The sequence below is a fragment of the Phascolarctos cinereus genome, unplaced genomic scaffold (genome assembly GCF_003287225.1).
Source record: "Phascolarctos cinereus isolate Bilbo 61053 unplaced genomic scaffold, phaCin_HiC Scaffold_5;HRSCAF=322, whole genome shotgun sequence".
NCBI classification, from domain to species: Eukaryota; Metazoa; Chordata; class Mammalia; order Diprotodontia; family Phascolarctidae; genus Phascolarctos; species Phascolarctos cinereus.
The window spans coordinates 380,334,973-380,446,086 of NW_027555958.1; the positions used below are offsets into that span (position 1 = coordinate 380,334,973).

General features: G+C 39.8%; 2 protein-coding genes across 5 annotated transcripts; one reads left to right on the forward strand and one right to left on the reverse strand.

Annotated features, from left to right (window-relative positions):
* Positions 1-5,246: 5,246 nt before the first annotated feature.
* Positions 5,247-14,356, reverse strand: LOC110219671 (alpha-1,3-mannosyl-glycoprotein 4-beta-N-acetylglucosaminyltransferase-like protein MGAT4E). Of its 3 annotated transcripts, none has more exons than XM_021003233.2 (5): positions 14,141-14,356; positions 8,497-8,624; positions 7,547-7,677; positions 7,036-7,171; positions 5,247-6,469 (listed from the first exon to the last, which is right to left on the reverse strand). In XM_021003233.2, exons 3-5 carry the CDS (start codon positions 7,664-7,666, stop codon positions 5,316-5,318), a joined length of 1,410 nt encoding a protein of 469 aa, XP_020858892.1. In that variant the 5' UTR covers positions 7,667-7,677; positions 8,497-8,624; positions 14,141-14,356; the 3' UTR covers positions 5,247-5,315. The 3 variants fall into 3 exon arrangements, with proteins under 3 accessions (XP_020858892.1, XP_020858891.1, XP_020858893.1); XM_021003232.2 differs by lacking the exon at positions 14,141-14,356 and adding an exon at positions 9,116-9,343; XM_021003234.1 differs by lacking the exons at positions 7,547-7,677; positions 8,497-8,624; positions 14,141-14,356 and having other exon boundaries at positions 5,247-6,437; positions 7,036-7,105.
* A 2,477-nt stretch (positions 14,357-16,833) lies between these two features.
* Positions 16,834-92,415, forward strand: KDM5B (lysine demethylase 5B). Of its 2 annotated transcripts, XM_078156416.1 has the most exons (28): positions 16,834-17,305; positions 42,884-42,961; positions 47,798-47,920; positions 49,374-49,544; positions 50,953-51,009; positions 54,426-54,560; positions 56,532-56,628; positions 57,540-57,649; positions 58,824-58,982; positions 59,646-59,765; positions 60,643-60,801; positions 61,552-61,732; positions 62,842-63,005; positions 65,900-66,019; positions 66,740-66,934; positions 68,625-68,806; positions 69,028-69,152; positions 70,356-70,506; positions 70,610-70,724; positions 71,460-71,815; positions 73,701-73,839; positions 79,630-79,809; positions 83,483-83,641; positions 85,294-85,779; positions 87,348-87,459; positions 87,969-88,123; positions 89,710-90,030; positions 90,579-92,415. In XM_078156416.1, exons 1-28 carry the CDS (start codon positions 17,090-17,092, stop codon positions 90,714-90,716), a joined length of 4,704 nt encoding a protein of 1,567 aa, XP_078012542.1. In that variant the 5' UTR covers positions 16,834-17,089; the 3' UTR covers positions 90,717-92,415. The 2 variants fall into 2 exon arrangements, with proteins under 2 accessions (XP_078012542.1, XP_078012543.1); XM_078156417.1 differs by lacking the exon at positions 50,953-51,009 and having other exon boundaries at positions 16,835-17,305.
* The last annotated feature ends 18,699 nt before the right edge of the window (positions 92,416-111,114 follow it).

The window sequence follows — 111,114 nt, forward strand, 5'->3', positions numbered from 1 at the left end:
CTAGCTGCCAACCTTGTCCCCCTACTAGACTATAAACTCACAGAAAGCAAGGATTCCGTCTTACCAGGACTTTGTGCCTCTTTATCTTGTTATCAGTGATAGCACTTAGCCTTAAGTAACAGTTCATTAATAAATCTTTGTTATTATTGCTGAGGTGAGGTGCAAAGTCAAGTGAACTCCAAGAGCCTTTAACAGGGAAGCCCAGAAAGAGAACTCTAAAGTTGCCTGAGAATTGAATCTTCACTCTCAAGCCCAAATTTAAGAAGCCACCATTTATTTACATTTTGCATGTGGAAAGTCCTTTTGAAATATGATGGAGTGAGAAAGAGTTTCAAATTTGGATGGAATAATGTTGGAGAAAATTAATCAGGGTCTCAATTGATTCCAGTGGAAATCTGTCAAAACAGAGGAATCTCAAAGGGTCAGAAGGTGAATGCTAGTGCCATCTTTGCATATGAAGAGAGAAGAGGTGGTGAGATTTGGGGTGATGTTTCCTTCTCCTTTTTCCTCTATTCTCAGTCTCTTCAAAATGATTCTGATCTAAATTTTGATGTATTAGAAGCAACTCCAGTTGTAGACACAGAATTAAAAAACACTCATAAACTCTAAAAAGCTACTATTGTTTTTTGTTGATTAAGTAGATTTTTATTTTTTATTGGTAACACTTTTTTTCTCTCCTTGAGTTTTTAATTGAAAGGATTATTGGGAGGAGGACAGGTTAGCAAAAAGGGTCATGAAAACATTGTTTTCAATGTATAGAAGAGAACAGAAAGGATTTCAGAAGAAATCAGACTAGCAAGATACCTTTGGAAGTAATATATGAAATTTATTATATACTTTTTTCAAAAATCAAGTGTATGAAATATAGATTTATGATTTAATTTATTTCATTATATTTTGCTGTATATTCATTACATTTCAATCGTTTTACATTTTGCCATGTATATGGAAATGCTCATTTTAAAATGTTTAATGCTCATTTTTTAATGTCCAAATAAAAAGTTATTTTTAAGTGCTATGTGTCTAGAAATGCGCTAAGTGCTGGAAATACATAGAAAGGCAAAAGCAAGAGTTCACAAGTTCACAATCTAACAAGGAAAGCAACATATGCATATATACATATAACTATGTATGTATGTATGTATGTATGTATGTATGTATGTATGTATGCACATACAAGTCAACAAGCACTTATTCAGGGCCGACTATAGTAGTACCATACACTGTGCTAAACACTGGGCATATAAATACCATAGTAGCAAAAAGAAAGACAATTTCTGCCCTCAAGAAGTTTACCTTCTAATGGAAGATAACACATAAGAGGGAGTTGAAAAGGGGAAAGGGAAAAGGTACCTAATGTGGGGCATGGCAGAAAAGCTGGGAAAGTCAGAAGAGCCAGGAGGGCAAATGAGAGATGGCTGTCCTGTGCCTTTCTACAAGATACACACACATACACACATGCCCTATATCTTGATGCATGTATACACACACACATGTACATATGCAAATATACAAGATACATATATGTTATAGATGTAGATACATGAATATATAATGTATGTATATAGGTAGGTAGGTAGCATTTAAGTGGCACAATGGATAGAGTTCCAGGTATGGAATCAGGAAGACTCATCTTCCTGAATTCAAATCTGGCCTCAGACATTTACTAGCTGTGTGACCCTGGGCAAGTCACTTAATAGTGTCTGCCTTAGTTCCTTACCTGTAAAATGAGCTGGAGAAGGAAGTGGCAGACCTTTTGAGTATCTTTGCCAAGTAAACCTCAAATAGGGTCATGAGGAGTCAGACGCAGCTGAAATGACTGAACAATATGCATATGTGTGCCCACGCATGTACATGCACATATATATGTGTATGTATATACAATAAACATAGTGTAATTTCAGCTAGAAGAGAGACTTATGAGGGGTGGATAGCAAGCAATGACTGAGAAAGGACTGAAGATGGGTTTGGAGATGAGTTTTGAAGAAAGCTAGGGGAATTGGTAGAGGGGAGTGTTAAGGGAGAAATATCTCCTCTTTCATTTCATGTGGTAGATAACAGCTGCCAAAGCATATTTACCACCATGCAGAAATTATGAAGGAAAAAACCTAGGTTTTATTATTGTGCTCAAGCATAGGTTCAGGCCTCAGAGAAAGTAATAAATCATAAAAACCATTAGGGTTTTAACAAATCCACTTACAGGCAAAATTACATCTGAGCAACAGAGAAATAACACTTTTATGTATTGCAATTTTGTATGCTCTTCTTAGGCCATGAAAGTTAAAGAAATGACAGATTCATAATAGCATACTTCTTTCAATGGTATAAAAGTTGAACAAACTTAAATAAACAGCCATAATCTCATATAATCACTATCAAGGCATACCTTGTCAAACAAATTCTATAGGTAAACTAAGTAAGATTAAAGATTAAACTACATTTAAAGGATTCACAAATAGGCTAAATTGAGGAAGAAGATTTACATATCACCAAGGAATCAAAGACAGTTGAGATTTTTCCTCCGGCTACTTATATAAGGAATGATTAAGGCTTAAAGTAAATTTTCACATCCCATGAGACAGATTTTGGTCAGATGAAGTTAATATTAACAGGAGACAGGCTTTCAGTTAACTAAAAGTTGCAAGAAGAATATAAGAAAATAAAAAATTCTCAATACAGAGGTATGGAGGGAGAATATTCTAAACATGGAATACAGCAAGGTATAATGTACAGGCAGGATATGGAGTTTAGGGTGTGAGGAATACCAAAAATCATGGAGTCACTGGATCATAGAATATGTGGAAGGGAGTAAAACGTAAGACTGGAAAGATACGAAGGGCTCAGGTTGGAAGGACTTTGTAAGTGAAACAGGATTTTATATTCGATTCTGGAGGAAATTCTGGAGGAGTTTATTTAGTAGAGGGAATGACATGGTCCCAATAATCTCAGTCTCTCTAACTCCTCTTTCCAAAGCCTAATGCTCAAAAGCTGGCTGTGAAGTAATCAATCATCCTTAAGGTAGTGTGTATGAAAGTACCCAGTTCTATCTACAGAGTTTACCATCAACAAGATTTCTTCTTCACTGGAACCAGATTTCAAATGAGTATCCGTGAGGATGCTAACACTACACCTGAGGAAACTTCTTCTGTACCCAAAGACCTTATTAATTAAGCAAATTAACTTTGGCCAGGTTAATCCTAGTCATTCCTTCTACATATGTACCAGGAAATTTGAAGAGGGAGAGAACTCTATGGACTGTACTAGATCTGACAAACTTTCAGAAAGGAGCTTCCCCCTTAAAGTTAGCTAGTTGGCTTATCAGATAGAACCTGGAATCAGGAAGACCCAAGTTCATATCTGGTCTCAGATACTGTGTGATCCTGGGCAGGTCACGTCACCTCTATTTGCTTCAGTTTCCTCAACTGTAAAATGGGGATCATAATAGCCCCTGGCTCCCAAGGTTGTTTCAAGGATCCCATGAGGTATTTATAAGCTAAACAGTGCCTAGTATGTAATAGGTGCTTAATAAATGTTCGTTCCCTCTGAGAGTATTTCCAATTCATCTTGTATATGTCTTATTCACAAATAGTTTTTTTTGCCTATTGTCTCCTATTAGATAGTGAGCTCCTTAAGGTCAGAAGCTAATTATTGCTTTTCTTTGTATCCCCACTTAAGTTAGGTGCTTAATACATGCTTCTTGACTTGAACTTTTTTCCTCTCCCACCTCCACCCCTTACCCCTACCTCTAATTCTCTAAACTACTATTTCCTGAGGGCAATTACTGTTCTGTTTTTGTCTTTGTTCTTAGAAGGAGTGGGTACTTAACTGCTTGTAGAACTGAATTAGATTGAATGCTTTATCTTTTAACCTAGTTAATCTTGGCCAGGCTCCCAAGGTCACCCCCTCCACTTAGGCACAAGCAAGTTCATTTAACTGGTTAAAAAAATTATGATCTTTCTCCATCCCTCCATGCACACAACAAAGGTTACAGGAAGAGGAGAAGCTGGAAACTTCAGGGCTATACTTCAGACCTTCTCCCTAACCTAAGATTGAGATTTCCTCCTCAATGGGAAGGTTCCCAATTTCCCCAAACTTGTATGAGAACTGGTATGCTTTTGAAAGCAGGGACAAATCTTGATGTATTTCACTGTCTTCTTTCCTGAGCGAGCTCAGCTGAAGGGGACATTTGTTTGTTTTTGTTTTTTGTTTTTAGGCAATTGGGATTAAGTGACTTGCCCAGGGTCACACAGCTAGTAAGTGTCAATGTTTGGTCTGAGGCCAGATTTGAACTCAGGTCCTCCTGACTTCAGGGCCGGTGCTCTATCCACTGCACCACCTAGTTGCCCCTGAAGGGGACATTTGGAAAGGTTCCTACAATGGGTTGAGGTAGATGTAGTTGTTAATAGGTCTTGGCAGAAATTTACTTTCCTCCATAATTGGCTGTGCCCCCACAGATACCCCACTTTTTATTTATGCCTGGTTGCCCACAGTTCACTAGATCTGGTGCCTGCTGCTCATCTCAGCCTGTAGTAGCGAGAAAATAAAGGCAGAGCCAAGGAGTTGATAGACATCTGCTTTTCATCTTCAGTGGATGCTAGAGACAATATGGCAGTTTGCCTATCTAATAAGAATCTTATGTAATGGTTTAATAGAGAAACACACCTCACATTTTACAATAAAATAATCATGATTGAAAATATAGGATAAAATATCCATATATGGAGGCAACTTGGTCCCCGAAATTTGTCCAACCATTGTGTAGACCGTTGTGGGATTGGGAAGGGGTAGAGAAGGTTTAGAGGTCAAAGGAAGGAGACAGAAAAGACAGTCTTGAGAGAGCAGCCGTACAAATGGAACGTTTTTGGTCTTTGGTACACTTGTTGCTCTATTACTGGGTAGGGAAAATATTTAGCCACTAGTGGCTTCTCTTGTGGGGCTTTTTTCCCCTAGGCCTTCTAGATTCCCTGAAGAATCTTACAGTCAACCAGGTTCTTGGGTTAAAGGTAGAAGCCAAGCCTATTTCATGTTCATTTGACTCTAGGACTGGGGACAGCCTAGGTCTATATACTGAGACTGAGTGGGGGACCTGGAGCTCCTGTTTTCAGAGCCATCCCACTGTTGGGTTAGAGAGTGTTTGCCCTCAGGAAAGGATAATTTAGGAAAGAAACAGGTCTTTTTCTGCCCCTTACTAGGCTTGTATCTCACATTCATTAGCTTGGACAAATACCCAAATAAATGCCCCTGGCTGGTTTCAAGATTTTTAATTCTCTGTTACCTATGTCAACTCAATCTCCAGGCTGGGTTCCTTCCATCTCTTACAAGTCCTCATGACTGACCCAGATGTTGATGTGTCTGACCATGACCCATGGCTTAGGACTGGTCACTACAAGTCGCACACAGCTCACATTGTGTCCTGTCTGTCTGTGTTTCACCCTGCAGTCCAACTGCCCATCCCACAGCTGTCCCAGAAAGATATACTTGGTACAATGTTTTGATTCCCCAGTGGGATTAGAACCCAACTCCACTTTCCCCTCCAAACTCTGCAGCTTCTCTACAGCTGTACCTGTCAGCACCTGCACCCGAATCATATTAGAACCCTTATCCAGGATTACAGTCAGTTGGTGTCCAGGCAGAGCATCTGGGGTCAAAAAAAATGTTTCATCCAGGCTATAAGCATTTTGGGGCAAATAGTTCTGAAGAGTCTGCATATCAGTATAGATGAATGCAAGTGGGTTATCCGGAATGTCAAAGTTATGCTCTTGAAACTTCTCACTGTCTGGTTTTTCACATGTGTAGAGGTCATGAGTCAAGAAAGAAGAGGAGCTGTCAAAATGGTAAAAGAGGAAGGTGCTTATATGGATGGGATCCTGCTGGCCCTGAAGGCTTCGGAAATGGAAGAGAAGCAAATCAGGGGACTCATCCTGGTAGAAAAGGAGGAGGAAACCTGCCAGCTTGGGGAGATCCCTGGAATGGCAAAGCTTGCCAACTAAGCCATGGTTGGCAGACTCTATGATTGTCCATGGTTTATCCTTTCTGGCTTCTATTTCCTGCTGGATAGTAGTGAGAAAGTGGTGGGCACACCAGATGTTGTCCTCGATCATGAGGAAGTAGTCAGAGAGGTTGGCAGCAAAGCTCATGAGAAAGGCATAATCCAACATCTGCTTAGACTGGAAGGTCTTTATGTCAGAGAAATTAAAGACTGTGTATGGCTGGTCCCACAAGTGCTGGTATGCAGCAGATGGGGCATGGATCACAAGCAGCTGCCCTTGGAGGATCTGTGGGGTGAAGTGGCTGGCGATGATGCTGACTGTCTCGTTGAGCCAATCAGGGTCAGAATCGGCTAAGTGGACAAGCACTGTGATGTCCTTCAATTCATTCTTGGAGGAAACTCTGAACACAGACCTCAAAGTACTCATGAGATATCTTCCTGTAGGATTCTGCATTGAGGACAGTCCCACAGTAAGAATTTCTGGGAAGCAAGTAAGGAGCATAATTAGCAGCACAGGGCAAAAAGAAAGTCTTTTTCCCTAAGTATAGGTTGGCATTTCCTGTAGCCTTCTCAACCCATAGGGATGGCTAAGGTTAATTTTGTCCATCAAAGGATTCTAAAAGCCTAGGACACTGTATAGAATCTATTCATTCTCCCTTTAATCACCTTTCCCCTAATTATAGTTCTCCTTTCTTCTTACCTCCTATCTCATCTTTCCTTTTTGTCTCTTCTAGTTTTCTGAAACTTCTTACACTGAACTTCTCTACAGGAAAGGTATGTGCTTGAGGTGGAGTGGAAGAGATTGGATATTACTGGTTTAAACTGAGATTTTTCTATAAGTTTACAGACTCAGGACCTGTTATCTACAGGTTCAAATATCTCTCTGCATAGCTGGGACTTTCTAGTATCCTCCTCCCTCCCGCACTCTTTCTTTCTTTCCCCTCTACTGTTTCTCTCAGTTCCCCAAGTTTTCCCTCTTGATGTTGCTGTCCTTCCCTAAGACTCCTCCATTTTATCTTGGGATAATATGACACTCATACACTCACTTTTTTTGAGGGGCAGGGCTCCAGCCAGGTATTGGTAGGTGAGATGGGAGACTCTGCTTGGGACATTGTATGAGTTTTCCCGAAGGTATTTCTCACTCTTGGAGCTGAACTTCTGGTGCATGGACCGCTTTGTTTCCTGGGGATAACACAAATTTCAGCCTTCAGAGGCCTCTCTCAAGATCTCTATGTGGAAAAGTAATGTGGAATGGTGGCCAAAGAGCCACCATGGCAGGAATATTCCAAGGATACCAGGCCATTGGACAGAGTATTGTTCCTAACCTCCCCACACATCCCCCTCAAGAAAAGTACAAAATGAATATCATGTCAAGTGTTATGGGCTAATATCCAATTGCCCTTTAGGGAAGTCACTTCCTGTTCTCTGGGGGAGAGGTACAGGAAGGCAGTAAGCTCATTTGGATGATAACTGGCCTATTCCTATATCAGGGTGAACTCTACAATGCCCTGTTCCCAGACTGAGATCTGAGGGAGCTACTTTGCTTTTGATACTCACCAGAAGATAGATGTCTTCATTTATCTTTGGGGTTCCCAAACTGATGAGAAACCACAGGAGGCCTGCACCAGCTAAAATGATGGTGTAATGTTTGAAGGACCGGAGCATGATGCCCAGCATAAGGTGTTTCCCTATAGAGAAGAACACCCAGGGTCTAAGTTTCAGGAGATATAGCCTAAAAAGGCTGATTCCAAAGTAGGTAAAGAGCAATCCTCCCCTGCCTTAGAAGTTCTCTTCATAGTTCCTTTTCTATTCCTCTTTCTACTTATCTCTAACAGATCATCTCCCCAGCCTGCTGCTGCTCCCCCCACTACCCTTAACTGGGCATTGGACTGAATATAGACTTGGGGCTCCTGCCTAAAGAAAGAAAGAGATTCATGTGATATTTGCTGTCATACTTTGCAAGATTAAGTGGCACATTCAACTTAGATTCTAAAAAATCATTTCAAAGAACTAAATCTGTAATAATAGGCAGTGATGGTGAGAGGTTTTGGTGAGTCCATGGCCCTGAACCACAGACTTTCTGCTAAGATTGGCTTACCTGAATTTTTTCCTTTATCTCTTTTTTATTACTTAAGAAAAGCTTGTTATTAAGGTAACAATTTATTTATTAAAGACTAATATTTAAAAGATGATAACAGAAAACATTGCAAGAAAATGATCACCTAAACAAAATTAAGGAAGTGTCTTAATAGTACAGTCCCTGATATTTGTAACTCATTATGTTTGATAAACTTTGATTCAAAGCCTTTTCCAAAGCTTTGGGCTTAGTGCAGCCAGGTAAAATTTACTTGAAAACCTCCTTCCTAGTCAAAGTTTTGTCATCTTCTGTTATTTCTCTACACAGATCAAAGCATCCTTGTCTGATTTCATGAAAGTTTGTGAGAGATGTCCTATGTAGCAAGAATCCCTCCTAAGGACCCATGAAGAGTATTTTTATCTTCACCCACCTTAGGTTTTTGGCTTCTGAAGTTACAGTTTTTACAAACTTAAATTTAGATGTCATAGGGAGGACTTTGCAGATTAAGGTCTTCTCAGTGGGTTTCCATAACTACTTGGTTGGGCTACAAACTGCTTTCTGTTAAAAAAAAAAAGGATTACATATCTTTCTGTAGGTATCCTTAACAACAGCTGTACTAAAATGTAATGTTTCCTCTGCAGAGAACAACTGACCACTCCCTCTTGTGTAGTATACTTAGTGGAATTTTTGGGGTGGTATTGGTGATGAGTTGGCCTACCAGGAAAAAGAGTTTTGAGCTATAGGGAACTAAAGGGTGATTCCTCCTTTTCTCTCCCAACCACCCAAACTCCTTTCTTTAGAACTCAGACCCATCTCCTTTTCCTCTAGGTGCCCATTCCATCTTCCTCTTTGGGAAGGAAGTTTCATCTCTGAGAGTTGTCTCCCTCTACTTTTTCATTAAGGGCATTCTCTGCTTACCACCCACCTCCATCTTTCTTTCTCCCCCACTCTCATTTCCAGTTTTCTAGATGAGAGTACTGGAAGAGGCAATAGTCAAAGAAGGAAAGAAAGGAAAAAGAAAAATTTAAAAACCTCATTCCCCACAATACCTTTCATGATCTTGGTTCATAAGAATTCCTTCGTCTGTGTATTATTTATTGCCTTTGTCTATTGGGTGTTCTAGAGACAGAGCCTAGGATTTTTATAAGGAACCAGAACCCTTCCCCAAAATCCTGGAGAAGAACTTGGAAATCCACAGAGCAGGAACTGGAGGAGACAGAACCAGATGGCATTGATTCCTCTGATCCCAAACAGGCCACATCTGTCATCATTTCTCCCAGGTGACATTCCCTTGACAACCATTGTTTCTCTTGAATAGGGAGGCTAGGTTTCTACTCCTTACCTCAGGATTTACTCTCAGTGTTATGGAAAAATGGGAAGGACAGTCTACAAATGATATACATAGGAACAGCATATGTATACTATACAGAGGAAGATATAAGAACCTTTCTATTATTCTAGCTCCTAGAATTGGACCTTGCCCCACTAAGGGACCTGAGCACACTTGCAGGCAAAGAGGTCCAGATAATGATAGATAGGTAAAAGGTGACATAATGATTTTAAAAAAAAAAGGAACAAACAACCTGTGTGATCCTGTGAAGATCAAAGGAGGTGAGGCACAAGGATGATTATGGGGGAGGAATGGCTCGAGGGATGGGGTTGGGGTAAGAAAGAGTTGAGAAGAGCAGAGTTTCCTGATAATTGAATAATAAATGGTAAGCTCCAGACTTGAGAGAAACTTGTTTTCATTTCCCACATGTAAAAAAATCCTCTTGAGAGGCATGTCACAGGGGAGTGAGGACTCCTGGAATTTCAAATTTGGATAGTTCAAGGTTGGAGAAAATGAATCCTGGCCCCAAATGATTCTTCTGGACAATTCACAGAACAATAGGTTCTCAGACAGAGAGAGTGAAATGGCCATCTTAGCAGGTCAGGGGATATGTGGGTGGGCTTTCTCCCTTGTCCACTGTGCTTAGCTGTCTTAGAATGGTTTCCATTATTTTGGGAGCTACTCCATTTCAGGTAGAGGGCATTTTGTATATTCCAACGATCCAAGGCCTAGGAAGATCATAGCAATTGTGTGGTATCTGACCCAGAGAAGGAATGGAGAGCAAAGAGCTCTCCCTGAGGTCTTATATTCTTCTCATGGGCTTTGGCTTTTGCAGGTGGCCTGACTGGAATGGAAGAACCTCATCCTATGCCCTGGTAGGGTTACATCTGTCCTTTTACTGCTTCCATGGGTTTTCACCCCTTTGGACACATGCTCTGTCTAGACTGCTCGGGCAGCCAGCTCGGAGAGGGAGGAGGGCTACCCAAGGCTCTGGAAGTCTGGATGAACACAGTGATGAACACTTCTAAATCCCTTTACCAGGAAGTCATCTTTCTCACCCCAAACTCCTCACAGGACTTTGCCTGGGATTTTCCTTTGTATTTATCACTGTCTCCTATATATTGCAATTATTTGTGTATACCTCTCTACCTTAGATTGTAAACCTAAGAACAAGGTCTGTGTTATAGCTCTCTATTCCCATAATAGCAGTATTTTGCATATGGTGTATATATGGTGGTTCTTAATAAGTTTACTGAACTATAATAGCAATATTTTGCACATAGGTTATTCTTAATAAGTTTATCGAACTGTTTTTGCTGTCCCTTTGGGTCCATTTGGGGGGTCAGCCAGTCAAATAGTCAACAAGCATTTATTAATACCTACTTAATAGTAGGGGCAGTTAGGTAGCTCAGTGGATAGAGGTCTGGAAGTAGGAAGCCTCATCTTGAGTTCAAATCAGGCCTCAGATACTTACTTGCTGTGTGACCCTGAGCAAGTCACTAAACAACAAAAGTACCTACTATGTGGTAGGCATGGTGCTAAATGCTGGGAATACAAAGAAAAGCAAAAGATAGCCCCTGCCCTCAGGGAACTCACCATCTAATTGGGGAGACAACAAGCAAACCAGTATGTAGAACAAATGATACACAGGATAAACAGAGGGAAGGTGTAGAATTAAGAGGGACTGGGAAAGGCTTCCTATAAAAGGTGGGATTTTAGCTGGGACTTGAAGGAAACCAGGGAAGCCTGGAGGTGGAGATGAAGGAGAGAATCCGGGGTGGGTTGGGTTGGGGTTGGGGGACAGCCAGAGAAAATACCTGGAGCAGAGAGACAGAGTGTCTTGTTCTTGGAACAGAGGTTAGGAAAGCTCTTTCAACTGGAACTCAGACCCATCTTTACAGTATGTGTAAATTGCTCTTAAATTAGTCAAAAGAAATGGATCCTCAAGCACGCAGGCATGTACCACATTCATGGCATCTCTCACAGCTGTGGGTTCAGGGCTAACCATGAGAAGTCATCGTATTTGGGGCCAAGAGGGTTTCAGGAAGTGGTAGAGTGATTAAGAAGGAGGCTTTGCTCTTAGGGTCAATGCTTGAATTGGGGATTGCTGCTTCAACTGGGTGCGGGCAGGAAACCTACAGGAAACAACTGAGCTTAGCACCTAGTTACCAAAAATAATTAAACTAGGAAGCTACTAGATATCCACATTGTTAATACTGCCCATCTGTGAATGGCTTTAGTAACTCTCTTAATCACTTCCCCTATCATCTTCACTTCTTGAACTGAAAAGCTGATTCATGGGTCACACTCTTTGTCCTTAGTTTTTGAGTGAGTTACTAGTTCAGACTCTAGTTTAGTGCTTTGCCTGGGTCTGTGAATAAGGGGGCCCAGAATGGACCTTGGGATTTAAAAGAAGGAGACAGAGATCATTTCGTTATTTGTTTTTGCCTTCACCTTCGATTTCCTTAGCAGAGAACTGTTCTCCCTGCCCTGATCCCCACTCCCCTCCATTTTCTCTACCAATGCAAGGTGGGCAATTCTGCATCTCCCAATTCAGAGAGCTGCCTAGGGCACTGGGAGTCAGGGCAGAGGTAGCTGTTCCAAAGTTTGGGCCTGGGCAAGATAAAATCAAAAGCTCACCTCTAGCTGGGGACTCTGGCAGAGTCCAGGTTACAGGTGGCCTGGAGGAAGAGGCTGATGGTCCTAGTAAAAGAAGGCATTGCTGCTGAGAAGGCATGGGTTGGAGCAGGCCAAGATGTGTTAAGAAAAAATTCAGTTGAGTTGGGAGAAGGAATTGGTTATCATAGTAACTATACTTATGATGATATTACTTAGAGAATCAAGTAAAAAACTACTTGGAATAATAAACAACTTCAGCAAAGTTGCAGGATATAAAATAAATCCACATAAATCATTGGCATTTTTATATATTACCAACAAAGCCCAACAGCAAGAGATAGAAAGAGAAATTCCATTTAAAGTTATGGCAGAGATTATAAAATATTTAGGAGTCTACCCGCTGAAACAAACCCAGGAACCATACGAACACAATTACAAAGCACTTTTCACACAAATAAAGTCAGATCTAAATAATTGGAAAAACATAGTAACTATACTTTGCATCACTCATTTTAATGCACCCAGGGTGGGTGGGTGGGAAATCCAAGTTGTCTATCTACAATCCATCTGCCGCTCTGACACTGGGAAGGAGAGAGAAAAGGGCCAGGACTGGAAAGAAATCTCTTCAGTTTCTCCATCTATAAAATGGAGGTTGGACTAGAATCTAGTCATTAAATCATAACTTGCTATTGCCATTAGAATGAGCTCTTCGGTCAAGCTTTTAAAGCCTTTCATAACCTTACTCCAACCCAACGTCACTGAACATCAGTTCCTCTTATGCACCTTGTGATCTCGACAAACAGGTGTCTGTTTCTGTCACTGGACACTCTCCATCTCCCACATTGGTGTTTTTGCATTTGCTTTTCCCCCCACCTGTTAGTCTCATAGAAAGTCCTCTCTTCAAAGTGGAAGGTCAAACACCACCTTCTATAGACGGGTTTCCTGATACTCCCCTCCCCCAAACTGTGACTGCCCTTCCTTTTATGCTACCTTGCCTTTAACCACTTTGTTCTTTATTGATTTGTATTGATTTTTTAAAATATATTTCTCTTTATATACTTATATACGTCCTTGTCTCTCCTGGTAAGAATGTAATCTTGAGAGTGGGGTTATTGTTTCATTTATCGCGAATGTATCCAGGGACCTTAGCACAGTGCCAGGCACAAGAGTGATGCCCAATAATAAAATGCAAGTTGATAAACTTGAGGTCCCTTTCCAATCTAATTCTTGCGGCTGTAAGATCAGGGGCCTTGAAATAAATAATGCTTAAGAAATGTTTCTGTGTGGATTGCATGAAAAGGAAGAGCAGAAAAAGGTTGGAGGAGAGAAAGGATACCGGGAAGATCGAGGCAAGGTGGGAAGTGTAGGAAGGAAGAGGGGATGAGGAAGGGCCAAGGGTAAGATCTGAAGGTCAGAGCTTAAAGTGGGGTTGATCGCTGGGGGTTCAGGAGGAGGGGAGAAAAGACAGGAAGGAGGGAAGCAGGGACAGTGATGAGGGGGAGGAGGCGGCCGCGGAGCAGGAAGGTGGGAGGAGCCCAGGCGCACACGTGCGCTACGTGCAGAGCCGGCCACCGCCCCCTCCCCTAGTAGTAGAGACAGGCCTGCTCTCCCTTTCCCAGAGACCCGAAAGAGTACGAGTACCCGAGAACAGGAAGTTGTTTAGGGAGACAGCCACCCCACATTTGGGATCTGGAAATCTTTCCTATCGGCCTTGATTCATCACCGGCCGGCATGAAAGGAATTGGAGGGGGGAGGGTGTTGTCAGCGGCCATGCGAAGGGTGGGAGGTAGTAATGCAGAGGCTGCTAGATGTCCTAGGGGTCTGGCGCAGATTGCGTCTGTCTTGGTGACAGTGGCTGACCCTTTAAAGTTGAGTGACCCTGGCTAAGCCTAAGGCTCGGGCACACGGAGATTGAAGGGGAGATAAGGGGCACCCTGCCAACAGAAGGGACGACCATGGCCTTGGGCGGTGGGATGAAGGCCAGGGTGGGGCTGCGAGTTGAAAGGGGGGGGGTCCCGGAGACGTGGCAAGACGACCCGGGGGTTCGTTCGAGCCTCAGCCACCCCGTGCAGACGCCACCAGTAACCCAGCCTAGACAAGCCGGGCCTTGCTTCCCGTAACCCACCTTCCCACCTCGGAGCCCCCATCCCAGGGGCGGTGCGGTCCGGCCCCTGGGGCACCCCGCTGGCCCGGGCCGAGACAATGCGGCCTGGGCCCCGCCCCCCGAAAGCTGATGCGACCCCGGCTTCTTCCAATCACTGCCAGCGGCTAGGCTCTTTAAAAAAAGGAGATCCGGGCGTGGTGTGGCTGTCAGCTGGAGAAGGATCCCTCCGCACATGTAAACACACATCATAAAGGGCAAAGGGAACCCTTCTTTGGAAGGGGGAGGGGTCTGCTAGCTTTGCCCACTTCGCATAGAGCCCCGGCGGGCCCTCAGTGCCCCTGCCAAACCTCTGCCAGCCTGCCTGTGCTAGGCCACGGATGCTCCAGTCCTTCACCAGTGGAGTTCCGTGGTTTGGGGTTACCCTTCCCACCATGGGTTTGGGGAGCTGGAAGCCAAATGATGAGCAACGGAAGGGCCATTTCTTAAATGCCTGTGGGCCCATCCTTCTTGTGCCCACTGTCCGCAGGAGAAATCTAAAAGCAAAAATACACATTAACCTCAGCCATGAAAATGTGTGTTTATCTGGAAGATTTGTGGGGACCACCCAACAACCTATGGGCCTTGGGGCCTCTGGCATAGGGTTACTGCCTGGGTCCTAGAATCTATATTTGAAACCTCAAATGAACAAATGAGTCTAATTTGGACTGAATTAATGTTTCCGCTTCTCTATATTAGACATTTTCAAATGCATGTAGATGTGATTAATAACATTCAAATTCATGTAAAAGAACTGAATTAATAAAATTCAAATTCATTTAAAAGCATTACTTAATTACATATTTTTTAATCAACAGATATTGTGTTGAAACAGTTTTATACATTAAGGAGGAAGGGGGTGCTGATTCACACGGTAAAATGTCTGGGCCCACTCCAAGATGCAAGGCAGGAGCATAATGAAAACACAGAATTCAGCTTTAGAGATTTACAGAGCACATTCTGCTCAAGATAAATAAGAGTGGGTATTCCACTCCCCAGCTGCTCTTTCACCTAACCACACTTGAGCCTCCCTTACCTGGGCTTTGGAGAGGAAAAGGGCTTTGTCTCTTTGTGTTATTCCACAGGGCTTCAGGGAGATAGTGAGAAAAGAGACCTCTGCAGACAGCCTGTAGAAGAAGAACCTGGTACATTACAAAACTCTTTTTCCTACCATAAATCCTACCTTTAGATTAAAATGAAAAATTCAAACTCAATGAAAGTGAAGTGAAGGGGAGACAGTTGAGGGGATATGTCATTATTTAGATTTTAAAATGCCCCTGTTCTCATGGAGTTAACAATCACATAGGGTTATATGGCATAAAATGCACAACCAGCACATGAGAAGTGAGATCAAAGTGGTACATAAGATTTGAAGTGGGGGGGGGCCTTCATGAGGGTTGCATTTGAGGCACCATGTTTTGATGTTTATATTTCATTTTTCAAGAGGCCCAATGACATCCTAAGGGTGATTTCTTAACTTGCTCATCAATTGGATTTAAGTGAGGTTGTGTTGCACAAGCTCCCTAGCCTCACTCTTTCAGAGTCATCAAAGTCCAGTGGCAGGACACAAGTCAGGATGACCAGTGCAGAGCATGACCTCGGTGTCTCAGGTGTCTGACCAAGCTCTCAGGGCTCCTCAGTACCTGCTTCAGCTGCCTTTGTGGCAGCTTTGGAACAAATTGTTCTCATTCACCCATTTCACTAGTGGAAATATTCACACGATTAGGGTAGCCGGTCCTCTAACTCACCCAGGGCTGTGAGGCCTGTCGATTACCCTCAACCTGGTTCAGCCCATCTGCTGAGATCTTTTTTTTTTTTTTCTGAGGCGTGGCAGCTTCACATGCTACAGTTTCTTGGAGCTCCAGGTGAGAGCTGGGTGAAAGTGGACACCAAAGGTGGATGAGCAGCCCTAAGGGCTCAGCAAGCCCTCACACCAGAGGTGCTAGTCCCTGCACACCCTCCACACTCCACAGGAGATAGCACAGGATCACAGATGGAAAGGATGCAAAGGACCTCCGAGGCCATCTAATCTAACACCCTTATTTTAAATAGGAGGAAACTAAGGTCCAGAGTGGTTAAGTGGCTTGTGCTAGGGTGTACGTAGGTCTCGGGTTCCAATCTCTCTAACAGCTGTATAGGATATTCAAACAGTTGCTCTTGGTCAGCCTTTTGAGTCTGCTTCCTTATCTGTAAAATGGGGACACCACCACCTTATCTGTCTCTATCATGAGGCTGTTGAGAGTAAAGTGCTTGGTAAACCTTAAAGAGTACATAAATCCAATTTGAGAACCTGTCACACCACTGGTGGGAAGCTTGGGCTTCTCCTTACCCTAAAGTAGATCTGGAACCAGCTTCCTACTACCCACCCTGGGAAGGCCCTGCAAGATCCCAAGGGGGCCTCTGCCGCTTCCCGCATAAAGAGGGGATGGGTACCCTAGTCATCCGGTCCCCTCCTCCTCCTTCCCATCCCTTCACGTGGACACAACCCCAGCACTAGTGGGATGACAGTCTCGGCCCCCCACCAGAAGCCACCCACTCCATCCTTCCGTGGCCCCGCCCTTCTGGGGACGGAAGGAGGCGGGGTCGCTCAGCTCATTGGGGGAGGTGGGGATGCCGTGGGACTCCTTTCTCTCTCTCCGTGGCGGCGGAAGCGCACGGTGGTTAGGCGTAGAACCGGCGACCACGGCAGCGGCGGCGGCGGCGGCGGTGGCGTCGTCGTCGTAGTCGTCGGCGGCGTCGGAGGCAGACTTAGCCGAGCCGGAGGAGCTGCTGCTGCTTGCTGGGTTCGGCGTCGGGGGAGTCGCTGTCGCTGCTGCTGCTCCAGGTGTCGCGCTCGCACGCAGTCGCGCCAGTCGCTGCCGTCTCGGCTGCGCTCTGCCCACCGGTCCCGGGCCCCGGCGCCCCGCTGACCCCGGCCCCGCGCCGCTCCCTCCTATGGAGTCGGCCCTGGCGCTGCCTCCGGCGGGCCCCCGCCCGGCGCCTCCCGGCGTCGTCGCCACTGGCCCGGGCCCGCTGGGCGAGTTCTTGCCTCCGCCCGAGTGCCCGGTGTTCGAGCCTAGCTGGGAGGAGTTCGCCGACCCGTTCGCCTTCATCCACAAGATCCGGCCCATCGCCGAGCAGACTGGCATCTGCAAGGTGCGACCGCCCCCGGTGAGTGACCCGAGGCTGCGCGAGGGCAGGCCCGGGAGGGCTGCGCGGAGGCGGCGGCGGGGGCCGGGGCCCCACCGACATCCCGGGGCCGGCGAGGGGGAGCGTGGGGCTGGCGGCCGCCCTGCGAGGCGCGGTGGGGGGTGTGCGTGTGCGCGCGTGTGCACGGGAGTGTGAGAGGCAGGGCCAGGGCGGGTCGGGGGGCGCACTTGTGAGGAGTCGGGGCGAGGAGGAAAGTTTTCAATATGGCGGCGGGAGCCCCTGGTCCTTTGTGTGGCGGCGGCGGCGGCGGTCCCGGGGCGGCCGTCCCGGGGCGGCCCTCACCTGGGCGCCCCTCCCCGTCCCGGGTCCTCGGCCCGGGCCCGGCCCCCCGCCTGCGCCCGGGGCGGCCCGGGGAGGGGACCTGGCCCGCGTGTGCGTGCGTGTATGTGTGTGTGCGCGTGTGTAAACGTGTGTATGTTTGGGTGGGGGGGGCGCCGTGAGCCCCCATCCCTCCTCCCCTCAGTGTTGGGCCTCTGGGGCCGGGGCACCCCTTTTATTTTCTAGGGACCCCGTTTTTGGCTTCATTGGAGCGGAGGATCCCCATCTCAATTCAGCCCCCCACTCCGGAGAAGGGGGGTTCCTAAATCTGAGGGGGACCCCGCCCTGACTGTGGGAGCGGGAGACCCAAACATGGGGCCTAACGGTTGCAACGTCCAGCGGGGGAAGCCTGAAGCCCCCGAAAGAGCTGGGTGCACCCCTCCCCCCGCAGGGCACCCCCTCCGCCCGCCGGCAGGGGCGGGGGGGGGCAGACAAAGTTATCCTAGAGCGGCCGTTGGAGGGGCTGGGACCGTTGTGGGAGGGAGGCCAACTGCCCTTCTTGCGGTTGTGGAGAGGGCCCTCTCCCATCCCCCCCACTCCAGCCCCTCCCCCGAACCCGCCTATCCCAAATTGGAGGATGAGGGAGAATCTGCTTTGTTTTGTTTATTTCTCACCCCCACCCATCCTCCACCCTCTCAGCCCCTTCCCAACCAAAGCTCAGCTCTTTGTAATGACGTCTTTGAGCAGGAGGGTCTCTTCTCTCTCCCCTTCTTGATCCCTCCCTCTTTCTGCCTTGTACTCTGCTTTGAAAAGATGTTGATTAGGAAGGGGGTGGGTGGGAAATTGCTGGTCATTGATAATGTCCTGGACGTGGAAAATCCGTCACCATCCTTTCCCCCCTCCCAAAATAAAGCCACCACCACATTTCAGAGAGTTGCATTTGGCCAAGTTTTAAAACGAACTGGAGATACCTGTCGTCCTATGTCTTCTACCCCCCCCCCAATTTTTGGCTAGTTCATTTCAATTGTAGTGGTAGTGCAGAAATAAGGCTGTATTTTTCTAAGTAGAGTGCACAGGAAGGGTTCTGGTGTCTGAAATGAAGTGAATTTTCTTTTAAACCTCTAGTAGTCTTGCTATAATAGCCCACAAAAAAAAATCTTGTTGAAGTCGTTTTAATTCCTGAGGAGAAAATAAACAGTTCATTGCTATTTTAGTTTTCTTATACTATCAGAAGCTAGAATAGAAAGCATGAATACAAATTGTGCAGTTCTTTTAATAGTCTGAAAGCTACTAACTTGGGCAAGTTCTTTGGGTCCCAGATATGTGAGTGGCTAGTGGTGAGAGGCAGAGGAGAGACCTAATGAGAGGAGGCTGGATTCCTGGGTGTTGTCCTCCATGTTGGCATTGTGGTATACTATGGCTGGGGGAAAGCCTTTTATTTTTGCCTTTCTTTTCTGGTCTTTATAGGGTCCCTGAATCTCAAAGATTGAGTTGCTTTAATTTGGTCTGGCTACTTCTTTCCCTAACTTGGCTCACACATAAATGGAAAGTTTAGCAAAATAATGTAATCTTAGTGTCTTTTCCTACCCTTAATGTTAGATAGACATGATGGCCACCATTTTGTATAGAGAGGAATACAGCCTGAGGAAGGGTGTAAAGAGGCACAAATAATTTATAAATGTAAGCCAACCTTCTCTTTTGGAACCGTCTTCATGCTGAGGGGGCTTGCTTCCCTCTTTGTTTAACAAACTCCAGTGCCAAATTAAAACTTGGTATTTGTTGTAAATTTGTTAATCTGACCACAGGAAGGGAATATATTCAGAAGTTGTAGTTCTTGAAGAGGGGTCTTCTTGGAACAAAGGTTTCTTAAGAAATGTTAACAGTCTTTGTTTTAGAAAAAGAAGTGTTTCATTAGGAAAGCATAATTGTGAACAAGTGGTTTCATATAGTTGAAATAGCAAACAAAATATGTTTTACATATTTCAATAGGAGATAAACATTTTAGTCTTTGTATTAGACATTAGTATTTTTAAATATTGAGTTCTTTTGGGAAAGGAGTAGATATATTAAAAGGGAGTGTGAATTATAGTTACATCTTTTGGGAGGAATGAAGGGAGGAAAAGAATAGAATAAAAAGCATTTATATAATTTTTTGTTATTACCGTTGTACCTCAAATCAGTAGGATTGTATAATTGATTACCATAAATTCTGCTATGAAAGAGTTTGACCTGAATTTTTGGGAACTTTGTAGTGGTAAGGTTTTTTCACTTATCACTGGGTTGTTATTCAGAAGTTTATAAGAAAATAGGCTGTATAGATTTGGTTGGAACTAATACTGGTTTTTAATGTATGTGCCCAAGTCTAGATGTAGAAGTTAAAAAAAATAAACTAGCTTTTAATTCAAACAACATAGTGTGAAATAACTAACTTTATTTTCTGCTGTCAGTGTATTATTTAGATTCATGTAGTTTTTATAAAAAGAAAATTTTGTAACTGTTGCCTCCCTAGTTTTCTTACACTAAGGATCCAATTTTATTTTTAGTGTCATGTTTGTGTTTGTAGATTTTCTGTTAACTAAGCTGGATACTATTAAATAATGCATGATTGAGTATTACTGGTATGCCACAGTTTATTGATGTTTAAACTCAATCAGCTGAAGATATTTTAAATTCTCTTCTGCCTTCAAATTGGATGTTTAGGCTACATAGCCAGATATTTTGTCCAGTGAATTTTTGGCTAGCCAGTGACCTGCCTTACCTAGCCTCCCCACTCCCAGTGTAGCAAGGGAGAAAAACCTAGTGAATTTATATGAGAATCTAAATTTGCACCCAAAATCCTAGATGTCAGAATTCTCCCTCAAGCTTGTGTCTACTCCTTACATTCCTAATTTGATTAAGCTGGGTATAGGAAACGTGTGTAAGTATATGTGAGATTGGATCATTAAAAGGAGTGGAATGCCCTCCCTTGGGCATTTATAGACTGTCATTTTAACTTGTTGTGGACTTTAAATTACATTTTACATTGCTTTTCAAGGCATGATTTTGCATGTATGTGGACCATTCTCCCCAATTTTCTAAAAGGAAGGGCAAGGGGAAGAGAAGCCCAATTTGTGATCCTTAATCATGGGGTTGATTGTTAACGCTTAGTTGAATGAATTTTGCCCAGCCCCTAGGCTTTTGTTTTGTACTTTTAACCTCTGAATCTTCTGAGTTTCTTGGCTTCAAACCTTTGGTACTGCATCATTTGTATTTGGTCATCAATTTCTAATTGTCTTTGTATGAATGTTCTTGTACTGCAGCCACCCTTGCTCTTAGACTTGTGCTTATTGCAGCTTCACATGGAACCAGTGAAGAAGAGATCTTGAAACAGTCTTGTACCCAAGGAACTCGGCAGAGAAATAGGCATTTTTTTGGCCTGCATGCAGGGGCCTAAATTGTTTTAGGATATGTCCTGTTGCATGATTGGCAGAAGTGACCTCTTTTTAAAGAATATAATTTGTTAAGTTACTGAATTTACGTTTGGCTAAATTTGACTCTACTGATAATTGGTCTTTGAGTCACAATAACATCCATCAGAACTGTTAGTAAATTACTGAAGATTGACAATGAGAAACTATTAACCTGAGTGGAGTTAAAGATTTATCCTCCTTACCCCCCTGAGAAAGCTCTCCCTTCATGTTTTTGGTGATTTGTTGATAAAACGTGCAGTGTGAACCAGCATATTGGGTCAAATAACTAGAATTAAATTTGCAAACCTATTTAATAGAGTGCCTCCATGTTAAAGCCAGACTTCTTGAATTGCTGCTTTGTTTTAGACACTGATGTGGGACTTATTGAACTGATTTTAAAAAATTACAGAAAATTATTAACCCTTAGCATTACTTGTTTCTTGTTTCTTAATTAGGTTTAAAGTGCTTTCTTTTTGTTCAGTAAAAGCTGAATACTTCCAGTTGAGTGGCTGATTAATTCCTCAAATCCTGTCATCTCTATTGATGGTTTTTGAAGCCATTAAATTTGGAATTTTCTAGACTTAATATTACCAGACACAAATTTGCTGCCATAAAACTTCCTTTAAAAAAGGGCAAAAAATGTATTCAGTATAAACTACTAATTTCTTTAAATTGAACTTTACTCATTTCCTATAATGAGATCTTTTGCAGATCTTGGAAACCTTTGATTGTCCTCTTAATTAGACCACTTTAAGGTTTTCTAGAGAAAAGAAATTATGTTGGGAGAGCAAAGCCACAAAAATGAAAGTGCTAATTGGGTTCCTTATATTGTGGTCCCTGTAGTCTACCTACCAAATGCCATCTAAAAGATTGGTTGCAGAACTTCTCTGAGTTGGATGAGGAAAAAGTTGGGATTTATGTTTGCATAAAATATAGGACATGGGGTCCTGGTTCATTCTTTTTCTCAGTAGATCTGCTTGGTTTATGAAAAATTGGTGATCAAATGCAATTTTTCTTTTGGGGACTACAGGTAGATTTTCCCTGGAGATGAGATAAAAAGCTATCCCCAAAGGAAGCCCTTAGAGTGTGGCACAATGGTAGCCTAAAGTAGACTAGAATTTTTTTTTAAGCCTCTGTGGCCAAATAGGTGACATACTAAACTCGAATTCTGAAGACAACTGATGTTAAAAATTATTTCATTATTTGACATTTCATCTTGTCAAAATAATAGTTATTAATTCAGTTTTGGAGTTAACTCCTGGCTTTGGACACAGTTGGGAATGGGCTTAAACAGTACAGTGCTCTACCTTGGGACTCTTCTCCCTGTCTCCAATTAGAGTTAATTCCTGGAGCCCCTAGTTCCAATTGAAGTACTGTTCTGTTTTGGAAACTCCTTTTGGGCTGTTTGCATAATTTCTGGTGTCTGTAACTTACGGGGTGAATTCGTACCTATTGAAATTTATGTGTTTTTAGAAAAAAATTGCTGCTGAGAAATAGTGATTAACATGGGAGAATTGAATGTAATGCACAGTCATTTTAGTTTCCTAAGTGCCTTTAATTTAGTGCCTGCTATGCCCCTTGACCAAAGAAAAATTTGATAAGGATGTTAGCTATAGTTTAGAGTCCCCAGTTAGGTATACTTGTAAGAAAGCACTTTAATTTGAGTCAGACTTGGCTTCCTCTCCTGGCCCTGACACCATTTATTTGATGATGGACAAGTTGCTTAACCCCTCTAAGTTTAAGTTTCTTTATGTGTAATAAATAAGAGGGTATTGAACTAGACTGTCCTCTCAAGTCCCTTCCATTTCTTAAATCCTGTGATTTACAATTTACAACTTTTAAGCTCCTTGAGGGCAAGGAATGGTACTGTCTAGCACGGTCTTGAATTTAGTAGAAGCTTAATGTATGATGACTAGATCCTATGACTCAAATTTTGCCTTTCCCTGACTTAAAATTTTCATTCTTTTAATAGTAACCCCGTACAGGTTAAGTTGATAGCTTGCTCTGTACAACTAAGTTCCGTGACCAAGAGTAAGTATTGATCGTGAGGTGTTTAGAACCAAGAATGACTAGGGATTTGAGTTATGTGTATCTATGTAGGTTTTAAAAATCTTTCATACTGGCCCTGGATTCAGGAGGGACCTGAGTTCAAATTTGGCCTCAGACACATAACGCTTACTAGCTGTATGACCCTGGGCAAGTCACTTAACCCCATTGCCTAGCCAAAAAAAAAAATCTCTTTCAAACCCAAGTTGTAGTTCAATTTCTCTTCAAGAAACATCACTAAGTCTATAAGTTGCCTAATGGTACTCACTGGTACCAAGATTTTTTTTTTGACAGTGGATTTCCAGACTGGAAGAAAATAGGTTGTCTTCATTTCTGCAGAGGGAGGAAAGTTTTTAGAGATGCTTTGGTGCTTTGAATTTCTTCTTGAAATTGGAAGCTTTGAGATTTAGTAGAAGGGGACTCCCCCCCCAGGGGTGAAGGCAATATTGGGGGTGGGCAAATGGCCTTTTGGTGTGGAATGCAAATATGCAACAAAGAGCCTGATAGTTAACTGGCTTGTCGTCGTGGTCATGTTCGACTTTCTGTGACCCCATTTGGGGTTTTCTTGGCAAAGATACCTGAGTGGTTTGCCATTTCCTTCTCCAGCTCATTTTACAGATGAAGAACTGAGGCAAACAGGGTTGAAGTGACTTGCCTAGGGACACACAACTAATAAGTGTCTGAGGCCAAATTTGAACCTGGGAAGAGGTTCAAAGAGGTTTTCCTGTTCCTGGCCCAGCACTCTATCCACTTTGCCACTTAGTTTCTTCTATACTGTGTATAAAGAGAAGATTTGGAAATTTTGACTTGAGTCTTAATGTGTCTAGTGGGTGAAGAACACTTGGATTGAAAGTGCCTAACTTTTGTGCTATTGCTATATCCATCGTCTTTATCTTTGGAGAAAAGTCAGAGTGTTCTGGACAGTTATTGGGCTTCTCTTTGCTGGAAGTGTTCTTTTGACAACTGCTGTCCAGGGCAACCTACAGACTAGAGTTGTAATTTAAGTAGAGCTGGAGTTAAAAACAATAGTGGAATACTCAAGATTACCTGTTGACTTGTCATTGACTGGGCTGTACCATCTTAATTCCGTCCCTAGTCACTTCTTTCTTGGACTATTTCAGTATTCTCTTTAATAGTGCTTCCTGCCTTAAGACTTTCTCCTACACATTCTGTCAAGTGAAAACAAGCATTTATTATTAGCCTACTATGTATAAGGCACTGTGCAAAATGCTAGGGGTACAAATAAAAACAAAACAAAAACAACCAGTTCCTGCTTTCAAGGAATTTACAGACAAGGCTAATGAAAGAGAGAGCATGCAAACAACTATGTACAAACAAGATACCTGTATCTACAGATACACACATGTATATATATGAGGTAAATTAGAGGTGGTTTCAGAGGGAATGCATTAAGATTGAGAGGATTAGGAAGGGTTTCTTGCAGAAAATGGAACTTTAGGTGAAATTTGAAGAAAGCTAGTCAGAGATGAAGAAGGGAAGAATGATCTGAGTAAGGGGGATGGAGATGCCGCCTAGTCAGGAGATAATGACTTTCCCAAAACACAGGTCTAACTATGGCATTCCACTTAGTAAATCCCAGTGGCTCCCTCTTGCCTCTAGAATAAAATATAATCTCCTCTGTTTGGCATTCAAAGCCCTCACAACCAGGTCCTACCCTCCCAGTCTTAATTATAACATCATCTCCTTTTCCACACTCAGTGGTCCAGCCAAAAACTGGCTTTTTTCATTTCTTGTCTTTAAAAAATACTTATTTGTTTATTTTTAGTTTTGAACATTTACCTTTACAAGATTTTGAGTTTTAAATTTTCTCCCCCTCCTCCTCCTCCCTGCCCAAGTCTTCGTGGGATCTGATATAGGCCATAGATGTACAATCATATTAAACATATTTCCACATCAGTCATGTTGTAAAGTATTAAAACCAAAGGGAAAAACTACCAGAAAGAAAAAGCAAAAACAACAAAAAAGGAAAAATAGTATGCTTCCATCAGCATTCAGACTCCATAGTTCTTTCTCTGGATGTGGATAGCATTTTCCGTCTTGAGTCTTCTGGAATTGTCTTAGGTCACTGCATTGCTGAGAAGAGCTAAGTCTGTCAAAGTTGGTCTTCTGCCAGTGTTGCTGTTAGTGTGTACAATGTTTTTCTGGTTCTGCTCACTTACCTCATCATCGGTTCATGCAAGTCTTTCAACTGGCTTCTTTCTTACTCATAATTGTCCATCTCCTGTGTCTGATGTTATTGCATTGGGTGTTCTGTTCCTGGAATATATACCTTCCTTAATTCAGCCTCTTAAAATTCCTAGTTTTTTTTAAGACTCAGCTCAAGCACCCCCTTCTTATTCCTTCCCCCATCTCCTAGTGCCCTCCCTCCCAAAGTGAACTGTATATGCTTATTCTGTGTAAGCTCCTTGAGGACAGGGACTGTTTGTTTTTGACTTTATATCCCCTGGTTTCTGGCACTGTAGGTGATTAAATAAATACTTGTTGCTCTGTCTGGAAATAATCTTTTTAAAGAAATATCCATGGTTCTTTATTGCACTCTGGACACCATCTGAGTTTTGTTAAGTTCCCCTCCTTCCCTTTTTTTCCGATGAACGTGCATACATTACAGGCTATACTGACTTATTTGTTCCAGGTTTCAATATTAGTGGAAGTTCTTTTTAGAGTTGATATGGTTCATATGCAAAATATTTGTAATTTTTTTTTTTTGCTGCTTAAAAAAAGAATATTTTGAATTCATAGAATTTTGAATTGGAAGTAAATTTCAAGATCATCTTAGTCCATTTTCCTCATTTTAACTGACATTCAGACTAAGTGACTTGCCTGAGGCCACATGGATTTAGTAGCTGAGCTGGGAGATTTGAACCCAGCTCTGTACTACTCTATTTAGAGACTGTTACCATTTTATTGATTGGGAAACCATTAGGCATGAGGCTCTTTAATGATTGTGCTGGATTACAGACTCTTGAAGCCATTTGATTTTATATTATTCCTTGCTCTTGTTGCTTTTGTCATATTGGAATATTTTGTTTTATAATTTTAATTTCATAAACCAGTGGTTTAAAACAATCTACACTTCCAAGAATTGAGGAAGCCCTAGCTAGCTAGGGTGAGTGGGGCGTGCCAGGTTTTTAAAAGCAGATGAGGGTCTTGTTTTTTCCTGTTAATTCCAGCATTACCTTGGATCAAGCTTCCTTCATCTGCAAATAAGGATCAGGCACCAACTGGGGCTGCTGTCTGGATTAATTAGTTGGTGATGGGAGGGGGATTAAAATCCAGAACCTGACTTCCTTGTTTGTTCTTGAAAGTTTAGAGTAGTTTGAGAATGCTTTTTGCGCTGTGGTACATCAGTTCTAGGGGTCTTAAAGGATGAATCATTTTATTTTCTCCACAAACACACAAAAAGTTCCATAACAAACACTAGAGGATTGAAGGAAGGGCAACAGTTTTACCTTGAAAGTAAAAGAAAGCAACAGGATAAGTTTAGGTAGCGGTTTTTCTATAAACTTCATAGTGTTTTTTAAAAAATTTTTTTTTGGGGGGAGAAAAGATTCTTTTTGTCTTGTGAAAGATTTTGGGTACCAGTTGGGTATTAGGTGTTATTAAATGATTTTTCATGCTTAGCCTAATTGATAGAATTTGTAGAAAGCGGTTTCCCCATCTCCCTGAAAAATCCCTTTACTTACCCTTTGAAAGTTGTGGTTTGCTTTTATTCAGTTTATATTTAGCCCAATTTTGAAATTGGAGGAAAAGGGAGAAAAGGTCATAGTTTATACAAAAGTTATAAAATTTGTATACCTTGAAAACCTACTTAGTGGAGTTTAGTAAGTACACTTCATATTCTTGTGCATATACTCAATTTGAGTATATGGTAAACAAAAGCTATTTTGCAGTCATTAAAAAGTTGACCTGAGTAAATTTGAATCTCTGTGTTTTCAATTTCTTTTGAGAGTAATGAGGCCTCTTATCTCAGAATCTCTTAGGGTAGAGTCTGTTGACTTGATAAGTAGTGTATGAAGAGCCCTGAACCTGGAGTAAAAAGGCTTTGGCTCAAATTTCAGCTCTACCTACAAGTAGCAATGTGATTTTAGGCAAGTTAGTTCCCTTCTTTGAACCTTTCCCTTCTAAAGTGACAGCAAAAGTCCCCAAAAGGCTTATTACCTTCCCTCTGAAATTCTTTCTCTTCCCTGTCTTCTGTCCATAGCTTGTTATTACACAGTTTGCATGTTGTCTCCTCCCATTAGATTGTGAGCTGGAGTCCCTGGACAGTTTTGCTTTCTTTGTATCCTCAGCCTGGCACAGAGTATTGGACTAAGTGATCTTCAAATTCTGTTAACCCCAGTTCAATTCGTTAAGCATTTATTAAGGACTTTGTTGCTGAGTATTGGGGATACAGGAAATAAGAAATAGTGCCTGTACTCAAGAAGCTTTGATTCTACTGGGGGAAAAGTCAGGTATAGGATGACATAGACAGCAGCCCCAGATAGGTATAAGGTGAAGTCAGGCTGGAAAGATAGGTTGGAGACAGATTGAGGGAAGAGGGAGCCGGCCACTGACTGAAGCTCCATGACCCATGCTTTAGGAATGTTTCAGCTGTGGGCAAGATGGATTTGCCGAGAAGTTAGAAGCAGGGGACCAGTTGGGAGATTGTGAGCTCCTGGAGAGCAGGCACTGTCTTTTGCCTTTCTGTAGACCCAGCACTTAGCACAGCCCCTGGCAGCATTGTAGGTAGGCACTTAATAAATGATTATTTGCTATTGACTAGGAGGCCAGGTGAGAAGTTCTTGTTCAAGTACTAGAACTAGAGTGATGGCTGTGTGAATTGAGAAGCAGTCAACTATACTTGGTAACTGATTGGATACAGAGGGAGAGGAAAGAGTCTGCTACTGTGAACTTGGGTGACTTAGAAGAGGGGAAAGAAGAGCAATTGCATTTGAGTCATTGAGGTGATAAAGTGGATAGTGTTGAGCCTGGAGTCAGGAAGACCTGAGTTTAAATCCAGCTTCAGATGCTTTTGTTTCTGTGCCCCTAGCGTCAATTAACCTCTGTTTGCCTCAAGGTTCTTCAACTCAGAAATGAGTATAGTAACAGCAGTTACTCACAGGGTTGTCGTGAGGATCACTTAAATAGCATAGTGCCTGGCACACAGGTGCTATAGAAATACTGTTCCCTTCTTTCTTCCCTATGTGACATCCAGGTAGAGAGATACCTAGTAGGCAGGAAATAGTCAGTCTAGTCTTCACTTAAACATCTTCAGTCAGGGGGAACCTACTATTTCTGAAAGCAAGCCTGGTTCACTTGACTAGTGTTAGGAAGTTTTTTTTTCTCCCGATTTGGAGCCTAAATCTCCTTTTGCTCTGAGCTTTGTAATCCACAGGACATCTGGACTATTTTACATTAGTGTGAGTTTTTTCCCCTCTAAATTAATGGAAATCCTTGAATTAGAAAAATACCTCTTTCTAGACATATCCTAAATACTAATAGTACTGGGAATTATTTTTTATACTCTTGTAGCATAATGTGCTTTAATCAGGAACAGGCAACTAAACTCAGGTTTCTGTTCCCAACTTTTCTTTTGTTGTGGGGCCATAGGTTTAAAAAAATTAGGAAAAAAAATGCTTGCCACTCTATTTGACCAAGATATTTTGAAGCATTATCTTAAGTACTTTGTGCTCTTTAATATGGAACTTTATGGTGTTCCTGTGTATAGAGGCAGTGAAATACAGCGGTTCAAATCCCAGCTCAGATAATTATTACCTGTATGATTTTGGGCAGGTCTCTTAACCTTTCTGGGCCTCAGTTTCATCATCTGTAAAATAAGGGTATTGGATTATAGATGATTTCAGGAGTTCTTCCATTTCTAGATCTAAGATCCTAATTGTTGGGAAGTTTTTTTTTCCCCGTGACATTCAATTTAAATTTGCTTCTTTGCAGTTTTCACCCATTGCTCCTGGTTCTACCCGCTGGGACCAAACAGACTGAAGTCCACTTCCTCTACTAGGTGACATCCCTCAAGCTACTTGAAGATAGTTGTCAGGTCTTAATGACTTCAGTCTTTTTTTCAGGTTAAACATCCCTGGTTCTTTCAGTCAGATCTCATGACATGGTCTCAGTGCCCTGAAGGAGCACCATTTTGTTCTGTTTACCATTCTCCTCTGGACAGTTCTTTAGCTTATTTGTGGCCTTCTTAAACCCAGAGCTCTAGGGGATACTCCAGTTGAAGTCTGACAAGGGTAGGATACACAGGGGCTGTCACCTACTTATGCTTGGAGACTATGCCTCTCAGAGCAGCTTCAGCTTGCAGCACCTCTTTGACTTCCTGTGAGCTTACTGAGCTTGTGTAGTACACTGATAACTTCGAAACCTTTTTCAGAACTGAGCCTTGCATAGCCTGCATGCTAGCTTGAGTACCTGACTGGCCTTTTGTGTTTGTTTGTTTGTTCCATCTTTTGCCTCCTTGCCTTTGCACAGGTTTTCCCATATGCTTGCAATGTATTTGCCTCCTTACCCCAGTAGTTGTTTAGTGAGCTCAGCTGAAGGCAGGGTGTCCTCTATGAGAAGCTTTTCCGAAACCTCTCTGCTGTTGGTGCTCTGTCCTTCCTCAGTTTTTATGTCATGTGTGCACTATTTTGTGTAGATAATGTATTCTCCCCGGTAAAAAGTGATCTCCTTGATGTTAGGGACTGTTTGTCTTTATAACCCCAGCACCTAGCATAGTATTTTGCACATAATAGTCATGTAGCACATGTTTGGCCAGTGACAAGGAAAAGTGATTTCTGCAGTTTGACTCTGATGCCTAGAGGCTGGTCCTGCTGACGTTCTGGGGTGTTTCAAACAGAATTGTTGGAGGATTTAAGTTGAGGTTACTTTTTCCATTGAGACACTTGCTTGGGTGAATGGGGTGCAGTGGGGAGACCTCATGAGGGGATGAATGGACATGGGAAAGGGGAAGGAGGGGATTGTCTTAGTTGGATTTGGATCAGTAGCAGCTGTGATTCTGGTTCACTCATCCTTCCTTTCTGCCTTCTCCTTTTCCCTACTTATGAAATATGCCTATTTATTTGTGCATGTATTATCTTTCTCACTAGCTCCTTCAAGACAGGAACCATATCTATTTTTTTAAAAAATCTTTTGCCTGGTATGGTGTCTTGAACATGTTTGTTGAATTAAATTAAGTTTAATGTACCCTAAAATTTTGAGCACTCATTCTTTGGGTGAGAGAAGTATTTTACATATTTGGTTCAGAATTCTAGGATGGTCTTTCCAGTATTGGAGCCATTACTAATTAAATTGTAAGAGGACATTGAGGCGTAAGTGTAGATTAGACAGTTAAACCAGGCATTTGCTTCCAGTTGAGCTTAGCTATTGACTTTAAGCCTCAGGTAAAGGATTCTATTCTATTGAACCGATTGTATTTGGCTACACCTTTGAGAGTTTCAATATTTAATACATGTATGATTTCATGGTAATTTCCCAGTTCATTTTTACATGAGCTATATGACCCTCCTCAATTTAAAATCCGGGAGATACTGTGATCTTGAATTGTAGTTTTTAAATCTCAGACACTGTTCAGGTGGTATCATCCTATGAGCCAAATAATATCCTTTTTTAATTTGTTGATAGTGGAGTTAATTTGAGAGTTAGATTTGTCCAGCATGAATTACAAAATAATAAGTATAGAAAAAAGCATACCTCAAATATGTCATTAGGATGAATTTTAAACTGAAATCCATTATTGATCATGTTTTAATCTGCCATCTCAACCTCTTTATTCAAACTGGAGGATTAATCTTAAGACTGTTGGTTAAAGTTATAAAGTGTTGAGTGGACTCGACTGGCATATTTGTCCTGGGTTAAATGATTAGATGATTTGGCAGTGACTTAGTTCCCTAGTAGCATTTCAGGTTTGAACTTTAGGCACATATTTCCATTTTATTATCACTTTAGGTAAACTACCATAAATGTCTATTTGCAATTATGATATTAAATATTATCTTTGTAATAGTGACAGAATCATAGAACCCAAGAGTTGGTATCTCAGATCATGTAGTCTAAATTTGCTTGAAGCATTAATCTCTTCAAACATCCTGAACAATTTGTGAAATAGTTGGTTTGTGTTTGATGTGGATGCCGGGTAAATGACTGGCCATTAATGTCGCTTTTTGAAGGTTAGTAGAAATACTTGTGGGTTTTTTTCCCCCGAGTTCAACAGCTATTACTTGCTTGTTTGAAAAAAAGAATGCCAAGTACAGTCATGAATCAGCAAATTTCATTCAGCCTGTGAGGCTTAGGCTGGGATTCCCATAGTAGTTTTTAATCTGGTTGCATTAACTGACATGCAGTTGAATCCCACTTACTGAACTAACACAGAATCCCTTTTGCCCTTGCCCTGATTTGGAATGTCTATAAGAAGTGACTAGATTTCTGTAGTCTTATCAGCCCTTTTGCTTATAGGCAGGACAGGTGTTTACAGAGGTAATAAAATAAGGGTGTGGTGTTACATTTTTCTTGGTTTAACTCTTCAGGTAGTTTGGATGTTGCTGAAAAATATGTGCTGGCAGAGTTGATTTTCTTGGAAATTTTTCAGAAATCACTCAACAAACATTTATGTATCTGTTATGCCAGGTACTGTGCTAGGTGATGAGGATACACATACAAAGAATGAAGCATTTATTTCCTGCTCTTCAGGGAGCATACATTCTAACTAAATGAATGGTTTGCTATCTCTTCATCTTTGTCCTATGTTTTTCTGTATAAATTGTCTTTTCCCAAGGCCTCGAGTTAGATATTTAGAAACTACAGTGTAAAACTATTTTTAAACAAATTAAAATCACTTTAAAAGATGTAGCACTATCATTGGATCACACACAATTCTTAACAGCAAGCTAATCTATGTGTCAGTGATCTGAAATCGTTGCTGTCTCCTTTCATTGGCAAACTGTACATGGGGTGCTGCTAGCTACTCTGGTTTTATTTGTGAAATGGAGGATTTGGATTGTATGATCAAACTAATGTTTTCTGATTCAGTTTATTCTTATGTTTATGCTTGATTTCAAGGAAATGACTTAGTTACTAATCTTTGATTCAAATTTATGATGTTAGCTTTAACATTCAAATGAAGATTTACTATGATTGTTCAGTAAGGAACAATCTGTTTTCCTTTTTCACTTTCTTTTTTTTGGGCTAGACAGTGGGGTTATGTGACTTGCCCAGGGTCACACAGCTAGTAAGTGTTATGTGTCTGAGGCCAGATTTGAACTCAGGTTCTCCTAAATCCAGGGCTGGTGCTCTATCCACTGTGCCACCTAGCTGCCCTCTGTTTTCCTTTTTAAAAGGAACTTTTTGGGGATCCTTCTAGTGAACTTGAAGGGATAGTTACATTAACTGTATTGCCACTCACAATAGCACTAGCAAACTTTCCAGCATTTATTGTTTTTTTAAAATTGTATTTTTTCAATCGACAAGAATCTGCCTTTTCATGCTCCCACCCAACCTCCCTTCCCATCTCTTGAACTGAAGAAACACACACCTGTTACAAACATGTGTAGTCAATCAAAACAAATTTCCATGTTGGCCATGTCCCAAAAAAACCTCTTAAATCTCATTCTGTACTCATGTTTCTTCACTTTTCTATCAGGAATTGAGTATCATGTTTAATCATTAGTCCCCTGGAATCATGGTTTATCACATGTTGATAAAGTTCCTAATTTCTTTCAAAGCTATTTGCCTTTACCATATTGATGTCATTGTTCTGGTTTTAGATCTCCTTCATCATTTCCTAGAATACAGTAGTATTCCATGACATTTATATACCACAACGTATTAATTCCCGAATTTATGAATACTTCCTCTGATTCCCATTTCTTGCCACTTCAAGAGCTATAAATAAATTTGCATATCCTTAGAATTTGTTTTTCTTAGGACTCATCTCTCTTTTAATCTACCTTCCCTCTAATTCCTCCCCTCTTCTCTCTTTTTCCTCTAATTTCCTTGTTGAATGAAATTTATTTCTCTGTGTGTGTGTGTGTGGTGTGTGTGTGTGTGTGTGTGTGTGTGTGTGTGTTCCTTTTAGGATATATTCTAAAGAGCTTTACAAATCATTCATAGCCAGAATTTCATTTCTGAAGTCCAAGTCCACTTTGGGGAGCTTTGGAGAACTGTTTCTCTTAGAACTAACAATGGTTTAATGAAGCATAGGGTGAGAATGCTCAAGTAACATTCTTTTTTTTTTAAAGTAACATTCTTAAGGGAGTATCCAAAATGAAGGTGAAGTTCCCTTTTTTGTAGAAATTACTTATAATGTGTATGTTGAGAAGCAGCCATAGAGTGTATTGAGAGTTGGTGTTGAAGCTAGGGAGACTTGGGGGTCACATACTGATTACATGACCTTGGACCACTCACTTAACCTCTAATTGGTTAGGCAACTCTGAGACTTTGTTACAGAGAAGGTGCTGACAGATCTTCAGTGGCAGAGGGAGTGGCCTATGCCATTGAAATGACGCAGTCCTTATCCTATCGCTTACTGCTAACATTACCACACATTCCTGGTACTATGTCTCTATATGTTCTTGTAGAGTTTTGTTCATGAAATGCTTGAATTCACCTTACTTATTGAAGGACCTATCTTCAACCCACATAACTTTGGAAAGACTTCCTAGAAGTCTTTTAGTTTAATCCTCCAGCCTATTTACTTTAGTTAGAACTGTGCTTAAACTCCTCCCTAAATATAGTTCAGCCAACATTTGAATATCCCTTATGTGTTAAGTCACTGCTAACCCTGGGATCCAAGAATGAAAAAGCTCTGTTCCTATTCTCCAGGGCTCCAATAAGGAGGGAGGAAAAAGGTAAAGGAAACATTTAAACATCTAAGTTTGATACTAGGTAGAATATAAGGGCAAAGGAGAGATCACTGGAAATCAGGAAAGCATTCGTGGAAGGACAAGCTAGCACTTGGTACTGTGTCTTAAAGGGAGAGAGGTATTTCACCAAGGAGTTCATCTTCCTATTTGCCACTCAGATTCAAAACTGTGAATGTTCCATTTGTCTTGTTCCTTGTCTCATGCTATACATTCAACCCATTTCTTAGTTTTATCAGTTCTTCACAATATCGTATTCATTTAATCACCTCATTTGCCACTACCATAGTCTTGAAAGTCATCACCACCTGCTTTGACTTATTGTAATGGCTTCCTAATTGTTCTCCCAGTTGCCAGTTTCTCATTTTCTCCATTCCATTGTTAACATGTTCAAAACAATGCCAAAATAATCTTGCGTAAATCTGATAATGTTCCCCCTAACAGTACCTTCATCGCCCAGGTATTAAATTAAAAAAAAAAAACAACTCCTTAGTCTGATAATTATGGTGCTCCACAATCTGACTCTTAAGCTACCTTACTAGACTTATTTTTCACTACTTCCTTTTAAAAACACTCTAGATTCTAGCCAAAAATAAGACTACTGTTTTTAGATAAATCACATGTTTTTACCTTTTCTGCAAACTGTCCCTTCGTGTTTGCAAAAATCGTTGTGTCAAATGGGGTAGGTTTTGGGAAAGATAGGGTTAGATGAGTTGCCTGTTGACTTGGAGATATGTACAGGTTATTTAAATGATGTCCAGTAGGCAAATAAATGGAAATTTAAAACGAGAGCTCAGGATACATTGAGGCTGGATATATCCTGTAGGAGTCAGGAATGGATGAGATCGTCAAGGGAGGCATAAAAGTTTAGGACCAAACTGAAGGTCCTGGGTTTGTTTCATTATCAGGCAGGAGATAATGGACCAGAAAAGGAGATAAGACAAGTATGAGGGAGAACCAAGAGAGAATATGGTCAGGGGTATTAAGGAAGAAATTGAAGGAAAAGAGAGTTTGGGAGATGGAATGATGCTAAATACTACAGGAAGGTCAATGTGATTGAAAACTGAGGAAAAAGTCACAGGATTTGGCAATTAGGGCAGTAGTTTTGGGATCCAGCAATTCAAAAAGCATGGAAATTATATTTCGAGGGGATTGAAGAGTGAGTGGGTGGTTGGAGAGGTTGAGGCAGCAAGCCTTTTTTTTTTTTTAGAAATTTGGCAGTGAAGGGAAGGAGAGGGCAAGGATGTTTGGGTAGATGGTAGCTTGATTGACTTAATCTACTTTATTTAAATTTAGGATTTGGTAGTACAACCCTTAATATTGTCACTTTTGATAATTGGCAGTAATTTTCTAGTTCTGTGGAAGGCATAAAAAACTTAATGGAACTCTAGTACTTAAATATCATTTAAATGACTTTTTTTGGAGGTGCGCTGGGTTGATTGACAGGCCAGTATTTTTTTTTTGGCCTCATTCTGTGCAAAAGACGCCTTCATGGACAGTCCCATCCAGGTAGGAGTTAAATTTAATAACAAAAACTTAGGCCAGGTGTTAACAGCTATATTTCATTATAAATCGTTAGCACTAGGCAGGCTCAGCATAAAAGCGTGCCATGTTGGTAGTTTTCAGAACTGTTAGTGATGGGATCAAGTGGGAAGACTTGATTTGGAAAGCTGATTTCCTTTAAATAACTTGCTAAGTTTGCCTTCTATAAAGTATTTGGCATTACTCCCAAAAGTTTATCAAATATTGTTACAACAGAGTGAAAAATACTTGAAAGAGTCCTACTTGAAATGGAAGATAAGATGAATAGTCAATATTTAGAGAGACACACAACTAAAAACATCCTTATTTTGGGATAATAAAGAAGATGCTAGTAAACAAACTTCTAATGAAGAGCTAGGTGATGCAGTGGATATTGTGCTGGGCCTGAAGTCAGGAAGACTCATCTTTTTGGAGTTAAATATGGCCTCAGACACTTACTGGCTGTGTGACCCTAGCCAAGTCACTTCACCCTCTTTGTCTCAGTTCTTCATCTGTAAAATGATCAGGAGAAGGAAATGGCAAACCGCTTCAGTGTCTCTGCCAAGAAAACCCCAAATGGCTCCGTGAAGAGTCGGACTTGACTGAAACGACTAAGTGACGAAACAGCAAAAATGAAAACACTTAATAAGAGAAGAACTTGGCTCTGCAAAGGCTTTTGAATACTGGCCAATACTTGAAGTAAAGATAGAAATTGTATTATCAAAAGACTCTCTTTTGGGATCTTCCTAAATGATTGATGTTCTGTTAACCAAACTATTTATTTGCATACACCTACTCCACCTAGCTGAGCTGCTACAGAACCAGTAGAGGGCACACTAAACATTGTGAGCAGCCATTTACTAAGCCAGGCAGTATTACTGGTTTCTAAACTTTGCTTTTCATAGGTTTTACAAAGCATTATCAAATGTTTTTGACGAGCCCATTTGCCATCAATAAATTTGTTTCATAGAGTCATAACAACATGTAAAATGAAATATAATTATAAAAGATGTTGATTAATTACCATAAGATACTCACTTGATCATTCTAATAGATTAGTCCTTTCTAATCTCTCTGGAAGTTATATTAATTTAAGGAGCCTGTAAAGGGGTGTTCTATATTAAAAGCTGGAATTAAAAAATATAAGTTTAGCTATCCATATTGAAGTCAGGACACAAAGTATGCTTTAAGTGTTTTTGTTTGTTGGCTCAGGTTGGTTATAGCAGATTTCCTTTGTAATTAAGTTTTCAGTACTTTTATAAATATGCGTGTATATACATATCCTTTTCTGTCTATGTGTGAGAGAGAATTGTGTGTTTTAGTTTGGCAGAGAACTTTATCAGCCATAACTTTCCCAGTCAGAATTTGTCAATTTCAATACCTTAAAAACTTCACATTTCATTATTGTTAAACATTTTTGGATCTTTAGTGTACAGGACACAACTGTATTGGTTAATCTTTTTTTTTTAATGACTTTATTCTCATTTTATTTTCATTTATTTATTTATTTATTTTAGGCAATTGGGGTTAAGTGACTTGCCCAGGGTCACACAGCTAGTAAGTGTCAAGTGTTTGGTCTGAGGCCGGATTTGAACTCAGGTACCCCTGACTTCAGGGCCGGTGCTCTATCCTCTGCGCCACCTAGCTGCCCCTGGTTAATCTTTTAAATTGCTTTTTTGAGAGTTAGGTTCATGTTTATAAGCAGCTGCTCTCTGTAGAACCAGAAGTTAAACCTTTTTTATCTCAGATGCAAGTATCTCAGAGATCAAATTCTCAGTTTATAATTAGGCTGTGTAGAATATAAGAGGATACTTCATTAGGTGGAACTGAAACAAATAGTTTATCTCACTATTGTTTTACTTCAACTCGAGGGGATGTGAGACGTTTAAGGAGGAAGTCTTGATTTTGACCATAGAGGAGGAAATAGCTTGTTTAGTGTGAAAGGATGGCTATCATGGAACGACCTATTTGCTGTAGTATTCATTTTAATACTACAGTAATTACAATTTTATTGGCCTAACACCAATGCCCTGTTGCTTATTTTACTAGCAGTCTTGGACCTGGTCTCAACTTGAGAGCATCATTGCTTTAAATTTGATTGGATCTAAATCTTTTGAAGTACAAACTTGTTATTCTGCTGAAGTAGAGGTATATGTGTCATCTATACAAGGAGAAGATGGTACTGCTGTTGCCAAGAAATGAACTATGGAGAAAGTGTATCTGTTGGGTGGGAGGTGGGAGGTGAGAACTCAAAGTTTTTCAAAATTTGGTAAAAGGTGCCAATTTTGAACCAGGAGACTAAAACCCTAAGCTTGACAACTGAGAGACAAAATATGATGTTCCCTGTCAGGAAGAGATGAGTGCGTCATGAAGAGTTAGCTTTGTTGGACAGGACAGATGTGGAGGAGGGACCGTATCGTGTTCAAGACTTTAAAAGGAAAGGTGGCACATATGTTATCATATAAAATTAAAATTTCAGATTATTTGGAGTGTGTCACATTTAGAAATACCAAATTAAGTGAATAATGGGCCCTGAAGAGTGAAATGAAGCCCTTACAAGGTGTTCTGAAGACTTTGGAGCAAACACTCTGGACCCAGGATGCCTCCCACCAGACCTGCAAGGTGTTCCACAGTCCCAAAGCTGCTCTAATGGTGGTTGTTACACTAAGTAAGGCAGAAATGGGGATAGTACCATTATCTTTTTGTTTAGAAGAGGATGCTTGACTACTTAAAATTTCTCTTTGTTCATAAGGAGGGCTTCCTCTAGTGTAGTAGAGGAAGCAAAGCACTTGGAGTCATCTCATTTGAGTCTGAGCTCTTTGGATGACTAGCTCTCCAACTAGTGACAAATTACATAACTTTGATTTCATTTCCTCATCTACCTACATATATCATTTAAGTTTTTTTTGGGGGGGCGTGAGTTGTTTAAACATAAGAATATAAGTCTTGTTCTCTGCATATTGTTCAAATTTATCAGAGTTGACAATATAGCTTTCATTATGTATTATCTGTCTTAACACCCAGAAAGAATATTCTTTAGAGTTGGCTGATGGTCTCTATCCCCTTCTAGTTTGGTGACTCCCCATTCAAAAAAGTAATTAGCATTTTGATTTAGGAGAACTTAGCCTTCACTGTAGGGAGAACTTTGCCATTATGTTCTGATTGGGTTTGTTTAGGTACAAGCCTCAATTAAAAAAAAAAAAAGAACTTGTATCTTGGTTAATGTTCTTGGCAAAATAATAGTTTCCTTTTGACACTGGTTATTTTAAGTTGGTCCTCTCTATAGGGAGTCATTGAGTCCTCACTTTAGAAGATGACAGTTCTTTCTCATTTTGCTTATCAATTTCTGAAAATAGTGACTGGATCTCTGTATTAGAAAGTTAGAAAAATATTATGTGCAAGATGGGGTTGTCAGGTTTAAACTAAGTTTAATTTGGCTCTGTTAAATTATCTATTACCTCCACACTAGTTTGTATAGATGGTATCAAAGGTTTGATGGTATCAGATTCTAGCCCAAGTAATTAAGTGTGTAGCTTCCTGTATGCATCACTTTGAAAGTTAGTTTTGTTGACATTGTTTGCTTTAGAAGTGAGCATTTTCTGAAACAGTTTTTAAGAGTTTCTCCTGTTCTCCAAAAATTTCTCATTTTCATTTTGCAAGTTGATATTGCTAGGTACTTCTGGGGTGCTGGGTATAAAGAAAATACTTGATTGTTCAAATCTCTCTGGAGCATTTTAAAGTCCCAGATTCCTACTTAATTGCCTTCATAAGGAATACATATACTTTGTGTTGAGAAAAACAGCTGGGCTCTTAGATTATAAAGTGCTAACTTTTATTTTGAACATATTTTAAATATAAAATATTGAAAACATCTAAAATAATTATAGGAAGACTGCATAGGCAGTCAATCCAATGGACTTTCAGTCTCATGACTTGAAGTATTCACATACCAATCCTGTCAGTTTTCTTATAGGGAAATTTTTATTTTATTCTTTTGTTGTTTTAAAAATAATTTATTTTTAGTTTTCAGCATTCACTTCCATAAGATTGTGTTGTAAATCTCTTACCACCCCTCCCCCCGCGACGGCATGAAATCTGATATAGGTTCTACTTAGACATTCATATTAAGCATATTTTCCCATTAGTCATGATCTAAAGAACAATTAGAACTAAGGGGAGGAACCACAAGATTGAAGCAATAAAACAAAACAGTGAAGGAAAAGGAGAGCAAATAGTATGCTTCCATCTGCATTCAGACTCCATGGTTCTTTTTCTGGATGTGGATAGCATTTTCCATCATGAGTCTTTTGGAGTTGTCTTAGATCCTTGCATTGCTGAGAAGAGCCAAGCCTATCGAAGTCAATCATCACACAGTGTGGCTGTTACTTTGTGTACAGCGTTCTCCTAGTTCTGCTCATTTCACTCAGCATCAGTCATGTAAGTCTTTCCAGGTTTTTCTGAAGTCCACCTGCCATAATTATAGCACAGTAGCATTCCGTTAACATTAATATACTGCAACTTGTTCAGCCATTCCCCAATTGATGGACATCCCCTCAATTTCCAATTCTTTGCCACCACAAAAAGGGATGCCATACTTATTTTTGTACATTTGGGTCCTTTTCCCATTTTTATGATCTCTTTGGGATATAGCCCTAAAAGTGCTATTACTGGGTCAAAGGGTATACACAATTTTATACTCCTTTGGGCATAGTTCCAATTGCTCTCCAGAATGGTTGGATCATTTTACACAACTCAACCAACAATGCATTAGTTAATGTTCCGATTTTCCCACATCTTCTCCAACATGCATTGTCTTGTTCTGTCATGTTAGCCAGTCTGATAGGTGTGATGTGATACCTCCATATAGGGAAATTAAAAAAAACAAAATATGAAATTCTTAGTTTAGGGAGATTGGTTTTCTTTCATGGAACTTAAAAGTTTCTATTATATTTCAATGTTTAGTGTATTCAAGTTAACTTTTAGATGCCCATGTGTCTTATGAATTACTATGTTGATTACAAATGAGAAACTTTTGAAAGTTTATATAAATGTTAACTTCTTTCTACTTGACTTGTTCTTTGCGAACTATTTCCTCCTGTTCAAATTCTACAGTTTTAAGAGTTTGAGTCTTTTGTCTTCTCCACTGTAAAAAGCCCTTGATTGTCCAGAAATCATGGTACTGTGTCACCAAAGCAAGCTATGCCAACAACACCTTTGCCTTAGTCTAACACCAAAGGCTCCAGCTAAGAAATAATTCTTTAGGAATAGAGCTTTGCAGTCAACAATGGACAACTTAAAACTGTGACAGCTGGCTGTTGCTCTCGCACTTGATTACCATGAATGCTGGTAGTTTGCTGTGATTTATATTTTGAAGGATAATCTTCTGTTAAGTATTTCTTTAGTGCTTAGACACCTAGAGCATTAGTGTCCTTGGAAACTGACTTGTGGTATTTCACAAAGCTGACTGACTTTGTGCAGGAAGACTCAGTTAAGATTTTTGGTTCCTATTGTCCATATTCTGAGGAACTCTAAGCAGTTACATCTATTTTTATCATAGCGTTTTATGTGATCTACTCTGGCTTGATCTCACATGTCTGTAATCCCAGTTTTTGGGGACGCTGAAGTGGGCAGATTTCTTGAACTTCAGTATTATAAGATTCGGTGGACCAAGTTGATTGGGTATCTGTCTACACTAAAGTATATCAACACTGTGAGTGGAGGGCATCATTGGGTGGCTGGCATGGGGATTATTAGATTGCCTGAGAATGTTCAAAGCTCCTGTGCTGAACAATAGTGAAATTAACTCTTGAGTAGTCCCTGCCCTTCTGCCTGGTCAAGAGTGGGAGACCCAGTCTCTTAAAATAAAAAAAAAAATTGTATTATCAACACATGAATGAGAGACACTTGGAGGAAAGACATTTAAAGACTGCTATAGAGATTCAAATAATTTTTTTATTATCAGCATTGTGGACTCTTAGGCTATAAATCTTTTAGTCACTTCTTTGACTATGCTGGTATATTCTTTAGAAAATTTCCTGTTCCCTTTTCATGTTTTAATGTAGTCTAGCCATGTGCATATACTACAAAGACATAAATGCTTTTAATAGAGATGGGTTGGTAGAGTTATGATATCTTTTTAGTTGCCTGTTTATGGTTAAAATGCTGTTCATGATATTTCACATTATTTTTGGTGTCTTATTCTTGAAATATTTTGAAAATAAGCTCCTTGAGTGCTTGAAGCTCAGGTGCAGGTTATGCATGGTGCTGAGGGGAGATAAAGCTGGAAGGGTTAGGAGGCACCAGATTATTATTATTTCTTACAATACAGTAATATTCCATCACATTTATATTGTTCAACCATTCACTAATTTATAGTCACCTCCTTAGCTTCCAGTTCTTTGTCACCACAAAAAGAACTGTTACGAATATTTTTGTACGCATAGGTCCTTTTCCTGGTTCTTTGATCTCTTTGGGGTAATAGAAATAATGGCTATGTTGCTGGATCGCAAGGTATGCACAATTTAATAGCTTTTTGGGCATAGTAACAGATTGTTTTTCAGAATGGGTAAACCACTCCACAGTTCCACCAGCAGCGTATTAGTGTCACTATTTTCTGACAAACCCTCTAGCATTGGTCATTTTCCTTTTTTGTCATAGTCTAGTCCTACTGATTTCTTAGCTTCAAGCCACTGGTTTTATTTGCAACTCCTGAGCCAAATGAGAAATAATCCTGGCCAATTTATGTTCCTGCTTTGTAATCTTCCTTGGGTAGTTTCAGTAGTCTTTCAGGAAAACTTTTTTTTTTTTGGTGAGGGGTGTGTGGTTATAGTGTGTTTTAAGATTTACCTTATTTATGAGATGATTTTTATTATGTTTTGGAAACACTTTACTTTTTAACTTCTTTTTTTGCTGTCAGTAGTAAAGAATATCCAAAAGTCAGTTTACAGTATACATGTCAGAAATGTAACTTCTGTAGATATATAGTTATCCCTTCCATGTCTTAGTGGTTATAGGAGCCTGAAATTTTTTGACTGTCCCTTTATGCCAGAGAAGTCTTCTGTTTTGGGAATTTCCTTCTCTTTTTTCTTGATATTATATGATACTGTACCTGTATCTTATGCCTTTCTGAGTTTCTAAACTTTTTTCTGTGTCATCTATGGCTTCTGCAAAACTCCCTCAAAATTCCCATTTAATTTCTTATTTTGACTCTGTAGGGAAAGTAGTGATGTGAAAGGGATAACTGCATAGTTTGTAATGAGAATGGGTAATTCCTCCCCCCCCCCCCCTTTTTCTATCAAGCCCTTGTAGGTTTTCACATGCACTAAGTTTGAATTCTGAAAATTGGAGCTTAATGACGTATCATCTTCTAATTGCCTTCTCTTTTCTTTTAGGCCTGGCAACCGCCATTCGCATGTGATGTTGATAAACTTCATTTTACCCCTCGAATCCAGAGACTGAATGAATTGGAGGTGAGATCATGAATATTGGTATTTTCTAATTGCCTGTAAGACTTGTTACCATTATGATGCATTGGTTGAATATGACTTAATTTCTAGAAACAGTATTATGGCATGATAACGAAAGAGTTATCAGTCTTATGCATTGAACCAGATTTTATAAAATCAGTCATCCCAAAGGAGGAAGAGCACCTACATACAGTAGGCCCCATCTGAACCTAGACTCAGGCTTGGCTGCTAACTAGAGCTCTCTGTCCTCAAAGGAGATAACCCACCACTCACCATTTCCTCTTGTTCTCTCCTCCAACCCCTTTTCTACCATCAGCCTAATTGAAGGAGCAGGCTTGCTTTGCAGTCTTCTGCCACTGCTACCCCATGATTTTTCTTGCTTCTTTCCCTATCCCTGTACTTAATATCAGTCATTTAGGGGAGAAAAAAAAACTCTCTTCAGCATCTCTTCTCCTTTTCTTACCCAAACCCTTTCTCCCTAACTCTGTCCACTCCTCTGCTGGGCTCTCTGGAATTCATCTTGGACCTTTTCTAACATTCCTGCTGTCATTCCTCACAGAGACTTGGATGTCCTCTGACATCAATATGTCTTTAGGTTTCCTCTTCCCCAGTGAATATGCCTTCTCTCACAACCCCCTGGTCTTAGAGGAGGAGTTCTATTTGATTCTCATTCTTACTTCCAGACTCTGCCTTAATCTTCTTTACTCAGCAACCTCAAAACTTTCTACCCAGTCTGAATTATGGGAGCAATAGTATGTTGACCCCCAGATTATTTTCCCTCCTTTCTTTTTAAAAATTTCATTTCATCTATATCTGCCTACCTACCTACATACCTACCTATTTATTGCAATTAACAAGCATTTATTTTGTCTTCCTCTACATCAATTCATATATATCCCCCCAGATTTCTTTTAAAGTTTTTCTAAATAATAAAATTTTCCATTTTCCTTCCACCCCAACTTTCTCTCCCCTACTTCCCCACCCCTCCCACCTCACTCCCATATAAAATCCTTGTAACTGACATGCATAGTTAAGCAGAACAAATTTGTACATTGGTCTTTTCCAAAAATATGTGTGCATTCTGCATCAGGTCCATATGGGCAGCACTTTTAATCATCATTCTTCTGGAATCCTGGTTGATCATTGCATTGATCAGAGTTCTTAAGTCTTTCACAGTTTTTACAGTGTTAATGTTATAGTATCAGTTGTTCTGCTGTTTTTACTTATTACACTATGCCTGGTCCATATAAGCCTCTTGGTTTCTCAGAATCTTTTCTTAATTTCTTACAGCACAATAGTATTTTATTATATTCATATACCAGGATTTGGTAGGCCGTTCCACAACTGATGACACCCCCTTAATTTCCAATTCTTTGCTACTACCCAAAAAGTTGCTGTGAATTTTTTTGGTCCATATGTACCTTTTCTTCTTTCTTTGGTGTCCTTATTATGGTACGGCCATCAGTAGGTCAAAGGGCACGCTCAACTTAGGAACTTAAGGCATAGTTCCCTATTGCTTTTCACAATGGATAGACCAATTCATAGGTCCACCAACAGTGCATTAATGTGTGTATTTTTGTGCAGTCCCTTTCAATATTTGTCCTTTTTCTTTTTTGTTGATTTTGCCATTCTGATGGATGTGAGGTGGAATCTCAGAGTTTTAATTTGCATTTCTCTGGTGATTTGTGTTGCCTCAGTTTCCTCATCTGCAGTGTGAGCTGGAGAGGGAAATGGTAAACCACTACAGTGTCTTTGCCAAGAAAATCCCAAACAGGGTCATAACAATCAGACATTATGACTGAACAACAACGAAAGTGATTTGGAGCATTTTTTCATATGGTTTTGGACCTCTGCTTTCTTTTCTCTCAAGGAGTTCAATACCTTGTTCGCGATCTTCCTGTTCCTCCCTAACTCTGTTCCTTGTACTAGAGAACTTTAATATCTGCTTAGATGCTCCCTCAAACTCCCTAATGTCTTAATTCCTCAGCTTCTCCCAAATCCCATTGACTTGTCTTCCTCGACTCTAGATTTCACCTTGACCCATAAATGTTTCACTTCCCTAATTAAATATTCTGACATTCTCTTGTCTTTTCATAACCTATGATAACATCTCTCCCCGTTCACTTTTTCAGACCGTTACCCTTGCTCTGATTTCACATTCCTACCCCTTCAGCCTCAACCCAACAGTTAACCATTGCAGCCATACCTGGTCCCCTGTCCCTTTTCATCACTCTACTTGCCCTAAATATCAGCTGTGGATTACTCTCATTATCCACGGCTTCCATTTCTACTCAGGAGCTACTGAATGAGTCTGGAGGAAGCCTCACAAGTGTGCTGATGGGTCACATGATAAATTTATATCATTCAAACTCAAATGGGCTCTCACTGCAACCAATGAGTCCTTTATTCCTTTTTAATTGATCCCTCCCATGGAAGCTATTCCAGATTTTGTCTTCCTTTCACAAGCTTCCAGCATCTCTGCTTCTACTCTCAGCTGAGGACCTTGCCTCTGTTTTACTGAGGAAATTGAGACTGCTCAGCGTATGAGCTTCCTTTCTTCCAGTTCTCTTCATCTCAAAGCTCTTTGACATCAACTCCTACTCTGTCCCACTACAGTCTGACAGAAATGATCTCTCATTCCCTCTTACTTCTCCCTCCATCTTTCTTTTTACCTCTGTCTCTCTTGTCCTTCCATCTTCTCTCCTCTTCAACTTGTTCCTTCCTTTCCTATTGCTTTCAAACATGCCTAAGTTTCCACAAGTCTTAAAAAGCCTTCACCTTTGAAAAAGCTTTCTACAGTCATTCTTATTCTTGTTCTGAAATTGCTCTCTCTTAAGTTAACAATGATCTCTTATTGTTAAATTTGATGCTCATTTCTTAGTCTTAATCCTTCTTTACCTATCAGTTGCAACTGGTACTATTGACCACTTTGTCCTCCTAGATACTTTATCCTGGTTCGTTTCCTACCTGTCTCTCCTCAGTCTTCTTTGCTGGTTCTCTTTCACAGTCCCTCTGGGTGTTCCCCAGAGCTGGAGTCGAGACAGTCTTCTTTTCTTTCTCTGTACCAAGGATTTTTAACCTGTTTTTGCGTGTGTCATACTCTTTGGCAGTCTGTTGAGGCCTGTGTACTCCTCAGAATGTTTTTAAATTCATAAAACCAATTCACTGAAATAACCATTGTCAAAATATGAAACAAGTTCACGGACCACAGGTCAAGCATTTCTTACTGTACCCTTTCTCGGTAATCTCATGAATTTAACTATAATCTCTGTGCAGATGGCTCCCAGATCTGTCTATCCAACTGCATTATCCTTGAGCTCCAGTCCTGCATCTTCACTTGCCTTTTGAAATCATTCTTTGGCTCCAGTTTTCTTCCAGATATACAGATTTACAAATAAACATGCATGTAATGTTTTATCACTTTGGAATAAGGGTATTTTTGGGAAATCCCTGGGGACCTAAGCTACCAGGAGTCTAAAGAATAGAATAGGCAGGGCTAGCCATTAAGAATTGACAGCTTGACTTGGATGGATGAAGTTACCTTCAAGGAACATTTTATTTTTATAGAATACAAGAATTTACAATCTAAAACCAGGTATAGGTTTCAAGAAGTTATGTCAGCTTTGATACTGGAAGTGCTATGTTAAAAGGGTACAGCTTTTCAGCTTCACTGTACTCTTACATAATTCAGTCTTTTTAGTGACTTTTCGCAGCTTTAGGATATTAGGTAGAGACAAAGATGTCTCGGCTATGAAGAGCCAAATGTTAGGACATAGACTTGGGTTCAAGAGTCCCACTTCTGTTGTGTGAGAGCTTCAGTAGATGCATTTGTGTCTCTCGGCCTTTGCTCTGCTCTGCCTACCTCATTGGTAGAATACAGTGCATGAATGGCTGTGTGAATGGATGTGTGCTTTGAAGGCCAAAGTCTCATAACAAACCTGAGTCCACAGGGTCCTAAAATGAAAGGGTCATAGACATAGCCCGGGAAGCCAGAAGCCCCAGAAGCCAGCTGTCTGTTTTAAAACATGATTTGAATGAAGACAACATCAGTAGTGAGTGTGGGATTTGAACCTACTACCTCTGACTCCAGAGTCAGTCCTTTGTTCCTACTGCACCAGCTCTTCTTCTGAAAGTGTTTTGCACTTCTGGCCTCTTCACACGACAGTTTATTAGGAGGTTTTTTTTTCTTTCGGTGCTTGTTCTATTACTTACCCTGCTAATTTGTGAGCTCCTTGAGGGCAAGGATCACGTCCTGATAGTTTCTTTTCAGTAGGAGCTTAATAAGTGTTTACTTAGTAAATGTTTGCTTTCAGAGAGTGGGATTTTAACATACTTGATTGAAAGGTGACCAAACTGGGGAGCTTTAATGTTGACATTTAAATGTAAAAGAAAAAAATTAAAAAGGCTAAAATTTAACTTCCCAAAGTAACTTTAAAGCACCTCTTCTGGATAGGATCTATTTTATGTTTCCTTTACATGAAACAATTCTTTAGGCCTTGCTTTCAGAGCATGGGATTTTTCAAGTGAATTATCACTTCCTTTTATTACAGAAATAATAGTTTAAAAAAGTTTTCTCTGTTGACCTGTAGTGCAGAATATACTATGCTTTAAGCTATCTATTGTATGGTTTAGGTGTATGCTATAAAACTCTAGTCTTGTTTCTTACAAACCACTTTCACAAATGCTAAAGCCATATATGAAGTACTTGTATGTATATTTTTCAAAGTTTTTGGAAATTCTGTGAGGCGTAAATGAAAGGAGCATGACTGTTTTTGTATGTGAACTTTGGTTACTTTTTTGGAGCCAGATTAAGTTATAGCATGATTCTTTGTCTTCTAGGCTCAAACTCGGGTAAAATTGAATTTTCTGGACCAGATTGCAAAGTTTTGGGAACTCCAAGGATGTACTTTAAAAATTCCACATGTTGAAAGGAAGATATTGGATTTATTTCAGCTTAATAGGGTAAGGGAGTTTGTTTAAGTATTTAAAAAATTAAGTAATATTCTATTTTTAGTTTAAGGTGTGCTGGTAAATCATGTTTCCTGTTACTCTTTTTTTTAGATTTTAAAAATTGTTTTTAGTCTTTATGTTCTTAAAGAAGAAAAATTGGTTTATTCCAAGTGAGCTAATCTCAGTGCAGGGTGTCTTAGGCATTAGATCAGGACTTGTTAGTACATTTAGATAGGTAGAGAGTTGGAAGGGACCTTAGAGGTCGTTTTGTCCAACTCATAGACAGAAGTAATCTCTACTCTAATAAATTTGACAAGTGGTTTTCCAGTCTCTTCTTGAACACTTCCATGGACAGGGAACCCCCTGTTTTTGAGGCAGCCAATTCTACTTTTATATAGCTCTGAGCGTTAGGAAATTTTTCCTGATACCAAGCCTAAATTTGCCTTTTTGTGACTTTATCACAGCTCCTGGTTCTGTCCTTCAGGGCTAGATCTTTAGTGCTGATGCAGCTCCTCCTACATATACCTGACTTAAAAAATTTTTTTTGTCAATTCCTAAATAGGGAGACGATACACAACATGTATGCTCTTTGTCAACAAGGATCCATTCATTTGGCATAGCACCATGCCTACTACGCCTTTATAAATGTTATTGAAGCAGTAATACAAGCTATGAATCCTTTTATTCTGCCCCCCGAACCCCAACCTCACTGTCATTTTTTTTTTTTTACTGCTTTGAGTGAATGGAGAGGAATAACTCTAGGTAGGAGAGGACTAGCTGCAAAGTCATTCCGCAGAAACAACTTGGGAATTTTCTTCAGTCTTTAAGTCTGTTGATGGTAATAATTACCCACTGGGAAGTCTTAACTCCACCTAGCCAAGATTCTCCAGCCTCCTGGATGTTACAGCTTACCCCTTCGTTCACACAGGATAGCTGTTGGGCTTTCTCAAAATAACTTTATTAGCCACTAAAAGTAAACTTTGAAGTACAAAGCATGGGAATCTTATCCTAGATAAGCCCAAATCCATCTATAAATGACCAGGACACCTTACTGTCCTAACTAGCTCTCCTCTAGCTTGTGACTGGGGAGTAAGCTTGCAGCTTCTGCCAGGAATCTGATGCCGAGCCCTTTCTAGCCTGTCCCCATTGGCAAGGTGAACCCACCTTGGGTGTGGTTAAACATTTTGTCCTTGTTAAAAGCACTCACTTCAACCAGTTTAAATTGATACAAGAAAACATTCCTTGAAAACCTCTTTCTTAGTTTTATGCTTATACATTCATTGTAATAAATAATATGGAAAGGAAGGTTTATTTTCCATACTGTGGGAAAATTAAGTTCTTAAATTTTGGTGATTTATTCAGACGTGGTAATTTAGAAATTCTCTAACAGATGACTAAGAAAATTTTGTCCTTGGTATATGACACTTGAATGATGAATGTATTTTTTTTCCATTTTATTCAATAGTTAGTTGCAGAAGAAGGTGGATTTGATGTTGTCTGCAAAGAGAGAAAATGGACCAAAATTGCCACCAAGATGGGATTTGCTCCAGGCAAAGCTGTGGGCTCACACATTCGAGCACATTATGAGCGAATCCTTTACCCCTACAACCTATTCCAGTCTGGAGCTAGTCTGCTGGTGAGTATTGGTTGGTAGTTGAAACCTTGTTTTAGTAACTCCTGGTTGTTTTCCTTGGAGGAAGGGTAAGAGGTGGAAATAGAGAGATGACCTCGAACCATTTTCCAAAGATTCTGTTCAGAATATCAATACTTTATATTTTCAGCAGTGAACGTCTTTAATTAAATGTAGTGTCATATATGATTTACTCTTAGATAAGGCAAAACATCTGGGGTAGTATCTTACGTTGTTAGGTTGAAATTTGTTACTAAGGGAAGCATCTTTCATCAAATGAGTTGTTGAATAAATGTGCCATTTTTGTCTTACACTTGCTGTTGAATGAAGTCTTGTGATTCTTACCTCAAACCTGTTTTACTTTTTTGTACTTGGTTGTTTTTTTATGAAGTACAGCCTAAGAAATACCTGCCCCCTCATTCTCTTGTCAGATAGGTTCTTCATTGAGATTTTCAGGAGGTAGTAGATATCAGTAGCAGGACGGAAGATTTCATAATTTTTTTTTTTTAGTATATTATCTTTCTTGGTAATTTATTTTCAGAGAGGAAAAGCTTTAGGTCTGTTGACATTTGTTATGTTCTCCTAATCATACTTTTAAAGCCTGATCAAGAGAGCAGATTTTAGTTCTGGGCTCCATAAAAAAAAAAACGAAAGACAACTTTTTAAAAAGTCTCTGATTTAAGAAGAAATACGGAAATTCTATTCCTTGGAAGTACTATCCTCAAGGATTATCCATAGTTGCTTTAATGTGTTTTCAAGGATGTGTTAATAAGGTTTGGTAACAAGTCAGTCTTGTCAAGAAGGTAAGAAAGGTGATTTTATAGGGTCATGAGTATTTACAGTCTTTAATGCTTGATTCTTGCAGGTTCTCAGTTTTCTATGCTTTATAAAACAACAAAGCCTGATCCAATTAATGTAGCAGTTTCATTTTCAGAAACAACAGAATGTAAGTGAATAATAAGCTGATAGGTCTGAAAGTTTCAGATGTGTTATGCCAGTGTTTTTGTAGGAGCAAACGTATTGAATGAAATGGGGCAGAGCTATATGTTAATTCTTTTTATTCTTTATACCAGTTTTCACAGTATGAACCTGTGAATTCACACTATTAAAATTGTATAGATTTTAATTTTTCAAGAGTTGGCTCTTCTTTGTACTCTATTCAAGATTGTGTTGTTTGAGGAACCTCTCTGGCTCAGGTAGTATAGGATCAATCCTTAGTGCATAATGAATCAGGTAGCCAGTACTCGGAGAGATTCGGCCTCTGACCCGTGGCATCAGGCCCTTTCTTACAACTCGGGCAGTGTGGAAGGAAACAGCAACAAAGGCAGGAGACACACTTGGGCTGCTTGCAACCTCGATTTTTGTGGCCCCACTTTTTGTTAAGTGTAACTTTCCAAGCTCTCTCTTGCAATAGGCACCTGACATATGTTCCAAACTGATGTGTTTAGTGGATCATGGCGTTCTGGAAAAGGTACGTTTCCTTTTTATTGTTGTGCTGTTTTTGTTTTAAATCTGACGTGCCTGAAAGCTGTCTCTTCTGCACTGTTGTCATCATTGCCCCCATTCTGATGTGCCGGATGTGCAGGCTTCATTTGGCTTTCTAAACAAACAAATGTGGTTTATTTGCCTCTTTCATTGTGTGTGTGTTGTAGTGCTTTGTGTTTTTTTCTTTTGCTTTGACTCTTGATACTTTAGGGGCCCTAGTCTCTTTCCACTCCAGCCAGTATTGCCACACAGATAGGTCCTGTGCTGGTTTCCAGTTATTCATTTTCTTTGCTGTTTTAACCAGGACTGGAACCTTGGTGGTTTGGTTTTTGGGGAGGATGTTGATTTTGGATCTTTCTGGATATGTGCTTTTAACTTCTCCTTCTGGGCCAGAGCAGCAAAGTACTTCAGCTTTCAAGTGAGCTCCTTCTCAGCCAAGTCCCTTAAAGTTTGATGGGGATCTATAATGGTGTCAGATGAAAGACTACAAGAGGAAGGGAAGTCCCTCACTCTTATCTTGTAGGGTATTGACCTTCTGTGGATTGCTGTCAAAGCTGAAATAGGCTTTACTTGGGTGGTGAGTGAGGCCTCTGGAGCTTTTTGCCTTTCCAGAGCTTTTATTGATCCAGTACAGCTAAAATTGTCTCTAGCCATTCTGAACAAGGGCATTAAGAAAAGACTCAGAAGGCCTAGGAGTTATCCTGCTCTCTAAGGATGTTTCATGTGTCTAGCATCCTTGTAAATTTTCCTGCAAATTTGGCGGCACCAACTCTTGCAAGCATCTGTTTTTTTTTTCATTTGTTTTTCCACCCGAAAAGGAAGAGTGCTTTCTGGCTTGGGGAAAATGGAATTATTTCAGTTGTATTTGGTCTTAGTCTTAATCTTGAGCAAATGTGTTTTGGGCTTAAATTTGTATTGCTAAAGCATTCTTAAGGAATATTAGAATGAGCGGAGTAGGTATCTTTTAGTTAATGAGTGCATTAGCTTGACAGGAAAAGGAGAGTTAAAAAAATAGATAAAAGAAATTATGCCTGATAGTTGCCTCCATAGTAGAGAACTGCTGGGCTAACAGTTATTGGGAAGTTGGGGCAGGGGGGGGGCAGAGGTTAAATTAGAAAAATAATGTGAGGATTAATTGTGTACCAAACTTGTCTAACCATAACCTTGTTCTCTAAGCTCTTTGAGAAACATCCTTGAGAGAATCTATTTACCTTTTAAGGCTTACCACCTTTGTATTTCCTTTCCCCAATAAAATTAAAATTAGACACAGTATTTGATGATATCAGGTGCGAAATAGATAAAAGTGCCTTTAAGCAATATTTTGAAGTCAAATAAATATCTGGTGGACTTGATTCCCCACCGCCTTCATATTTGGAGAATACTGTTGCTGTGGAACGAAGCAGGCTCCAAACAGAATTCCTACTTACAGAGAATTGTGGCAAGAGATCCAAACAATCTCTGCATTTAGTACCTGAACCTCTGTGTCCATTGGTGGTGGTGCCAGACTTTAATAATACCATGTGGCATCAATTTTTTAAATCACTCCCAGACTTGCATCTTGTCCCAGAGCTGGCTTTGCCAAGAAATTGGGAAGACATTTTTTTTTAAGTAGCTCTTTACCCTTCCTGTTATTAAAATTGGAATTAACTTGTTTAGAGCCTTTTTTGTTGTTTTAAAACCTTCAGTAGCAAAGAATAGGGAAGTTCAGACTTCAGCGCTTAGGGCTGTTGTTGTATAACCTTGAGGCTTTGTGAGTTTCCTTTGGAGAATCAAAAGCAGCATTTAGACTCCAATTTTTACTGACCTGTAAAACATCTAGTGTTTCCTAGAATTCTAAAACTCACACAGCTGATTAAAGAGCCTTTAGCTTTTTTTTTTTTAAGATTAATGAGCCTTAATGTGTTGGCCACATATAATTGATAGCCATCTAGTCATTTTTTATAAGAAATTTGACCTGTTTTACAGCATTTCACTCAGAGATAAACAGCTTGGTTTCAGTGGTAGGATTGTGATGCATTGTTCTGATGATTTTCTTATAGCTGAAAATTCTTATCAGGATAAGATATCTCATCAAGCTGAGAGACTTGCAATTTCAATTTATAGTGCTGTGCATGCTTTTCTTTCTTTCTTTCTTTCTTTCTTTCTTTCTTTCTTTCTTTCTTTCTTTCTTTCTTTCTTTCTTTCTTTCTTTCTTTCTTTCTTTCTCTTTCTCTCTTTCTCTCTTTCTCTCTTTCTCTCTTTCTTTCTTTTTCTATGCCCTAGAATTGTTTATCCAAGGGTATTTTATCCAAATCTTTTAAGAGTTTAAGTACTCAATTCTAATAGTGTAAGTGTATGGTAATAGAAGTTATTCATATCTTAGACCTAGAAAGGTTCTCCATAAATGTCTTGTTAAAGTGACTCTTAACCCTCCTGACAGAGAGTGCATATTTCAGCTCATTCTTATCAACATATTAAATATTCCTGTTTAAACACACACATCATCTCCAGGTAATGGTAGTGATGGATCAGTAATAATCAAGTTAAAACTCTTGGATTTCATGTCTTGGATTTTGTTTTTGACAATTCACTTTTGTCAGGAGGAGGGACTCAATTGATATCATTAAGAAATATCTTTTGGTTCCTGTCATCTTTGCTTTCACAAGCTTTAAAATTATCTTTAAATTCAGAAGTAAGCATATAGGAATAATGTTGATTTGGTTTTTAGGAGACAAGGACATAACTTCAGCAAGATTAAAGATAAGCATTGGCAGTTCACTGCTTGTGAAAATGATTTGGTTTTGCTTTGCTTTATGATTTTTTATACTACTTTATAATAGTGTTTATGTAGTAATATATATATATATAGTTCCTTCTGTAACAGAATTCTTTCAACCTTAGCTTCTTTTGTGCTACTTAGAATAAGGAATTTATGAACATATTTTAAAGTCAGTGTGGACAGTGTGCCATGTGTAAAAGTTATTGTTGTTGTTAAAATCCAGCAAGCGTACCCAGTTGCTCCTGTCTTAAATTTCCAACCCTTTCTGAATGGATGTCCATATTACAACCTCATTCGGAAACAATTCCCTTAGGACCTTTGCAGTTTGAATCTTAAATTAATGGTCAGTATAGAATTATTGTAGGCTCGGGTAATAACCTCTGAATGATATCATTGTCAGTTGAATAAATTCAAGCAATATTAAATCTTACCCGTAAATCATTGTATTTATGTTAGGTATATTTGACTAGCGACTTAACATTAGGCCATTTAAGTAGGTATAATATCAGGTAGCCATCATTGTTTGTATACATTCTGTGTTCTTCACCAATAGATTTGAAGTACACCTTACAGAATCATTATGGGCCTGTTTTGTGTTTAAAAGGAGAAGCAAAATCTCACCAATCCAATTGTATTGTTTTCAGTGTCTGCAGAAGCCAAATCTAACCACAGACACAAAGGACAAAGAATATAAACCCCATGATATTCCCCAGAGACAGTCAGTTCAGCCTGTGGAAACGTGTCCCCCAGCACGTCGTGCAAAACGTATGAGATCCGAGGTGAGAGCCTTAGACGTTTCATCAGTTGAAATTTTGAACAGTAGTTTTGCATGTCTCTGAGTCACTTACTTGTGTACTTTCTGTACTTTTGGAAGCCTGACAACCTCATAAAGGCATATAGTATGTAGTCCCTTTTACATCTAGTGGACATATTGGAGAAGTATCATATTTGAGATCATGACTTGATGAGGAAGTGGCTTTCTAACTAACAGGTTTTAGTATCTGGGTAAAAAGGCAAGTAATTGTTGGAGGTTAGAGCCCCAGGAAAAACTAGAAAATAGTTTTATGAGGTTCTAGTTAAAAAGGCTGGGGAAATTAAAGCTAGGAGATATGGAGAGTGGAGAAATATTTATATAAAAACCTATTTAATAGTGGAACTGGGAATGAAGTGAAAGCTTTACATTTTCTCAGAGGTGTCACAGTTAGTGATAGATGCAGTAGTAGAATCTTTGTGAAACAGTTTGGGAAGTATAGGGGACATTAGGTGATTCTGCTACATGAGAGAGAGGGGGAAATTAGTTTTTTTCTATAAGACTGTTTAAGATCATAGAACATAGGATTTTATAAGGGAATACAAGAGAATGGAATAGAAAAAGATAGCTTAAAATTGTATTGTCTTGAGAATGTCATGGGGAAGATGAGTATTTTTTCTTAACTTGTTGTAAAGTAGAGGTGTGCAAGGCTTTGAATTCCTATCTGGCCTAATGAGTAAGTCTCTGGGCTTAGAGAGAATGAATTGAGGAAAAAGATTGTCTCCTCTAAAAGGATTCAGATTGATTTTTTTGGGGGAGGGAAAAGATTGGCTCTTCTAAAAGGATTCAGATTCACTTTTGGCGGGGGGAGGGGGTAGTAGAGGCAATCAGGATTGAGTGATTTGCCCAGGGTCAAGCAGCTAGTGTCTGAGGCTGGATTTGAACTCAGGTCCTCCTGACTTCAGAGACACCCAGCACAAGCACATCCACTCCACAGTTGCAAAAGAGAAAAGAAAATTGTTACTGAGTGACTCTTGCTAAAAATAAGACCTTTTTGCTCTGTGTTGAGGCTTTGGCCCCACTTGCCAAGAATCCCTGTCACCAGGTAGGGCCTGGTGCAACTGCATGTAGTCTTAGGCCTCCCCATGTCAGTTTTGGGCAGGTCCCCGGATCCTTTAGTTTTCTCTGCCAGAGCAAGACTCTCTGTAGAGTCTTGAAGGTCCATTCACAATGACATGCTGCTATTCTGAAGACTAGCCTAGTGTTGAGTAGCATCTTCACGCCAAGCAGCCATTGGCCCAGGTGCCTGTGCCCTCCTAACTCTGTTTCCAGTTCCCTGTTCCCGATCATAGCCCCCAACCATCTGCTCCCCACAGTCTTTTCTATCCTACTTACCGGCCTGGTCTACATTCAGGCTGAATGCAGGCTCTCTTCTAGAATTCTAATTTTTGGAATTCGCTCTCTAAGAGAGATATTTACATACAAATATTAGATTCTAGGCCATCTGTAGAGCTTTCAGACAAAAAGGAAAACAAAATGGCCAGTAAAATGGGGCAAGATATTTGGAGAAAAAAAAGTTACTAACAGAAATGAATATAAAATCATAATGGAAATGGTTTCTTTCCAGGTGGGGGTATGTTAACATGCCATCTATATGATAACTGGGGCATTTGCCTGATGGTGACTGAATGAGAAGGCAAAAGAGGAAGGTGGCACTATGATGTTGGAGGATAGGGCATGAGGAGAGAGTTGAGGCCACGTATACAGTAGTTCTTAGAATTCATGCCTGATCTTCTCATCTGAGTTCATTCTCCTTAACAATATGGAGTTCTGTATAAACTCCTCAAATGAGTTAAATGATATTTCTGTAAGGTTGGTGGCATGTGTTTGGAAAGAAATAGCTGAATTACAATTTCATTGTAATTAAATACCTTTAGCCTTCACTTATAATATTTGAATCTGCTAATTTAATGAAATATTAATTTGTTACTTTTTAAAGGCTACTAATATTAAAACAGAACCAGGAGAGGCTCCAGAAGCCAGAACCCATAATCTGAGACGCCGAATGGGCTGTCCGGCTCCAAAGTGTGAAAATGGTAAGAATAAGTAATGAGTTGAAAATGCAGAAGCAAAAGTAACAAAACTAAATATATATTATATATGTAGTTGAGTTTGCAAATGTAAGTTTTGGATGTAGCCTTGAAATTCAATTCAGTAATTTGAGCATTTATTGAAAACTACAGCTTAGAAAACAATAAGTTTTAATCGGTTTAGGCAGACAGCGGCTAATGACCGTTTGTATCCCAGTGGAAGTTTTGGATAGTCTTCTACTTCTTAAGGTTATATACAGAAACTGGTTTCACTTTCTGTCATTGCTTCACACTTCTGTGAGTGAGTGGAACAGGGAATGAATGAAACATTTTTCTCTGGTCAGGCTTTGGATATAGAAAGAAAAGCCATTCTCTCAAATCAAAAATCCTCAATCAAAAGCCCATTTTCTCTTCTCTTCTCTTCTCTTCTCTTCTCTTCTCTTCTCTTCTCTTCTCTTCTCTTCTCTTCTCTTCTCTTCTCTTCTCTTCTCTTCTCTTCTCTTCTCTTCTCTTCTCTTCTCTTCTCTTCTCTTCTCTATAACTGAACATGAAATGAAATTTAAAAAACAGAAGACGGGTGAGGAAATGATAGGAGACATTGACAACATGAACATTTTAAATTCGGAGTAACCTGTGTGGCCAAGTCATTCTTTGTGTGTTAAGTCTCATCTTAAACATATTTTGGAAGGTTCCAGAGAAACTTAAGTAATACTTTTAGTAGTATATATTTTTTTGCAATATTGAAACCTAAGGCATATATCACTTTGCTTACCACTGGAAAACACCCATGTTAGTGCTGTGTGTATTCAGTGGCATTTGTTACAGCTGAAACAAAGAAATTCATGGGTAAAAATAATAACCATGTTAGGAAAGTATAGTATAGAACGATCTAGTTTCTTTTGGGTTATTTCCAACAGAGAAAGAGTTTCGGAGCACAATAAAAAGAGATACCATTGAGAAGAAAGAGCATGCTGGAGAAATTGAGAAGGAGAAACCTAAGAGTCGGTCTAAGAAAAGCACAAATGCTGTGAGTCATCTTCCATTTCGTTGCTTATTCTAACTTGATGATGAAGACATCTTGCCTTTGCCCAGAAGACCAGTTTGCGGTGTTTTTCTAGGGAGATTTGTGAGATAGGGCGATAGACTCAAGAATTCAAAAAATTATGGATTGTATTAACAAAAAGAAGTTGAATTTGGAAAATCAGCAGTTATTTTCAGGGCATGTTTTAAGTGTGTCCTTGCTTACTGATGGAACTAGATCAGTGTATAGGTCTCAGATTGTGCTTTATGAATCATTTCAGCACTGATCTGCATTTCAGAGATAAGATGTGATCATGAATATAGCTTTTCAGCCAGCATAGAAAAGAAAAGGCTATTTATATTGAGCATCTTCAGTGAACAACTCTGTCATTTAGTCACCTTGAACACAAGAATATAAATTGATATCCTCACTGCCTATGTCTGTGCCTCGCACCTCACACCATCTTACCCAGTGTTCCAATTTCTCACTTGTTCCAACAGTTCAAGATTACAAAAACCAGATTGCCGTGAGTGTAGTTGAATAAGTCAAGCCATGTTACTCTATGGCTTGATATTATTTTCAAGTTATTTAAAAATTTTTCTTTTGGGGGGAGGGGTACAGGTTGCCCTAGTAAAAATGTTTAATAGGAGGGGACTCTATGAAAACCATAGATCTTTATAGCTCCGTGTATGATAAAAAGCGTAGTGGGTTGTTGCTTTTCTAAAAAGTTTCCATTTTGTGGTTGCTTAATAAGAAATGGAAAGATTTATTGTCCACATTAGAATTCTTTCCTTCATTTGTTACTTTTCTTTGTACAACCATTATTGACAAAGTTGGATAAGCTCACAAGTTCAAATGCCTGTGGAATGATTATTCTTTTATATCATATTAAAAGTCTCAAATGTTTGGTAAGAGCCTTATTGTAGGGACACGATAGAAACAACTTGATGTAATTCATTTAGTAATTCCTGTTTTGGTTTTGGTTGACTGCAAAAGAGGGTTATCTGTTAGAATGGTAAGAGGTTTCTTGAAAAGATTTTAGACACAGTTAAGGAAGTTGGGATGAGGAGAGAGATGAATAAGTTAATTAACTCCCAAATCTTCTTCAGTCTTAGAATGTTATAAAATCAGATGTCAGTTAACATTGCCTTGTTCAGAAGACAAATTTCTAATATTGCAGGTGGATCTGTATGTCTGCCTCTTGTGTGGCAGTGGCAATGATGAGGATCGCCTTCTTTTGTGTGATGGCTGTGATGATAGCTATCATACTTTCTGCTTGATTCCACCTCTTCATGATGTTCCCAAGGGAGACTGGAGGTGCCCTAAGTGTTTGGCTCAGGTAAGAATTTAGAACTTGAATATTGCTTTAAGATATATAGTGAGACAGATTAAATTTTTAAAAATTTTTTAAATTTTAAATTTTCAATGAAATATTTCTGCAAGAAAGAAACCCTTGCAACAAATAGGCGTTGTCAAGCAAAACAGATTCCCAAGTTAAGTGTTGAACTTGTAGAAACAGATAAAAGAAAGGCTTAATGATTGAAGCAGGGCAAAACTAGAGAGCCTTAGGATAAATGGGAAGCCTGGAAGACAGGAGTTTTCACAAAGGCACAGGCAAGAAGTCAAGCAATATGGGCTGTCAGTGTTATGAGCATTGTTTTCCTTTGGTTAAAATTTTTGACCAGATTAGGATACTACCTCTTTAGATACAGTAAGGAGATGTGACAGGTGTGATATTTGGCATGTTTTGGCATGTGTATGGTTTGATCATAATAGGAATCTTGCTAGATTTCTTGATGCGTTTAGATTACTCTTTTATTTTGGGTATTCCATGCACTGTATCATTTGATTTTTACCAGTTGGAATTGGAGAGGTTGATTGGTTTAGTACAGACATTTAGGGGGAAGTACTTATCTAAAATTTTGTGGGTTGAGAAGAGAAATTTACTCATGGTTTTTGCTTGTTATGTTAGTGAAAATAACTACTTTTTCTGTTGTTTTAGGAGTGTAATAAGCCTCAGGAAGCATTCGGTTTTGAACAGGCAGCCAGGGACTACACACTCCGCACTTTTGGGGAAATGGCAGATGCATTCAAATCAGACTATTTCAACATGCCTGTTCATGTATGTGTATTGCTTAAAACTTGAATCTGTGCTAATTTAAAAGTAATTTGAAATCTAGGTCATGTTATATACACATAATATTTAATAATAGACTGGATTTTATATATAAGCTAACTTAGCTTTAATACAGAATAAATGTGGAATTTTTTGTTAAACTCAGTGATATTTTCATAGTGTCTTATACATTTCTCAGTGTTTTTGTGAGTATGAGTTCATTTTATTCTCACTATAACTCTTTTGTCTTGTTGACAGAGAGTGAAACCAGAGGAATGGGCATATTAAGGAGTTGGTAAAGGGCTCCCAAGAAGTCAGTATTAGAACTTGTGCCCTTAAGCCTAGCATTAATTCCAGTATGTTGTATTGCTTTAGCATTATCACTCCTGTATTTGCATTCTTCATCCTGTTTCCCAAGTTACACCCATATCTTCCCCCAATGTGTATAGTAGTATACCATATCAAGGCCCTTTCTTCACTTGGTGTAAAGAAACAGAGAAAGTGGTATCTATCTACCTCAAATGTTACAAAATAATGTACATGAAAAGTTTCAAGCAGCATGAAATGTTATAAAAATAGGTCCAGGGTAACCACAGAGTAATAAGTAGTTCATGTGAGAAAGGAAATCTTCATTATTGATTTTCAGAAAGAATTCTGCATGTATATATATTTTTAAATGGTAGAGGACCCTGAATTCCATTGTAATTTACATGACATTTAGAAAGTGGGACTTTGTTATTTTGATCCTTAGGCCATTTTTCTTAGAACACTGCTGTACCTCTTATTTAGTTCCAGTACTATTGGAACTGGGTCATGGGCAGTTTGAGAAACGGAGTTTTTGGTAAGGGAATTCATTCCTTGTCTCCTTTTGTTTCATTTCCAGATGGTTCCCACAGAGCTGGTGGAGAAAGAATTTTGGCGTTTAGTAAGCACCATTGAGGAGGATGTCACAGTGGAATATGGCGCTGATATTGCCTCAAAAGAATTTGGCAGTGGCTTTCCTGTACGAGATGGGAAAATAAAACTTTCCCCTGGGGAAGAGGTAAAGTTCTGAGCCTCAGAACATTCATGTTTCAGAATGTGAAAACAGCTTGCTATAGAAATGTGGAAATAGGGGTCATTTTTTAACAGACATCCTTTGGAAATTGTATTGCATCAATGGCATCATTATAGTGAATTGTAAAGGCATATATGTGTAGGCTGTAAATCATTTACATTGCTATTATTTGCAATTCCCATGTAGTTGGCCTAAAGCATTTTTCAACTTCTGGAAAATCTTTTTTGGAGTACAGATATTTAAATGATCTTAGTAGATCTGTCCAAATGTTGAATAAATATGTGGTACAGAAATTCATATGTTGAACTCCTGTGAGCTTTAAACTTATGTGTGTACTAGTCCCTTACTGTGAACTGCTGAAGTGACACTTCGACAAAATGTACTTTTCCTGTGCTTACCAAATCTTCGTGAGAAGTTGAGATTCTGAAAAATATTTCTGCTATTAGATCATTGGTAAATCGATGTGCTTCTCTCAGAAGGTGGTTGTTAGAATCAAAAATAAGAAGCCATCAAAAGCAACAGATTCAGGCTAAATAAATCTGTGCCAGACTTACTATTCTCTAACCTTCTTTGGAAGTATTGTATTCTCTGCCCAACACAAAGTGATAGCTTCATTTGGGGTGCTGATCCTTATACAACTAAAATGATCATCATATTGACTAGTGATTTTTGTAGGCATATTAATTTATGAAGTGATGTAAGATGAACTGGAATTTTTGTCTTCTTGATTTTTAGGAATATCTTGATAGTGGCTGGAATTTGAACAACATGCCTGTAATGGAGCAGTCTGTCCTTGCTCACATTACGGCTGATATATGTGGCATGAAGCTGCCCTGGCTGTATGTGGGAATGTGTTTTTCTTCATTTTGTTGGCATATTGAAGACCACTGGAGCTACTCAATTAATTACCTGCATTGGTGAGAGATAGATCCCAAATGGAATTTTGGGGTGGGGGAGGGAGTCTTATAGCGAAATACTTGTTCTTTTGACTTACGAGATTTTTTCCCTCTAGTAGTCATCGACTTTCTGATGGCAGAGTTAGTGATGGTAGCTTGTTTGTCCTTTTGGAGGAACAAATATGTCTCCATTCTCTTGACCTTTATCTTTCAACTGCTTTGGACTATTGGGTTGGTCATCGGTGTAGGATGTCTTTTAAAAAAAAAATTTGTTTTCCTTTAATGGCAATGTAATAATAGCTCATTCTTGCCATTTTTTAGTGTTTAGCTTGGTGTACTATCATAGTTGCTCACTGATCTTCAACATGTACAGCTGTCTTCTTGGCATATCATCATACAGCTACCTATTTCTTAGCAAATGTGTAGGTAGGCCTTAAGTTATACCTACTTAACTGTTTTCTAAATCCCTCAAAAATAAAGCAGCTCCCACATCTGGTTTTCTTTTCCATACATCCCTTGCTCTGATTCCTCCATAAGGAGAAGAGGTTATTGGTCAGCCTGTGTATGTAGAGCAGCCTCTCTGCCTTCCCCTCTTCCTGGACAATTGCTCCCAGCTGTAGAGGAAGATATTTACCATACTTTCTAGGGATGTCACAGATTAATTGGTTCAGAGTGTAAAATACTTTAAAGAAGTTGAGCTCCATAGGAATGCTAATTGTCTTATTAGCTTTCCATTAACCTCAGTTGTGTGAATGGGCAGGGGCTTATAGTGTTGCCATCCCTCACTTACCCCAAATTCCAGCCCAAATCTGGTATAAAAATGGTTTCAACCACATGTCCTGCACTTTTGATTCTTAGAAATCTAGTTATTTGATGTTATCTATATCTATCTATATATAACCTCTGTTTAGCTACCTAGTTATCTTTTCTTTTACTTAACACTTGAAGAAAATTTCTTACATTTAGGCAGATCGTGTATTTGCAAGTTGCTCATTGTTTGACTGTGGCCCTTGTGGAATATTCGTTTGAAGCAGGGCCTGAAAATATGAAGGTATCACATGGGAGGGGGCAGGACTGGTAGAAGGCACTGTTCTATGTTTGTTTATTTATTTTCCTAATCCATTTGTAGGGGGGGAGCCAAAAACCTGGTATGGAGCCCCAGGGTATGCAGCAGAGCAGCTGGAGGATGTGATGAAGAAACTGGCTCCAGAGCTCTTTGTGTCCCAGCCTGATCTCCTCCACCAGCTCGTCACCATCATGAACCCAAACACTCTGATGGCTCACGGTGTGCCTGTATGTTCTAGGCTTATCTCCTTATACCTCCTTTCCTTGTTTTATTTTTCTTTTTCCTTTCCCTGACATTCACTATTTTTTGTGAAATTGATTTAGTTGTAATTTCCCATAGCATAATTTGATAGCAGAAACAGCTGTTTGGTATATTTTATTAACATATATTCCATGAAGCCAGTGGGATTTTTTTTTTTTAAATTTAAATTTTTTTTTATTTTTTCCATATGCTTTTGAGTTGAAAATTTTTCTCCCTTTTCCTCCCCCCTACCCTCCCCAAGACGGCGCACAATCTGATATAGGCTTTACATTTACATACCCATTAAACATATTTTCACGTTAGTGAAGTTGTAAGTAAAAATTAAAACCAATATGAGGAACCATCAGAAAGATGAAACAAAACTCAACAGAAGGTAAAAATAAGTGATAGTGATTCGACTTCCATAGGTCTTTCTTTAGATGTGGACAGCATTATCCATCCCGAGGCCTCTGGAGATGTCTTAGATCCTCATAATGCTGAGAAAGGTTCAGTGTAACAATCTTAGTCATTGTATAACGTGGCTGCTATTGTGTACAAAGTCCTCTTGGTTCTGCTCATTTCACTCAGCAAGCCAGTGGGATTTTTAAGATGATGTAAAAGCCAATCGAGAGTGCAGCCAGTAATCAGAAATACTTTGTCAGTCTAGACCTCATTTTTTTGCTTTGTTTTGAGTTAACTACCTCGGGTGCCTTTCTCTACACTGTTTTAAGAATACGTAGTTCCCAGAAATATGAAGGTCAGGGATCATAGATTGAGAGTGGAAAGTGACGCGGTACATCTGGTCCAATATCTTCATTTTACAAATGAGGAAATTGATGCTGAGAAGTTGAGTGAAATACCTGGGGGGTCATACAGGCATGAATGAGAGAGGTCAGATTTAGCCTAGGCATCTTTGTTACAAAGCCAGTGCTTTTTCCATTGCTAGTTCCGTATGCACCATGCCTTTTCTGGGCACCAAATTTCAGGAAAGAGAGACAAGGTAGAACACCTAGAACAAGGTGATCTGGCTTTTGAGGGAACTGGAGGACATGCTGTAGAAGCAGTAGTTGAAGGAATTGTAAATGTTATAAGGACAACCATAGGTGAAAAGCTTTAGGAAAAAGATGGTCGTCTTGGAGTATTTGTTGGGCTGTTTAGTGGAAAGAGATTAACTGATTTTGTTCTACTTGGCCTACCCAAAAAGACAGAACCAGGAGCAGTGAGTGAAAGTTGCAGAGAGCTAGGTTTCAGTATGATAGAAGGAAAGACTTCCTAGTCATCTACTTAATGCCATGGATGGAGATTGTAAGACATGGAGTTTGAATCCACTCTCAGATCATTTACTAGTTGTGTAACCCTAGGCAAGTCATGTAACCTCTCTGCCTCAGTTTTCTCATTTTCTCTCTTTTTTTCCTTCTTTTTTGCTTTTTGGTGAGGCCTAAGTGACTTGCCAGGGTCACATATCTAGTAAGTGTCAAGTGTCTGAGGCTGGATTTGAACTCGCACTGAAGATCTTTGGTGGATGTTTGTGTTTGTATGTTGTAAGAAGATTCTTGATCAGTTATTACCTGGACCAGTGGTTTCTAGTTGTGACTTTCAGTTTTTAGGTCTTTTTGAACAAATATAAGTTTATTCCTTACTACTCTATAGCAATTATAAATTATTATTAGTCCAAGATTAAGTGTCTAGAAATTTTCCTGTGAATATTACTGAATTCTTATTTACATAGTTCTTAACTCCTTTTCTTAAAGAACAAGGTCATATCTGCATCATCTTTTATTGTATAGAAATTGGCTATTTTGGTGGTCCTTAGTCCATAATGTCTACACAATGTCTAGTTTAAACGATGATCCCAAAGACCCAAGACAAGGTAGGGGGGTAGAGATACCATTTTTGAATTTGCTATTTGAATATTAGCTATTAGTATGTTGGATGCCCTTCAGAGATTGCACTCCAACTTTTTGAGTGCTGTATTTTGGAGTGGAAAATAGTTGTTTATACTATTGCTTCCAACATTCAATACTCTATACTCCTTCCTCCGTAATAAGATCTCCATTACTCAGTAGATTCTTTCATAAATTGTGGTGAGAAGCATTTATTTGTCAACTTTTAGAAGTCGGTTTTCTGGTGAACTCTATGAAATCAGCTAGGGTTGTCTTGAGATGTACAGTTTTAAAATCACCTCGAATAGGTTCTTTCTGAGGTTACATGTTTATTGACCCTAGCCTTTAAGAAGCCTGGGTCACTTTCATGTCAGTCAAGGCAGGGTTTGACTTCAGTGGAGATTTAACATCAGAAACATCAACATTAGAAAAGACTGTGATAATGTTGTTATCTTTTGCGCCCTAGTAAGGGTAATCTTTGATTACAAATAATGTATATGTGACCTAAAATTTAGATGATTGCTTAAATGACTTCCATGATATCCAGCTGGAATTTCCTTTAATTTTATATTTTTAGCTCAACATTTGCAGTAGGTCGCTGTCACCATCATTATCATCATTTTCATGATCTCATTCATATAATGTTTTAAGGAAAAATACAAACCCTTTTATAAAACATTAAAAAAACAAAAGGACTGTTATAGTCCAATTTTTAGGTTATTTTAGGTTAAATTTTAGCAGTGTGTTTTTGGTGGGGAGGAGAATGCAATGATGATGTCTAAAGTTCCTTGTGGCCAAAATAGGTAATGTGTGCAACCCTGACATCCCCAGAAGTCAGCCATCTTATTCACTTAATGAAGTTTTTTTCAGTATGATTCACTGGTTTCTGCACTTACTGGATCATTACTGAAAATGTTGAAATGGCCTGATTGTCTTTAATAATATATGCTATATACATTTTGTCTGCCTCAGAAATAAATCCTTTTCATTTTTGTTAGGTTTACCGAACTAATCAGTGTGCTGGCGAGTTTGTGATTACCTTTCCAAGAGCCTACCACAGTGGTTTTAACCAGGGCTTTAATTTTGCTGAAGCGGTTAATTTCTGCACTGTTGATTGGGTATGTACTAAGACGTGTTGAATGTTTTTGGATTTACTGTGTTCCTTGTTTAAAATTCCACGTTAGAGTAACTTAAAAATGTATATTTTAGGGAGCAGTAGTTCCAGTTCTGGTCATTGAAACTGTACTTGATTAATTATATTAATGGTTAGTTTGCCACTGAAATGACTTATTTCAGTTGAATTGGAGCAGTTGGTTCTCACTGATCTCTGACAGAACTCAGATTGTAAGATGCTAGATTGTAAGTTCTCTTGAGGGCATGTACTATTTTGTGTTCTTTTTGTATGCCCGTCCTTTGAGCAGTGGTCTGGCACATAGTAGGTACTCAATAAATGTTTATTGACTGCTGATTGAAAACTTAGATATACTAATTTTTCCTAAAATTTCTCTCAAATAACCTTTTTGTATATGTAATCTGAAGTTTTTGGCATATCATTATTTTCAGCAAAAAATTTCCTGCATCAGATTGCTAATAGGACCAAAGGATTTAGTGATATATGAAGTTATTTTATTGAATTGTTTTGAAGAAGTTTCTTTTCTTGAAATAGTCTTATTATATCACTTTGCTTTAACCTGAGCGAGTATAGTTTAAAAAATCAGATTTACAAAACAGTTATTATGAGATCATCCACTTTTACAAAATGATTATTGTATTTACATTTTGGTGGGGCATTAATGTAATTTGGCTTTTTACATTGAAATGTTTGTCTTTTGATATAGCTGCCGTTAGGCCGCCAGTGTGTGGAGCATTATCGGCTGCTGAACCGATACTGTGTTTTTTCTCATGATGAAATGATTTGTAAAATGGCTTCCAAAGCTGATGTACTAGATGTGGTGGTTGCTTCAACTGTTCAGAAAGATATGGCCATTATGATTGAGGATGAAAAGACCTTAAGGGAGACTGTCCGTAAATTGGTAAGGTTTATGGATTAAGGCTATCATGCTTGTATTCTCATTTTAGAAATTTTTTTTGTGTATCAGGATTTGGAAATTAATTTTATTTGTAGGTCATTTATAATGAGTTCCATTAGAGAATCAGTGGTCCTTTCCCTTTCTTCCATCAAAAAATAATAATAATAATAATAATAATAATAAATAAACCTTTCCTGAGTAAAAGTCAGTTTAGTTGTGACTTTTGCCTTTTGAAAATCTGCTTCGTTTTAGAATTTTTATTTTGTGTTAGAATTATTGACATAGATAACTCTAGATTAAAGTACATGTGAAAGAACAAAGCCAGTGGCTCTTGAATTGAGCCTCCTTCAAGAGTTCTTGTTGGGGAACAAAACAAACCATTTTTGAGTTCTTGTCCATATCCATTCTCTGGGGGTTGCTCTGTTGAAATAGTCAAAATATATATGTTATCTCCCTGTAAAGGATGTGGATGATCCACAGACTTTGTAATTACATCCTGAATAAACCATGAGTCCAGATTCACAGCTAATTTTGTTTGAATTGGTGCATCATATGAAGTAGTATTTTAATGTTTGTAAAGCACTATAGACGGGGCAGCTAGGTGGGGCAGTGGATAGAGCACCGGCCCTGGATTCAGGAGGACCTGCGTTCAAATCCAGCCTCAGACACATGATACTTACTAGCTGTGTGACTCTGGGCAAGTCACTTAACCCCATTGCCTAACCAAAAAAAAAAAAGGCACTATACAAGTATTAGCCCATTTTATCCCTATAACATGCCTGGGAGGTAAGGTGCAATTATTATCCCCATTTTATAGATAAGGAGACTGAAGCAGACAGAGACTAAAATTACTTGCCTAGGGTCACACGGCTAGTAAGTGTCTGAGGCGGAATGTGAACTGAACTCTTCCTGACCCCAAATGTGCTATCCAGTTACTCTTTTTTATATTGCCTGGAAGGATTATCTAGATGTTTATCTTCTAGTCCATCCTTTAAGTTTTCTGGAAATAAAATAAAATAAACCTGCAATTTTATGTTATTAAAGATCTGAAGGGAAAGATACTCCATTTTTTTTTTCATGGCCCATTCTATTATCTGAAAACACTCTCAGTATTCTTATTGCAAAGTTTTCTGTCTCTAGTGGAAACAGCAAAAAATGAAGTCCCCTTTTCTCTTTCTGTTAACCCTTTATTTAAAAGAAGACTAAAACCCCAAGGCAAATAATTAGTAACCCTTTTTTTAGTCTTTTTTTTTTTTTAAATTCAATCCAGTTTCTGACTTTGGTTCATTTCTGTTGACCTTCCCTGGGTAACTGTTCTGTGAATAAGTCATGAAGTTCTCTGTAAGACTCAGATTTTTAAATCCCTGTATTAAACATTACATACCCAGAGCCTACTAGTAGTAATCTAGTATGGAGCTGACCAGTATGAAGTGGAATGGGCATCTTACCTTGAAGTTCCTTTATGTTTATAGATTTCCTGTACAGTGCTGGTTTTTCATACCCAAAATATGGCTACAGCAGCGGCAATTTCAGAAGCAAAGTGTTTTTCTAGACATGTGGAATAGTTTAAATTTGACCATATTTTTGCTCTCTCAAACTCTTTCTCTCAGTTTCCTATTCATTTGCTACATTTTTCTTTCTTTGGTGGTTTATACAATCCTTTTGGAGCTTTCTAAAGCAAACTTTATCGTAGGGAGTAATCGATTCAGAACGAATGGATTTTGAACTGTTACCAGATGATGAACGCCAGTGCATAAAATGCAAGACCACGTGTTTCATGTCTGGGGTGTCCTGTTCTTGTAAACCTGGGCTGCTGGTGTGTCTCCATCATGTAGAAGACCTATGTTCTTGTCCTGCCTATAAGTATAAGCTGGGGTGAGTACAAAGAACTATTTCTTTTTGTGGGGAATGTGTTAAGAAGAATAGCGTAATGCTTAAGATGTCTTTGTGAGAGTATTCCCCTTTTTCTACTTTCCTAGTCTTCATATGAATTATTATAACTCAGTCATATTTTGGGTGGAGATGTTTTGTACTGCATTATTTCATTTTTGTGTTATCTGTGTAAGTCAGACTGAAGTAGGTTTTCTTGCTTCTAGGTACAGATATACTCTGGATGATCTATATCCTATGATGAATGCTCTGAAACTCCGAGCAGAGTCATATAATGAATGGGCATTGAATGTGAATGAAGCTTTGGAGGCCAAGATCAACAATAAGAAAAGTATGTGATACAACAAAAGGAGTTGCTGTTTGTCCTTCTGAAAAGCATATAAAATAGGGGCAGTTAGGTGGTGCAGTGGATAGAACACCGGCCCTGGATTCAGGAGGTCCTGAGTTCAAATCCGTCCTTAGACATATAACGTTTGCCCTGGGTCATACAGTAGTAAGTCATTTAACCCCATTGCCTAGCCAAAAAGAAAAAAAAAATTTTTAATTTTTTTCTGAATTTTTTCCTAAACATCTTTACTCTCTGTGCATATAGTACTGTTTACTTTTGATGACTGTTTTGTCTTAACAACTGGATGAAACATCTTAAAACTTATAGTCTAAAGGGTGAAGGGTATTATATTTGTATATGGGATCTTAGAAAAACAACTGGAAGCACTAGTACATATTTTACGAGGACTGGAGAGAATTATATTTAATACCTTGACTTTAAGGGAAGCATTTCATTTGATTAAGTGAGTGAAATGATGTCTTATCGTTGTGTAGAACTATTTGAAAGTAAGGTCTTTATTATTCTTTTCCTCTTGTACTAGCTTATTGTCCTCAAAAGCAGTTGGTTTCTCTTCTCTCCCAACTTCCATAATCCTTTTTTGAGGTCTGTGCCACCATACCTGTCCCCCAGAATTCTCCCCCTCTCTAAGGGAATTGAGGTATCTTATGATTGTTATGTACAAAAAATGCTAACTGAAGTCTCCTATGTAAGGAGGCAGGTTGGTCCACTAGAGAGGGTTGTATTTTCTGCCTTTTATAATGGACACTTTTAAAAATTTTACAATTTAAGTATAATTTCACTTTTTTTTAAAGGCAGTTGGAGTCAAGTGACTTGCCCAAGGTCACACAGCTAGTAAGTGTTTGGTCTGAGGCCACATTTGAACTCAGGTCCTCCTGACTTCAGGGCCGGTGCTCTATTCCTGCGCCACATAGTTGCCCCTACATTTCACTTCCAATGATGTATATTGAAGGTCAGCCCTAGACTTAAAATAAAACCCAATGTAACTTTTCCCTGTTTGTAAGGCATTGTGAAGTGCTGTTAGATATGTGACATCTGTCATTCTGTGCTCTTATTTGGGGAAATAAAAGATAGGGCTAAAGAAATAGGCACCAATGGCAGGGTAACTGCTTATATATTAGTATTACACATACGTTTTTATTATTATTTAAGAAAATCTCTTTGTTTATATCCTTGTGTTGTCTCCAGGCCTTATCAACTTTAAGGCTCTGATAGAAGAATCTGAAATAAAGAAATTTCCTGACAACGATCTTTTGCGCCATCTTCGCTTAGTCACACAGGATGCCGATAAGTGTGCATCTGTGGCACAGCAGCTGCTCAATGGCAAAAGGCAAACTAGGTATGGATACAGTTTTTGCTTGGAATAGGCTGTAAATTAATATGCTAGAAGCTCCCGTCTCATGGATGTTTGTTTTAATGAGACTTCTTGCTTATTTTTGCAGGTACCGTTCTGGTGGAGGGAAATCTCAGAATCAGCTGACAGTCAATGAGCTCCGACTGTTTGTGAAACAGCTGTACGCTCTTCCGTGCATTCTCAGTCAAACACCACTCCTGAAGGTGCGAAATAGGTGTGGGTGGTGGAGATCAGGTTTTCTCTCATAAATCTGCTCACTGGTGTGATAAGAATTAGATGTCCTCTTTGGAGGATAATGTTTGTGCTATCTGAGTGTGAGTGGTTGTTGTGTATGACGTGTACTCATTACTGTCCTGTAGAGGCAGGCAGAATGCTATAGTGAGTAGAGAGCTGGCCTCAAAACCGGGAAGACATGGGCTTAAGTCTCACCTGTGACACATACTGCCAATGTGACCTTCCTTGGAAAAGTTACTTAATCCCTGTCTGGGCTTTCTTCAGCTCTTTAAACCTTAGATTGAAAAGACTGCCCTGCAGTAGGAGATGGAGGGGGAGTTTCCTTGTCTGGAAGTTCTCAAACCAGTAAAATCAGGGATGTAGTTCCTATCCATCTCCTGTGCACTTAAAAAAATTTAAATTGTTTTTCCAGTTAACAAAAATTTATTTTCTCCCTTAACCAGTGGTGGTGGTTGGTGGTGAGGGGAGATACACATCTCTTGTAAGAATTTACATATAGTTCAGCAAAACAAATTCCCACATTGGCCATGTTTAAAAAAAAATAGATATCTCAGTGTGCATCCTGAGTTTATCACCTCTCTATCAGAAGCTTGCTAGCCATATACATACTTAGTAAATTAGTTTGAGGTGAAATCAAGTTGGGTTATTAAGAGTTTTGAAGGTATTTTGAGTATGTGGTTAATTCTCCATCTCATATTTTCCAGGATCTCTTGAATAGGGTGGAAGATTTCCAACAGCACAGCCAGAAACTGCTATCAGAAGAAATGCCCAGTGCTGCTGAGCTGCAGGAGTTATTGGATGTCAGCTTTGAATTTGATGTGGAGCTTCCACAGCTTTCTGAGATGCGTATCCGTCTAGAACAGGCCCGCTGGCTAGAGGAAGTTCACAGAGCTTGCTTAGACCCCAGTTCCCTCACCCTGGATGATATGAGACGTCTCATAGATTTGGGAGTGGGATTGGCCCCCTACTCAGCAGTGGAGAAGGCCATGGCGAGGCTACAGGAGCTGCTTACTGTGTCAGAACATTGGGATGACAAAGCCAGGAGCCTCATCAAGGCCAGGTGACACCCAATTTCATCTTTTCTCCATTGATGGCAGTGTTTAAATGGGAGGTAAAGAATTCTAAAAATGGGCAGAATCAGTATTTACTTTGGCATGAGAATTTATGTTTTTACAGTCATCTAATATCCCAGTATTGGAGCACACAGGGGGAGGTGAGTCCTGTTGTTGTTGTACTTGAGCTAGAAAGAAAAACCCTAAGGTAAGGGGTGCTTTTGAATCCATTATTGGTTGTTATTCTCCATGGACTCTGACAGCGAATTCATAGTTTGAAGTGATTTTTGTTATAGAATTCTCTCTAAATTAGGTAAATCCACTGTTCGATATTGCTATTCGTCTCTTTGGGACTGGAAGGGAGAGTAAATGGCAAGTAACAAAACTTAAAAGCTACAACTTGAATGACAAATTGATCGTTGTTGTGATGATAAGTGTGTAAGGAAAAACTTAATAATTAGACTTATCCAAACATGGACAGTGCTACTTATTGATAGTGATAATCTTCAGAGCATAACTTGGTAAGTTTGTACAGGATATTCTGAATTGGACTAGGTAGTCCAGTTGGATTAGATGGTGTTGGCTTTTTAATTTTAAGATTTGGCAGTCTGTCCATATGCTATTGCTTGGTCGAGCTTTTCAGCCTGATTTTACTAATATCATTTCTGGCCAGGGAACAGGACAAAAAATACTAATGTACTTGGGAATTGAGCTTATTTCTTGATTTTCAGATTACTTTTTTTTAACTTAAAGCATTGACAATCAGGTATAAGAGTATTTTGCTGTTTCACCAGCTTCTTTATCACATTTAAGTACAAATAAATTGAATGCATGTTATATTGTCTCACGGGATTTAGAGCTGAAACAGATATGAGAGTCAGATAGTCTGAACCCCTAATTTAACAGGGGAGAAACTGACTCTAGAGAAGTGGTCAGTTAATAAGAATTCAAATACATTTCGACTCTGAATCTAGTGTTGTTCTCTTGCCATCAGGTTGTTTACAGAAATGAACTGCAGGATCCTGTTTCTCCCTACCACTTTATTGAGTAAACTCCACATGCTGCTTTTCCCACTAGCCACCAATATTTTCTACATTCGATCAACCAACAGATTTATGTGACCTTCCCACTTGATTTTCTGTTTTGTCCATGTCCCAGAGGATTTTAGAAGTCTTTATTGTCTGATTTTTTTCCCCCCAGTGCTCTTATAAGTAATTTCTTAATTGTTCTCTGGAGTCTTGACGTTAGTGGGTGGATATAGACTCCTCAGGGTAGGAATTCAAGGTTAAGGAGAGTGGAGGGGCTACAGCATTACTCCTACCCTGTTGTCCTTGTGAATGGCTCTAAGTTGACCCATCTTGGCCTATACCTTTCTGTATAGACTGTGCATGACTTTAGTGTGGAGGGAATTATCACCAAATTATCCTTCAGATGGAGCTTTTCAGTAATACCATCATAGAGCCAAGAACAAGGCACTATTCCAAGTGTCATTTCTTCTATTCTTTCCGCTACCACTCTTCCCCCCCAAAAAAAACCAAGCCCCCCAACATTTGGCCCACTGAAGGATTTTGTGCAGTCTTTGAAAAAGGTGGGGTTGCCACTGTGCACTCTTGTTTGTCACGTGACCTGCAGCAATCAGCCATTATCAGTCTGTCTCTAGTCTAACTTTTCTGTGGTTCAGAGAACTTTAGCCTGTTTTAATTTTGGACCCCACCTACTGTTCAGGGCTGCTCTAGACAGTCAGCCATCACTTGATTTGGTAAGCATATACCACAGAACGGACTTGAGATTTTTGTTGTTTGTACTACCAAGTTTGCTTGTCCTCTGATTATAGTGGGTAAAATGAATGTGATCCATCAGATGTTGAATGGATTGTATATCTCATTTCCATAGACCACGACACTCATTAAACAGTCTTGCAGCAGCAGTCAAGGAAATTGAGGAGATTCCAGCATACCTTCCAAATGGCCTTGCTCTGAAAGATGCTGTACAGAAAGCCAGAGATTGGCTTCAGGAAGTGGAAGCCCTTCAGGTTGGTGTAACTTTGAAAAACCCCAATTATGGTTCTGTTTCTGTTCATTCCCTATGTGTATCTGCCACGTACCTTTTTTCAGTTTCCTTCTACATTAAGACAAGAGGCCATTATAAAGGTTTAAATACAGCATGGTATAAGTTTTGGGTAAAGGTGACATTAACGGTCACATAGAATCTTAAGTTAAACATTCTTGCTAGTTTCTTGTACTTGAGTACACCATCCCTGCACGCACGCGCTGCCACCCCCCCCCCCCGCCGGTTATGTTTGCTCAAGCTAGTTGTTTTTTCCTGTTAAACCTCATCCCTGTTTCTTCTGATTGAGTTTGTGGTAATCACTAGCTATTGGAGTGTGGGGCACAAAAGAACAAAGGGATGAAGAGAGTGGGAGGTTTAGAAGTTTGGTAGATTATCAGGAACTTGAAGTCAGACAGGTTTGGTGATTTGAATTGTATCAGACCCAAAGAACATAAACACTGCATTATTGAATGACAATTTTCTTGATAACCATGTGTTAGTAGTTGCTAAAGAATATATTACCTGACTGATCTACTGCATCTAATAGGTATGCATAGTTTCATGGAACAAAAGAGTTTAACTTACTACCAAAGTGATATAGTTACATGTCTTACTATGGTGTTTACTCTGTATGAACTTTTCCATGCATCTGATTGCTGTGGTCACAGTAGTAGTCATACCATTAACTTCTCTTTAACTTTATTCTGAGTAACTCCAGCCCATTAGATCATTAATGTGAGAAGAGCTGGGGGTTTGGAGTTTATCTCTGAATGTTCTGTAATGTAGACTTACTTCCTACTGAGCCACGATCAAGACCTGGAAAAGGCAAGAAATACAGCTTTTCGTTAATACAAAGTCCACCATTAACTTGTCACCTAAATCCAGGTCAGTGAACAGCAAGACATTGTCCTCAAGGACCTGCGCCCTCTAGTATCACTAAAGGCTCCACTGTTGTAGAGATAAGCAGGAGGTAATATTTGCCTGTGTAGGATCTGTGCGTTTAAAAATAAATCATTTATTTCGTTTTCCCCAAGTTACATGTAAAAACGATTTTTAGTATGTTTTTACAATTGAGTTCAAATACTCTCCCCCCCCAATCCCCCCACCATTGAGAAGGCAAACAATTCTATATAGGTTATACATATGTAGTCATGCAAAATGTCCATAATAGTCATGTTGTAAAAGAAAACATAGAAAAAGAACTCAAGAAAAATAAAGTTTAAAAAAGTATGCTTCAAATCTGTATTCTGACACCATCAGTTCTTTGGGGGTAGATAGCATTTTTTATGATGAGTCCTTCAGAGTTGTCTTGGGATCTTTGCATTTTTTCAGGGACTCTTCTGTGTTAAAATATAAAATGTAGTGCGTAAAAAGAGCCTTGAAAAATTTTAATGATTAGAAATTATTTGGGTATTTATGAAAACAGATTGAAGATCTCAGTGCAAAATGTGCAGCGCTAGGCAAATTGTTAAACTTCACCTCTAAATATGGGGACAAGTCAAGTTCCATCTGACAGACTTTGAGAGGAAATTAATAAAAACGGACTTCATAGTAAGATGGAAAAATCCAACCATAGCATTCAGTTTCTTAATCAGAAATGCTGCCTCATTCTAAGTTATTTTACTTTGTCTAAGCCCTTGTGACAACTGTTACCTAAAGCTGATAAATTCAGAGGGCTTATTTCTTTGAATCTTCCCTGGCTTTCTTGAGCTGATAGTTTTGAACTTATGAGAAAGGAGGGAAAACAAGACTAAACTTTCTTCATCCTAATAATCACTTTTGTTTATTTGCTAAGTGATCCTCCTTGCATGGACTGTATCTATTTAAGGATTTACTGTGAATATATGAAAGATTGGAAAGGCAGTTTGCTTGGCTGTAGCTCAAGAAGTGTGGCCTAGGTCAGGAATTTTTGGGTTTACCTCCAGCATTTGACACTTTGTAGCTTTGAAGCTCTAGACAAGGCCCTCCACCCCCTTCAAGCCTGAATGTCTTCATCTGTGCAATAAGGATAATACCTGCAGCCTGTATCTGTCAAGGTTGTTTGTGAGCCTCAGATGAAAACAATAGGCATAATAATGCATTTTTAAAAATTTATGAAGTGTCATGTAAATGTCGATTGTTATTAATCATTGCATGAAATCATTGCTTCTAGCAGCTGAAACTTTGTAGAGATTGATTTTATTTGGATGGAGAAGTCAGCCAATGGGCCTGCTAGCTAGATTGACAGATTATAAATGGGAGAGGCAGTCTCTAAAGGTAACCAAATGAAAACACTGAAATTCCTTTGCTGAGGGGAAATTAGCAGTGCAAAGGAGAATAAAGCCATCTCAGAATGGCCACTTTTGCATAGATATGTCATCATTACAATCCTTATAATCATTACATACAACTAGGTATTTTTGACCTGAGCTGGCAGCCGATTTGGTTATCCCATGTTTGCTTCATACTTACATGAAATCGACGTAAAACTAGAGGACTATATTGAATACAGAAAGCAAAGAAATTTGAGATTTCCATAACTTCAAGTTCTGAATGTCAGACTTGTAATAAAAACAAGGTTATGACATTCATTGATAACATTTACCAAAGGGAAAGGGATACATTTCTGCTTTATTACATAGCAATTAATGATAAATTGGTTTGCCTAAACTAAGACTAAATTACCTATACAGTACATCTTAAGACTTTGTAAGAGAACAGAATTTAATTTATGACTAGTAATTTTGAATATATTGCTTATTGCTTAGGTTTCTCTGTCTTTTACTTAAGAAGGAGTTTGTAAGAGTAAACCTAGTAAGTTTAACTCAACAGACAAAAATGCCTAGAGTACTAAAAGATATTAGTATGACCATCATGGATGTGTAGTTCACGCTTGAGGATACTCGTTAGTATGACTTCAAGAAAACTAAGTAGTTTTGACTTCTAGGTGGATATAGTCATAGTACAGCTGAACAGAACTGTGGCAGCTGTGTTGAGAATGGACAGTTTCATAGTAATCTGCCTCATTTTGGCCTCTGAAAACCCTGATGTCTTTGGCTAATAGACCAGCTTAGATCCTCTGTAAGATTTACTTCCATGTCTCATGACAGCCTTTATGTAGAATGACTTGTTTTTGTCTAGATCCATGTTACCAACTTCAGCCCCTCTCAAGGAAGTAGCCGTGCTACAGTTATAACTGCTCTTCACTAGGACACACACTTTTGGCCCCAGAGTGGGTCCTGTTAGCTCAGTTGATTAGAGCTTGGTGCCAGTAATGCCAAGATTATGGGTTTGATCCCTAATGGGCCACTTGTTTATATTTTTATGGGCAGCTAGGTGGTGCAGTGGATAGAGGCCCAGGCTTCATCTTCGTAAGTTAAAATCTGGCCCCAGACCATGTGTGTGACTTGGGCCAGTCATTTAACCATTTGCTTTAGTTTCCTCATCTGTAAAATGAACTGGAGCAGGAAATGGTAAACCACTATAGTATCTTTGCCAAGAAAACCCCAAATGGGGTTGGATATGTATGACTGGAACAAGAACCCTGAGCTTGAAATCAAGTTCATATCCCAGGTCCCCAGCACTTAACAAATCAGTCGCTGTGTAGTCATGACCAAGTCCTGAATGTTTTCGTAGCTTAGTTTGTAAAATGGGAATAATAGCTCAGTTAGTCCCCAACTTTTGTTGGGGTAACATTCCTAGAACATGGCACAAAAGTAAAAAACAAGAATGTTGATACATTGAACCTGTGGGAAATAGAGTAGGTTGCTGTGACCACTAAAAACTCTTAATTTTTCACTAGAAATTGCTGAAAATACTTCTGCATATAGTTCTTCATAATAAAACATTAATTCTGGTAATATGCACTTTTCCTAACACAGTAATCATGAAATAACCCATAAAATGTTGGGGAGAGGAGAGGCAATGCTGAATGGGATGGGGAAGGGTAGGGGTGGCGATGTCAGACTCCCCCGAAGTAAAAAAGGGAAAAGGGCAACCTACCATTAAGCACTTGCCTTGAGGTGAGTCCCTGGTCCCCACTAAAGAGCTGTGAACTCCCAGGTAGCTCTCTGGGGGCCAGATGCAGTGGGGGTGGGCCTGGTTGTTGGGGATGCTTGTGATCCCACCAGCATGGTGTGAGGGGTGGGAGTCAAGTGAGAGGATAACCACCATCTCATTTACCTGAAAACTTAGCTGCTTTTCCCATTTTTTTCAATTCCATTATTATCCATTTAAAAAGTTACTTTAGCACTTTCTGGAGTGGATTCATGAATGCTTTTATGAATACTATCCTCCTTTCGTAGATATAAACTTGCCCACATCATGCCTCTACTGCTTGCTCATAGCCAACAATGTACCTGGTTGCCAATGAAAAAATGAAAATGAGGTTACTAATAGTGCTTGAAGTCAGGAAAGTTTAATGTGCAAGTGTTAAGTATTGAGTGTATTTTAACTCTCTTGTCTCATTTGATTATTGTGAGGAAACCCTTTGCCAGCCTTAAAGCCCTCTAGAAACATTGCCACTACATGTCCCACTCTTTTCTAGTTCCTTTAGCCATCAGCCAGCACTTTCTGTAAATGTCACCCAAAGTGTTCTGCTGAGTACGCATTTTTCATCACTGGGGACAGGGTGATAACTGAATTTTTAAAGAGAAGCACACAATCTTATCCTAAAGCCATTGATTTCTTTCATGGTCATATCTAGAAGGCTTGACAGAAACAAGAAGCCTTTGGGGTTCAGCTGAGTTGTGTTTATTACTTAGATATTCACAGAAGAGGATGTGATGCCAAATGAGGGAACCATAAAGATTACATTTATTTCATGAAGCTTCTTCTTTTTAAAATAAGCTTTTATTGCTGTGTTCTGTTTTTTATATCATCATGGTTATCCTCAGTCTCCCTCTTCCCATGTAACTAATAATATTTTTTAAAAACGAAAAAGAAGAGGAAAAACAGCACAATGGGATCAGTAGGTTGAAAAATTCTGAAAATGTACAGCTTGTTGCAAAAATGCTGCTTTTCAGAAGGTATGCTGAGGATTCTGTGGAGCACAGCTAAAGTTCTCTTACCTCCAGGAGTTTTGGCTGGTTCTGACAAATATGGACCAGCAGTTTCTCCAAGGATGATCAAGGCAAAAACATCTCCTGCTGGTGTATCCCAAGTAATAGTGGAAACTGCTCTTCAATCACTGTTTTCAGGGATGTGACTCACATTTAGCAGTAAAAAAATGTTTTTATTTTCATTTTCAGTGTAGGTTATTTGTACAAAGATTAGATCAAATTCTTGAATCTTCTGGAATTAAATCTTTTTGCTGTACTACTTTGTATTGTCCATGTGTGTTTGAGGAGAGCTGTGGGGCAGTTTGTTGGCTCAGTGGATAGAGACCTAGGCTTCATCTTCCTAAGTTCAAATCTAGCATAGCAGCTCGTATCACCATCAGTTTCCTTATGTGCAAAATGAGCTGGAAAAGGAAAGGGCAAACCACCACAATACATATGCCAAAAAAACCCCAACTGGGGTCACAGAGAGTTGAAAATGACTGAAATGACTGAACAAATAGGTTGGAGTTGATGCAGGCCATTTCCTAAAATCCTGTACTGTTGTGGGAATTGGGTGGCTATCTCTCAGAGCCATATTACTACAATTTACTCTCTTTCCTTCTGTCCCCTCCTAGTAGTATGTTTCACTTTGTTAAGGGTCATGTTTGTTCCCAATCTGAAGAATAAACTGAAAAAATAAACCCCTCTTGCTTAAAAATCTTGTATTTTAATATCTGTTTTCTTGATTGTATTAGGCTGGAGGACGAGTACCAGTGTTAGACACACTAATGGAACTTGTTTCACGAGGTCGATCGATCCCTGTACATTTGAATTCTTTGCCAAGACTAGAGTCCCTAGTGGCTGAGGTTCAGTCTTGGAAAGAATGTGCAGCCAATACCTTTCTGATGGAAAATTCTCCATACTCCCTCTTGGAGGTAAGATAACTTGAAACCAGGCAACCCGTGTCTTTCCTGGCTCAATAAAATGTATTGCCATTTATATATCACGTCAGCATTATTGACTTGTGTCTTATATGTGGAAGGTGTTTTTTTCCTCCCTAGTACAGATGCAGAATTTACGCTGAACAGTTTTTAAAATGTACGTGCTGACCAGGTCTGTGATACCAGTTTGATGAAGGAAATACTTTTTATTCCCCCATATAACTCTAATTGGCCTTTAGTCATTAGATCTTCAGTTTGACCTTGTTCTGTTAGTGCTTTTGAGTTACCTTCTCCAGAAAATCTGTTTTGTCAGAGTGCCTGTGGATTAGTTTCTCCAGATTGCCAGAGTTTCTATATTTTTTCTTGCTTTTTATTGACTTTGTCTAGATCTGTGATTTCATTTGTATAGAAAGCTTTTTGTGAGGAGATTCCACCTGCCTCTTTGAACTGGAGACTATTTTCTAGCTTCTGTTGGGTCACTGAGGTTGGGATGTGCCCAGGACTGCACAGTCCATGTGTCAGGAGCAAGACTTGAAACTCTGTGTTCTTGACTTTGTGGCTGACCTTGTATCCACCAAGCTCATGATGTATCTCTCTTCCTACTAAAGATGGTTTGGTTTGGGATGCATTGCCAGGAGAGGCAAAGAAAGCTTTAGTTTCGTGGTCTTGATTATCTGTCATATATATTGTACACTTCCTTTCCTTAGTAACTATTGATTAATTAAGGATCAAAACAATTTTAATGAATATCATGGAATTAGGGCACTCTGTCCCTAGACCTCTTCCTCTAGAAAGGAAATTAGGAATGCATTTTAAAAAAAATTTTTTTATTAATTTATTTTGATTTATCAACAATCACTTCCATATGCTTTTGAGTTGAAAATTTTTCTCCCTTTTCCTCCCCCCACCCTCCCCAAGATGGCGCACAATCTGATATAGGCTTTACATTTACATACCCATTAAACATGTTTTCACATTAGTGAAGTTGTAAGTGAAAATTAAAACCAATAGGAGGAAACATCAGAAAGAGAAAACAGTACTCAACAGAAGGTAAAAATAAGTGATAGCGATTCGACTTCCATAGTTCTTTCTTTGGATGTGGACAGCATTTTCCATCCCGAGGCCTCTGGAGATGTCTTAGATCCTCATAATGCTGAGAAGGGTTCAGTTTAACAATCTTAGTCATTGCATAACGTGGCTGCTAATTGTGTACAAAGTCCTCTTGGTTTGCTCACTTCATTCAGCATCAGACCATATAAGTCTTTCCAGGTTTTTCTGAAGTCAGCTTGTTCATCATTTCTTATAGCACAATAGTATTCCATTACATTCATATACCACAACTTGCTCAGCCATTCCCCAATTGATGGGCATCCTCTCAATTTCCAATTCTTTGCCACCACAAAAAGAGCTGCTATGAATATTTTTGTACATGTGGGTCCTTTTCCCATTTGTTTGATCTCTTTGGGATATAGCCCTAGAAGTGCTATTGCTGGATCAAAGGGTATGCACATTTTTGTAGCCCTTTGGGCATAGTTCCAAATTGTTCTCCAAAATGGTTGGATCATTTCACAACTCCACCAACAATGTATTAGTGTTCCAATTTTCCCACATCTTCTCCAACATTTATCATTTTCCTGTTTTGTCATGTTGGCCAATCTGATAGGTGTGATGTGGTACCTCAGAGTTGTTTTGATTTGCATTTCTCTAATCAATAACGATTTAGAGCATTTTTTCATGACTATAGATGGCTTTAATTTCTTCATCTGAGAACTGTCTGTTCATATCCTTTGACCATTTATCAATTGGGGAATGGCTTGTGTTCTTATAAATTTGTCTTAATTCTCTATATATTTTAGAAATGAGGCCTTTATCAGAGAGACTGCTTGTAAAAATTCTTTCCCAATTTTCTACCTTCCTTCTAATCTTAGTTGCATTGGCTTTGTTTGCAAAAACTTTTCAATTAATGTAATCAAAATTATCCATTTTGCTTTTCATAATGTTCTCTATCTCCTGTTTGGTCATGAATTCTTCTGTTCTCCATAGATCTGATAGGTAAACTATTCCTTGTTCTCCCAGTTTACTTATGGTATCAGCCTTTATATCTAAGTCATGAACCCATTTTGACTTTATTTTGATATGGTGTGAGATTTGGGTCTATGCCTAGTTTCTGCCATACTCTTTTCCAGTTTTCCCAGCAGTTTTTTTCAAAGAGTGGTTCTTATCCCAGAAGCTGGGGTCTTTGGGTTTATCAAATATAATTACTATAGTCATTGACTACTGTGTCTTGCATATTTAACCTATTCCACTGATCCACCTCCCTATTTCTTAGCCAGTACCAAGCAGTTTTGATGATTGCTGCTTTATAATACAATTTAAGATCTGGAATTGCTAGGCCACCTTCCCCTGCATTTCTTTTCATTAGTTCCTTTGATATTCTGGACCTTTTGTTTTTCCAAATGAATCCTGTTATTTTTTTTCTAACCCTATAAAATAATTTCTTGGTAGTTTGATTGGTATGGCACTGAATAAGTAAATTAGCTTAGGTAGGATTGTCATTTTTATTATATTAGCTTGGCTACCCATGAGCAACTGATGTTTTTCCAATTATTTAGATCTGATTTTATTTGTGTGAAAAGTGTTTTGTAATTGTGTTCATAGAGTTCCTGGGTTTGTTTTGGGAGGTAGACTCCTAAATATTTTATAATGTCTACAGTAAGTTTAAATGGGATTTCTCTTTCTATCTCTTGCTGTTGGGCTTTGTTGGTAATATATAGAAATGCTGATGATTTATGTGGGTTTATTTTATATAAAGCCTGCAACTTTGCTAAAGTTGTTTATTATTTCAAGTAGTTTTTTACTTGATTCTCTAGGATTCTCTAAGTATATCATCATGTCGTCTGCAAAGAGTGATAGCTGTGTTTCTTCTTTTCCTATTCTAATGCCTTCAATTTCTTTTTCTTCTCTTATTGCTAAAGCTAAGGTTTCCAGTACAATATTGAATAACAGTGGTGATAATGGACATCCTTGTTTCACCCCCGATCTTATTGGAAATGCTTCTAGCCTGTCCCCATTACATATAATGCTTGCTGAAGGTTTTAGATAAATGCTATTTATTATTTTAAGGAAGACTCCATTTATACCTATGCCTTCTAGTGTTTTTAATAGGAATGTGTGTTGTATTTTATCAAAAGCCTTTTCTGCATCTATTGAGATGATCATGTGGTTTCTGTTGGTTTTGTTGTTGATATGCTCAATGATGCTGATAGTTTTCCTAATATGGAACCAACCCTGCAAGGAGTGCACTTTTTAGACATTATCTAGCTCTGCCTGTGGGCTTCCAGTCTCTCACTTAACCTTTATTTCTTGTATCCATGGGTCCCTCTTCCTCTCTGGTGAAGCCTATTTTGCATCCTTTTTCAGAATAATGTTTTTAAGTAATTGAAAGAAATACTAAATTTTAGTTAGAGGTTATTGAAAATAAAGATGTAATTTTTTTTTCTCATCCAAGTTCGCTGACCCTCCTTGAAATACACAGTTGCCTTGGTGGATCATAGACCCCCGGTTAAAAACCCAAGGTCTAGATTTAGATTTTTTTCCTCTGTTCTTCATTTTGTGTCTCCCTGATGACAGTCGCATTTTGAAATGTTTTGCTTTGGACTCATATTAGGTTCTTTGTCCTCGGTGTGATGTGGGTACGATGGGGCTGAAGAGAAAGCAGAGAAAGTTAAAAGAACCTATTCCAAGTGGAAAGAAGAGAAACACAAGACTGGAGAGTCTGAGTGACCTTGAAAGAGCTTTGACTGAAAGTAAAGAGACAGCTTCAGCGGTATGTCATTCTCTCTTCATTTCCCCATTTGTGATTTTTTTGAAGTTTTACTAAAGTACCTTTTTTTCCTATCATAATCATTTCTGAATCTCTCCCCACTCAACATGTAACAAGAAAAAATATTTGAGCGAAACAAACTGACCAGACAATGACTGACAGCATAACATGACATTTCACACCCATGGTTCCTCACTTCTCCAATCAAAAGATTTTTTTCTCCAGTGGGGATATTGGGAGGGCAGATGAGAGTACCTGGAAAGTGCTTTGGAAGACCAATGTTATGGATATGGCCTCTAGATTATGTCATTGTTATTATTAAAAAAAAAAAGGTTTGGACCGGGATCTGGATCTCTTGTTTTGGGGACTATTTTATAGTTTATAAATGTTAACTTCTCATTTCCAACCTGTCGGCTCTTTCAGACACATTGTATCCTTTTTCCTGTCAGCAAAGGCACTGAAATTACAGTTCATTGGCCTGAGGATTCACTGACCACCTAGTGGATAGTTTGTGTCAGGCTCATGGCTGGTTACAGTCATTGGAGTCTTGTTGATTGAAGATTTACATTATAATGGGGTACTTGTATAGGGATTGGAATCAATCTAGGAGTGAATATTTGCTTACTCCAGGAACTGTATCTTTATTTTTGAGTGAGGTGTTCAACTTTTTAGATTAGATTAAGAGTTAGAAAAATTCAATTAAAAATTCTTCCTCTTTCAGAGTACTATAGTAATTCTGGCTGTTAATGTACAAGTACTGACTTTGGGATTAGAAGTCATCTTAGTTGGAAGATCAAGTTAACTACTACTATTAAGCAGATAAAAAAACCTGGTTTTCAAATCATCGCTTATAATGGGCAATAAGAGCTCAGAAAGGTGTCTAGCCAGTACCGTAAACTTAGTGGGTTTTTTTTTTAAATCAATGGAATGGATTTACTCACACTAGTTGGGATTTTCCTGTAGTCTAGGAGCTCTTAAAGAGAGGATTGAAACATTGTGATTGGAAAGGGCAGTTAAAAAAAAATTAGTATACAGTTGTATAGCAAATTAACCACTAAGCTAATTTCTGCTGAGCAAGGGAAAAAACCATCTCCTTCATTTATTTATTTATTTGTTTGTTTGTTTGTTTTTGCTGCTTTTGAATTGTGAGAAAGGACTAGTTTTATTTAACTTTTTTTTTAGTATAAATTTATTTATTTTTAGTTTTCAGCATTCACTTCCACAAGTTTTTGAGTTCCAGATTTTCACCCCATCTCCCCCCTCCCCCCACCCCGGTTTTATTTAACTTAAAACAGTAAGAGACACTTAGCAAGTGATAGATTTCCTAGAAGCTCACTATCTAAATCAGATACATAGGACAAATGAAAACTTTGATAACAAATCAGGAGTTGTGTGTAAATACCAGCATTTTATATTGACATAGTGTTTTGTGGGTTTATGAAGAGTAGGAAGAAGTGAACTTGAAGAATTTATGTTGTAGGATTTGGGGATGTTTAGAAGGTGAAAAGGTAAAGGAAACAAATATAGGGATTAATATGTGAGAAGTAATGTAAAATAAAAGTCTCCTAGGAGCATCTGCCCTTGAAAGATGTGGGGTTGGGGAGCAGGAATCTCCCTGCTCTGACATTAAAGCTTCAGTGGTAATCTCCTTGTAGATGGCAACACTTGGCGAAGCTCGGCTAAAGGAAATGGAGGCCTTGCAGTCCCTGAGAGCAGCTAATGAAGGGAAACTACTGTCATCCAACCAAGACTTAGAAATCAAAATCTGTTTATGTCACAAATCCCCAGCTGCACCTATGATTCAGTGTGAACTTTGCCGAGATGCCTTCCACACAGCCTGTGTGGCTGTGCCTAGCATCTTACAAGGGCCCCGCGTCTGGCTCTGTCCATATTGTCGGAGATCTGAGAAACCCCCATTAGAGAAAATTCTGCCCCTTTTGGCCTCCCTTCAGCGCATCCGTGTTCGCCTTCCTGAAGGAGATGCTCTTCGGTATATGATTGAAAGAACCGTGAATTGGCAGCATAGAGCACAGCAGATGCTTTCTTCAGGAAGCCTAAAATTGGTACTAGACCGAGCAGGGTCAGGACTGTTGTACAGCAGATGGCAGACCTCGACAGGCCAGGTGCCAGAGACAAATAAGGTAGGCTCAGACTTTGGTTTTCAGAATCTGGCAAGCCCTTCTGACTTGTGTGCATGTTGCTGGGGTGGTCCCCCAGCTCTGGAGCATCATCTTGAGGATCACTTGTGTGTTGTGTGTTCTCAGTGAGTTGTCGCTGCTGCTGCCTTCCCTTCTCAAAGAAATGTCTTCTGTGGAATTTATTTTGTCTGTTTCCTGAAGCATATGCTTATCCATGTGGCTATGGATTCATCTGCTTCTGTGAGGCAGTTTTCTGTAGACTGACCTTCATTATTTTTTGTTTTTTTAGAGCAGTTTCAAGTTTTCCACTAATGAGTAGTAAGATTTCAAGTGGCTTCCTATTAAATTTGCACAGAAATCTGTTAGTCTGTATACTTTTTCCCTTTATACAATATTGCTCATTTTAAAGTAATTTCTTAAGCTCCATACTTCCCATACAAAGCAGCCTGAAGTAGAATGGAAAAAAGTTCTGCTGTACTCCATTCTGTTTTCAAATAGCTTTTTATACATTACCAGGATTTCTTCCTATATATCCCTCCTTTTTTTCCTCCTAGGAGCCATCTCTTAAAGACAAAAACACACATTAGTGCTATTTTCTCATCCATTTATCTGAGAGCAGAGGTGATCCAGTATAACATTTGATGCTTCTGATAGCATTTTTTTAATTATTAAAGAATTTTTGTTTTTAGTCAGTTGGGTTTAAGTGACTTGCCCAGGGTCACACAGCTAGTAAGTGTCAAGTGTTTGGGCTGAGTCGGGGCCAGTGTTCTATCCACTGTGCCACCTAGCTGCCCCTCCTGATAGCATTTTGCTAAAAGCATGGCACTAATACTCACTTGGGATAGGAAAGATTTTTCTTTCCTATTATATAGATGGCAGCTATAAAAAGAAACCCCAAAAGTGTACTTTTCCAGTCTCTTTTAAGTTGTCCCTAAGTTCATTTGGACAGTAGCTGAGTTTGTGCCCTTTCCCCAAGGATGATTTCCCTTGACTACTTAGTTCCTTGGATTTCTCTTCACTTCCTTGGGAATATACTAAGAATTTACTTTTTTTTTACAAGTAAGGAAGATTGCAGCTGAGGTGGCTTCAAGTTACTTGTGGTCAAACCTTTATCCCACTCCTTTTGCTATGACTACTTTAAGATAAATGCTCTTTAGTAATTTCAGAAATGTTTTGTCAGAGTATATGCACATTATCTTTGTCAGTAAATCTAACTACTGCTCTGGTAAATTGACGTTTTAAATTTTAATTAATTTTCATTTGTACACTAAAGAGTTGATTAGTTTGAGTCTGTCCCATAAAGAAAAATGATCCTTTGTTTTGACAGTGTAACTACTGTCAAGATAGGTAAAGCCAGGAATAAAGGCTTAATCCCTTTAGTGATATCTGAGACCTTTTGTTTAGATTCAAAAAGCCAGTGTTGTAAGTGCCAAAGACAGTCAGTTTGGGGCAACCAAGTCATTGTTCCCCTCTTGTCAGTCTGACAACCTGATCCACATCCATCTCTGGGCCTGTATGAAATTATTTCTGTGCTAGGAAAGTCTTGTTACAAAATGTTTTCCTCCTATCAGGTTTCACAGACAATTGGTGCAATGTCCTTTTCTCTGCCCCATGACTGGGACAACAGAATCTCCTACTTACACTCTCCATTTTCAACTGGACGAAGTTGCATCCCCCTCCATGGTTTGTATACTCCCATTCATTTTGGGGTTTGGGATAGAGGAGTTACAGGCAATCCTGTCTTATATTTCTACTGCTGTTAACCAGTTGCCTAATTAAAAGGCCTTGACCTATTTCATTTTAGAGTCATAATTGAAGTTTATTGTTCCCTTAAACATGTTAAGGAGCTGGGGGGGGGCTTTTTATTAATTACTTTTTGGAATGTTGTAGTGGTTAATCTGTGATTCACAGCTACATGATCTTCATTTTCCAAAATAATACGTTAATTTTCCAAATATCTGGAGCGCTTGTTAGAATCCTGTTCCTTACCCTCAAACTAGGCCTTTATAGTATTTTCTGATAGCGTGGTTTCTTTACTAGTTCCTGCTGTGCAGATCTGGGGCTGCCAGCTCAATGTATTAAGCGCTAATTCGAGGCTACAGAATCTAGTCTTTTCTGAAGGAGGAGTCAGTTTTGGAGGAAAAGTGAAGAATAAGCAAGATAAGAGATTTATTTTCTCTGACCTTTTATAGGTATCAGTCCTGATGTGGATGAGCTGCTAACAGAAGCTCAGTTGCTCCAGGTCTCTCTGCCGGAGATTCAAGAAATCTACCAGACTTTACTCACCAAACCAAGCCCAGCACAGCACCCTGACAGGGGTTCACCTGTTGGATTCACCAGTGAGAAGGCAAGAATCAGGCTTGAGGGGGATAAGCTCTGTGTCATTCACCTGTTCTGTAACTAGCAGGTCTATTCTACTTGAGTACCAAGAGAAGGACTTCCCTGAATGGGGAGTTGGGCCATAAGTGAAGGCCAGGGGTGGCATTTGGAGCCAGGACTTACAGCATCAGTTATGGGGTTCACCCCTTTGCTTCCACCATTGACTCACTCTGTGACTTGGGACACATCTTCTAACATCTTTGGACCTGACTAGTCTCTGTCTCTGTGTCTCTCTCTTTTTGTTTCCTCCTTCTCCCCTTTTTTATGCATATAGCTTAAAAAGGGCCTTTGGCATAAAGACATGCAACTTGGAGAAGGGCTTGTGTGTGTGGCTGGATATAGTTGTTGTAAACTTGTTTTTCATTTTGCTAATTCATCTGGAATCTATAATTGAGGTTAGACCAGGGGTTCTTTTGGAAATCAGGTGACCACCCAGGGACTCGTTTCCAGAGCAGTGTTTTTAAGCAGTTGAAGAACATGTTTCAGTTCACTAAGTTAGAGCTTGGTGAAAATTAAGAAAATTAATTTTTTTCCCCATCCAAGTTCACAGACCCCCTGAAATCTATTCATGGACCCCAGGTTAAGAACCCTGGGCTAGACACATTGATCTGTAGGGCTGATTCCACTGAGGTCCCCCCACAGCTTTGTAGAAGAGAGATGTTCTTTTCAGTTGTTTTATAGAGAATATTTTTCTCATATTTCTCTTACTAGTACTCCAGTAGTCAGTCTTGCCCCCTAAGAACTTCCAAGACAAACAATACTGTTGGGATGGACACACTAATATGGAAATCTCAAGAGATCCATAAAGGATGGAGTCTTGAGCCTGGTGTTTTTTTAAGTGGGAGGTGGGTTGGTGATCCAGGCAAAAATTGACAAGTATTTACTAGAATAAGAGAGCCTGTATTAAAAGGTAGTATCTACCATGTTGGTTCAGTTATTATGTAGAAGATTTCCCCCTAAAATCTGTGTTTTAAAAATAAAACCTGTTATAATTGAGGTTAAAGTACATAGTTATATTTATCCTTTCAAAGAGATTTAATTTTGGATTGCAACTACTTAACCTCTTAGGCTTTAGGCAGTTCTCCAGGATGATAAGTTGAAGATGCCAAGCTGTTCTGGTAGAGTGTTTGTTTATCTGTGAATTCTATGTATCATTAAAACCATTGGGATGAAGTAAAGACTTCTGCTGTGAGAAATTTGTATTCTAAAGATGGGGTAAATGTGCATATTTAAACATAAACTAATTTTTAAGATAGCATTTTTTACAGCCATCTCTTGATTATTCAGAGACTATTTAACCAACTGTTTGTTGGTCTGATACCTTCTTTTACTTTGATTTTACTAGTTGATTAGCAGTATTAGCAGATTAGAGATAGGAGAAGGTAAACTCAAACTACCCTGGTTTGTTAGGGAGGAGGTCCAAATATTTGGGTATTACATGGGTTCCAGCATACAGTTCTTTCTAGCTATGATAGTTAGCTTTATTTTGGTACAAATATCAAAGGGGATTAGTTGGGAAATCATAAAGCTAATCTTGACTTCACATTTTTCCAGAATGACTGCTGCCGGGGGAAACGAGATGGAATTGGAAATCTTGAGAGAAAACTGAAGAGACGACTGGAAAGAGAGGGTTTGTCTGTCGAGCGACGGGAGCGAATTAAAAAAACTCGGACCCCTAAAAAGAAGAAAATCAAACTAAGCCACTCCAAGGACATGAACAATCTCAAGCAAGAGAAAGAACGGAGCTATGAATTGGCCCGTCCCACTGAAACTCAGTCCCTGCCCTCAGATACATCATACTCGGAACAGGAGGACTCTGAGGATGAAGATGCCATCTGCCCGGCCGTGAGCTGCCTACAGCCAGAAGGAGATGAGGTCAGTGAGGTTTGGGCCATAGAGGACGTGCTACCTACCCCCTAACTCAGACACCCTGTAAGCTAGACCTCGCTGGGTCTCTCTCTCTTCTGCTTATCTGCTTGGAGCTGATCGAAGTCGATGGCTCCTCCCTACCCCTACTGATCTCTCTGCTCTTACCATCGTAACTGGGTCTCCTCCCTTTTCTCGAAGAAACTCTTGCTCTTCCCTTTTTCCTTTTCTTGCCTCCTCTTCCAGCTTTCACCATCCAGGTGCTCAGAAGGTGGGAGGGATGCTGTCATATTGCTTTTTAATGCTTACCCACCACAGGGAAGCACTGTTTTAACCCCAGAGCAGTCACAACTTGAAGAATGGCTTTGACTTGGTTCTGACTAGTGGTCCAGCTACGGTACATCTGGCTTAACTGTTGTGCCAGAGATCCCAGTGGTGGGATATTGGCGGGTTAGTTAGAAACAGTCTAGATCTCCTGAACCTGGCCCGCTGGCCCGCCCATTTTTGAAACTCATTTTCCCCTCTGAAAATCCCATCTCCCTGCTCTTTGTAACTAGGTGGACTGGGTCCAGTGTGATGGCAGCTGCAATCAGTGGTTTCATCAGGTCTGTGTTGGTGTTTCTCCAGAGATGGCAGAGAAGGAAGACTACATCTGTGTGCGCTGTACTGTGAAGGACGCACCGAACCGAAAGTAAAAAACAAAACAGTACAAAAACAAACCCCCCCACTTACGTAATTCAGGACTCCGAGAAGATTTCTGCAATTTCTCAGCAAAGCTGCAGGACTGGTATTAGAGCCAGCCTGTAAACGGTGCTATTTCTATTCTTCATGGGATCATTTTTCCAGAACTGTTTGAAAAAAAAAAAAAGAAAAAGAAAAAAACTAACAAAAAAATTTTTTTTGACACTTTTTGTATTTTTCCCTTAAGAGCTGTTTGTGGTTGTTGAGGTCTGAAATGCTGACTGTTTTTTGCAGGGTTTCCACCAATTTAGAAGGGAGTGAAGCTGGCGCCTTTTCATGGACAGCATTAAAGTCATACCTCTGCCTGGGATTTACCGGCTTATGAGTCCAGCTTGGCTTCAGTGCCCAGAGTGGCACCAGAAATTCCAGTAAATCCTCTTTTGAGGAATCTCTCCTGTTTACTCTGTTACCATTTGGGGGGAACTTTTGGTTTTTCACTTTGGGGTTTTTGTTTTTGTTTTGCTCTGCTCTCTGACTCCTGCCTTTCCCCTTTCTCCTCCCTGCCATAGATTAGGTTTATTTATCTGAGCAATAACTTCTATGTCTGGTTTCAGTGGCTGGAATTAAAAACGTTCTGAACAGTGTGGTGGTGATTTAGCATTGGGTTAATGTATGGGACGCAGACGTTTAGGCTCTAGTGTCACTGATGGACTAGTGATGTAGAAGGGAGACAGCTCTGTAAGTAATTGCCACAGCTGTATTTTCGCTTTCTCTTTTTTTTCCCCCCTTGGGGAGGGGGGGGGTAGCTTGTATCAAATGTTGCAGTTTATATTGTGGAATAAATCCTTGGTTATGACATAATAGTAAATCTTGGTTATTCAGAGCCCTTAGAATGCAGTTTCTCTTAACCTTTTTTTCCTTCAGCTTGCCTTGCTTCTGCCCAGTTAGACTGCTGTAGAGTAAGCCTCAATCTGCAGGGGCTGGAGATGGGTTTCTTCTGGTGTGTTGTGCCCTTCCGTCTGCGCTATTGCTGCACCCCTCACCTCTGACCCCTGACCCCTCCCACCTCCCATGGTGGCTTATACTCTCCAGGGAAGAGGACTTGTCCTTGAAAGCCACGCTGTTGATAGGCTTTCTCAGAATGTTGGCAATCATGCCTGATCCCCAGCTTGGTTCCATCTGATGAATTGCTTTCTTTGTATTTACTAAAACTGAAAAAGAAACTGGAGTCTTAAGGACAAGAGGTTAGGAAGGAATCCAGAGGGATTTCTTCGCCACGGATGGGCCTTAGAAGTGAACATTGAAGGAGAGTTTAGTTTCCATGGGGCTGAGCACTTACAAGTTGGGAGCTACAGCCTTCCCATTTCTTGTTCCTCCCACTGTCATTTCTGACTATCAGGGTGGGGTAGGGGTGGGTGGGGTCCCTGTACCTCTCATCACCATTTCCCTCTCCCCCTTTCCACACCCAGTTAAAAGAGCTCTGTTTTAAGGTGGAGACCACTGACAAACAGAAAACAAGCTCTCTTGCTTACTTCCCTTTCTATGGCCATTTGGTAACATTTCTCATTTTGCAGCCATCAATCTAAGGGAGGGTTAGAACTAGTGGGTTTTAAAAAACAAAAGCAAAAACACTCTAGCAGTTTGTGATGTAGTGGAGATTAAATGTACTAGCCCCCTTATGCAATTTAAATAATTAAATCTCTTTATGAACAACTCTTAGTTGTCTGCAGTTTTGATGCAGTTACTGTGATGTCTCTCCTTGTTTGGGGGTCCTGGGTTTAGAAGGAACCTGGTCAACAGAGCACCATCTAAATAGTATGTGGTTTGGCCCTCAAATTCCCAGGGTCTGAAAATGTCTGTCTTTTGGTCAGAATGTTGGCCACCACCTAGCAAGACCAAGAAGATTCTGCAGCCAGAATCATAGGCTTTATTGATTGCTTGTCTTTCAAAAGCCCTGAGGTTTCTAGGGGTGTTTAATGAGAAGAAGAAAGTTTTTGAAGCACTATGGCAAGGAGCCATCTGGGATCTATTTTAGGTGTCTGCACAGGAGTGTTAAGGTTAGCCTCACTATTTAAGAAACCATATTAGAAAAATCTTAGAGTCACAGTTTTGGAACTGATGGGGGCCTTGGACAACACCTACCCACCCCCAGTTTTACAGTTGAGGAAACTAAGGCTTAAGTAGATTTAGTGACTTAACCAAGATCACACTCATAGTAAGCATCAGAAGCAGAATTTGAACTCGAGTCCTCTTCCTGTATACAGGGTTGGTGCTGCTCTTTACACTGTACCATTATAGAACAGAATTGTGCCCATAGAATTTAAAGGTAGAAGGAACCTTCAAGATCCCTTCTAGCTTTGATTCCATAAACATGGTGCAGTTTCTTTAACAGATGAAGAATTGGGAACTTAAGGTGGTTGTCTTGTACATTGTTCCAGCTAATCGGTGATGGTGGTATAATACCCAGGTCTCCTGACTCTTCAGTACATATGTGGGGTATTGTGTGGCTCCCTAGTACTCCTTGGAGCTTGGAGTACAGTCATTAACCTAGGGGAGACTTTTTTGGAAACAAGACTGGTTTCACGTGGCTTGCCTCAGTCTCCAGTCTTTGGGGAAACTAAACTAACTGGTAAGTGATTTGTATTCACTGTTGATGCCAATACATGGCATTGGTCAGAGGTTTGCGCACTTGTTCTCCTGTTTGGACCGGGGGATTCCGATTTTAGAGCCCTAAGCTTTTGGGTGCCCATCCCTACACTCCTTCAAGTGCACGTGGGCAAAGCCCTTCCCTTCTTAGCATCATCATGCCTAGGGCCTCCGGTGTGTATTATTGACAAATAGAAACATTTTAATGTGATTACAGTTGGGTGGTGCCTAGTATGTCTATCATATTTTAGATGTTTAGTGAGAACTTATCACATGTAAGGCCACAGTGATGACAGTCTGCCGTCGAAGCTTACAATCACTCTTCTATACACAACCCCAGAGCAGGTAAATCACCAGGTGTTCAACTCTTATTAGGAGCACAATGTAGAAAAATAGTGATATTTAAACATGAGCAGGATAGAAATAATTCCAAGGATATATCATATGCATGATGCATGTGTCCTCTGAATTAGCACTGGCCTAGACAATAAGTCATCATATACCTTTTGGAATCCAAGACAAGATCTCTGCCCCATATTGGCTATTAGAGAAGAGCAGGGGCAGTAATGAGGCTCTAGCTATGGTTCTCTCCCATGTGTAGCTCTAGCAGGTCGGCTTAATTAATTTATGACCTGGATGTTGTAAATATGCTGCTGTAATTCCTGTTGCTCAAAACCTTCTCTTTCCAATATGATTCTTGCTCCCAACAGTGAAGGCCTTTTACCTTCTGAAGGAGTCATGTGAACCCTTGTACATAGGTAGGTTTTCCTGACAGGTTGTCTAAATAAAATGTTTCTAAATTGGGAGCCTGCCCTTTCAAGGAATGCTACCTAAATTTTCTTTGAGATGTAAAGCAGTCTATAAAGCACCTATATGATGATCTCTGTGTTCAGTTCCTCGTGTATCATATTTGCTTGACTAAGGGTGCACCTTAATGTTCTTAGCTATGGGATGGAACCCTCAAGGCCAGCAGGGGAGCAGACAGAGTTTGGTTTCCCACTTAATTGTTTTGGATTAAACACATGGGGCAAGGAGTTCTGGTATTGTGCGTGTCTCAGTCGTCCTCTTTCCCAGAAAATTTGCACTTGTGACTGAGGTGGTTAATACTATGGCAAGGTCATGCTACAAGAGTGGAGGCAAAAGGACTTCATTCTTTTGATGGGGAAAAGAAGCACTGGGAAATGAAGAAGCCGCTAAATTATGTGTTGCTTTTTATTTATGTTGTATGCTTGGGTCCCATTATAAAGAATAAGCTACAAACAATTGATCTGTGCAGAAGTTGGAGAGAGAAGAAACTTCTACACACCACACATGGCCCTAATATTTTTCATTCTCTGATTCTTAGTGGAAAAATTTTGAATAGCTAGAAAAGTCCTTGTTACTTGGTTCACCTTGACCTCTAGACAAAATTGGTAAGGGTTTTTAAATGATAGATAATGTTACTCATACTGTTCAGGATCTTCAGGGGATAGATAACTTCACAGCCTCCTGTAATTTAAGCCAGTGACTGATCACCATGATTGTCAGTCAATCAGGGAGTCCAAAAAAAAAAATCAAAAATTTTTTTTGCAGTTCATGTTAATTTTATTTACTTGAACCTTTATGCACAGACTTATTTGGAAAGTAAGGAAGATATGGGGATTCCCTTTCCTGTTAGGTTCCAGAATAGAGTGTTAGAATTTTCTAGATGGATACGAATCGAATTCTGCCAGGGTCTCTTTTAACATCTACGTTAGAGTGTACTGTCTCTGAGATTGGTCCACTATAACTTTATTCTTTGTATCCCTAGCACTTAGTGGAGTGATTAACATATCGTATGTCAGAAGTGCTTTCTGATTGATTTCATGTCACTGTGCCAACCTCTAGGGATGAAATTTTAGAGCAAACAGTATTTGTACTTGAGGAGTTTACATTCTCCTGGGAGGAGGAGGTACCACTTATGTACAGATAAGTAAAAGATAATTAAAGGCAGAAGGGAATAGGCTCCATAGCTAAGAGCATCAGAAAGGCTTCTTCCTGTAGGAGGTACCACCTGAGTTGAGCCTTTAAGGAACCTAGTGGTAAAGTGACTTTTCTTAGGCAAATTCCTTGAGCCATTAAACCTATTTAGTTCTATAACAGTAACTCTATAATTGTATCACATGTCCAAGGGTTTTTTTTTCCCCCTGGCCTTAAACCTTGGAAGATAAGAGCTTGCCTTCTCTTAGAGCTAAGCTGGCTTCTAGCTTCCTCCTACAGGCCTCATAAACCAATACACATCGTACTGGAGCAGTCGTAACAGAATGAGAGGTAATTTCATTGTGAAAGGGGGTGAAGGAGTTGGGTTGTGTCTAGTGGAAGTGCTTCCAGACTGCCTCATTTGTTCATGTTCAGAATTGGCCTGAGCAGCACTTCTGTGCTGGATTTGGTGGGGCATGAATTTCTAGGCAGAGCTACTCTGGAAAGTAAGGAGCTTGCCTTGAAGAAGAAGAAGCAGCCCCCAAGATTTGTGGGGGCACATCTAGAATTTTGATGGCTCTTTTTGCTTTTTGGTGAGGCAGTCAGGGTTAAGTGACTTGCCCAGGGTCACACAGCTAGTGTCAAGTATCTAAGGCTGGTTTTGAACTCAGGTCCTCGTGACTCCAAGGCCAGAACTCTATTCACTGGGCCACCTAGCTGCCCCTTCTCTTTTCTCTGTAGAACTCAGATGGTGCCCGTAACAGAAAGAGACAGTCTGCAGGCTCAGGTACTGGTTTGGCTGGATTTGCATAGGACTGATGAGAGGAATGTTAAACCAGCATAAAAGTGGACACTAAAGTAGATACTGCGTTCTTGTGTGCCTCATGAGAAAGTGTAGATGAGTGAGGTACAGGAAAAGCTAGTGCAGTTCTGGATCTAGACAGACTAAGATCTAATAATCAAGCTGTCCAATGTTCCCCTCTTAAAGAATTTCCCCTTTGCTGGTCACGAAGGTTTGTAACCTCCACTCTTCTCAAACATGTGTGCCTCCCACTTCCCCCTAGCATCTAATCACTTGGCAATTTAACCCCTTATAGCCACCACCCTAGTTCAGACTCCCTCATCACTCCTCAGTTGTTGTGCCACAACTGAGCCTGCTCCTAACTGGTCTCTGCCTACCATCTCCAATCCATCATTGAAGTGACTATTGAAGTGATAATTGCTGACTCATAAGTCTGACCATATCATTCAGTTTATTCTGAAAACTCCTGCAAGTCCCTCTTTCAACTGTTGGGCATTTAAATCCCTTCATCATCTAGCCTTCCTTTCTAGGCTAATTACATGTTACTCTCCACACTCTGTATTTCAGCCAAATAAGCCTGTTTGCTCTTCTTAAATGAACAGTGTCATTTTGCCATTTCCAAAACCTGGAATGCCCCCTCTCTTGGAATCCCAGTGTTTCAAGGCTCAGCTCAAGTTTTACTTCCCATACTAGGCCCATCTTGATGGTCTCAGTTGCTGGCGTCCTCCCTCTTCCCTTGAAATTTATTTGTGCATATTTTATATGTACTTATTTGTGTGTCTTTCTAATAGAGAGTAAGCCCTTTGAGGGTAGGGGCTATTTTTTAATTCCCACAGTATCTAGCATAGTGCTTTGCACATAGTAGGTGCTTAATGAATAAAACAAAGTTTCTAGTAAGGATATGGATTTCAGAAGCTCTGGGGCATGGTGGGTAGTAGTGGGGAGAATCATTTTTAAATAGGTATGGGAAGGTGTAGAGGAAATAACAGTGTTTGCTTTAAGGAATCAACACACTGGAGTATTAACAGTTCATACAAAATGGCTATACTAAGACCTATAAGAAGGCCATGGGAATAAATTCTAATGAGCTAAAAGAGTGATTGGGGACAGCAGGATATTAAAAGGGAGAGATTCCTGTGGAATGGAACATAAAAAGGTATCACCCATTTACGAGCTTCCCTTCTTTACTCACCTTGGTGAATCATTTCAATCCTGTGCTTGTCTTAACATCTCCTTGCTTCTTTATTCAATCTGATCTTGCCTAGCTAAGCCTTAGTCTTGGATTAATTTTACCATCCACTGCTTTCACTGAATGGAATTGGAAACCATTCCAATTATGTCCCTACAAATTTATGTTGAATAAGCTTTTCGGGTCCTTACCACTTCCAGGCAATCCTTTTATTTGCTGTCGCGACCTTCTCATCCCTATTCATATTGTTGATGGCCCTTCTCTTCCTTCTTCCTGCTTTACTCACATGCATTCTGCCATTATTTCCTCCACCCATTTGATGTTAAGGGGTAACCTTTCTAAGGCTAAACTCTGTGCATGTGATCCCATTCCTTCCCAATTTTGTTTTCTCCAAAACTGCCTCTGTTGTCATCTCTTCTCTCACTTAGCTTCAATCTCTTCCTGTCTACTTGCTACTTCCTCACTGTCTACAAACATGCATGTCTCTCCCCATCGTCAGAAAACCTTCACTTCATATCTACGTATCCCTTTATTTTGTGGCTAAACTCTGAGAAGGCATTCTATACTAGGGGACTCTATGGCCTGTCCTCTTCTTAACTCTATAATCTGGCTTCCAGCTTCATAATGCAAAGAAAATCAGTGCCCTAGTAGGCTTCTTTGATTTCTGTGAAGCTTTTGACACTATTGATCCCTTTTCTTTAATTATCTCTAGATGTTTGGAAACAACCTGACCTCCTGGTTCTGTGAGACTGCTCTTCAGTCATCTTTGCTGGATCTTCAGGCACACTAACTCATGGTGCTCCCCATGGGTCTGCCTTGGGTCCTTCTCTATATTTATTCACTTGATCTCATAAGTACCCATGGATTCAGTTAGCTCTGTGCTACTGATTCTCAGATCTACTTACCCAGGCCTTACCTTTCCACTGACCTCCATTCTTACATCTCCAATGGGTTATTAATAATTGTCATCTCAAACTGAATTTCTTTTAGTCATTTTAAACTCAACATGTCCAAAATCAGTCAATCATCCTTTTACCCCAAATCCTCCCAATTTTACCAGGGCTCGAAACTTCTGTCGTTCTTGACTCATGTTTACTTCACATAGCCAGTTTGTTTCCAAAAACTGTCATTTTTACCTTTTGTAATTTTTCTTGCACAACACTCTTTTCTCTCCTCTTGATACTGCCATCTCCTTGGTTCCCATGTTTATCACCTCCCACCTGGACTGCTGTAACAGCTTGCTGTTGGATCTGTCTCAGGTGTTTATTTCAGTTAGTAGCACTCAACCTGTCAAAGTGGTCTTCCCTAAAGTGCGAGTCTGACCACATCACCATCCTCACACTCCTCACCCCTGGTAAACTCCAGTAGTTCCCTGTCACCTTCAGGATCAACTATAAGATAATAAATATTAAGCACCTACTGTGTGTCAGGCGCTGTGCCAAGTGCTGGGGTAAAGGACAGTCCCTACCTTCAGGGGTAAATGTAGATGACAGGCAAATATGTACAAACAGGAATGAATGGAAAATTGGGGAAAGGCAGTAGAATTAATATGGATTGGAGAGACTTTTAGTGAAAGATGGAATTTTAGTTGGATCTTAAAAGAAGTCAGGGAAGCAAATAGGCAGAGATGAGGGAAAGCATGTCAGGGTATGAAGACCAGCCAAGAGAAACTTCCTGGAGTGGGAGATAGAATCTTCTGTCTTGTTCGTGGAAGAGTGTAGTATCAGTTTGGTCAAAGAAAGTGTAAGGGGCTATAAGGTATAAAAAGATTGGAAAAGTAGGGGGCGGGGGCTAAGATATGAAGGACTTTGAACCCCAAACAGGATTTTGTATTTGTTCTTGGAGGCTGTAGGATACCACTGGAGTTTGATTAGGAGAGTATGAGGGTGGGGTACATGACATGGTCCAGCACTTTGGGAAAATCAGTTTAGGGTATATATGTAGAGGTGTTGCCAAAGTGAAGTCTACCGGCCCTGGCAACAGATTGGCTGTGGAGGATGAAAGATAATGAGGAGTTGATGATTCCACTTAGATTGTGAGCCTGAGGTACTGAGGATGGTGTTGCCCTACTTTAGGATGCAGGGTGGGGGGTAGTTAGGGATAAAGAGGAGTTCAGTTTTGGGTAAGATGTCTACTGGACATCCATGTAGAAATGTCTAAAAGGCAATTGGACTTGTGAGATTGGAGGTCAGCAGAGAGCTTTAAGGCCGCATAGGTAGATTTGAGAATTGGCAGTATAATTACATTCTCTGCCTGGTGTTTACAGCTCTTCATAACATTCCCTCCCTTCCTCCCAAGCTAGCCAGTTTTCCCCTTCCCTGAAACGTATTCTTCCGTCTAGTAACACAGGATTGCTATTACTCAAGATACTGTCTCCCTGCTCCATGGATTTTCCCTGACCATGCCTGGAATGCTTTCCCTGCTCATCTCTGCATCCTAGTTTCCCTGGCTTCTTTCAAATCTTTGCTAAAATTCTACCTACAGGAAACCAGTCTCAATCTCCCTTAATTCTAGAGTTTTCCTTCTGTTGGTTATTTCCAGTTTATCCTGCATATATAGTCTCTTTTGGACCTAGTTGTCTCCCCCATTAGACTGAGTTTACTTGAGAGCAGGGGCTGTTGTTTACCTCTCCTTGTAATCTCTGTGCTTTGCATAGTGCCTGGCACATAGGTGCTTAATAAGTGTTTATTGACTGATTTGAAAAAGTTGGCATCATGTCAAAAAGATTGTGTCCAATGCCCTCATTTTACAGCTGAGGAAACAGGCTTATGCAAATGAGAACTTGCCTGTGTTTTTATAGCAACAGAAGTTAGATTTGAACTTAGGCTCTCAGCTTAAAACCAGTTCTCCCCCCCACACACACCAATTTACCATTTTACCAATCAGGAGTGGACGAAAAGCATTAAGCAAGGACTCCAGTAGGCGTGTCTTGAGAAGCGAGCAGCTCCGTTTCACTTTTCCACAAGCACTTTTCATAGTTTTTCTGTCCTCTTCTCTCCCTGTCAGTTGCTAAGGCATATAAAAAAATTTGGATGATAGCCTCATTCCCTCATGGAAAATACAGTCTATTGGAGGAGGATGTATTTTGTATTTGTATTAAGTGTGTTAGAGATGTAAACCAAATAGTATGAATTGGGAGTGTGGTGTGGAGCATTTGCTTCTGGGCGGTAGCAGTTGAGCTTGCCTTTAATGCCTGGGTAATATTTCAGCAAAGAAGAAGGTAGAGAGAAATAAATCAAGCCAGAGGCAAGAGATCATAGAACCTGCTCAAGGGGACAGCAAGTTACCCAGTTTGGCTAACTGAAGTTTGGAAAGTGTTAAAGAGATGCTAGAATCAGAAAACCTTCAAGTTTCAAGGGACTGGGACATCTAACTGTCCCAGATCATAGAGTTCGAATTTGATAGCTGGAAGGATCCCTCAGTGGTTATCTGGTCCAACCCATACCCATGAAAGAAGGGTCACATTATACATATTGATACAGTCTATGAGTGGTTTTGCAGCATACGCTTGAGTACTAACAAGGAGCGTAAGCTCACCTGACCCCTCTTGCTCAGCAGCTTTTGAATAGCTTTCATTAGGAAGTTTTTCTTGGCATCTAGCTTTAAGTTTACTCTTTGGAACTGATACATAGTTGCTCATAGTTGTGCCTTCTAGGACCAACAGAGCAAGTTATCCTTCCCCCAAATACTTGAAGATACATCATTCTCTCACCAGCACTCTAACCCCACCCATTCCAACCCAGCAAAATCTTAAGGACAAATTTATTCAGTTTCTTCAGTTAATCCTGATATATCCCGAGTTTTCCCCTGGATACTCAATTCCCTCCTTAAACAAGCACTAAGAGTAGAATATGGTACCCTAGAGGTTTGATAAAAAAGAGTGCAGTGGGACTATCCCTTCTCCGTTCCTAAAAGTTAAAACTTCTCTTAATTCAGCCCAAGATTGCATTAATGCCGTATCATGCTGCTGACTCACTGAGCCTGCAGTCCACTACAAACCCCCAGATCTTTTCAGAACAACGGTCTAACTGCCTTCCCCATCTTTTTATTGGTGAAGTTTTTTTTTTTTGTACTTGGGTGCAACATTACATTTTATCCCTCTTGAATTTCAACTTAAAAGATTTAGCCCGATAAATATCTTATCTGTCAAGCCCTTCATTCATTCTGAGACTGCCGTCTGTCAGTTATCCTTCCTAGTGTGGGTCATCTGCAAATTGGGGTATCTGTTGGGCCAAACACAGATCCCTGGGTACTCTACTGAAGAAAACCTGCCACATTGACTTGGAACCATTTTAATAACCAGTCTGGCTGACCGTACAACCAATCTTTATCCATCTAGTTGTAGTATTGTCTAGTTTACATTTTCCCATTTTCATAAGAACAGTGTGAAATATTTTATCAAAAGCTCTGCTAAACATGTATAACTTATCTGATTGCTTACAGTCTTAGGAAGGGGGGAAGGGAGGGAGGGATAGAATTTGAAACTCAGAACTTGAAGTAAAAGTGTTCTAAAATTTGGAGGGATGGGGAAAGCTTTGCAGAAAGTCTAGGTAAGCTATATCTGTAGCATCATGCTCAAGATCGGTTTTTGATGATTCTGTGTACCTTTCTAGATGTTTGCCAACCTTTCTTGAATGACCTGTCTTAGAATTTTCCCATGAAGTGAAGTCATGTTTACTAGGTCTATAGTTTGAAGACTATTCTTTTTTGAAAATTGAGACATTTGCTCTTCTCCAATCTTGTGGAACTTTTCCTGTTTTCCATGATTTTTCAAACACAAAAGATCAGAGGCTCAATCATACATTTCATTCTTTCAGAACTTGAATTAACCAATGGCAGCTAATTACCTTACTTTTGGTATCAGCTCCCTGTTACAGCATTTTTGTCCTTGGCAGAGAATAATAGCCAATTAAGAATAAGCAATTCTTTTTTGTTTGTTTGTTTTTGGTTTTGTCCTTTTTTTGGCAATTAGGGTTAAGTGACTTGCCCAGGGCCACATATCTAGTAAGTGTCAAGTGTTTGGTCTGAGGCTGGATTTGAACTCAGGTCCTCCTGACTTCAGGGCCGGTGCTCTATTCATTGTGCCATCTAGCTGCCCCAAGAATAAGCAATTCTACCTTCTCTGTCAGTGACCATTGTCTCACTTACCCCAAGCAATGGTCCTGTCCCTTCTTTGATTCTTATTTTCTCCCAGTATAATGAAAAGTGATCTTTTTTGTTGCTCTTAGTTTCTCACAACTTGTGCTCATTTTGTGTGTTAGCACTCCTAAGAGATAATTCTACAGGGCTAGTGCCGTGGTCTTTTGTCCATCTTCTCTTATCTGCCGTTGCTTCCGTTTTTTGTACAATTCTTAAAATTCCAAGTTGGTTGATGAATTTCCCGTGCAGCCATATCTGTTTTTTCAGACAAATCCACAAATCCCCCATTTTTCCTTATTTGGAATACTTTATGTCTTCCGAATTTCAATATTATGCATTTGGGGCTGACTCTTCCCCTTTATTTAATCCATTGGAGCTTGTGTAGATTTTCTTTGAGCCTTTTGAAATCAGCTTTCTCAAATTCTAGGAAGCACTTCAGACTATGTCCATGTTTCCTTTACAATTTCACAAACTCTAAGAAGAGGAGTGGTCATTTGCCTGAAGCTTCCCATTAGTCCCACCCCAGCAGCCAGTTAGGAAGAATGGTGTCCAGAAGAGAATTCCTCCTTGTTGGTTGGTCTACCTTTGAAGGATAAAATGATCTTTTAGAAGTCAAAAAAGTTCTACTTTTGGCAGAGAGAGAACTCTGACAGAGGGATGGATAATAGAAGTTTCTTATCCCTGTTATATCATACCTCTGTGCCAGACTTTTAATCTGTTTCTTAAACTCTTAATATACAAAACTGCATCACCTCATTCCACTTTAATTTTCTTGAATTTTTCAGTGATACTTATAAGATCAAAATTACCTCCTTTCGTTTAAGACCATATAGTTCCTCTTGCTAGTTGCTTATACTTTGGACATCTGTGTGTAGACATTTGAATTGAAAAGTTTTCCTAGTGTTTTCTTGGATTTTGTCTCTTGTAAATTGGACATCTCGCTATTCTTTTTATCCAACTTTTACAGCATAGGAAATTTCTGTCCTTGATCCTTTTTAGGTGAAAGTAATTCTGATTAGACTTATGAGATCCTCAACAAATATCCCTGCCAGCATTTGTTAAGCATAATCTGTCTTTGGCCAGGAATTTGTTAAACCCTGGTCCAGAAGTCCAAATCCCATTCTCAGACATTACTTTCCTAGCTGGATAGTCACTACTGTATATTGCTGTTACTGTATACACAGACCTCTTGGTTCTGCTCATTTTGCTCTTCATTATTTTGCACAGCTCCATCCATGTTTTTCTAAGATTATTGAGCTCCTCATTTCTTACAGCACAGTAGCATTCCATCACAGTCATATATCACAACTTGTTCAGCCATTCATCAAAGATGGGCTCTTCTGTAATTTCCAGTTGTTTGCCACTACATTTATGTTTCTTTGAAGAAGACTTTCCCTAACAACCTGGAGTAGGAGGATATATTCTTTGGTCCTTTTCCTGTTTGGCTTCAAGGTCAGCCTTCCCTTGAAACGTGGAAAATAGTAATTTTCCTCTAGCAGGAATACCAGTATTGCACATTGTAGGCAAGTCACTGTACAGTTTTCCCCAACTCCTCATCAGTTGAGATTTTCAGGACTTTTTTTTTGGTAGAGCGTTGGGGAGGGGGTCGCTTAGAGTGGATAGGCTGGGAGGATGTTTACATCTCAGTCCTGAGCACTTGAAATGATCAATAGGTTGAACTCTCTGAAAGTGATGGCATTAGCAAAAACAAGAGTTAGCTCCTAGGAGACAGCGGATGAAGAAGAGGGTTGGGTGAAGATGTTGAGGGGTTTTGAAGTGTGGAATAGGGTGGTTGAGGGAGCTCTCCCAATGCATAGCCTTTTTTTTTTTTTTAAAGTAAAGTAGTAGTCAAGTCCACTGAGAGAGAATGACTAGGCTAGCCATAGATGACCTGAAAGGAAATTTGGAACTGCCAGTGAGAGGGGAGTGGAATACAATTAAAGCAGCGGTGGGGACCTGGTTGGGATAACATTTTGTTGTGGACCCAGTGGATGAAGTGAATGACTTCAAGGGTGGTCAGTAGCAAGGGTTTAGGAGAACAGAAGTAAGATGATGAGTAGTATAGAATAAGGGAACAGGGGAGTTGAGTATAGCTGAACTAGTTATCTATAAGCTCAGGACTGACGAGAGGGGAGTGAGGCCAGAGTAGAGGAGGGGTAGGCTAGAGATTTGGGGAAATACGAAAAATATGTTTAAGAGGAATGAGGCAGAGAAGAAACTGCAAGAAGTGGAGGGATCAGGTATGATCAGAGAAGCAGATGGAGGTGGAACATTTGGGTGATGGTGAAATTTAAGATATGACCGTCCCCGTTGAGTGACTGAAGTCAAGTTCTAGGTCATGGGAGTTTTGAAATTGGCTAGGGTATTTGAAGGCAGGGGTTGGGGTTGAAGGGACAACCAGGTACTGAACTCTAGGAGTAAGGAAGAGAGGGATAGGGGAGAGTGACTTGGAGGCAGAGCTAGGGCACAACAGGATCTTGACTAGATGAGGTAAATGGCTAGAGTGATGCTCAAGGGAGGAAAAGTTTGCATGATGGTGATGGGGGAGGTGTTCAAGTGAGGATCAAGGAGTATCACATCTGGCCTAGTGTGTCCAAGTAAGGAAGGAATGCAGCTGTTTCTTCTGAGAGGAGCCAGGTTTCCACAGTGCAAGAAGGAAAATGGGAGTGGGGTAGGTAGAGGAGGAAAACATTGAGGGTATGAAGGGAAGTTTAATGGTTGGGCAGGGGATGGGATATACTTCAAACTTCAAGCAAGGCAGAAGTATACTTGTCAACCATTAGGTTTTATTTATGAGGCCCTGGTCTTTTCTGGGGTTCAGTCTGGTGACTGTGGTCCTGGTTGGGGCAACACTATGCCTTTGTCTGAGGTTCCGTATTAAATTTGACACATTGAGATTATAGGCAACTAAGATCAAGAATTTTTACAGACACACTGCCCTCTAGTCTCATCTAGCCCGCCTTGTACTCATAAAGTTTGAGATTGTACATTTATCCCTATTCAGTTCCTTCATAGTGTGTTCAGCCCACATTCCATCCGGTAAAGATTTCCTCCTATAGAGCATTTCCCCTGTCTATTGGCCCAATCAGAAAAGAAAATGGTCTGATATGACCTATGGATGAATCCATGCAGGCTCTATGTGGATTGATCACTACCTAATTTTTAGATTTAATATTAAGTTGTTTCAGTTGTGTTCTGTGTTCTGACCCTTTGTTACTGTATTTGGTGTTTTCTTGGCAAAGATGCTGGAGTGGTTTGCCATTTCCTTCTTCAGCTCATTTTGTAGATGAGGAAACTGAGGCAAACAGGGTGCTATGACCCTGGGGTCACACAGCTAGTAAGTGTCTGAGGCTAGATTTGAAATCAGGAAAATGAGTCTTTCTGTCTCCAGGCCTGGCACTGTTCACTACTACACCACCTAGCTGCTCCTTTAGATTTATTAGCCATTCATTTAATAATACAGAATTTTTCCAGGAATTGAAATCTGTTATGGCTAATAATTTGTAAACTCCATTCTTTTGTTTTTATTTTTCAAAATGTAGACATTCACCTTTCCTCCAATCTTGTCGTATTTCAGTGGTCAAGAAATTACATGTGCTGGTTTTTTCAGTACTTGAAGGTGTGGATCATCCCTGGAACTGGTGACTTCTACCTCTCAAACATGGCTTTCCCTATATTGGATTGCAACTAAGTGCTTGACATTTTTGTTTTGTCCATGTCCAACCTAGTGGGGGGGAAAACACCTTTAGCACTGCTTGCCAACCTCAGTTCATTCTGAGCTCCAGCACAGTTTTGTATTTCTTGTTTGTCATATGCTTCATCCGCAGTCCATGTCTTTGAAAGCTAAGATGGCCAGCGAATCCCCCTGTGTATCCCCATCAGTGTCTTTATTCAGTTCCCCAATAGAATAGTTTCCTTGTGTCTTCACGAATTTCATTGACTCTTGAGAAGATGCTACATTGAAGAGGGCTTTGTGAGTATCAAGGAAAGGAGTTTGGACCTGATTTGTAAGCAGTGAAGTGGCAATGACAGGTTTTGAGAAAAGTGAAATATATGGCAATGACAAGATCTGTGCCTGATATAGAATTATTATTTTTTTTTAGATAGATGATAATCTAGTAACTGATATGAAGGATGAATTGGAGGAAAGATTAATGGGGAAAAGAGGTCTTGATAGGAAGTGAGTTAAATAAACTAGATATGTAGTAATGATACATGCCTGTATTAAAGTTGTAGAAGGGATTAGAGCAAGGCAGAAACCACTATAACAGTTCTGTAGTGTTCAGATCTGACTTTTACACACTACAGGTTTTTTGACCCAGGGCAAGTCATTTAACCTCTGTTTACCTCAATTTCCTCATTTGTAAAGTGGAAATAATAAAACCTGCTTGCCAGAGTTATTTTGAAGATTAAGTGATACGATAATCATAAAGTGGTTAACACAGTGCGTACCACATAGTAAATACTATATAAATGCTAGTTCTTGCTATTATTAGCTATTAATAAGTGAATACTGCAGCAGTAGGGTCCGGAGCCCTCCCACTCAATCTAGGTGGCAGTATTCACAGGAGAAAGCCATTTCCTGTGTCCGAAGGGTTAGTGTCATCCAAGACTTCATTGTGGGCTCCCTTTCTCTCTACACTCTCATCTTCACCATATCCATACCCATGAGTTTAATTATTACCTCTTCACAGATGACTCCCAAATCTGTATAAATCTCTCTAAAACTAAAGCCCCAAGTCAACACCTCCTTGCTAGTCATCTTTACTAGGAGTTTCCTTTGGCACCTCAAACTTAACATGACCAAAACAGTTCATAGTCTCTTCCACTAAAAATTTTCTTTCCGTTGAGGTTATCACCAACTTCAGAGTTGTTCAGGAGTCACCTTGGACTCACCTGTCTCCTTCAACTACATCCAGTCTGTTGACAGTTCTTGTCAGCTTCCATGACGTCTCTCATGGCCATCTTTTTGCCACTCATGGAGATACCACTTCAGTTCAGGCCTTCATCTCCTCTTGCCCAGACTATTGAAAATTGCCTCCTAATTGACCTTCTGGTTCTCTGTCTCTTTTCTTTACAGTGTGCCCCCCCCCCAAAAAAAAATCTTCCTAAAAGGTAAGCCTAAGCCATATCACTCTGGCTCAGAAGGTTTCTGTGGCATCTTATTCCATCTTGCTGTTTGAAATACAAACTTCTCAGCCTGGTATTTAAGGCCTTCCACAAGCTGGCTTTCAGTGGCCTTTTCAGCCTAAGTTCACAGGTAGGGTCTACATTCTAGCCAGTCTAGACTCTCAGCTATTCCTTGGGCTCACTGTGTCTTCAGCCCCACCCCTTCATCCCCTCCTGCCATCTGGAATGTATTTTCTTCACCTGCCTTTCCAAGGACCTGTCCTTCCTTTATAGGTCACTTGAAGGACCATCTCCTCAGTAAAGACTTCTGAGCTTCCCTTTCCTGTCTCCCAGTTTCTCCTAGTCCCTCTCTCAATCCAATTCAGCAAAGCATTTAACTTGAGAAAGGTCAGGAGTGTCAATTCTTTAGACTTTTGAAAATTGCTAAGGCTCAGGGTTGTTTGTTTTTTTTTCTAGACTTCATACTACTTTATACTTTGTGACTTCTTCTCTATCTTTGTTGTCGATGTTCCTTAATATACCAAAGACTTTTCAAAGTGAAAGAAATGATGTAGCTTGGTCCTTTAAGGTATTCTTAAATTCCAGCCATTATTCTGGATATACTCAAAGACAAAAAGAAAATGGCCTCTGTGTCCAAGAAGGGGGAAGATGTGTGCACAGATAAGTCAATGCAAAATACATGCAGAGTATTTGAGGAGGGTTGCTGCAGTGGGGCAGGATGTGCTGGCAACTAGGGGGATCAGGAAAGGATTCCTGTAGGATGTCACTCGAGTCTTGAATGGACCCAGGGTTTCTAAGAGATGGAGGTGAGGAGAGAGCAGTACAGCCATGGGGGGACGTATTGCCTACGTGCAGTCATGAAGGCAGGCGGTAGTATAGCAAACAGCAAGTTGTCCAGTTTGTCTGGAGCCTGAGGTGAGGTGGATGAAATGGAGCCAGGCTCAAGGGTTCTCAATGGAAGGAGAGTTTGGGGTTTGTTTTTTTTTTTAGGCAGTTGGGGTTAAGTGACTTGCCCAGGGCCACACAGCTAGTAAGTGTCAAGTGTTTGGTTGGAGGCCGGATTTGGACTCAGGTCTTCCTGACTAAAGGGCCGGTGCTCTATCCACTGCGCCATCTAGTTGCCCCAAGAGTTTGTACTTTATCTTGGAATCTTGAGGGAGTAACTGGAGCTTCTCAAGCCAGGGAGTGATGTGGTCAGAACAGTGCTTTTAAGAATATGAGTTTGTTGGTTGCGATCAATCAGGAGGGAGGGCCTGAGGTTTCCCTTAAGGGAAGTTATAGCTGTGTGAATGGGGAAAAGGAGACAGGAGAGATTTGGTGGCAGTAGGCTTGACAAAACTTGGCACCACTTACTGGATATATGAAGGGGGAGGGAGAGTATGATGTTGAAGTTTACTTAAATGTTGAATATCTGAGTGACTAGGTAGTGCCTTTTTTTTTTTTTGAGGGAAATATGGTTTGACTATGTTGAGCTGGAGATATCTTTGGGACATATAGATAGGTCCCAAACAGCAGGAAGTTGGGAATATGGAACTTGGTAAGAGTTGGGCCCAGTATTGGTTGGGGCTTAGGTGATAAACGAGTGTGGACATATAGATTTGATAGTCAAATACATGAAATTTCTAGGGGTTGAATCATCTACTTAAAGATTGACAGTGATGGGTAACACTACCTCCTGAGGCATCCCTTTCCACTTTTGGATAGCTCTAATTAAGAACTTTTCCCACCTCTTAAATTATGCCTTAAATTTTAAATTATGCCTTAAATTTCTTATCTGAAATTTCCATTCATTGGTCCTAGTTGCCTAAAGTCATATCATTCTCTGGGGATTGATTTGCAAAAGAAATGTGAATCCTTTCCTACTTGACAACCCGTCAGATGCTTCGAGGCATGTCATATTCCCTCTCTCCTAAAATCTCTTTTCTGAGCTAAACATCCAATTTATCTGATTGCTAAGCTAATAGATAAGGGTAGTGGCGTGGATATAGTTCACTTAGATTTTAAGATCTATCTCACAATATTCTTATAAAAATAGAGATGGAGTAGATGATATGGTCAAAAGGATTCAGAACTGGACAGATGGCCACACTCAGAGTGGTTGTTTGTAGTTCAGTATCAACATGGCAACGAGCTTCCAGGGGACTGCTCTAGAGAGGTGTTTGTTTACAATTTTTATTAGTGACATAGAGAAGGGCATAGGTAAAAAGCCCATCAAATTTGCAGATGACAAAAACTCAGAGGGATAGCTAACACACTGAATTGGTAGTATCCAAAAAGGATCCTAGAGATTGGGCTGAATAAGATAAATGTCAATAAAGCTGTATACTTGGATCCAAGAAATCAATTTCAGAAGTCTGAGGTTGGGGGAAGCATGATGAAACAGTACTTCTGAAAAAAGGTCTGAGAGTTTTAGTGGACTTAAGGCTTACTATGAGTCAACAGTGTGATGGGGCAGCCAAAAAAGCTAATGTAATTTTGAGCTGCATTAAGAGAGGTCTAGTTTCTGGGAACTGGAAGGTCCCACTGTAGTGCTTTATTGTATTCATACCTCATCTACAGCATCATGTTCAGTTCTTAGGCACTATGGTTTAAGAACATTGAGTGTGCAGAGAAGCGCAACCAGGATGACAAAGAACCTTGAGTTTAGCCTGGGGAAAAGAAAACTCAGGGATGTATCTGAGGGTGTTGGGTGTTGTGGGATTCAATTTGATCCTCTTTAGCCCCACAGGGCAGATCCAAGAGTAACAGGCAGAGGTAAGTAACAAAGAGGCAAATTTCGCCTTGACGTCAGGAAAAATTTCCTAACAATCAGAGTTGCCTTAGAGTATAATGGGTGGCTTCAAGATGAGATAGGTGTTTCCTCTTTGGAGGTCTTCAAAGAGGCTAGAGGACCATTTATCAGGTATGCCAGTGAATATTCCTTCCATGTGTGGGTTGGATTAGATGGCCAGTGAAGGTCCTTTAATTCTCGAATTCTGCGATTCCCTGTGAACCCCATTTCCTTCAACTGATCTTCATGCCATGATTTCCAGTCCATGCTCTGGCATGTCGTATCTTTCATTTTACAGATAAGGAAAGTGAGTCTGAGAGCAAAGAAGTTACTTGTCCAAGGTCAGGTAAATAGCTGACTGTAGATGCCCAAATGCCAGGTTGATCCTCTTTCCCCTTCACCACACTACCTCCCCAGTTGCCCCTGATGTATTAGCCTGAACAGGCAAGGTGGCTTCTCTAACTCATTTAGAACATGTAAGAGTAGGCAGATTTGCCATGCTTGCGAAGCAGTAAGAAGTGGCCATGGTGTTTGCTGAACTTTAAGGTATTATGCCCTCTAAGGATGCATACATTTGAATTAAGGGACTTTTGAAAACTTTGAAAACTCTAGCTGGCTAAGAACAAGTGATTTCCAAAGTGACCATTTCCTTTATTGATTGGGCAGCTAAGTGTGATAGTTCATGGCGATACTCAAGACACAAGACTCATGATAAACTTGTAGAGAAAATGGAGTTAAATTCTTAGCTGCGGCCACATTGGAGTATGCCATCACAGAATGTCAGAATTTGCCCATCAT

Excerpts from the sequence above, each read along its gene's own strand:
- LOC110219671 (XM_021003233.2), bottom strand. The coding sequence starts at position 7,666 with ATGCTGGGCATCATGCTCCGGTCCTTCAAACATTACACCATCATTTTA. Across the intron at positions 7,172-7,546 it reads ATGAAGACATCTATCTTCTG|GAAACAAAGCGGTCCATGCA; the intron begins GTGAGTATCAAA and ends TGTTATCCCCAG. Across the intron at positions 6,470-7,035 it reads AGCCCTGCCCCTCAAAAAAA|AAATTCTTACTGTGGGACTG; the intron begins GTGAGTGTATGA and ends CTTGCTTCCCAG.
- KDM5B (XM_078156416.1), top strand. The coding sequence starts at position 17,090 with ATGGAGTCGGCCCTGGCGCTGCCTCCGGCGGGCCCCCGCCCGGCGCCT. Across the intron at positions 56,629-57,539 it reads GGCTCCAAAGTGTGAAAATG|AGAAAGAGTTTCGGAGCACA; the intron begins GTAAGAATAAGT and ends TATTTCCAACAG. Across the intron at positions 63,006-65,899 it reads TGATGGCTCACGGTGTGCCT|GTTTACCGAACTAATCAGTG; the intron begins GTATGTTCTAGG and ends CATTTTTGTTAG.